Source organism: Athene noctua, chromosome 1, assembly GCF_965140245.1.
Source record: "Athene noctua chromosome 1, bAthNoc1.hap1.1, whole genome shotgun sequence".
In the NCBI taxonomy this organism is placed as follows: Eukaryota; Metazoa; Chordata; class Aves; order Strigiformes; family Strigidae; genus Athene; species Athene noctua.
Window position 1 is genome coordinate 263,584,656 of NC_134037.1, and position 125,516 is coordinate 263,710,171.

Here is a 125,516-nt window from a genome sequence, read left to right on the forward strand (position 1 = left end):
CCTCAAGCTGCCCAGGGCAGGGTCAGGCTGGCTCTGAGGAAGGATTTCTGTGCAGAAGGGGCTGTTGGGCGTTGGAATGGGCTGCCCAGGGCAGGGGGGAGTCCCCGGGATCCCTGGGGGGGTTGAAGAGTCGGGCTGAGCCAGCGCTGAGGGATCTGGGGGAGTTGGGAACGGTCAGGGGGAGGGTCATGGCTGGACTGGAGGAGCTGCAGGGGCTTTTCCAACCGAGATCATTCTGGGATTCTGTGAAGATACCACACTTGCCCTCCTGGGAGGCTGAGCTGGAGCTGGGGAAATACTGTGAATTTTGTGTCTCTGCAGAAGTAGCATGAACCAGCTTTGAAATCCTCAGGTGAGGAAAGGAAACCCACAAAGCTCCAAGCATAGGATGGGAGTTTTGTGAAGTTGTGGTACAAAGAGAATTTGAATTTTGGCTCGATTTAGCCATACCCTGTGGAGTATAGTGGAGAGGCATCACCCCATTTCATGTCCATCTTGCTGGGTTGGCTGGCTCCATCTCCACTGAGTCTAGCTTGGACGTCTGGCACACTGATGTGGGATGCAGCGACTCCTCCCTGAACGCCTGCCAGAAATAAAGGACATGGTCACTACTCATCAACAAGGATGGAGGAAGACTATGGAGTTACAACAGGAATCTTGACTCTGCTTTGGGCAACCTCAAATTGAGGTGCCAGCACATCTGCCCTCCTGCTGGCTGCGGTTCCCACGAGGCTGTGATGGTTTTGTTCAGGGTCTTGTGCCACAGCCTGTGTTTAAAAAGAAAAAAAAAAAAAAAAAAGAAGCAGAATCCACTCATGGGAGGTGATTTTCCCTGCTTGGTGCCAGCTTGGATTGTGTAGCTGGCTGAGGGTCGGCGGAGTGGGCTGGCTGCAGGGTTTGAACAGGGACTGTGGTTTTCACTGCGGGATGACTGCTAATCAGGATTTACTCCTGCCTTCCCCAGGACGGGCAGCCTTCACGCCCGAGTGGAAGAAACCACACGACGCTGCGTGTTTTTGCAGCCCCACGTCAAGTGCAGCGGCACCTCCCTGTCCCCAGGACAGGACTCAATCCTGCAGCCGGATTTCTTTAGTCTGCCTTGCAACGATTCCCAACCCTGCAGGTTGGCAGCCCTCGCATGTGCGTTTCTCCTGGTCTGCAGACGCGCGCCGGATCAAACGTTAGGGACGCCGGGCTACAAACTTCCAGGGAAAGGTACAGTGTGCAGCCAGCTCCTCCAGCCTGCAGTCTGGCCAGCTCACGATCCTGCCATGAGGCTTGCGTGGCGGGGGATGTTATTGGAGCCCATGCTGTTTATTCAGTAGTTTGTAGGAGAATCTCGGTTTTCATTTGAAAAAAATAAAAAAATTAAAAAATAAAAAAAGGAATCGTCTTGTCTTCTTGATTGCCCAGAAAACATGAAGTGAGTTTGACCTAAAGGCTCAGGAACCAGAAGGCAAATAAAAAGCACCCAAGTTTTATTATTTGCAAGCCAATCCCATGGTTTTTGGAGCCTGTTTCATGATCGCAGATGGATTGATGTTGGCAGTATCGGACTGTCAGCTGGATTCCTTCGCAGATGAAGATAAAGAGCCTCGTTTTTGCCAAAGGGTGAATGTATTCTTTATGAGATGCAACAGAGATGTAACACAGCACCTTGCTCCTGACAAGGCTGGCCTTTATTTCCTGGGTCTGCGCTTAGGACATGGCTGAACTTTGCCATAAGTTTTAGCCCTGATGCGGGGCCAGGATCTACAGTCCTGAATTCAGCTGTTGCTGTTGCAGCAGAGACGCAAAATAACTTCATTGACTTGGGCTTTGCGTCCCCATTTTTCTAAGCACTTTCATAACTTGCCCGCAGACCTACGCTACAAATGGGCTTTTCAAGTCTGCCCGGTGCAAGGGAAGAGCTGGGAGAGGAGGTACCGGCTGTTCCTGGTGGGAGCTGGAAGGAGCCTGCTGTTTACCCAAACCCCTTTAATATCTGTATCGAGGCACAAGAAGAAAATAGAGGGGCATTTCTGGCAACTTTTGCAGGGAGCTGGAAAGGAGTGGAGCCATGAAACAAGGGGAGCTGGGTTAGATGGAGACCCCTGGCCCTCTGCAACTCCCTGCCAGGAGGGGGCAGAGAGGGGGGATGAGTCTCTGGAGCCAAGGCCCCAGCGCCAGGCCCCGAGGGAATGGCCTCAAGCTGCCCAGGGCAGGGTCAGGCTGGCTCTGAGGAAGGATTTCTGTGCAGAAGGGGCTGTTGGGCGTTGGAATGGGCTGCCCAGGGCAGGGGGGAGTCCCCGGGATCCCTGGGGGGGTTGAAGAGTCGGGCTGAGCCAGCGCTGAGGGATCTGGGGGAGTTGGGAAGGGTCAGGGGGAGGGTCATGGTTGGGCTGGAGGAGCTTCAAGGGCTTTTCCAACCTCCATGATTCTGGGATTCTGTGTAACTGGGACCATTGGGTGAGTTGAACCTGGCTGGTGTGAATCTGGTGCTGCACAGCGCTGTCAGTGCACAGATAATGCAGCGGGGACCACAAGATGGGGAAAAAACCTGGGTCCTCCAGCCACAACATGGGACATCCTCATCCCAGACCTCCACAGAGGCTGCGGGGTGCTGACCCATTGCTCAGAGGAGAAGTGGGCAGTGTGGACCATCCCAGGCTTTGGGTTGCTCTGATACCTCAGATATTGTAATCCACAAGGCATGTTGCTGCCTTCTGGTTTCAGTTAAACCACAACACTTTTCTAAAAACCAGCTTTGTAGTTTGTCTTGAAGATGGGTGGTCACCTCAGGGTTGCTTTGGTTAGCCCTGAAATGTAACAGCAACGGCCCCGCTTGGGCTCTAGGCTCCTACATTCCCCTGTAGTGCCTTGGTCCTTCAGCAGAATCACACCTGCAATCTGCAGGGGAGGACACCGAGCACTTAAAATTATTTTTAGATTTTGTAAACAAGTAGACCTGTCACAATCCCCCTCAACTCCACCAGACGACCCAGCTCTGTGCTTTTTGAGGATCACAGATATTCCCGTACGGGAGAGTCAAGGTGGGCTGAGGACTCGTCTGTGTTTGCTAGCCGTGGCTCAGTGATTGCCACCTTCTTCCCAGGAAATTCATCCAGCCCATGCAGGTGCGGAAATGCATCTTGACTTCTTGTGCTCAGCAGCTTAAAGACAAAATAACAAAGATGATGATTTAAACTGTTATTAAATCAAGTTTCTTATTACAAAGGAGATTTCCCTCTCCCATATCCAGCTCCAGGAACAGGCACCTGCAGACATGGTTTGGTGCAGGTGTGGTGTCTGGCTCCTGGGGCAGGGCTAGAGCCAAATGGAAAGAAGAGATGGATGGAAAGATGAGTTTTTTTCTGCAGAAATTCCCTTTGGCTGCTTTTCTCTCCAAGCCAAATGAGGCACGTGGCTGATGCGACCAGGATTAGGGTGTGGGAACACCTTGGAGCTGTCGGCAGACTGGTGGCTTGGTGCCACTCTCAAGTGGGTTGGCATCAGGCACAAAGGTCTCACACCTGATCCCAAACTTGAATTAATGGAGAAAAATAAATAATAACTTGGCTGATGGAGGAGATCTCGGTCACCTGGTGCCAGAGGGATCACAGGTGATGACAGTCTCTTCCCGGCCAGTGGTGCAAGGAAGCTGAAGACATGAGGAGAAGGGAGAGACCCCGTGGTGTTGAGATGAAGACGTTTGCAAAGCAGAAGCCCAGGGTTCCTGCAAGGTCTGGTACCTCCATCCACGCCTGCCCGATGCCGGAATACGGGCATAAAGATGCTCAGTGCTGCGTAAAGCCCATTATTTCTTGGGCTAATAAAGTGTCTTGCTCTAAGCACCCTTGGGAGTGTGAGTTGTGAAGCTGAAACAGGAGAAATGGTTAAAAATCCATGTAACATCTGGCCTTGGGTGTCTAAGGAAGCTGCAGGAGTCCATCTCTGTGATAAACTGGTGGCCCTGGGTTATTCTGGCCACGGGAAGCGGCTCTGTGCAGTGGTCACGGCTGCTCAGGGAGGATCCAGCGCTGCCCAGCTTCTCCATGAGGGTCCTGGAGAGCAGCAAGCTGAGCCCCCCGGACGGGCAGAGCAGGGCTGGCAGCTGGCGCGGGACGGCTTCGTGCAGGATTTGGGGAGCAGGTGGGAACGTGGCTTCTCCAGGGGTGACTGCATGGCCCGTGGCTTTCCAACCGGTGGCGTTTCGTGCCCAGCACCTCCATCCTGCGGAGACCAACGGGTGGCCGAGGTGCCACCTGCCCTGCTGGGGTGGTGGGAGGAGGATTTGGGATCGTGGCTGGGAGCTGGAGGGGGGGTTCCTGCAGGTATTTAAGATGGTTTGAGGAATGTAAAGCACCTGGGGGGCGGTGGGGGGGGGGTGCAGAGGGGTCTCGACCGCTTTGTCTGGCTGAAACCTCTCCCCCTGTGGGTACAGGGGGGATGGCTGCACCCCGCTGTCCCAGGAAGGAAGGAGCCTGTTCATGGCCCTGGGAAGAGAACTGGAATTTACTGGGATGGGAATCAGGGCACTGGGGGACCTTGGGGATGGAGCAGAGCCCTGGGAGGGGAGGCTGCAGCCCGGATTTCGGGTTTTTCCCACTCGGAGCGTGGGATGCTCGGGGTTGTGCCAGGGCCGGCTTTGCCCCGGGTGCATCTCCCGTGGGGGGCTCAGGCATCTCAGAGCCAAGTGGGGTTTAACAGGGAGAAGGGGTGTAGCCGAGCTTTGTCTGGGGGGGGGTGATAGATCCCATTAGTGTCACCTCCCGGCTCGTAGCACCCCAGGACGGGGTCCTGCCCGGCCGGTCCTTCCAGGCTGCAGGGAGGCAGGGGTTAAACCTGCGGCTCCCGCACCCCCTCCCCGCCCGCCCTCCCTCCGCCCTCCTGCCGCCGAGGAATTTCCTAAAACACCAAAAAAAAAAAAAAAAAAAAAAAAGTGGGGAAAAAAAAAATAATTAAAAAAAAAAAAACCAAACCACCCTGCGGATCTCAACACCCCCCACCCCCCCATCTCCGCCTTTAATACCAACAAACAAACTCCTCGGCTCTCCCTAAAGGAGGCGCCTTTGATCGGAGCGAGACGAGCCCCGCCGGGCACCGGCACCGGCACCGCGGCCCCGGCATCCCCGGGCACCGGCCCCGGCCCCGAGAGAGCGGCCCCGGCAGCGGGACCGAGACATCACCGGGCACCGCACCGGGACCAAGCAGCGGGACATCGGGTAGCGGCACCCCCGGGCACCGGGACCGAAGCCCCCGGGCGCCGATCGCCGGGCTGCGATGCTTCCCGGGGCGGGTCCCCTCGCCTTCCTCCTCCGGTGCCTGCTGCTCCTCTTCGCCTCCGAGAGCCGAGCCCGGGCTCGTAAGTCCGTGTTCCCCCTCCCCTCCACACCCCGCTCCCCTCCCGGCTGCGCTGGGTCCCTCCGTGCCTCAGTTTCCCCATCGCTGGGCTCCCCAGAAAGTTGTAGGGGGGCTTTGCGGACATGGCTAGGGACACGGAGAGGCTGCTCGCCATGGCGAGTGCTGGTCCTCCAGGATGTCCCAGCAAGCCAGGTCCCCCATCCCGCACTACTGGGGACACGGCAGTGTCCCCCTCCACCCGCTGCTGTCCCCGCCTGCTTTGCGGGGATGTACAGCGCCGAGCACACCGCTGCGTGCCGCTGAGGGGGATCTGGGCTTTGGGGGGCTGGTGGGGATGTGCTGAAGGTCTGAGACGCCCCCCCCCCCCCCCTCTCCCGTGGGCTAAAGATGGCACAGGGCAGGGGGGTGAATTACAGCCCGTCCCCTGCACAGATCCCACCCCGCGTGGTGCATCTCCCCTCCGAGGGTGGACGGGGACGTGGGCAACTTGGGGAAATGACACCCCCCCACCCCCCCCAACCCAAGTTGGGAGCTTTCCTCCACGTCCCTCCCTTGTCCATCCCTTGTTCTCTCCTTGCTCCTGCTCCCAGCTGGCTGACTGCGATAGATAAAATTAAGGATGGGGAAAGGAAGGGACGTTCAGCACTTCCCTGTACAAAAAGGCTTGAAGGACTTGGCCAGGGCTCTTCAGCATCTTGGAGAGTGCTGGAGGTGTTAATCAGGGCAAGGAGGTGCGTTTGGCTTGGGCAAAGCATTGGGACACCTCCCCCCCAGTGGGTGCTGGGCACCCCTAAAGCATCGCAGAGTCACCTGAGCACCAAGCAAAGCAGAGCAGGACCCGTCGTGTCCTTACATTTTATTCTCCCCTTTAATCTCCCCAAATCCCGGCGGAGTCTGTCGGTGGCTGCGTTAGGATGATTTACGACTTGCCCGCTGCCAGCAGTGCATTAGGCATTGGCCAAATAATTGTCCTCCTGGAGCGCCGACCCAAAATGTGAGCGCTGGATTTCTTGTCCCGGCGGTGGGGCAGAAAGGCAGGCGGATGGATGGGGCTGTGCCGGGGAGCAAAATTCGGGTGAGTTTGGCTACTTTCCCTTCCCTGGGCTCGTCGAAAGCCGCCGAGCTCAGACCACAGCGGCCGTTTCTTGCACGAGGGTTGTGGGTCTGACTCCCTGCCTCTGCCAGGGCTGCGTTAACCGTGGTACCCAGGTGAGGAGGAGGATGGAGACATCCCCAGAGGGTGGAACACATGCTAGGTGAGGTGTTCGCTCTTCAGAGGCGCCTGCTGATGGTAGCAGAACCCCTAAATTGGGCATAAAGCCTGGTGAATGGGGGTACTAGGGGTTTGTCTGCTCTGGGAGGATGCGCTGGGGTCCGTTTGTGGGATTTATAATGGTGATAAAGAGCTGGAGACTGTGGAACCGGGGCAGGTTTGGAGCTGGGAGGTCCGGGATCACCCCCAGCTCCACATCACTTTGGCTCTGTTGTGGGGCACATCCCACAGTGTGGGGGGCTTGGCTGGGGCTCCAGGTGCCCTGTGATTGAGGGCAGGGATGGTCTTGGTGACAAGATCCTCATCAAATCGTGGACTTTTCTCCACCATCCACCTCTGCAGCTCACTGCCTCACATTTTGTTCGGGGCTGAGCGCTCAGGGAGAATGAAGACAGGAATAAATTAGTTACAAGCGGGCTCATCCGCCAAGAGACCTACAGTGTCGTGGCTAAAAATAGGTGAGAAGCAGAAACGCTCAAGCTTGAAGGCAAGTCAGAAAAGAAGAATTTGCCCACAGAAACAGGCTATTTTAGGGGATTTACACTCTCAGCTGAAAAAATATCAGAGGCACAGGTTACTGGGCCGAATGTGCTGCAGCCTGGCCGCTATGAGTAATTCAGCAGCAAGAGTTGAATGCAATGATATTTTGGCTGGAGGCATTTAAAAAACAGCATCTCTGGAGAGTGCGGGGCAGTGGTTTTCCCCAGGAGCTTGGTAGTTGCCATTTAATTTCTTTTTAATGTGGTTCCTGGAGAAAAGGGAGTTTGTGGGATCCATCTGTCCTAGGAGTTTAGATCCAGCCTGATGACAGACTGAGTGGTCCAAGGTGGGAAGGACTGAGATGAAAAGAAAATCCTACTGGTGGCCACGGTAAGGGAGAGGGGAGGGCTGCACACCCCGCTTTAGACAACTGAGCATCCCCTTGGGAAGCAGAGGAGGGAAATGGGGCCCTGTCTGCTGCTTGCAGAGCCCATGGGGATGCTCCGGGTGTGGGACTTTGCTTAGCTCCTCCACTCCAGGGAGCTCGGGGCTGCTTCATGAGGCTGCATTTGCAGAGTTACAGAGTTTTCCAAGCTCCCAAAATCCCAAGAAGAAATTCCCAGTCCAGGACTGAGCGAGGCGAGCGTCTAGGAAGCGATCTGGATGTGAGCAGAGTCGTTAGGATGCCACATGTCAAGGGCCCGGTGTGTTTTAACCAGTCCCTTCACAGCTAAGTTGCATTTTAAGCCCTTCATAAATACAGGGCTGTCATAGGAGCGCCTGGACTTTCTGTACCAGACAGTGCTTTTTACACTTTATTTATGACCGCTCTTAAAACTCACAACCTGGTTTGCATAAACACACCCCTGCACGCCTGGCGCGGTGCTGGCTGTCAGGTGCGTGACCTCCGAAAAAGCTGTCAGGGCCGGGAGCCCGGCTCAGACAAGAGCTGCGGGGGGACCGCTTGGGGATGCAGAGATGGAGGAAACCCTTCACTCCACGGGATGAAACTGGGGAGAAGCAGAGTGAGATCTGTGGGATGTTTCGGTATCATCCTTGCTGGAGCCAGTTTGGTACATGGAGTGAAAGTCCCTGCTAGGGAAACTGAGGCATGGGGCTGGTGGAGGCTTTCTGTGGTGGATGAGTAAATTGGAAGACGTTGTTACCTTCGTTTTCCATGCTTTGGGGTCTTGCAGGTGCATTAGCCCCTCTCTGACCGTGGGTCAAGGCTTTACCTGCAGCAGGGACTCGCCTCTGGGGACTCCTCGGTGTCCTGTAACATAGAGGAGCTCCGGTGTCAGTCAGGAATGATGTCTGGTGATCCCTCCCGTGTGGAGTCCCAGCTGGGCAGTGGGTGTCTTAGTGGGAGCCATTCCTCGGGGCTGATGGAGCAGTGATGTCAAAGCAGCTTAAGACCAACCATGACCCATCCCTCAGATCTGGGAAACCCTGACGTGGGAGTGGGGAATGTAGGGGCAGGGTCTTGCACGTGTGTGTGTATGTGATTTAACTTTGTTGAGCATCAGTCCCTGTATCCAGAGGGATATTTGGCCTGAGGAAAGGAGGATTTGGCAGCAGAACATGGTGTTCCAGTAGCCATCATGTGTGCAAGTTTAATAGCTCACCTTGGTTCCTGCTGCCATGCTTGGGATCAGTGCAGGAGACCATCTGACCTGTTTTGGCCCCTGATTCAGCCATGATCAAAGCCCCCAGGCAGTGGGACAAGTCACACCATGTTGGGAAATCCGTGGGGACATCTTTGTCCACTGCAATTGTGGAGGGGTGCAAGGAATTGGCTCAAATGGGCTGTGCCCGTGGGTGGGACAGGTCTCATGGACATGTTGGCCTGAGGGGACTTGTCTGCATCCAAGTCCAGGAGATGTCTGGAGGTGGTCTGACCAATGTTGGCCAGTTTGATGGTTCAACAAGGAGGCTGTGGGGTCTTGCTCATTTCCCCTCATTTTGTGGTTTCTCACTGGCTCTAGAGCAGGTCATGAAGACGTGAGATGGCATCTCGATGGTGACTGGTGTATGAAGCTGTTGAGATACATCCTAGAGAGGTGTTGGGGCCGTTCTCATGGTGCGAGAGAGATGTCAGCAGTCACTGAATGCAGCACAAGATAGGTTTCTCCATGCCATTCAGTTTGGATTGGTGTCTCTAGACCATCTTGTGAAGATGTTGTTCCAGCAGGTTCATAGAGTGTCTCAGAGCCTCCGCAATAGCCTCTTCTGGGGTTTCAATCTCCTGGTAGCTGGAAAGCTTCCTGCAATACCTATCCTAAATTTTCAAGGCTTTGACCCAAAGTAATTGCTTCTTCTTGTCCCTGACATGGCCAGAGATCACTCTTGGTAACAGCTTTCTCATTCCTTGACTTCCTGTTGTACTTTCCATCCTGTATTTCCATCCATCCATCCATCCATCCATCCACCCACCCATCCATCCATGATGCCATTAATGATTAATGACAATTAATGGTAATCAAAGTAAACCAGGGCCTGAGCCTAGCCTCAACATTGACCAGGAGTGTCCAGACTCTTGCTGTGGGTGCGCTCTCCAGCATGGTGTTGGCTTGTGCCAACTTGGGCTTTGCCAAATGCCGGGGGACAGCTGGATCAAGGCTGTTCCAGGGGGTGGGTATGGACATAAGCAGGGCCAGGTCACTGGTCCCAGACCCTGGCCTGGAACATTCAGTGATTTGGTTGTAACCAGGTGGTCCTCACCCAAGAAAATGCTGGAGCCATGGCGAAAATGGCTGTTGGATGGGGAGACAGGGAGAAACTTTCCTCCTCCATGATGTCCCCAGCAGAGCCCTTTGGGGTGGGCAAGGCAGAGCAGCTCCCACGTGCAGGAGCTGCTCTCGGCACCATCTCCCACCCTCCCTCTGGACATGGACTTGCTGCTGAGTGGCAGGGGAATCCTTCCCATGGCTTTCAGTTGGCTTTTCTGGTTCATACAACCCATAATGGTACTCTGAAGAGCAGGGTCTTATATCGGGGGCTTCTTATATTTGAGAAGAAACTAGTTAGATGGGACCTGTTCTTGGAGGTGTTTCATATGGGGAACACTTTCCACCTCTGCTCCTGCTTTCAGGTCCCCTAGGGCCACCTCCAAGCGTGGAGCCTCTGACTCACAATCAGCAAGCTCTGGTTGTGTCTCCAAGGTGGTGTGGACCAGGCTGGCCCGCTGTCTTCTCCTGTCCAGGGATGGCATGGTCCTCGGGAAGGAAACCAAGGTGATAGCTTCATCTGGATTTTTTTTCAGCCTTGAAAATGCTCCGCAGCTCAGGAGCCCTCTCTGGAAAACGAGAAGTGAAACAGCATGACGTTTGTGAGCGTACTGTTGGTGAAGACGCAATAAATAAGGAGACTGAACGGCATGGGAGAAATTTACTGCCACAAATGGCTTTTCACTCCGAGTGAATTGGGAAGATATCCAAAGTTTGACCTCTGAAAATTAAATTATTAGCCTGGCATGGGAAAAAATGATCCAGAGCCTCCAGCTTTTAAGCCTCCTCCTTCCATCCATCCCCAGCTTGCTTTTAACCAAACATGCCGGCACCTCTTGCCAAATACGCGGCATAGTGCTACTGAGATGCGGACAAGTGTCTGCTCCTGCCCAGCGCTGCCAGTCGGCTTTAATTTTACCAGCGGGCCCTTTGCAGACATGAATCAGGCTGCTTTCGAGGGCTGGACCCAAACCAGAGCTCCACTTGTGATTAAATGTTTGAACAAAGCAGCCAACTGGCATGGGAGCCTGCAAGCTGAGCGGCCCCACGTCACATGAAGGCAACTTGATTTCTTCACCCTCAGCGTAATTCATGAAGATGCTGCAAGCAGGGAAAAATGAAGTCATTTTCTCACCCTTTTTGCAAAATGATGATTTTTTTTTTTTTTAGTGTTGTGGATTTTTTTTTTTCCTCTCTTCTGGGTTTCTGCAGTTTCTAGCCACATGCTCCCCATTCTTGAGTGGTTTGCTGTAAGCTTCTGTTGTGCATGGCCAGGAATATGGGTTTGCTGACTTGTCAAGAGCTTTGGAGCAAGCTGTGGGGATATTGTAAAGACCTGAGTAGGGAAAAGGACGGAGAGTGCCTCTGCCTGTCCTTCTGATGGAATCCACCCCAGAATTATTGCAAATTTCCACCTCTGCAGATGCAACACTGGCCCTGCACGGCTGTGCTTGGGCCAGGTGGTCTGGACAGCTGGTGGCCACCTCCTTTGAAGGTACAACTTGGAGAATCATGTGCTTGAAGCTATCAACGAGGAGCTCGGGGCTGCTGGCAGACCTGTAGGGCTTGAGTTGGAAGGTACCCGTAAGGAACATCACAGACCCGTAGGGCTGCCCTTCCTGATAGCCACAGGGTCTGGCCATGGCAGAGCATCGCTCGGGTTCATCTTGAGGATGGTCAGGAGCTGGAGGAAGGACAGCAGCCCACCACAGCGTATTTGTATGAGTTTTGCCGGTTGGTGGGAGAAACACGTTAAGCAGGTGGCATCTCCAGGTTTGGCAAGGTTGGACAACACCTGCTAGGCTCTCTAAACCACTGCTTTGCCCCAGGTGACAGAGCAGAGCGTGGGATGGGTTTTAGTTTCATTTGAGTGGTGAATGCCACCGAGTTTGTTTTGAGGACCCTCTGCTGTACGTCGAGGAGTTCTTCCAGCAGTGTGTGGGGTCAGCACCCACTAGCTTGCCTGACTTCATGTGGCGGGTGCCTGGAGCTGGTCACCGTGACTTGTTAAACAGCCCTCCCCCCTCTCCCTGCATCCCCAGGGCACCGCAAGTTTTTAAAAGACTCATAAATGCTTCAGGGAGCATAAATGTCTCCGCTGCCTTCGAGCAACGTAATCGCCCAAACTACCTCAAATCCCCTCAATGACATAACCTTTTAAATCACCTTCAGTTTTTTTAGTGGGGCTATGAGCACTTAAACCACTAATAACAAACATGGGCAGGCGTGTGCTTATTTATGAAAGACCTTAAGCCCTGGTGCGTCCCTCCAACTGGTCAGGGCTTGGGGACACAGCACAGGAGAGGGGGAGCAGCCACTGGGCTGTGGTGGGAGTTACGGAGTCCAGGTTCCTGCAGGTCCAACTGGGGCCAGACCTCAGTTCTGCAGGACCAGGCGATGCTTTTTGATGTGAACATTAAGAATGGCTGAATTGGGCTTTCTGGCCAAAGCCGTGCGGGTTTTGGTGGGGATATGGCCATGGTTTGTCCCATGGGTTCTGCTGCAGGCTGGCCTCATCTTGACAAAGGGTTGGTGTGTAATCAAGGGCTTGGAGATGGAGGGACTTGACAGGAACCTTCTAAAATCCAGGGAGAGGGGAGATCCCAGTTGTGCTGGGCACCATATCATCCCTCTTCGTGTGCTGCCGCAAGGTTAAACGCATGCCAGCGTAGTCAGGGCTGGTTCATTTATGGGACAGACACCTCCAGTTCAGGAGCATGGCTGGAAACTTGCTCCTTCTCAGGATGATAGGATCAAGGCGGAAGAGAAAAATACATGATTTTATGCTTCTCAGGCCAAAAAAGTGGACAAGATGGACTTGCTATCCCCATAAATGAAGAGCATGGTTCAAGCCACTCCAGCCAGACCGGTGCCACGTTGAGCCCAGTAAAGCCAAGGGGCTGAGCCTGGTGGGATGGGCCAAGCCAGCACAACCCTGCTCCTTAGGGCTTGTGCTTGGCTGCCCATGTGCTGACAGTGCTTGTCCAGGAATTCTTGAGAGAATGAGCTGAAGCTCTTCGGGGAGCAAAAAGTTTTCATTCAGAAAGTGTTTCTACCTCAGAATGTCTTTTATTTGTCTTCTTTTTGTGGGTAACAGTGAAAAAGTCTCCTAAATTCAGGCTCTCCTGCCTCCCCCACCATTCCCAGCCCTTCTGGTCTCCCTGGGGAAAATTCAGTCCCTTGGCATCACCCTGAAATCTCCTTTCCATCTTCCAGAGAGCACTTCTGCTGACCTATTTTGGAGCGACAACTCTAATTTTTGCCTCAGAAACACCCATTCTGTTCCTTGCTTGCAAAGGGGACCCAGCTTGCTCAAAGGAGTTGCCGTTTGGGTTGGATAGGTCCCAGCCTAAAAAAAAAACAAATCATGGCAAAAAAAAAAAAAAGCTTTTGGGAAATGTATTCTATCTGGGGTGAATGGGATATGGCCATCAACTACTCATGGGAAACAGCATGAAGGCACAGAGCTGTCCTTGCTCTTCTCATCACAAAGGAAGGGGAGTTCTCCCAAGGACCATCCTTTTCTCTCACGTAACTTCTCTTGGTTGATTTTTCAGGGCCAGATATGTTCTGCGACTTCAACGGCAAGAAGTACAGCCCGGGCGACAGCTGGCACCCCTACCTGGAGCCGCAGGGGCTGATGTACTGCATCCGCTGCAGCTGCTCCGAGGCACGTCCCCCATGAGGTGCCGCGGGAGGGGGTGGGGTTGCTGATGCCTTGACAGCTTTCAAACAGATCAGTTCGAGTGTCTGATTTGACCAGAAAAGTCCTTTCCGGTCCCATAGGGACGTTGGATTAATCTCTTTCCTTCTGAAAAAGCCCCCTGTCCCCCTGGGGGTGTTGGGTTGACTTTGTGAGGGCGCTGTCTCAATACTGTTGGTGGGCTGTGGGTGGAGGTGGCTCAGGGCTGCTGTAGGGCCACAACTGATCTTTGATGATGAGAGATGAGACCATGAGCTGGCTGGGTTTGGGCTGGGGATGAAGACATCCTTGGCTGGGTGAGCCACACCAGCACAATCTGTCGTGATAATGTGGCCATCCTCCACCATCTCCCTCCGCTTGAACATGTAGCTGAACAAACCATCTTGTCTCTCCCCAGAACGCCAACATCAGGTGCTACCGGATCCAGTGCCCGGCTCTGCAGTGTGCCAGCCCCGTGACGGACCCCCAGCAGTGCTGCCCACGGTGTATCGGTAGGTGGACAACCCACAGGGAGGGGGTGACAAGGTGGCTGTGGTCCTGTGGGATGTACCTCAACTGCAGTCGCTTGGATGCTCACGCCTGGGGCAGCACAACGGTGCTGGGTCTGGCTCTCCTCATGGGGTCATGGCACCAATGGCAGCTTGGGCTGCTCGCGTTGCTTTTTCCCAAAAATAATGTCATTTTGATGGAAAAGAGCTCTCTACCAGGCCATTTTCTCCAACTGCCCCCTATCCCGAAAGTCTTGTAGGATCAAAATGTCAGTTCGTAGTTCAGTGACAAACCAGAAGCTACACTTTATTCAGATCATTTGCTAGCAAAATGTGTTGGGTACAGGAAAAAAAAATCTGCTATTTTCCCCTCCCCTGGATGTGACAACCTCCAGCATCAGCTGGAGTGAGATCAAAAGGGCTTATCCCATGAGTAATTAGCTAAAAATTAAAGATAAGCTTTTTTTCTATTTTTTTTCCCCCCTAATTTTTCAAATCACCAGTGGTTCTTGACTAGCTTTGCCACCACTCTGGCACGGCGGGGGAACAAGACCGTGGGAGATCAGACCTCTAGGTTTTACCTCTGCTGTGCTCAGCATGGTCAGAACAGCCCCATTCTCCAAAAGCTTTTGGCCCTTTAAATCCCCACGGGCTGTGCAATGCCCCAGCCACTTCTTCGTGATAATTGTGGTGTGTAAAGGGCTCCTTGTCCTTTTGGGTTGGGCTGGTGGGGGATCTGCTGAGCATCGGTGCTACCTTGGGGCCAGGCAAGGGCTGTCTTTCATCCTGTTGCTTTCTCATCTTCTTTTCAGAGCCACATTCCCCTTCTGGCCTCCGGGCACCTGTCAAGTCCTGCCAGTACAACGGGACGACCTACCAGCAAGGCGAGATGTTCACCACCAGTGAGCTCTTTCCCAGCCGCCAACCAAACCAGTGTGTGCAGTGCAGCTGCTCTGTAAGCCACCTGCGAGCTCACGGGAGGTGGGGAGGGCTCGGGGTCTGCTCCTGCACCCCAACAGGTCAAAAATCATATGAAGACGATTGGGTGGTACCAGTTCATGGTGGGATGGTTTATTGACAGGTTATCAGTGCAGGAGATTGTTCTTCCTCTGAAAAGGGGTGCTGGCTCCTCCCTGCCCAGTGACTAGGGACCACAGCAGAGCTGGGTGCTTCCCCCTCTTCCTGGGTGCACTGTCTGGCCTCAACCCAGAGCAGGGTGTGCTGCAAATGTCCGCTGAGCCCTGGGGTTGGAGCACGAAGCAGTCGCCTGCATCTCCTCCCCAGTGGGAAGAGCAGAGAGAAGCTGCTCTGAGGGTGGGTTATTCACTGGAGATCCCATGGGCCAGTTCTGGGTGGATCCTGCTGGGGCTCCTTGGGGTGAGCAGGGGACATCCCTGTCCCCACTGAGCACACCAACGGGTGCATTGGCCTGCTGTGAGGACCAGTGTCTCTGGAGCTGTCCCTGCAGTGTCCAGCTATCCCACCTGCCCCACTGAGGCATTGTACAGCAAGAGGACAACCAGGAGCCTTTCCCTCTATGTTCTTGCTGCAAAGCAGATGGGTTTGGTAGCCAGGGGAAGAGGAGGCTGAGGGGAGACGTCATTGTCCTCTGCAACTCCCTGCCAGGAGGGTGCAGAGAGGGGGGATGAGTCTCTGGAGCCAAGGAGCCAGCGCCAGGCCCCGAGGGAATGGCCTCAAGCTGCCCAGGGCAGGGTCAGGCTGGCTCTGAGGAAGGATTTCTGTGCAGAAGGGGCTGTTGGGCGTTGGAATGGGCTGCCCAGGGCAGGGGGGAGTCCCCGGGATCCCTGGAGGGGTTGAAGAGTCGGGCTGAGCCAGCGCTGAGGGATCTGGGGGAGTTGGGAAGGGTCAGGGGGAGGGTCATGGTTGGGCTGGAGGAGCTGCAAGGGCTTTTCCAATCGAGATCATTCTGGGATTCTGTGATTCTGTGAACCTGGGCGAGCTCTGTGTGCCTGCAAAACAACATGGACCTGAGGTACCAGCTCTTGGGCTTCAGAAGTTCTTGGGATGTTGAGCCCAGTATTGAGCTCGTAAGTTTTGGGCTGAGCTCCAGAAAGAATTTGGTGGCTCCCACCGTTGCTGGGTGCCTCCGTCAGCCAGCTCCTGCCCTGCCCTGCATGGCTGGAGCTCATCCCCAGACACATTGGGGAGACGACAGCAGGGAGCCAGGGGCAGTGAAACCTCGCAATTGTAGTTGGCAATGGGCAGGCACGTAGCGATCTTCAGCCCCCCTGCTTGGATTTAAGTGGAAGCTGAACCCAGGGCTGAGACGGGCACCAAGAGCTGGTCTCGTCTAGAAACTCCTCCGGTGTGTTCACCAGCCCTCTGGCCATCACATGCAGAGCTGTGCCCCGGAGAAGGGCTGTGCGTGTGCTTTCCAAGCTGTCTACAAAATGCATTTTCAGGAAGCATCTGCCTTTCACGCCAAGTTGCTCTGACCACTGCCTGCTCATCTTCCTTCGTGGCCCTGGTTGCCCTACCTGAGGGCTGCGATGGCAGCCAGGGTGCTGTCTGGTCCTCGGTGTGCATCCCTGTGATGGATTGCCAAGCACCGGAGGGATGTTCCTTCTCTGTGAGCCTCCAGCAATGTCCTGAGAGAGGGCTTGGCTCCACTGTGCTGGGATCCTGCAAAAAACCATCAAAAACCAAGTCCTCACACTTTGTCTGGGAGGCGCAAGGCAGCCTGGCCAACGGCGATGGGGAAGGTGTGTGGAGTGCGGGGCCGCACGTGCCAGGAGCTGAGTGTTGGGAAATAAATGGAGCAGCACTTCCTCCTCCTCGAGAGAGAGTGAGGAAGAGGGATTGAAAGTGCCGACACTGGAGTTGGAAGCCGTGGGGAACTGCACATACCGGCTGCAGTCTCTGCCATAAAAAAGAAGAGGGTTGAAGACGTGGCTTTCACTGCCCATCGTACAGAGCCCTTGGATGGGACCAGGCTCCACTGGTGTGTGCTTTGTTTGCAGCAAATAATTGGACTAAGTTTGACCAGGAAAGAAAAACGTCTGGGAGAGCCCAAGCCACCCCCCTCTCACGCCAACAGCATGCAGACGATGGCTGCCATCAGCTGATGCTGGATAGTATCTGTGATACCAGGATAGCTGGTCTGAGACTCTGGTGCTTGTGCACGCCTCGGAGCCAGGTGGCAAGAGGAATAGCTTAGAAATTGTACAGCTTTTGAGGCTGGTTCCTCTCTTACGGACCCCAACTGGATGCCAGCCCACCAGGCTGGGGACAAATGCCAGGAAGGAGTCTTCAAGTCCAACTGTACGTGCCCACCTGGTCCTGCTTTCCCACCCCATCTGCCACCGTCCCCAGGAGCCTGTGGAGCTCCGTATCCCTCTCGGAGGCACTGGCTCTCGCTCAGGCTCTGTTTATTCGGCAGGATAATGCCTTGGATACGAAGGGGAAAATAAAAGGATGGCTGTGGAGCCTTGCAGCAGCGGGGTCTCGCCGGGCTGTGTCTGATGTTGTCAGCTGCTAGAACAGCTGCGTGAACAGCTGGTCTAAACCTCTTTGAAAACTGCCCTGAGACCAGAGCCTCTGGGATAAATCCTTCTTTTTATGACATTTGTTCTTTCCCGCCCGAGGCAGGTCTTTGCCATGCATGAGCTGCTGGTCAGAAGGAGAAAGAAGGAAGAGGCTGCTTGGCCAAGCCTCGCTCCCTGCAGGTCTGGACACCATGGAGGTCCCTGAAGTGGAGAGCGCGGTTCGGTTTGCAACGACCTCCACCAGATCCTCTCATTTACCAAACTTCCCTCCTCCTCTTCATGTCCCCTGCACAGCAATTCGGCTTCCTGATGGTAGAGGCTGCCGTGGTTTGGTTTTCTAAGGATATCCTTGGTTAACCTCTTGGTTTTGGTTAACTGAGAGCTTGGGGATACCCCAGAGAAAATTGCCGCATGGAGAAGAAGACCTTGCTGTTGAGGCCTGGCTGCTGAACGTCCTTTTCTACCCTTCTGCGAAGCATCAGAAACTTAACTCTGCAGCAAACAAGTGCAAATCCATTGACTGAAGTGGGACTGGGATGCACTAAGGTCGAGACTGGCCTTCACCTGTGGTTTTTGGCTTGAATCACTACAGCAATGAAGTTTTCCAAACTAAGCACCAAGCCAGTGGCAGAAAGTCTACACCTGAACCTCCATCCACAGCTCTCGACCCGGTGTCTTTCCGTGCTTGGCTCTGGTGTTATCAAATAACCCAAGACAGAGGGAGAGCAGAGCTGTGGCACGGACCTGGCTCTGGGTTCAGCCCCCAACTTCCCTTTTCCACCTGTCTCCAAGTCCTTGTCCTGGGAGGTGTCAGAGAAAATCTTCTCGTGCCACTTTGAACTGGTGGGTGTTGTGCAACGTTGAGAGGTGTGTGGTGGTTATCTCAGACCTGGTAGCACTAACGATGTCTGAGAGGAAGATGCTGCCTCCCCCTTTTTGGGGAAGACAGCTCCACCCATTAGCATGTGGAATGGCAATCAGTGGACCAGGCGTGCCAGGAGAGGACACCACCCTCTGTGCTACACCCCGCAAGATGGAGAGTGCGACAGTGACAGATTTTCAGCTTTCCTCTGTTGCTAGATGCCTGGTGATATTTGAGGCTGGACTGTTGGGGGGCTTTTGATTTACGCCTGCGATTTGAAGTGCTGGCCCCCCGACATGGGGCACATACAGCCCTGTTCGGATCTTTATGATGCTGACAATGATTTTTTTTTCCTCCTGCCCTCTAGGAAGGCCAGATTTACTGTGGCTTGGTGACCTGCCCGGAGCTGTTGTGCTCCTCTCCCCTAACCGTGCCAGATTCCTGCTGCCAGGTCTGCAAAGGTAATGAGGGGCCCAGGAGCTGCTCCTGTGTGGCTGTGTGCCCAGGGGGCCAAGGAGGGCAACGGCATCCTGGCTTGTGTCAGCATTGGCGTGGCCAGCAGGGCCAGGGAAGGGATCTGAGCCCTGGGCTCAGCACTGGGGAGGCCGCCCCTCGATTCCTGGGTTCAGTTTTGGGCCCCTCACCCCAAAAAGGCCATTGAATGACTCGAGCGTGGCCAGAGAAGGGCAACGGAGCTGGGGCAGGGTCTGGAGCACAGGTCTGCTGGGGAGCGGCTGGGGGAACTGGGGGGGTTCAGTCTGGAGAAGAGGAGGCTGAGGGGAGACCTCCTGGCCCTCTGCAACTCCCTGCCAGGAGGGGGCAGAGAGGGGGGATGAGTCTCTGGAGCCAAGGCCCCAGCGCCAGGCCCCGAGGGAATGGCCTCAAGCTGCCCAGGGCAGGGTCAGGCTGGCTCTGAGGAAGGATTTCTGTGCAGAAGGGGCTGTTGGGCGTTGGAATGGGCTGCCCAGGGCAGGGGGGAGTCCCCGGGATCCCTGGAGGGGTTGAAGAGTCGGGCTGAGCCAGCGCTGAGGGATCTGGGGGAGTTGGGAACGGTCAGGGGGAGGGTCATGGTTGGGCTGGAGGAGCTGCAGGGGCTTTTCCAACCTCCATGATTCTGGGATTCTGTGAGGGCTCAGAGACCCCCAACTGGTTGTCACCAGCTGGCAGGAGCCTTTTCAAGCCACTTCAGCAGGATTCCGGAAACCTGTGCTGTAAATCAGGCCACTTGCTATGTCTTGGTTGCACCAGGAAACAAAAGATGAGGGCTTTGTCTCCTGTCTCCCTGCAGCCCATACGGTGGCTCGGGCCACTCTTTGCGCTGCCACTGGTGTGTCATGCCAGAGATGTGGCCTGCACGGAAGGCAAAATTCTCCAGACCCCTCACCCACCAGGAGGGAGATGGTTGTATGGACCACATAAAGACAGTCCTTGCCTGTTGCTCCAGGGAAGTTTCCAGGACAGTCAGGGAAATCCCCACCTTCTACCTGAGCACAGCATCACCGAGTTTCACTCCCACATCTCTGAATTTGCTGCTGTTTCCCCTGACTGACACCTTGGAGGGTGAGGAAAGAGTCAAGCTCCGTGTCTCCAGATGAGACAGACTCAAGAGTTAATGGGCAGTTTCACACCTTGCTGACAGTGAAGTCACAGCATTAAATGGCCCTTTAATACGAGAAATATTTAGGAAGCTGAGGGGCCATGGTGATCTCCTGGCCATGGACACAGAATGAACTCCTCCAGGTGCCTCCTCCAAACTCTCCCCTTCTGCAATTTGTGTTCCTCTCTCCTAGTTTTCTTTGGTGCAGCTGGGGCATGTCATTGACACAGTGACTAAATCTTTGGATTTCTTTTTAAACATCCCCATCACCTCATACTCTGCCTCTGGGATGTTTTCATGCCACCTAACTTCAGAATCTACCAGGCCATGTCTTTCCTGGAGCTGAGCTCTTGTTAATGGTCAGTGGGGATACAAAGGTTTTTGGGGTATGGCTCCCATTTGCTTCGGGTAATGTGAATTGGCTATTCAAAGCTCCTCTCTCTCCAGACCTTGCAGGTGGGCCAGCACCTTGAAGAGAGCTGCTTTCAGTCAAAGAGAGAGCAAATCTTCATCCAGCCCTCCAGCATTTCACAGGACAATGTTTTTTCCTTGCAGATGGCTCATATGAGAAGTCCACAGAAGAGGAACCCCTGCAGTTAAACAGAGGTGTTGTACGTGACGTTTGCATTTTAAAACTCAGATTATTGCTTCTAGCACAGCCCCATTAAACAGCTCAAACGAAGCCATTTGCCCTTGGCCATAATATTCTACAAAGAACTGACCCACAGCAGTTCTAGGAGGGCAGTCAGTTCCTTGGGTAGCAGAACGACAGACACCTGGTTTGCAGATGAATTTTGTCTTGGAACTGACTCTAGGTGAGGCCTATCAGCATAGGCTGAGACCTCAGACCACCAGGGAAAGGCTCTTGTTCCCTTCCTCTGAAGCATCTCTGATGTCTTTGGAAAAGGAAAAGACCTGTGGGAACTGGAAATCTTGGGCACTTCTCCTTCTTGTTGGCCAACCTGGCTGAGGCTGGCCAGTAGGTTAAAACTGCCGAGGAACACGGACAGAGCAGACTCAGTGGTGACCGACAGCCAGATGTGACCCTTACCTATAGAATCAGATGGCCCAAATCTCTCTGGGGGCTTTTGCTTCAGGAGATGGTGTCTCCCCCCAACCCTGGGCTCAGAGGTGTCCTGCCTCCCAGCTGTAACTTCCACAGAGCAGCCAGTGCTGGAGCTGGCCACCAGCGTGCTTTCCCCAGGCTGTTTGTATCAGCAGCCCCAGCAAGGAAAAAGTGACTCCTTGGCTGCTGAGGGTTGATTCACGGTGACATTTCAGAGCTGGGCGGCCCATGCCAGGTCTGTGGGATTAGGTCACTTACAGCTCCTGGCCCTGCCCTTTTCCATACTGCTGGGTGAAACGCCAGCATCACACCTCCACCACCTATAAAACCTCCAAAATAGACACAAGGGGATCCTTTGTGCTGCATGTCTTGTCCCAGCAGTTTGCTCTTGGAAGCCCGGGATGTTCCCAGGATTTCAGTCCTGCTGGCTGGCAGCCCCACACCAACCCTCCTGGTGCCAGCCAGGTGAGAGGGCAGGATACGGCCCGTCCTCACCTCTCTGAGCCTGATTGGCTTGCACGGATGCCGGTCCTCAGTTTCTCAAGAGGCATCTAGAATTTCCCTGCCTGAGTTAGTGCTGCAGGACCTCACCTGAGGGCATTGGGTTGAGTGTGGGATGAGAAAGGTGCTGCCCCGATGAGGGTGACCCATGGGCAATGACACAAACTGCTCAGCACCCCTTGGCCAGCTGCAGGCCCTGAGATGGCTCCTGGGTCATTGCTCATCCCTGGGGTCTCTGTACTGTCCACTCCTGCTGGAAGGTGTGTGTGAGACACTGCATGGCTTCTTCCAGCATGCTTTGGAGTGAGAACAACACGACGGCCTGGGTCTGAGCCCCCTTCTTTTCTCTGACTGCTCACAGAGGCACTCGCAAGACCAGTGCTTGGGGGAAGCGATGGGCAAGAAGCCACCTGGAGCCACGGCATCCACTGTTCTCACCTCCTCCCTGGAGTTCATTCCCAGGAGCTTCAAACCCAAGGGAGGAGGTGGCACCACTGTGAAGATTGTCTTGAAAGAGAAGCACAAGAAAGGTAAGGGATGGAGGGGCCAGGCAGCCTCTACATGGCCTAAGGTGACTTCTCCAGAACTTTGAATTATCCAGGACTTTGAATTCTCTAGGGAATCTATTTCATCAGCAGATTTCCACCACCAAGTCCCACCTCCCACTCCCCCACAGCCAGCCTCCTCAGCCCTGGTGACCCCTTGGCTGCGTGAATCTACCACTTTCCAAAAAAGGCTGGAAGAAGATTGTTCTCTGGGGTGTTTTGGAGATCTGGGACCTGGGAAGGGAGGTTCTCAGCTGGAAGACTCCATGTGGTCCTTCCAGGACAGTGTCATGGGGGGACAGGATGTTCCTCCTTGCACCTACTCGCCATGCGCCAGGTCTGTCCCAGTGCTGTGCTCTTCCTCCTGGAGGAGACAGAAGGAAAGTCAGATGAGGAGGCAACCCCATGGAGCAAAAGGGGAAAAGACAGGTCCCTTCTGCTCTTGAGGGTTCTTCTACCACCGTGTCTCCAGAAGGGCTCTTTCCAACTCTTGGAGATGAAGCTCTGGAGGAAATTTTGGGACCTCCAAAAATTTTCATGGAGGAGTCAGCAGGTGGCACTCTTCACTGTGCTTCATGCCTGCGACAGCCTCGCAGAGACCCTGGGCTTGCAGAGGCTTGGAGGCAGGTCAGGTCCTGCCCACACTTACCACCCCACCAGGGTGGTTGACCCCAGCAGCCTCCATCTCCTGAACCCTGGTCCCCCTGCCCCATGGCATCTCCTAGGTGGGGTGACTGCAATATCCCTGGGTCCGCGGATGCTGGATGTGCTGCCGGAGGACCGTGCTCCCAGGTGGTGAAATGTCTTGAGCTCCACCAAGCCTTGAGTGTGCAGAGAGGAGGATGTTTTATTTCCACCAGCAACTCTTTTCTCGCTCTCTTCCAGCTTGTGTTTACAATGGGAAGACCTACTCCCACGGGGAAGTGTGGCACCCCGTCTTCCGGCTGTACGGCCTCCTGCCCTGCATCCTCTGCACTTGTAGGGACGGTGTCCAGGACTGCCAGAAGATCACGTGCCCCAAGGAGTATCCATGTGACTATCCAGAGAAAGTAGATGGGAAATGCTGTAAAATATGTCCAGGTAGGTGGGATCCCACCTGCTCCTGCAGCTGCCTTCCAGTTCCTCCGTTTAGTGATGTGTAAAGACAAATGTGTAGGGTTTCCCAGCGCTGGTAGCCTGGATTCACACTGGGTGAGTTCGGCAGGGCGAGCACTGGTGTAAGGGTTGGCCTGGCTTGGAGAGCAGCAGGACTGACCCAAGGTGAGGAAGCTGCACCGATCCCAAAAGGTTGTATCAGTTGGGTGGGTGTAATCTGGAGAAAGATGCCCAAGAAGGAACATGCTAGGAGTCTCCAGGCAGATAGAAGATGCTTTCTGGGGAGAGAGGGCACGGTCTGTTCTCCAGACCTCCAGCTGGGACAAGAAGTCACAGGGTTAAATTGTGGCAGCTGAAATGTTGGTTTGAAATTAAGAGGACACTTTCCAGGTGTGGGATTATCTGTGGCACTCGTGGTTTATTTGAATTTGAGTTGAGGACCCCCATCCCTGGAAGGGGGAGGGCTAAGCACCCAGGTAGAACTGGGTTGGTGCTGGGACTGTGACATGGTGGAGAGAACCTCTTTTTTGTTTTGTTTTGTTTTGTTTTGTTTTTTCTTCATGTTTAATGGGTTTTGGGTCTCTCAGCTGTTTCTTGGTCTTTGGAAAGCTGTTTACCTTAAACCACAGACCTGGCAAAGATGTGGCAGGGCATGAGATCTTCTCCTGTTCCCACTGGAGAATATTTTCTAGGCTACACCCCTCTGTACTGCCATTCAGCAGTAGATGTTCAGATGATGGACCACCCACTGCTTCCCTAGAGAGATTAAAGATACCTGAGGGTCTCTGAGCCTGGCTGCAGATGCAGCAGTTTCTGGGTGATCTCCTCTGAGGTGCCTCTTCAGGTTTAAGAATGGGGGCAAACAGGCTGCAAAATCATTTTAGCTGGGATTTTCAAGGTTTTCCAGCCTCTGAGCAGGGAGGTTCTGGGATGGCCTCCCTGGGGGAGTGAAGGGCAGAAGCTCAGCTTGTTTTAATAAGGATTCTGATATGTTTATGAGCAGGATTTATGACGTGGTGCCTGGTGGGAAAGGGATGTGATGACTGAGCAGAGCCCTTCCAGTCTTGCATTCCCATTATAGCGGGTCCTTCTGGTTTAAAGTCTACAACTTTCTCTGCTGGGATCTCTTGTCTGCTGTTCAGTCTTCATTTATTTCCAGTTAAACACTCTGACCCAGCCAAAATTATTTTCTTCTTGCTTTCCAGTACTCACAGATAGCAATCACACACACATATACACATTGCTCAGCCAAGTTACAGGCTCGTCCTTTGCTTCGCTGCACAGAGGTTTTGCCCATCTTCTTTTTCCAGGCAGTTTCCATGACTGTCCTCCTCTTCCTCCTTCATACCCAGTAGCCTGAAGAGAAAAGCTGAGTGATTTCTATTTGCAAAAGGGATCCCAGTCGAAGGGCAATTGCTGCAATGCGTTGGTCGGATGGGGAGACCATCATGGCTGCTGGGGGCTGAGCTGGTGTCTGGGACTCCTGGGTCCCTGCTCCTCCTCCCCAACGCTGTTGGCCATCGAGTGGCTCCAGCGTGAAGCTCCAAGGTTGTTAAATATCTGTTGTACTTGCAAGGATGTGTGGTTCCTTCCCTGTCATGAAGTTGGGGCTTCCTCAGTCAATGCAGCCCTGGAGTAGGTGAATTTTAATGGTCTGGGACAGAGATTTTTCTGCACCTGGACCCCCGAGGTGGCAGGGGTGAGGGTTGTGGGCTGTGATTGTCCCCCTTTGCATCATGCTGAGCCTGCAGAGCTGAACACTTGTCCTCCCATTGCTGAAAAAGCCCTGCTTTGCATCCCTTTAAATGGGGATTTCCATCCCCTCTCTGAGGAAAGTAGCTCAGGACCACCCCAGAAAGCACAGGGGAGAGCAGAATCAGGCCTAAAATAACTGTCCTACTAAAATAAACCCCGCGCGTCTATTTATAGCCAAACTTTCTTTCGAGTAGTGTAAAAAGCTTCAGCATCCAAAATGACTGGGAGAACAAGGCTAAATTCAGCAGAGCTGGGCTCCTCTGCGTTCCAAGGACCACAACCAAAGGCAATAAATCTCCTTCCAAAACCATGGGGGATTCTTAATTACTCCAGATACATTAAAAAAAAAAAATTTAAAAAATTAGCAGCTCTCCTTGAAAAAGTCACACAGAGTCCCGCTGGTGCCTCTGGTGTGGGTCTCCCTGATTTGCACCCCATGTGAGGAGGGGGCTCGCGTTGGGGCTGAGCCCACCGTTGGGGCTGAGCCGGGCACGCTGCCCAGGCAGCCCAGCCACAGCGCTGGCTCCCGTGCTGCGGGCTCATCCCTTCGCTCTGCTGACGTTGCTCCTCCTGGATGGCAGCGGGAGCGACGGGAAGCGGAGAATCCAGCCTGGGCTTTGCAGTGATGATGGCACCAAGGTCCCTGCAGCGGGTATGGGGGATCCAGGTGGAGAAAAATCTCCCTTTGCCATCCCTGCTGTCACAGAGGCTGCCGAAATCAAAGGGAATGGGAAATACGGGGATGAGCAGGTCCACAGATCCTTTATCAGCATCTCCCTTTGCTGCTGATCTCGGCGCTGGGGAGCAGACCCTGGGAGCCAGGTCCCATTCAGAGACGCGGCTGTGCCGCCCAACGCGATGCGTTTCCCTTGGCCCGGGTCCTGAGATGGCCCCCTGCAAACTCCTTCCTGCCCCTATTTAGTGAACTCTGTCCTTGTTTTTGCCCAGAAACCAGAGTCAAACCCACCGATGAAATAATCACCACCCGGTGTGGCAAGAACCCCAACCGCGTCCTTGTGTACATGTTTGTGCCGCCGAGCTCGGAGACGTCCAAGGAGATCCTCAGGACAATCGCGATTGAGAAAGAGCCTGCGGAAGAGGTGGAAATCTACAACTGGAAGCTGATTAAAGGTGAGTACTGTAACGCAACCAGCCAGCAACGGAGGAGGTGAGCGTGGAAACACGGTGCTTTCCAAGCTTTGTTCAATTTTTCAGGCTTTTCTAGTGGTGCTCCAGACCTTGCATGGTGAGTCAAAACCTGTTGACAGCAGGTTGGCTTTTCTGACTCCCCCGTTTCACACTCTTTTGCTGCAGTTGCATGCAGACCAGGGGCTGGAAACCACTTTTGGCCTCAGTGTACACCTCCACGAGCTGCAACACCATCCGGAGCCACAGCACGTGGGCAAACAAGGCAAGGGCCATGGGACTGTTCCTCCAAACCTGCCAAACGGCCATGGAAAACTAAACAAAAAGTTGTTCTGGTCATTCCATATTTTTACTTTCTGCTTTTTTTTTTTTTTTTTTTTTCCCCCTGGTCCACCCATCACTGGGAGCAAAGCTTGCAGAGCTGCTGCAAAGGTGCATGCAGGGTGGGGATGAATTGCCCCCATCTCGCTTTTTGGATGGGTGGATTTGGATGCTCTGGTTGATGTGTCTTCCAGAGGTCAAAGCACAGCAAATACACCATCAAATGACACCAATCTCTGTCCCTGCACCTTTATCTGTGCAACACTCTTACAGACCAGAGGACCTTCTCTCTACTAGGGCCACTTGGTCCAGTAGATATTAGTGTTGTGTTTCTCTTGGGTCTGGGAAAACATTGCAGTTCTCCAACCCTGAGTTTCCGTTGGATGTACTCTACCCTTTGCAAAAACTTGTACCTTGAGCTCTTGAGGTTGGTTGCAACCTCCTATGGATACAACGACCCTCAGACCCTGCAGCTGGGTGTCTTCTGGACATGTGTAGCCAGATATTCTGGTCTCCTGGGTATGTTCGTGTCTCACCTCACTCCCCAAGGAGACCTCAGCCCTCCTGGGACTGGCTCTTCCCAGCTGCCAAGGGTAGGCACACATGGATAATAGCCGGAGAAATTAAGCCCAGAGACAGAGCCCTGGCTGCCACCATGTTTCCATCCTCCCCCTGCCATCCTCCGTCCTCCATGGTGCCCCTCTCCCTGTCCACCCCCCTACCTCGGCAAAGCCTCCTTCACAATGGCATCTTGTAGCTGGAGGACAGCTCTGAGCCTGCACTGTCTGGGCCCCACCGTTTCCTCTCCTCGCTCCTTGGCAGAGGTCGCCACCCAAACCTTCTCACCACCTTCTGAGGCCAAAAGCTTCACGTCTGCACGGAGCTCCCGAGCCCTGCCAGCCAAGGACAGGGGAGGCCCTTGTCCCCGAGGCCAACACAGCTCTTTTGCTTGGCAGAGCAAAGTGTTACTATTGGGAAAGAGCATGAGCTCAGTCACATATGGATTCCACCTCTCCATGGTCCATCACTCTACCAACAGAGCAGTGAGTGTGGAGAAAAGAGGCTGCAAGTTGCGCCTGGAGCCCGTCCATCTGCCTTTGTATGGGCTTGCAATACCTACGTGGCCTCATCTATTTCTGTGCTGGGACAGTTTCCTCCATGAGGCAGGAATTGGCAGGAGGAGCTTTACCCAACTTGCTGGTGGTACACGACCAGCCCCCTGATGAGTGGCAGTGGGGGCTTTCCCACATTTTTTAGGGGTCAGAACAACTCAAGAGTTTTGAAATGTGACTTTCTGATGGTTTGGAGCAGGAATTATTGCTGGGAGCGAGGACAAAAAGGGAACAGGCAGGATCAGAGAGCAGCACGGTTTGGGGGCTTTGTCATTGACTCCTGCCCTTCAGCCTGCCTCGCTGGCGGCCTGGGCTGTACTTGGAGATGCAGTTGCCCCTTGGACCTCTTTCCCACGTTTACCCTGCCAGGCTGGCGATTAGACCTTGACCAAAATACTCCTTTCTTTCTTGAAAACCTGGAGCTTTGGGATCTTTGGTGATCCCTAGTGTTTCATCATGCTGCTGTACCCTCATACCCTGCCTGGAGGGGACTTGTGGGGTCCGGACCAGCTGTCCCTACACTATTCTGGCATGTGCTTGAAGATCTGTCATGGAGACTCCGTGGCCCTTGTAATATTTTCCAGAGCCACAAACCTCCTAAGGAAAGACTTTGCCCAGTGTACAGCCTCCCTACAGCTCAAGCTCCTGCCTTCTCACACTCTCCTCCATGGGTGTGAAGAGCAAACTCCTTTCTGTTGATGCATCTGAAGATGCCATCGGCTCCTGCCACTGCCCTCTCTTCCACAGGTTAAGCAGTTGATTTTTTTCAGTCTTTCCTTGATGTTCGAAATTTCTTTTGGTCCTTCCCATAGCTCTGCTCTGGGCTCTCTCTATGTCTTTCTTGAAGTGAAGAGCCCAAAATGGGGAGCGAGGTTCTGGTCAAAGGTTGTATCCTGCTGGGATGGGTCTCATACACCCGTGTGCACCCATGCTCCCATCTCCACCCACCCGCCGAAGCTTTGTTTTGCAAGTGATTTAGCAAATCCTGAGACCTGTTTCTTGAATTAGATTCTCACTCTCTTTGTTCCCCAGCGCAGTATTGAGTACCATGTTTAAAGAGTCATGTTGGTTCCCCACACAGTCAGCAGAGAGAAGTTACGATGCGTCCCATCCACCCGTTTTAGGATGAGTAGAACGTCACTGTGGAAGAGCCTGCTTCTCCCTTGTCTCTCCAAAATTAGGGAAGATTAATTGCTCCCTTAGAGGTGGGGCTGGTCCTTAATTCATTACTTGTTCTTTACTGAACTCTGCTTCTTTTTTGGTCTTGAGGCAGTGCCTGAAGCATAGAATCATGGAACGGTTTGGGTTGGAAGGGACCTTAACGATCATCTAGTCCAACCCCCCTGCCATGGGCAGGGCCATCTTGCACTAGCCCAGGTTGCCCAAAGACCCATCCAACCTGGCCTTGAATGTTTCCAGGCATCTACCACCTCTCTGGGAAACCTGTGCCTCACATCACCACCCTCATCATTAAAAATTTCTTCTTTGTATCTACCCTGAATCTTCTCTCTTTTAGTTTAAAACTTACTGCTTGTCCCATCACTACAGGCCCTACTAAAAAGTCTGTCCTCGTCTTTCTCATAAGCCCCCTTTAAAGCACCAGGAAAGGTGGCCAACAGCCCCACCATCTCCCTCCATCTCATCCTAAACTTCGCAAAGGACGATCCTGTTTGTTGGACAGGATCTGCTCGCCGGGAAATGGCATCACCCTTTACCAGCTCCATCCCATAATGCCTCTTGGGCGGATGGCAGGCGCAGTGGGCTATTCTTATCTGCTCCACCTCATGCTCTCCCTGTGCGTGCTGGAGCATCGTCTGCATTCCTCCGCTGCTCCCCAGCTCCTGGCATCTGTCAGAAACGACCGTGCGAGGGGCCAAAGGTCTCAGCCAGCTCTCCAAGGGCTCTTGGGTGAACATTATCTAGGTCGGTTGATTAAAAGATGTTTATCTCTTGTAGCTCTTGTTTAAAATATCCTCTTGGTTACTAATGTACTGGAAAGCGCTTCATCAGCCACGGGGACTATAAGCACAGCCTCCTGCTCCTTTCTAAGTATAGACCAGGAGGATTTATTGAACACTTGTGCCTTCCTTGCGTCATTAACAGTTTTATGATCTCCATCCAGTATCTCCTTTTGTTACTGGTAGGACTCCTTTTCCTGACCCACTTAAAGGACTTATTAATAGCCCAAATATCCACATATTTCTCCGGATGTCTTTGACTTCCTGTATTAATTTTCCACAGTCCGTAACATCTTGTTTATATAGATTGCTACCCAGTTCCCTTTCGTTACATACGCTTTTTGTGTGTAATTGCTGCTGGGAATCGGGGAAAGTCTCTTAACCAAATAAGGCGGACCACGTTGCTTCTCACATCTGCTGGCAGTGAGAAGCTGGACACGCAGGGAGCCTGGGTGAGAGGTGGGGAAGGATATGCCAGGCATACCTGCCCGGTTTGTCATGCTTCACATGCGAATGTGGGTATCATAACCCCTAATCCCACTGAAAGATCGCTTCCGTTGCTAAATGCAACTTCTGGGCTTCTTGGGTCAAACATCTGAGACAGGCACCTCTGCTAATGGGACAATGCTGGCACAGGCAGAAATATCAATCTCTGCTGAGGCGATTTGGTTTTTTGTTTGGTTTTTTTTCTGTCCTGGAGGAATTTCAGGGGGCAAAGAGATGGAAAACTTTCCTGACACCTTCCAGGAAAGGAAAGCATCTGAGGACGGAGGGTCCTTTGCGGTCGGGGAAGATAGGTGGTCCAGAGTGAGCAGAGAGAACAGAGATCCCAGGATCCTGTTGGTCTCACCCTTATTTCTCTTATGGTTTTAGGGGAGATCAGAGCTCCTCCAGTGCAAGATGCTTTTTGGAGCAACAAAATCCTATTTCTTTCACTTGCTTCATGGTGTTGTCCCTGCCACGTTCTGATTTAACGAGCAGTTACTTTTTTCAAATGAGATCTCTCCCGGGTTTTGGCCAGCCCTGGATTCACTCCCAAACTCCCACCAGGCTCCAGCAGCAGGTTCTGCACCAAACCAGGACCCCGGGGCATCCCATGCAGGCAGTGTTCCTTCTGCATCTCAGGAGGGGACAGAGAGCTGTGCATCCAAACCCGAGCCTTACACTGAGCATCACAGAGTCTGATGCCCTGTGTTTCCTTCTGCAGGAATATTTCATCTGATACAGACCAAGAAAATCAGCAAACAGGAATTCAAGCAAGAAGCACAGAACTTCAGGCTGATCACCAGGACAAACGAAGGTAGGGAGAGAAAAAAAAAAAATCCCATTTCCCTGCTCCACCAGCAGACTCTGCCCCAAACAACCCCATGTTTTGCTGCATAAATCCAGCGTGGCGTGGGGAGCAAACCGAAGGGGGAAGGATTGTGCAAACATAGCCGGGTCAGGGCTGACCTGTCTTCACATGCATATGCAACACTCCTGGTTAGCAGTCACATTTTCACTTTATGGTATCAGAAAGGGCAGCCAGCTTTCTAAAAGTGGATGCACGCTTGTGAAATCCAAAGGCTTTGTCTCTCCAAAGCCTGTAAAACTGTTTGATTTTTTTATATTTAATCCATCTGGTGTTACTGGGGGAGGGGGGAAGAAAAAAGATGCAAGGGATTTGAAAAAAAATAAACTCTTGAAATATTTTTAAAAATCATTCTTAATGTTCTTGGATGTGCGTAAATGTTACAAAAAGCCGGAATGCCAGCGCACATGCCGAGAGTGCTTGTGCAGAGCAAAACTGCCGTGCTATTTCCCGCTGGCTGCCTCTTTGCCCGGGCTGGGTTAGAGTTTAACGGGTTAGGTTCGGATCAGAGCCATTCCTGTATTGTCCAGCACCCACAGGTCACCGGGTCAGCCGGGAATGGTGCTGCTGCCCAGTGCATACCAGCACACCCAGTGCCCCAGGGAGGGTGGAGATTTGTTTTCACCTCCAATCCGTTTGAGACAACACCTCTTGACCAAACCCTGGGGGATTTTTAGGTCTCTGCTCCCAGGTTGGGCTTTGCACCCCCATGAGGTCTCTGGCATGTGCCTCCTTCTTCGTGCCTCAGTTTCCCCTGACAAATAATCCTGTTGTGAAACCGTCCCTCTGCTGTCGCTGCAAGTCCTAGGAAAGCATTTGCTGGTGATTTCTTCACAACAGGAGATTAATTCAGCTAGAAAATACACCCCCCCTAGGGATGACGACGTTAGGGCTGCATAATCCTTGCTGGGGTTACGGGGGAAGTGACCACCTAGAGGGAAAACACCTCCAGCCACCTCCTGCAAGTAGGGGATGCCGGTGTTTTGGGGGGGCAAGGAGGGGGAGTTGGGAAGCTTTGTGCCCATTTTGGGGGTGTTTCCCAGCTTCCTCCAGTGCGTTTGCTTTGCAGGGATCTGCAGCTCACCTGGGAAGCTGTGGGGGCACCTGAGGGGGTTTCTTTTCCTTCTGCAGCAGGACTTTCCCTGGCCATAGGTGGTTGCAAAGCCCTGCGAGGCTGGGATGGCAGCAGAAAAATGAGTATAAATGGGGGGGTGTGGTGGTGTTTGAGCAATCCACCCCCAAGAATTGGGGCTGACAGCCATCACCCTGTGCTGACAAAGAGAGCAGAGAAACATACCCACCCTACCCCATGCCCATGGCCCAAAAAATGTGAATTTTGGGTTTCTGATGATGAATCAGAGGACAAGCAAAATGCTTCGCCCCACCTGAGAGGCAGGGAGTCCATGCCGGGGGAGGACACGGCCCTAACCACTCACGTTAAAGCACACTTTGAAGAGGCAGATGGAGTGATTTACCCCCATTTCAGACCGATCTCTTTTCTTTTGCTCGCACAGGAGTGGTTTCCAGCGAAAGCATTGGCATTGCCATTAATTGTGCTGTTAATTGCATTGCAAGATGTATATAGGGCCTCTCATGACCTCAAATACCATTTTAATTGCAAGATTAGGACCAGATTACTGGGGCTGCTCATGAGCTGCTCCGGCCACAGCACTGTGGGGAGACCTTTCCCCCCATTTCTCACCCATCAGGGTCCTCATGGGTCGTCCAGTGCAGAGGGTGCTGTGTGTGGGGTAAATTCTGTTTTCCTGCTCTGAGGATTGTTGTTGAGCGTCCATCTCTGCCCACCCAGGTCACTGGAACATTTTCCGAGCCCAGACGTCAGAGCTGAGGATGACAGAGAGCCCAGAGAAAGAAACGAAGAACTTGTAAGGAAAAAGAAAAAAAAAAAAAACAACACAACAACAAACTTTAACCTAGCTATCGATTTATCTACACACACACACACATACACATATATAGGAAAACCAAAGTTGCATTATTAAATAGACTGGCACAGCAATAAAGGATACACTAGTGTAAACGACAGAAACTCCAGCAAATGAACCAACCTGAACCGCACTGGAGGCGCAGCCACGGAGGTGCCGAAGAGCGTGAGAGGCCACCCGTTGTCTCCTGCAACCGAAGGTGTCGGGGGGCAGAGGGAGGAGGGAAAGGCGAGGCCTGGGGCGACGTGAAGAGGTGGGGTACATCCCTGACACCCTGGCCTTTCTGCAGAGCGCCAGGAGCGAGCAGTAAAGCAGAACACGACCACGCTTTTTACCAACCGCCGGCGTAAAGGTGACCTGCAAGGAGAGAAAAATCATCCGTATTTCTTTTCTTTGGAACCTCTGTGATCTGCAAAGGGTTTCTTTGGCTGAGTGCCCTCCAAAGGGGGGTTGCCTGAAAAATCTTGGGTCTTTTCTCCTCTGTTTCAGCTGGGAGGATTCTTTTCCCTTCTTTGCAGGTTACTGGAAGACGTAGTTTTTGGGAGGACCCACCTGCTGACAGGGTCTGAGACCCCGAACACTGCACTAAGGTCGCTACTAAGCATGTTATTATGCTATATATTTATATATATCCTACATAATATCTACTGGGCTGTATTCACAGGAGGGGCATCTCCCAAAGGGTGAACAGGACCATTTCTGCAGTGTGGGGAGGAGGATGGGCAGCAGCATTGCCCTCCCCCTGTCTGGAAATAGCTTTGGGGGATTTTCAGGTTGTTTTGGTACATGTATTTATCCCTGGTTTCTTGTTTTATTCTGTTTTGATAAATCTATTTATTTGGAGATCCAGATCTGTCCGATAAATCTGATTAAAGCGTCTTCTTGATTCAGCCTCCTCTGCTGGCTCTTCTGTGTTACAGCTCGGGGGGGGGCCCATTTGGGACCCCCATCCCAGTGGGGTCTGACCCCCTCAGGCAACGTCCTCAGGGTTGGGATGCGGGATGAACGCATGCCAAGAGCATCCCATGGATGCTTTGCTCATCATCGGGAGGGGGATCATCCCATCCCACTTTCGTACGGTCCGCAGGCAATTTGGGGCTGAAAACGGAGCTGGGGGCTGGCAGAGGGTATGGGGGGTCAGGCAAAGGCTGGGGGCAAACATGGGCCAGGAAACGGGAGGTCCTGGTGCTCTGGACGGGCGCCCGAGCAAGCTGCTAAGTGAGTGCAGGTGCTCTCTCTTGGACAGGCAACGGCTCACGTGGGGCTATAAAAGGATCAACGCGAGCAGCTCCCACCCCAGGGACGGCCGTGCCTTCCCCTTCTCTCTTCATTATGCTCCAAAAAAATAAAAAATCGGGGATTGCTGCCACGCGCTCGGGATGTGGATGGAAACCAGGTCTGTCCGTGGCCAAAGGACAGAGGGGAGAAAGAGCAACGCTCCCGCCGACCTGCAGCAAGGAGCAACCGGGGATAAGCGGAGCAGTCGGTGGGCACCGACGAGCCAGGGGACGGGGCCCGTCTGCTTAAATTTACCCAGGGGAAAAAAAATCCTTGCGGTGCTTTGGGCCTTAGGGGTGTTCCTCGTGGTGTGGGGTGAAGGGAGAGAGACTGGAGCTGCTTGCGTTCAGGGAGGGTGCTGCCAGTCCCCACGCTACGCCTGACCCCTCGCTCACCAGCCTAATTAACTCTTAGCTCTTGCGTGCTCTAATTGAAGCAGAGCCAGGCCCAATTTATACTCATTTACCAGAAGTGGCAGGTGTTTGAAATGAAGCTGCCCAGTTGGGTTCCTAGTGAAGGCCTGAAGAAAACCAGCACAAACCCTGCCCTGCCCAGCCCCGATGAGGTTTCCTCCCAGTATCTATAGGTTACTGAGCCCAGTATAGATTGGTGAGCCCATACAGGTTATACTGAGCCCATACAGGTTATACTGAGCCCATATAGGTTATACTGGGCCCATACAGGTTATACTGAGGCCATACAGGTTATACTGAGCCCATACAGGTTATACTGAGCCCATATAGGTTATATTGAGCCCATACAGGTTATACTGAGCCCATACAGGTTATACTGGGCCCATATAGGTTATACTGAGCCCATACAGGTTATACTGAGTCCATACAGGTTATACTGGGCCCATATAGGTTATACTGAGCCCATACAGGTTATACTGAGTCCATACAGGTTATACTGGGCCCATATAGGTTATACTGAGCCCATACAGGTTATACTGAGCCCATACAGGTTATACTGGGCCCATACAGGTTATATTGAGCCCATACAGGTTATAGTGAGCCCATACAGGTTATACTGAGCCCATACAGGTTATACTGGGCCCATACAGGTTATAGTGAGCCCATACAGGTTATAGTGAGCCCATACAGGTTATATTGAGCCCATACAGGTTATACTGAGCCCATATAGGTTATACCGAGCTTGGACACAGGCAAGAGACCTCGTGGGTGCAAATCAGGTGAGGGCCGTGTCCAGAGCTCCTCTACATCTCCAGGAGGGTGGTGGGTGCCACCAGCTGCTCCAGAGCCAGGAGAAACCTTCATGGAGCAGCGCCGGAGGGCTCTGCCTGCCTGGGGTGAGGTCCCTGCCATCCCTCCCCGAGCCATCTCCACCCCGAGCATGGTGCCTTATGTTTCTCTAAAAAAAGAGGGTTTGTAGTAAGCACAGAGCTTCAGCACGGTGTCACCCTGGCCCCCCAGCTGGGCTTTGCGCTGGGCAGGGACATTTGGCGATTAACTGCAATGTGCAAGAGGGAGTTTCTTTGGAGAGAGGTTTCCTGGAGACACGAGATGGAGATGGAGAGGCAGGCCCTTCCCAAGGAACTTCCCGCCAAGAGCTGATCCTACTGCCTGGTCCCTTCAGGGGACACGCGGATGGCATTGCCCTGGTGCTCCGAGGTGGACTGGATCCGCTCTGCCCCTGCCTCTGCCATTGCCCTTGTGCTGGAACTGGTCCCAGCAAACAGGGTTTGGTGCTGAGTGTACTACCCACCACGAAAGAAAGATGTGGAAGTCTCCAAAGATGTTATTTGCCTGATATGACTGTCCCATCCTCCCATAAGTTTATCTCCCAGACCCATTCCTGGCCCTGGCTGCCTCCGAGCACCATCTCGTCCTCTCCGGTGTCAGCTTCTCCCCCGCCGTCGGGTGTTACACCACTGCCAGCTCTCTGTTGTTGTGAGTCAGGCTTTCTGCTGCCTTTCAGTTATCCCGTTACTGCAGCCCTGCTTTGGGACGCTGTCATAAAAGGCACCCCATAAATTTTATATTGAACAGTAAAACATTTTCGCCTTGGCTGCTGTTCCCCCTCACTCGCTGCAGCAACACAGACCGAAGAGGCGAGCTCCAGTTAGGCAGGAGCCAAGCGCCGTATCTCGGCTGCCGGCTCCTGGCAAAGAAAATTGGGATGACATTAGTTTTTGCTGGTTTGGTTGGAGGAATAAACCTGGAGGCACCTCACCTTGCATGGTGTCTGCTGTCCGAGGGGCACAGCCATGGCTGGCACAGGACAGCTTGTCTCCACCCGAGGAGACCCCCAAAAGCCTCCCCTCTGCTCCCTGCGGTGAGGCAGGAGGGGCTCTTACCCATCTGAAGCGATCCCTGAGCCAGTGGGGACAGGAAGGGTGGGCTCAGCTCTCTCTTCAGATGGCAGAGCTGCAACCATGGGCTTCTTAGATGGGTTCCTCACCCTTCCCCAGCCACCTGTCCTCATCCATCCATCATCCATCCATCCGTCCATCCATCCATCCATCCATCATCCATCCATCCATCATCCATCCATCATCCATCCATCATCCATCCATCATCCATCCATCCGTCCATCCATCCATCCGTCCATCCATCCATCCATCCATCATCCATCCATCATCCATCCATCCATCCATCCATCATCCATCCATCATCCATCCATCCATCCATCCATCCATCCATCCATCCATCCATCGATCCATCCATCATCCATCCATCATCCATCATCCATCCATCCATCCATCCATCCATCATCCATCCATCCATCCATCCATCCATCCATCCATCCATCGATCCATCCATCATCCATCCATCATCCATCATCCATCCATCCATCATCCATCCATCATCCATCCATCCATCCATCCATCCATCCATCCATCCATCCATCCATCCTTCTCCACCCATAACCTTTTGGGCCCTTTGGCTTTTTTTTCCCTGCAGTGGCATGGGAAGGAGAAGACATCAGCCTTCTCCTGAGTGCTGGCAAGTGTCAGAGACCACCATTTCTCCAGGACTGTAAATAAACATCCCAGAGGAGCGCTGGGGACATGCACAGGGGTGGCGTGTGGCCGGGGAGGGGCAGAGGGACTTGCTGTGGGGCTGGACTGGGCTACAAGCGGTGGGTAAGCTCCTGCAATGGTGTCAGTGATAGGCCGGAGCCGTCCCCCTCAGGAGCCTGCCCTAATGACCACCTCCCCCGGGGGACCTCTTAGAGGCTGCTTTCTCCACGGGGGCATCTCTGGGGATTAACCCTTTTAATTGGATCAGCAGCCACAGATCAGAAGCCAACATTTCGCGGTTGGTGGCATCGCCTCCCTCGCCCTGCTCCTCCTCCCTGCGTCCGTTTGCCTCTGCAGGAATCACCCCGTTTCCACCCCGAGCCGTGAAGACGGGGTTGATCGGGGGGCAGAGCCGGCACAGCACCGTGGGACTTTTCATCCCTTGTGACACGGAGTTTGCAGGGCAGGGCTGGGCTTTCTGCGGAGGATTTCAGGGGGCTGCTCCCAGGGTGTGCAGGGATGTTCCCTGGGGACATCCCACGTGTCTCACTGTCACCTCTGCTGCAGCACGGACCATGTGGGCGCCCACCCCACCATGGCTGAGGCCACCCTGCCCTGCCACACATAGACCCACGTGTCCCTGAGCCCTCGCTAATGATTTTATGATTGTGATGATATAGGAATTTTAATGATATGATGATATGATCATTTTAATGTGATATATAGTCATTTACGATATGATGATATAATCATTTTAACGACTCCCCTTACCCCCAGGTGGCTCAGCACCTTTGTAGTCTTTCTTTACAGCTGGGCCACCTTCCTCACAGCTTCTTAACAGGGTTTATAGCCCTGTCATTGCCCAGTTGTGCTGGTTGTCTCATTCCTGATCTGTTTAAGGGTTGGGAACAGAACAAAACCTTGCAATCATGACTGTTCGCACATCTGTGAGCAAGGAGAATCAGCTTGTAGTTGCAGAGATGATGCCCGGTTGGTGAAAAATGGAGCTCTCTGAGACCTCCCTGCATATCCTGGCTGATGTCCCCCCACCTCGGGCTGCCGTCCCCAGGTTTCTCTTGAATGAGCCACAGAGCAGGAGATGGGGTTTCAGCCAGCTCAGACCTTTGCTGATGTGGATAAACCCCGTGAGCAGAAAGCCAGCACCCACTGGTGGCACCACTGAGCTGGAGGAACAGCATAGACCTTCATGCTGTCACGCAGAGGTTGCCTCGTGTCTTGAGAGCAGAATTCCCAAATGCAGTTTGTATGACACTGAGGGCTTTGGGGCTCCAAATGTCCTGTCCAAGAGAACCTGGCATGGACCCAGACACCCGCCGTGGCCTGAGCCAGGAGGAGAGGGGGACATCAGTGTGCCCAGCCCTTGCAAGGAGAAGGGCTCTTGCACGAAGACTGAGACATCCACAGGTTTTGCCACCCTGCCTGCATCTGCCTTGGCTCTGCCAACATTTTGTACCTGGGTTAAACGGCTAGTTCTGAGCACCGCCGGGCAACTGCTCCATTGAACTCGCTCCTTGGGGTATTGGCAGGAGCATCCATGCACTTGGACCGCGGTAGCATCTCTCCCGTTGGAAGGGATTTGGCTCCAAGGGGCAACACAACACACAGGGGTGTTTACTGCAGCCTCCTGCCTGGGGCAGTTGTGTCCTCACCACAGTCCCTTCTCGACCCTCAGGGAGGAGATGGTGTGATTTAATTACATGCTGCCACTGCTTCCGCAGGACCCACATCTCCTGCTGCTTCTTCTGTGAGACCTGCATCTCCTCTCAGCCCTCCTGCAATCCCTCTCTCCTCTTCCTCTGATCTGTTTTGTGCTCGGTAAGTGCATCAGATATCCCACGGCTGGTGCAGCCTGTGCTGAGGCACCTTTGGTCTCTGCAGAGAGCATTTGGGCACTGGTTCCAGTTTGGGTCCCCAGCATCAGGCAGGCAGTGACAGGCTGGACCCAGTCCAGCTGGAAGATACGCCAAAAAAAGCTTTCCCCTTCAGGCTGATCAAACGCTGGAACAGGGACCAAGGGAAGGAGGGGCATCCCATCCTTGGAGAAACTCAGCCCTTGCCTGGACGCAGCCCTGAGCAACCTGATGTAACTTCAAAGCTGTCCCTGCTTGGAGCCTGAGGTTGGACCAGGGACCTCCTGGGGTCCCGTCCAACCTGAATTACCCTGTGGCTGTGTGGTCTGGGACGGATGGCAAGTCACCATCAGAAATCTTGGCTCCACTGCTGGGGTCTTAGGGGTTTTTTACGTCAGAGCCATGCTATTTCATGCTCTATTATCAGGTTAGTCAAAACACTTCTCTAAACTATATGTCTATATAATTGCCAGCTACACTCACTTCCTTGGCTCCTGCTGTTTTCCATTGCATCGGATTTTCAGTCATGCAAAATATCTACTTTCACCTTAATCTGCATGAAGCCCCCCTTCCCCGCGGGCAGCTCAGGAGTGAAGGGGAAGCCAATACCTCTCGGCTACGTTTGCTGGAGCCTTGTTCTCCACCGGGCAAGGCAGAAGAGCTGGTGCTGGTGACATGCAGCGCTCAGTTTGGGGGGTCTCGGCACCATTGGTGTTCTGCCATGGGGAAATGAAGTCACATAAAAGAAGGTTTTGTTGGGTTTGGTGCTGCCCTGAAAGTCCTGTATGAAACCCACGGCTCTGGAGGTGTTTTTAATTTTTGTCTCATAAAGCATCTCCCAGTGATCTGGGGTGTCTGTTCTCATATCACCTTGCCCCAGCCGAAGTCAGGGATTTCTCCCTAAAAGGTTGGGATTTATCTTAAAATGATGCTTGCAGTTATCCAGACAGACCCACACACCACGCTGGGTGAGTGCTGCCCCCACACCTGCTCTCCTTTGCACATCCCTTTCTTTTTCGGCGGTGAGAAATGGAGAACCCAGCAGATGAGCCATGCTGCACAGCTCACAGGCTCTTCTCGTGCCACCGTGGACCTGTCTCCTCTCCAGACTAAACAGTCCTAATATTTCCTGTCTCTTCTCACATAGAAATGTGTCTGTAATCACTCTTTTCTCCTGTTTCTGCTTTTCGGATGCCAGAGCAGCTCAGGATGTACCTAATCTGCCAGGTTGTCCAAGCTGCAGGGGAAATGAGATTGCATTTCCCTGCCTCCACCTTTGTCAAAGCTTGACACCCCCGAAACTGGAAAAGAAAAAAAATCCCTGCAGAGAAAAGCTTTGCCAGCAAGTCAGGTCTACCCGGACACTGGAAAAAGGCCCTGGCTGCCTGAAAGACGGGTGCTGAGAAAGGAGTGATGAGAAAAACAGGGAAATCCTCAGAGACCAAGGCTGGCGGGGCTGGAGCCAAAGGATGGATGGGAGGTGGGGGAAATGTGACCAGCGTGGCACCACCACTGCCCTGGGGGCTCTTTCCTCTGGCATGATGCTTGGTCTCTCTGCCCTGGACGTGCTACGTGGCCATCCCCAAATGAGGGGTTTCCGAAGGGAAAAGCAGGACAAACCGATGGTATAAAGGAGCTGGTGGAGCATCATCCCGCAGCGCTCATGGTCCTCCTGCCCTGCAGGATGCAGGGAGCTGCCCACGCTGCCTCCAGCTGCCCTTTCCAGTGCACTGGGGTGGTGTTTCTTGCTCTTTTTCTTTTTTCTTTTTTTTTTTTTTTTTTTTGCTCACGAGACCACACAGTCCCCAGCAGACATCCCTGTTTGTACAGGCTGGATAAATCCGAAGGAAACTGCTCACGAGTCCTTCTCACCAGCATTGCCAAAAGACCATGATTCAGTGCTTTTTTTTTGGGCAGAAATTAATTAGTTCAGGCCCATCACAATTATCTAACTCAATGAGCACAACAATAACCCACTGTTTAAAGGTTGTTCATGGCCATTTAGCACCATCTGGGTCGTCTGATCAGGGGCTTTGAAAACAGTTGAAAATGAAGTAAGAAGGATTGCTTGGCTCGGACGCCCCTTTTTGCCTCCCAGCTGCACAGACAATGAAAATAATCCTGATAGACCCATTAGACACAGGCAGAGGGACTGCGGAGCAAACATCACCCCGTATCTTGCTGTGCCCCTCTGAGCTGGAGGTCAGTGTCCCCAAAAGGGAAAGTGGTGGCCTTGGAAGGAGAAAGAGAGAAGAGCTTGGCCACGTGTCCAAATGGCAAAGAGCTCTGCCCTGGACATGCTCCTCTGCAAGCTTTGGGGGTTGAGTTTGAGTGGGTGAAGCTTGAGGCATCCCCATGGAAAGGTTGGGAGGTGCAGAGGTCTCTGCTGCTGCTCAGGACTTGGACCACTTTGGAGATGGAGCAGTTTCTTGTGGGCACTGGAAGATGGATTTGAGGGTTTGCCAAGTTGGGCTTGGGCTTCCCCCAAGCTGGGAAGGCAGTGGGCAGCACTGTTGATTTTGAAGAGCGAGTGTCTGCTCACCATGTCCAAATCTGCCCTGAGAGGGACTCAGAACCTGCTGGAAATTCAGGACAGACTCATCCTTGGGTGGCCACCTGAGGAATGAGGCTCCCCATGTCATCTAAGTTAGGAGATGCAACAGCTGATAGCCCCTGTGCACCCTCCATGGCCCTCCCGGCAGCCAACCTCCAGGTCCCACAGTCCCTCCAGTAGCTGGCTTGGGCCTCCCAGTCCCACCAGTCCCATATCACAGCCCCTCCCAATTTCTTCAATATCCATCCCAGACTGACAGTTTCTCCAACGCCCGGCTGTGACCTGTGGCCTGACCATGTTGCTGGCACCCAGATCCCCAAACACACATGCACACGCAGGACAGAGCGCCTCAACCAGGAAAAGAGTTAGAAATGGAGCTTAGTGAGGAAATGGGGTCTAATTAATGAGACAAAAACTGCGCTGATTTGGGACAAATCCCTCTGCTTAGACAGAACCGGCCCATTTATCTCCTTATGCCTCTACTTTCACACGCCTGTTTGTCCCCAGACCTCCTTCACCCCTTCCTTTGCCCACTGTTGGCCCATCCCCTCAACATTGTCTTCTACAGCCACCAAATGCTCTTCCCTTGGGGTCTCAGCACCTTCCTTCATCCTCATGCTCGGGCATGAATCCCTGGGGGCAACCAAACCCCTTCCTACATCATGGGAGGAACGGTGGTGGCACCGTGAACTTCTCCATCCCCCATCACCACACCTTGTACCAGCCACACTGTTTCCCCCAGGCTGGGGGGGGTCTGGCTGTGGATGGGGTCTTGGGTAGGAACAACACACGGATTTATAGCCCTGGTTTTGCTGCAATCTCTGCAGTGCAACACGCTCGCTGTGCCCATGGGATCTGGGTGTCTGGCCATGCCTGGTGGAGGCTGTGCTGAGCACAGACACCACCACGTCTTCTGCAGAGAGGGCGCCCGGCTTTCTACCTCTGCCATAGCCACAGGAGCACTGATGTGGGGCATATCTTCCTCCATGGAGCACTATCGTGGCCACCACAACTTGCACCAGGAGCTTTGCCAGCTGGAGGCATCAACTGCTTCTCATCAATGGGGCAGTTGCTTGCATGAGTGGCCAGCAGCGTGACTTGTGCTCAGATCTGGCCATACGTCTCCTCAGGGTAGACTGGACATCTCTGAAACGTGGTTGTGTGACAGATTTTTGATCTGGAGGGGCCCAGAAGGGTGGATTTTGAGTGGTCAGAGGAAGACAGCTAACCTTCTTTGCCCTGGGAAGGTGCATGTCTCAGCTGGGCTGAGGTGGTGAGGTTCAACCCATGGGCTGGAATGGGCACCACGGCTTCTTGCAATGGCCAAGAATGAGTTCAAAAGGGGACAGAGACCAAGTGATGGAAGGGGCTGCTGTGGAATGTGGCTGTCCAGTGGCATGAGCTCTGCCCTTGCAGCACCATTTCTCCCTCAGGGTCACTGGGGGAAGCCAGTGTGACCGGCCTGGTAGGGGACATTGCATTTGGACATGTTTTTGGCTAGAGGATCCCACTCATGGTGTCCCAGGGCACCTGGTGGGGCAAGGGGACACATGTCTTAAGGGTTTTCCCAGGTGCTGAGCATCAGGACGAACGTTGCAGCGTGCCTTGGACACTGATTCATGGTACAGCTGTCCCGATGGCTTCCTTCCCCTCAGCACCCCATCTCACCAGTTTCGTCCAGCAGCCCTGGAATGAGATTGTTCTTCTCTGCAGGGGGATGAACAACATCGTTGCCAACCCCTTGTCCCTCTTGCACCATCCTGCAGCTGCCCTGCAGCACAAGAGAGGTCTTCTCCTCCCATGGGATGGAAAAAATTGTCTTTGAAGAGAGTGGCCATGCTAAAGACATGTGTGTGTGAGCGATCCATATCAGCAGGAGTCCTGCTTGCACTGGGAAGGGGGGTCTCCATCTCCTGAATGGTGTCTGCGATCGCTGTTTACAACAGAAAATGAGATGTTTCTTCATGTTTGTGCTCAGCAATGGTTCTTCAAGCACTGTTAGGGGTTGGAGCAGGCTGGGCTCTTGGCATGGGGTTCCCATCAAGCAGCGCAAAGCTGCTGAGGTCTGGGTGGGAGGTCATTTTCATCAGTTGGTCCTGTTGCTGCTACGCCATGCATCTCTCATTTTTTCACGACACGAAGACTCACATTTTAGGAAAGATCCCGTCTGGTTGCCCTCTAGGACTTGGTCCTGCTTGGAGAAAGCTGAACATGTCACCATGGGCTTGCATACTGGCTCTGGGCAGGTGGGAACCCATCGCCTGTTCCCAGCCCAACTGCAAGCTCAGCTCTCGTCCCAGGGGAGGAAGGTCCTAGGAGCCCACCCCCATGGTTGGGAGCTGGCTCTTGCCTGTCTCCATGTCTCTCCCACCCTGGGTGGCAGGGCCACCGGCTGCTGGAGCCTCAGGGTGGTTATTCCCCCAGGGACAGCTGCAGTGAGATGGGTCGGGGATGCAGGAAGGGCAAAACTCCAGGACGACCTCAGCACCCAACCTCCAACCTCGCTGCTCCAACCTCCAGCATTTCTGCAAACAAAGGGAACCACAAGATATTAAACCTCCAGGTCCAGAGCGGGATGGACAGGCAGGTCTCCAAGAAACCGATCTAGATGGGAAATGTAGGCAAGTGTGTCTGCCCGCCCCCCACCTACCATGTCAGTGTCCATCCAAACAGGCCAAATACAGGTTTTTTAATTTTTTTTTTTTCCCTGCATGGCTCTATAGCTGGTTTTTGCTTGGTGCCGAGTGCTCCAGGCCGCAGCTTGCGCAGGAAAACCTGGTAAAGCAGAGTTTTACTCACCGGGGCGCTGCCCCGGACAGCAAGAGGGGTTTGGCAGGGGGCTGCAGAGCAACCCACTAAGATTCCTCCGAACCCCATCAGGCTTCCGGCTCCCGTTCCGTGGCAGGAGGATCGGCACTAAATAACGAACAGAAACATTGATCCCCTTCCAGGCTGCTTTTAGCACGTCCCGAGAAGTTACACAGACACTGGTGCAGGCTCCTTCTCCTCCTCGGTGGAGTGAGGGAATCTGGAGCCTACTGACGTATCAGCCCAGACGTGACACAGAGGAGAGATGCACGTTGTCCTTCCCTCGATGACCTTCCTTGGAAGTCAGGAAGACCCAGTTGCACAACGAGTGAAGGCTTTCAATATGTGATGATAGTTGCATCAATACGTGATGAGGCTATTAGCGATCGTTACCTGGGCCAAGAGGTTTCCAGGGGAAAACTGCAAATTACTTTGCTCACATTCCAAGATGGATTATTGGCATTTGAAGCTGAATGTGAATCACCAAAATCAACAAAAGAGGCCGGTTAGAGGTGAATATAATTTGGCCCTTCATCTAAATGACCACCAGCCTGTGATAGATACCCAAAATTACTAGAACAAGCTCTCCAGGGAGCGCTGATCTGCCAATAAGCAAGAGATCGTGTGACTGCTGCTGAGTTTCCAGCTCAGGTTTGCCAACCTCTCACCCAGGATCACCAGATCCCCAAAGGCATTTGGGTGCCTCTTGCCCTTGAACCTGCCCTGTAGATCTAAACAGCTCTGGTGAAAATCAGGGCGTACCAGAATCAGAGGGAGTTTTGTCCTTCATGTTGGCATGGCCAAGGTTTAACCCTGCGCATCCAAAAGGATTTTGAGGAAGGTTTTGTCTTTGAAATGGTAATTTAACCCTTTCAAGCTGGTCCTTGCCTTGTAAGAACCATTTTCTTGTGAAATGGCAATTTCTTTGTCTTTGAAATTGAAATTTAACCCTTTCAAGCTTGTCCTTGCCTTGGAGGAATCATTTTCCTGTGACCCAAAGCTTGAGTTTTACCTCTCTTCCTCGGCCAGGCAGCATGTGTGCTGGTTGGGAAGTGGAAATCGGGGTTGACTTGGCTGCTGACTACCTTCCAAGGGACTTGGTGCCCCTTGGGGTCATGTTGCAGGTCCTCGGTGAAGACAAATGCTGAGCTGAATGTGGACAAGTGATGGGAGCTGGGACTTGCAGCCACAGCTTGGTTGTAGCTCATTGCTCTTCCTTTTTGTGAGACCAGCAGTAGAGTAGCCCAATGTCCATGCGGGGCTCCAAAACAAGCCTTGGCTGATGCTCTTACCAGTCCCGGGGTCCCATTTCCCAGTGGGGATAGTCCCTCCTCCCTTGTGAAGTTTTTCACCCCCTGGGGAGCAGCCGTGCTCCCCACACCTGGTCTGGGGAAGAGGGATAACGTCATCCGCAGCTCCTTGGCACAAAAGCGATTGCAAAATACCAGCCAGCAGGCCAGGAGAGAGGCCAGCTGGGGGAAAACTTATGGGTGAGCCCCGCGCCAAGTCTCCCAGCCGGGAATTGGTGGGGAGGGCTCAGGCTCTGCTTTTCACAGAGCTTGCGGTTTTATTCCCTTTACACCAAGGTACGGGGAGGGAGGAGGCATCTCTTGCAACCAAAAATCCCTGGGATTTTGTTCTTCAAACATCTTGGTTTGGGGATAGTCCAGTGGGATACGTCAGTGGAAGATTTTTGGGAAGTGACATCCCAGTGTCCCTGTGGGATGGACTCAGCAGGCCTGGGGTGCCCCGTGACACTGTGCATGCTCCTCTCCCATGTCCTCCTCTTCTTCCCTCTCTCCTCTGGTTTTTTAGACATCCTAGAGCTTTTTTAGAGGCCCAACAGAGTGTTGTGATGGTTCATGAAGCTCTCCAGGCTTTGCCAGGAGCTCCAGCCCTTGCTTTGAATCTGCTCCCCTCTCCAGCCTGTGGTCCCTGCTGGGAGAGGTGGGATCTTGGGGAGCAGATGCTGCTGCTTGGGGTTTTATTCCCTGCAGTGAATTTTGAAGTTGCTGCTTAGCCCGCTGGAGGGGAGCGTGCAGACAACCCCCCCACCAGCCTTGCCTCCCCAAATTGAGGGAAAACACAAGAATCAGGGCGAGTGGGAGCTGCCCCTTCCTTGGGGTGCCCCCCTGGTTCCTGGCAGGGGATGGGTCAGGGCTTGAAGGTGGATGTCACATCCAAACCCATTGTGCTCAATAGCCACCGGCAGCTCCATGCACTCACCTGGTCCCTGTTTGAACCCACCCAGAATTTTGGCCTCCACAAGGTCTTGCAGAAGGTCTGAATTCACAGCTGCAACCTGTTGGCCCCTAATTACTCCTGATTTGCATCCGAGTAGGTAAGACCCCCAGCACTTGGAGATTTGTTTAGAAATGCTGCCTTATTTTTTACAATGTTTCTGAGTTTCCATCTCAAAAAGCATTTTCAGGCTTTTTTCCAGCCTGGTGGGGTGTCATGGGGGGATGTATGACCCGCCCAGGAGACCAAAATGCTGTTCCTCACCCCGCAGAAATCAATTTTTTCTCTCTAGCACTGGGCTCTGACTGAGGAACTGGCAAGTCCTGGCATGGAAAAAGCTTTTTAACAGCGTTAGAGCAGCTTTATCCACCCAACCGGCAATGCTGGCGTGGGATGGACTCGGGTGGACCATCCCTGGACCACGGTGGGCAGCACTGCAGAGCCAGTGGGAAGCAGGCACGTCCCCTCCTTTGGCAGTGGCAAGGATTTGTGTGCCTCCAAACCCACCCATCAGCACCCCCTTTCTGCTCCACCCCTGGGCAGGGAAGAGGGTTTGCTTTTGGGGCCAAAGCACCCAAGATCCCGCTCTGGCCACCACTACTGGAGAGCATCACCTCCAGGCAAAGGATGAGAAGATGTGATGGGGACCATCAGTGTGGGTCAGGTTCAACCCGACCTCCAGCTGTGTGCACGGCGGGCGAGGAGGGATGGGATACACTGGGATTTTAGAAAAGTTTTTGACAACACCTCCACTAGCATCCTCATGGCCAAAACCGGGGAGCTATGGAGTGGTAGGGACACCCCTACAGCAGGTATCCCTGGTATACAAGGCTGGGAGAGGGTGAGGATGGCTGAGGGTGCTGCCGTTGGGCTCCTTCCCACCCAGATTTACTCCTAAATTCTTTTTGGAAGTGCAGCCCCATGGTGAGTGGGGTAGAGGGCTGGAGAGATGCGGTCCCTTGAGATGGGCCATGTGGGACAGGAGGAATGCCAGAAATCCATCGTTATAACAATAATCTTATTTGAATATTATTATTTAAAATGTACGGTGAGGATGGCTGCCTGAGCAGAAGAGATTGTGGTGGGTGAGCAGGAGCTGGAGCAGGAGCAGCGATGGAGGAGAAGAATGATGATGATGATGAGAATCAGATCTGCTCTTGGATAAACAAGTCAAAACTCTTCAAAACCCCAGATTTAGCAAGCTGGGTGACCCCCAAATTTAGCAGGACACTGTGAGCGGGTGCTGTGGTGGTTATGTGACAGTGTGCCATGGCGGTGGGTGTCAGCGAGTGTCACCAGGGGCTGGGTGCTGAGTGCAGCCCCCAGACCCATGGAAACAACTCCCCAGAACCTGCCAACAGCCCCCTGGCACCGGTAACATGAAAGGGAGGTGGAGAAAATTTAATTCCCCAGAGGTGGGATGTTCTGTCCCAACTCCATTGCACACCAGCATCCCCTGATGGGTGTTTTGGCCCCGGGGAGGGTGAGGCTGGGACTGTGGGGCGATTGTTTCACTGCTGGGGTTACAAGAACATCCCTGTGAGTTAATTCCTGTCCTCTCGTGCCTTGGCATGGGACAGGCATCGTGTGGCACGCGGCCAGACCCCCTGTGACATCGTGCCTGTGGTGAAGGGTGAGGAGGGAGCTGCATCGGCAACACCACGCCAGGGACCCTGTCCGGGGGCTGCGTCCCCTCCTTGGGGGGGGGCCTGGGGACAGTGGAGCAGTCACTGGGGATCGTGGTTGGGATGCAGGGGAATTAGAGCCAGTGTGGGGCTGACATCCTGGATTGGGGGGGGCAGGTCTCCCCGCTAATGCCTCTGCCTGCCTCCCCAAGTGGCTCTGCCCGTGCTGGGGTGTTTCAAGAGCCACGGACGGGCCTGGGGATGGGGATGGGGCTCAGCACCCCGGACACACTCATGGCTGCCCTGTGCACCACAGGAGACCTGGGAAGAGCAGGGATGTCCCTGGGGGGGGCTGGGACCTCGAAGCTGGTCCCTCGTCCCTCCCCCAAACAGACACAGGTCTCCAAACTGGGGGGGGGACCAACCCCCACAAGCATCCCTGTCACTGGGGATGGCATGATGGTCCACCAGGAGCTGGTGCTGAGCTCTGCCATCTCCAGGCTCAAGCATCCCCTTCTGGGTGCAGGGCAGGGTGACACCCTTGTGCCAGCCGCCCCCCCCAAATTTCCCCCTGGCCGTGGGGCTCACCAGCCCACCCCTTCCACACTGGGGTCCTCCCTGGCAGCCCACACCCCCTCTCTCAGCAGGGCCAGTAGCCGGGAACCTGTGCTGGGACCAGAAGCCCGTTTCATACAACGGGGGAATATAATAAAATTAAAGCTCATTAAGCACTTAGAGAAGGGTTTGCATTGAGGGGGTGTGGGCAGGGGGCTGGGGGCGGGCGGGCATCTCAATACTGGGCTATTTAGAAGGGAGAATTTAATAACAGGGGGGTTGGTTTTTATGGCAATAGATTTATTCCACCTGGGCTAAGAAATACATTCCACATCTGCCGAGCCGTGTAACCAGACTCTAATTAAAATCGTATGCCAAGCGAGGGCCTGGCTGTAAAACACAAAGCTGGCTTTTAGAGCGGCTGGGAACCGCGGCTCGCGCCGAGCCCCGGGCCCAGGGCCAGGCGGCCGCGGGGCGGCAGAGGCAGGCGGTGGTGGCCGGCAGGACGGGCACGGGGCTGGCGGGGAGGATTTGTGGCTGCTCGTTTTCCCCATGGCGGGGCAGGAGGGGTGCGTGGCCCTGGGGTGGGTGGTGTCTGTGTGTGTGTGTGTGCAGGGACCTTGGACAAGGTGACATCCGTGTGCATGTAGTGGCCCTGGGGACAAGGTGATGTCTGTGTGTAGGGAGTGACCATGGGGACAAGGTGACACCCATGTGTGTATGCAGAGACCTTGGGACAAGGTGACACTCATGGGCACGTAATGACTGTGGGGAGAAGGTGACAGCCATGTGGAGGGACACTGGGACAAGGTGACATCCATGTGTACGTCATGACCATGGGGACAAGGTGACATGCGTGTGCAGGGACAGTAGGACAAGGTGACATCCATGTGTACGTAGTGATCATGGGGACAAGATGGTGTCTGTGTGTAGGGAGTGACCATGGGGACAAGGTGACACCCATGGGCACGTAATGGCCACGGGGAGGTTACATCCATGTGCAGGGACACTGGGACAAGGTGACATCCATGTGTACTTAATGATCATGGGGACAAGACGGTGTCCGTGTGTAGGGAGTGACCATGGGGACAAGGTGGCACCCATGGGCACATAATGACTGTGGGGAGAAGGTGACATTCATGTGTACTTAATAACCGTGGGGACAAGGCGGTGTCTGTGTGTATAGGGAGTGACCATGGAGACAAGGTGACACCCATGGACACATGACTGTGAGGACAAGGTGATGTCCATGTGTAGGGAGTGACCATAGGGACAAGGTGATGACTGTGTGTGCAGGGACCCTGGGACAAGGTGACACCTGTGGGCACGTAATGACCATGGGGATGAGGTGACATCCATGTGCATGTAGTGACCATGGGGACAAGGTGACATCCATGTGCTGGGACCCTGGGACAAGGTGACATCCATGTGTGTGCCGGGATGCTGGGGGAAGGTGACGTGCTTGCGTGTGCACAGGAATCACGGGGACAGGTTGACATCATTGTGTGCCTGGTGACAGTGACACCCGTGCGTGCATGGTGACTGTGGGACGGGGCCGTGTCCATCTGTCCATGGTGGCCACAGAGACGGGGTGTGGTCCCTGCACGTGGGCACAGGGCGATGTCCACTCGCATGCAGTGACCGCGGGGACGGGGTGACATCTGCACCTACATGGTGACTGTGGGGACAGGGTGACAGCCACAATCTACCCATGGACATCACCCTGTCCCTGTGTCACTAGTGCACAGGCATCATCCCCTCCCACGGGCACATGCCTGTGCACTAGTGACACAGGACAGGGTGATGTCCATGGGTAAATTGTGACCCAGGGGACAAGGTGATGACTGTTTGTGTGTCACGATGGTGACACCCACACACAGGGTGGACCATGGGTCGGCTGATGGCCACGCACAAGAAACCCCACGGGGATGGGGGTGACATCCACACGCGTGTAACGCCAGGGGTGGTGTGACATCCCTTGTGTGACTGCAGTGACAACGTCGAGAGGGTGACATCCACGTCTCCATAGCACCCACGAGGACAGGGTGACATTCCCAGCCCATAACACCACGGGGAGGGGGTGACACCCCTGCAGCTGTAATGACCACGGGACGGGGTGATGCCCACGCAGTGCCGCGGGGACAGGGTGACACCCACGTCCATGCAGGCGCTGGCACCGCAGCGCCCGGGTGCGGGGGCTGAAAGGCTGCCCTGTGCGCGCCGCCACGGGACACCCGCGCTGTAATTTTACAGTCCCGCAAAGTCAAGCCTAATATTTACCGAACAAACAGCGGTTCTGTCTCGGGTTTAATAGTCCGGTCCTCCAGACAGCGGCAAAAAGCGCCAGTTCTGATGGAGAAACTAATGAGACCTTCGAAATAGTTTGTACGGGAGTAGTGAAGAGAAAAAAAAAAACAAAAAACCAAAAAAAACCCACCCAACGCACTTGATGCCAAGGAAAATACACTTACCTAGTAAAGCATGAGTAATAAGTGGCACTTTTTACAGTGTGAAGATATAACTTTTCATGAAAATACCAAATAAGGCTCCGTGCGAAAGGTGGACGGCCTTTCTATTGAGGTGGGGTTTTTTTTTTTTTTCCTCCCCCCTTTCTCTTTTTTTCCTTTCTTTTCCTTCGCAAGACGCACGTGTGTTTTCCCCAGCGCCCGTTTTGCAGGAGCCTGTTTACGGGGCCGGGCTCCCGGCACAGCCCGGCTCGGGTTCCTTCACCGTACGATGAAATGAGAAGGGAATGGAAAAACAGGAGCTGCTGTTCTGCGAGACTTTCTATTTTTAAAAGGTTAAAAATATCTATTTTCAGACACCAGCCCAGGAAGCGCTGGGGTGAAGCGACGCGGCGGGACGTGAGGAGTAAACAAGCGCCGGGACGTGCCGAGCGGCGCGGGAGCCACGGCTCCGAGGATGCTCGTGGGGATGGGGGACAGCGTGGGCCACCACGAGCCACGGACGTGGCCACAAGGAGACGGCGAGGTCGCTTGAAAGGGCCACAGGGCTCAGCACCAAGCCTGGGTGATGTTCGGCCCTGAGGACGGGTGCTCAGCACGCAGGGGGATGTTCTGCACCCAAGGGGGTGCCCAGCCCCGGGGAGGGTGCTCAGCCCTGAGGAAGGATCCTCAGCCCCGAGGGCCCCAGGGGGCTCAGTACCGAGGATGGGGGATGCTCAGCACCCGGCGTGCTGGGTTTGTGCGGCGGGATTTTGGTAGCAGGGAGAGGGCTACAGAAGCGGCCCCCGTGAAAAGCTTCTCGAAGCTCCCCCAGCTCCAAGTCAGATCCACCGGTGGCCAAGGCTGAGACAATTAGTGATGGTGGCCACACCCCTGCAATAATGAATTTAAGAGGGGAAAGCTGAGAGGGGTGGGGGGAAGTTTTTAAGACTGGGTAACATTTCCCACAGTCCCATTCTGTCTGTTAAGTGTCATTATCATTGGTGTTCTGAATTAAAGCGATGTTCTTTTCCTTCCCCTAAGTCTGTCTTTTGCCTGTGATGATTAATGGGTGAGTGACCCCCTCCCTGTCCCTATCACAGACTCCCAGAATCATCTCAGCTGGAAAAGCCCCTGCAGCTCCTCCAGCCCAACCATGACCCTCCCCCTGACCGTTCCCAACTCCCCCAGATCCCTCAGCGCTGGCTCAGCCCGACTCTTCAACCCCTCCAGGGATCCCGGGGACTCCCCCCTGCCCTGGGCAGCCCATTCCAACGCCCAACAGCCCCTTCTGCACAGAAATCCTTCCTCAGAGCCAGCCTGACCCTGCCCTGGGCAGCTTGAGGCCATTCCCTCGGGGCCTGGCGCTGGGGCCTTGGCTCCAGAGACTCATCCCCCCTCTCTGCCCCCTCCTGGCAGGGAGTTGCAGAGGGCCAGGAGGTCTCCCCTCAGCCTCCTCTGCTCCAGACTGAACCCCCCCAGTTCCCCCAGCCGCTCCCCAGCAGACCTGTGCTCCAGACCCTGCCCCAGCTCCGTTGCCCTTCTCTGGCCACGCTCGAGTCATTCAATGGCCTTTTTGGGGTGAGGGGCCCAAAACTGAACCCAGGAATCGAGGGGCGGCCTCCCCAGTGCCGAGCCCAGGGCTCAGATCCCTTCCCTGGCCCTGCTGGCCACGCCAGTGCTGACACAAGCCAGGATGCCGTTGCCCTCCTTGGCCCCCTGGGCACACTCTGGCTCATTCTCACCCCCCCAGCCCCTCTCTGACCGGCAGCTCTCCAGCCACTCCTCCCCAGGCCTGTAGCCCTGCTGGGGGTTGTTGTGGCCCAAGGGCAGCCCCCGGCATTTGCCCTCAGTGAAACTCCCCCAGTTGGGCTCAGCCCATGGCTCCAGCCTGGCCGGGTCTCTCTGCAGCCTCCCCACCCTCGAGCAGACCAACACTCCCACCCAACCGGGCGTCACCTGCAAACTGACCGAGGGTGCCCTCGATCCCCTCGTCCAGATCACCAATAACGATGTTAACCAGGAGCGGCCCCAGCACCCAGCCCTGGGGGACACCGCTCCTGACCGGCCGCCAGCTGGATTTAACTCCGCTCACCACAACTCCCTGGGCCCGGCCATCAGACAGTTTTTACCCAGCAAAGTGCATTTGCTGGGGTTGGTTGTTGCAGAAATTCAATACACCCCCCCTGCATCCCAAGAGAGCTGCAAGGGCAGCGGTCATCCTGCAGAGAAAGGGCCCACCTCAGAGAACGCCACATCAGGGCTTAAATATTACTGTCGTGCTTTTGCATGGCCACCAGTTTAATTTCCAGCCTTGCGGATGCTGGATGGGACCCCTTGCAGTCTCAGGGCCAAGCCCCAAAGCAGGACCAGCTTTGATGTGAGATCCAGCTCCAGAATTAGAGCAGAGGCTCAGGGCTCCCACAGCTGAGTTGCCCTGGTGTGCGGGTTGTTTGCCAAACTGGGAGTTTTTGGGATGCTCCAGGCACTGAACCCCCTCCTCCAAGCCCTACAGAAGATGAAGTTTAAGACGGGGAACCATTCTTAAAAAGATACCAAATAGTAATTAAGACATGTAGTTTGTGCACAGGTCCACATAGGACATGGGCTGAAAACATCAGATAAAGGCACCAGCAACGCTGGGAGAAGTTCTGCTGAAGCTCAGCAGCTGTGGTGTCTTGCAGCCAGTGGCCACAAGTGTGGGCAGAATCACCCATAACCTCCTTAAAATAGTCCAAGGCCGAGGAGGGGGGATGAACAGGACCTTGTCAAAAGCCAGCGTGGCCCATCTTGGTCCAGAGACAGCACCGACTCCTCTTCCCTGCCCTGGAGAGACACTTGGAGCCGAGACAAGGATTAAGAGAGTCTCTTAGGGGGGGGTTTCCAAAACACTTGGACTTCAGCCCCGTTGCCCTGCGTTCAACCCCGTCCTTCCACCCAGTCCCTGCCCAGCGCCCAAGCGGGACCAGCAGAACCATCTCCACCTTCTCAGAAGAAGCCACCAAAAAAAAAAAAGAAGAGCTGAAATAATCTGTCCCCAGGAGCAAGCCATAACCCTGAACTTCCCTCAGCCTTTACCCTGGGGAGAGTTGCCGGGTGGTGAAGTGGCAGCTCTCGGTGCCGGGATGGTTTTAGGTCTTTAAAAGCATCGTAAGCCCTAAGGGGCTGGAGAGGATGGTCCCTTGGGAGCGCTCCCTGAGCTCCCCCAGCACTTTTTTTTTTTTCCAAGGCTCAAAGGATTCAGCCGATTCAGCAGCAGTTTCCTCGGGCTGGGGGTGTTCTGGCCACGAGCAGCTTCACCTTTTGCTCTGACAGAGGATGGCTGAACCCCCCCAAAAAAGGGCCTGATTTCAGGAGAGCAGAAAAGACGCGGGGTCTTGTCGACCCCGTGCTACAGGCACAACCCCTTTTCCCTTCCGTGCCTTGGGAAAAAAAGAAACCCAAAACAAACCACAAAAACCCGAAGGGAGATAAAGCCAGCAGCATCGCAGCGCAGGGGGCTGCTTTGAACCACTGGCTTTAATGCTTTTAAAAATCCTTCCCCAGCCGCCGTCGAGCTTCCACAGGGAATTTGGTTGCAGTCGCTGTGCCCTGCTGCTACCGAAGCGGACCCCGACGTGGCGAGGGGGTGCCCTGCAAGCAGCCCAGCAGCACCCACAGCCCACGGGCACCCCGTTTCCCCACAGCCGGGGCGAAGCGAGGTGCTGACGCGCGGCCCTGGCAAGCGCCCGCTCTCCCCTCCGAGCCGCGTTTTGCTTCCTTATAAGGCCCTGCTGCTCCGCGCTCCCCTCTCCGGTATCCGCGGCCGAGCTGGCATCACCCCTTGGGAAAGCAAAACAATTCCCCATGCGCCCCCGGGACACCCTCCTCTGATCCTGTGAGCACCCACCAGCGATTCCTCCGAGCCCTCCTCTGGTTTTCTCTAATTAAAGCCTGGCCGACCCCAGAGCGGGAAACATGGAGGGGTTTTGTGGTTGGGATTTTTTTTTTTTTTTCCCCCCCCACCAGGCAGGCTCTTCCCGGCGGGTAGGTCCGGAGGGTTGTAAATCAGCTCAGCTGTCTCCTGATTTTTTTCACCCCCAGGAGAAGCGCTCCCAGGGCGCACACAGGTTCAGAGGCACCTTCTCCAACAAGAGCTCAGTGCATCAAGTTTCACCCCAGAGTAGCTGATGGTGCAACTTCTTCAGCTTCTCACCCCACTGGGAAAATGAGGATGAAGCTCCCTCCGTCTAAAAAAAGGCTTTCAGGGAGCCCAAGCAAAGAAACACTATAAAAACATGCGATTTTGCAGAATATTAAATGAACAAACATCCTTTCCCATGGTACTGTGAGGGTGTAAGTGCAGTTCGGAGGGAGATGCAGGGGGAAGAGGAGAGGAAATCCCTAGATCTCTTCTCCAGGATGAGATTTTGGACCCTGAGCACCGTCGATGACGGCGAGACAGGAGCTGTGCCCCTTGCTCTGAGCTGCCACCGTCTCCCAGACGTTTCACCCCCCGCCAGCCCGTGGGTGCCACCGGCCCCTGGCAGCAAGGGGGAACCTTCTCCCCTGGACGCGCAGCTCGGGGCTCCGGCCGCGTCCCTCGCTCCCACGCGGCGCCCGGGGACCCTCCGGCCTCACCACGGGGGCATCCAGGGACCTGAGGCCCCCCTGGGGCTGGCAGCCCATGCAGTGGAAGGAGCGGGGAGTATGAGATCACGATTTTTGGAAGTCTGAAGTTCGCCTATGTCCTACTTCTTCAGACATTAAGTCATTTTCCTGAGGAAGTCGCCTATGACGTTGATCTGGTTATAGAGGGAGTCGGGGTGGAGTGGCAAGCTCCAGCGAGACCACGGCAGAGGTGAGGTGCAAGAGCACTGGGACACCACGTCCCTGTCAACATCTGTCACACAAATAAGACTCAAAGGGTCAATTCAATACAGATCCTGATAGTTTGAGAAGTTCTCACCCACAGTTCAGATGCTCTAAAATGCTCAGTTTAATGCTTCCAGCCCTGGTTTCGATGGAAGAATTCTTTACCCACTTCCTCAGTGATATTCTTCCACGCAGTTAAATGTCACAGCAACCACTGGAAAGCAGGATGTAGCACATCCTGACAAAAGAAAAATCTGCATTTAATGGGTTTTGCTACTTATCATTACTATTCAAAATACACCCCCAGTTCTACCAAGAAAAACAGAAACACTACAGCAGTATTTTTTTTTTCTGAACAGTTAAATTTTTTTCATAGAAGTCAGAACAAGGTGGTTCATTCTTTGCCCCCGGAGCTCTGCTGCCCACCTCACTCCAACAAACCATGAGAGCACGAAGCCTTTTTCAGCTTGTGCAGCAGCAGGCTGTGTTTGGATGTCTGCAAGTACCGTACCAGTTCTGCCTTCCCTCAACCAGCCTCCCATTATTTTTCCTGTAGATCTCCAATTCAGAAAGTCCAGAGTTTAAGTTCTTAACACTTAGGAGGAGCTAAGTGGGGAGGGTGTGATGGGGTTAGCTGCGAACACCCCGACAGCAGCTGAACCCCCCCAGCTGGGACACATGCCTGCACACAAACCCAGACGTTGCTGGCTTGAAGTAGAACCTCTCCCATGGGCTGAGGGTGCAAAGCTGCCCAGGGCGACGTGACTTCCATCGAGTCAACTGCTGGTCACTATTAGGTGTGTGCTCAAATTTCTCGAGTCACCAACCTGATGTCCCGGTCAGAATGACCGTGTAAATACACCCAGTTGGCCTTTCACCACCACGGGTCGGAATAATTTCAGCTGGGTGCCTGACCTGAAGACATTTCTCCCTCAGTCACACTCCTCAGACTTTATCTTTCTGGCAACCACAGACACTTTATTAACCAACACATACCTACATATCCATATGTATTGGCCTAACACCACTCCGAAACAACCACTGATGACATCAGTTGCCCATTCGGGAGCCCTCACCAGGCCAAGCTTCAGAAATGCTCAGCACCCATCCTCTGGAAAATCTGGCCTTTTACATATATCTATCAAATTTAGCACCAGAAAACCAGAAGGCATCCAAAACGATGACTCATTTCTGATTAACGAGACTGCAGTGCTTTATTCATCTCCAATAACTGGTTCCTCAGGACCGTTTGCTGTGACACACTTCCTTCAGCAGGCAGATGACGAGATGTCCTAGAAAACAACTCTTCTGTTGTCTGGTTTGTGCCTGTAAAAAAGAATCCTTCAGGCAAACCAAAACCTACAAAACCAAAAAGTGGCGTGCAGTTCTTCACAGGCAGCAGGTACCTGACTGGCGTTATCAGAAGTGCCCTCTAATCACCCTTCCCTTTGACTCATTAACTTTCAAGGTTAAAGATACAGTTGCTTTCCCAATAACAGCGAAGCCTTCCCCTAATTACACTGGAGCCAATTGTGTGGGAAGCCTCAAAGATGTTTTTGCAAAGACAGAGCACCAACAGTGTCCCGGTCTATAATTAGGCATCTGAGCAATTTACAGAGGATATGTTCAAGGAAGAAAAGAGTAAGAGAATTTTATATGCACAGCTTTGTCCAAAAAGAGATTATGAAAGGCAGAGCAAAAAACTATTTACTAGTCTTAGGGGGAAAATTAAGTTCATTTCATTCAGTTAAAGCTGAAGCAGATGTTCAATATTTGTGTGTATGCCTGAAGACCTGCTACATTACAGCTTCTAACCAACATGAACATTTAAATCAATCTGGAGAGCTGGGGGTGTAAGAAGAGAGGGGAAAAAAAAAAAAAGCTATAAGTTGACTCCTAATTTAGTCCATCTACCACGCGTGGAACAGGCCTTCAACACTGAACAGGTGAATTAAAAAAATAAAATTTCACACGAATAGATTAACAGTCTCTCAAGAGTTCCTCTAGATTTTGCTTCTAGCTGCTGAATCCCATACTGCTCAGTAAAGCCGATTGAAATTATTGCAGTAACAAATAAAACTTTACTCTGATACAAAATCTAGTCCAGAGGGCTTACTTACACAGTAAGCAAGATATCTTACGTAACTGAAGATTGCATGTTGTTCTCCTCCAACGCAGCAGCTTTCAGAAAGCCACACAAAAAGAGCAATGCTTCCAAGCTGCCAAGAGGACCCGGAGAAAGACCCAGTTCATTTCTTCTGAAAAAACCCCATGATGGAGACCTGTTTGTTGGCTCTGTTGGCAATAGCTGCCCCTTTCTTCAGGTTCTTCCTTTCTTCCTTCGGTTCCTTCTTCATAGGCAGCACGGGCTGTTTGTGTGCAGCTGGTGGCTTGGACTTGGCAAAGTCATCCTCGCTATCTGTACAGGATTCGCTCTCGTAAACCTTCTCAGTCACTGGTTAAAAGAAAAGCAGAACAGATGATGATGGTTAAGCCTGTGTACCGAAGAGCAGAAACCTCCCCCCTGCCGCCTTCCCACCGCATTTCTGGAAACGAGCATTTTGGGTTCAACATGCCAGCTACAGGAATTAAGTCCATTGCTCAAGGTTATGCAGCACATCCAGATGACTGGACTGGCTCTCCCTACACTGAGTCAAACTTCCTTCCCTCTTTCTTAAGTGTAGGATGGCAGGTTAACGACTCGGGAGCTTTAATGTCATCCAGCTCTTTCAAACTGGCTTGGTGTCACCACACACACTCATTCGCAGGCCACATGCACGCCTGAAACAGCAGCAGCCCAGGGCTCCCCACGGGGAAGGAGCCCCAAGAGGCCAGTTCCCCCCCCAAGCCCATCCAGGCATTGCTCTTTTCTCTAAACAAGGCCCAACGGCGCTGAAGACCATCAGCTCATCTTGCAGAGGCTGACAAGCAGCTATCGGAAAGCGATGAATCTGAGATCAGAATCTGCAGTTTAGCATTAGACGATGGAACATCTATTTTACAGTTAAAACCCACCACTCAGAAATCAGACTTGGTCCGATTTCCACAGGGGTCAAAGCAGTCTGACTGTCCTGAAATCCAGGCAAGACAACCCCAGGCTTCCCTCACCAGCACTACACATAGCAGACAGCTGGGGAAGAGCTAAGCAAGCGTAACACATCTCAGAGATAAAGAGCACAAAACCTCGGGGGCAGCTTCTTCCTACACAGGTGGGCAAGCAGGGCAAATCTAAAGAAATCCCTTAAAAAAAACCAACCCCAAACAACCAAACCCGTGACTGAAATCAAGGACTATGACTGAATGGGATTGCCAGCTCACTGCTGTCAGCGTCCAGTGATGGAAAGCTAAGGGATATAAAACAACGCTCACGGAAATTAAACTGGAGTCAGCTCCACTGATGTAAGCCATCATTAGATACTAGTAAATGTTGTTGTATCAGCTTTCCCAGCAGTGTTCTGGTATTCTTCTAGTAAGCCATTTTTCTTTAGCAACTGTATTCTTTTAAACAGATGTCCTAACTTCCCTTCTTCTGGGAAATTGGCTTTCCCTTGTATTAATGCATCAAATTAAATAAGGTTTTTCTACGTAACCAGAGACTGGGAAGAGGAATGGTATGAAACCCTGCTCTGCCGTGCTAGCGGATGCTCAAGCAGGGACTGTAAACCCAAGCTAACCTCCCCTCGGAGGCAACTGGCTTTTCAGGGAGCAGCTTTCACAGACCACTGGCCATTTACTGAGCCTTCAAAAGTCATCATGTTGTCACCCCTGTCAGTAATTTTTGGAAACTCCAAAAGCGTGCTCTTAGTCCCCTCCTGCTGCAAGATAACACAGCTTAGATCAACTTTCTTTTACAGAGAATCTCAGCTGAATTTAAAAATTCTGCATTTGTGGCAACTAACAGATAGTTACTGATGCACAGCCCACAGCCAGACTTGTTAGATCACAGTAACGCAAATTATGTGAGCTCTAACTTAAACCAGTGCTATAAGACAAATTTACCTACAACATACACATAATATATATTCTAATATACAAGTCTATATGCTCCCTTTCATGATTTAGAAAGTGCAAGGTAGAAATGCACTAGCTTAAACCTCAGTAATTCCCCTTTGCTATAGACTAAGAGCAGGCCCTCGATTGAGTCCCAGTCGATGCGTGGTAACATGCCTTACACTTAACTCCACAGATACTTTAATTGCTCAATTTCCCTCAGGGCTAATCCCTAAATTAGTTTTGCTTTTTGACACCAATTCCTTGCTATTGCAGCTATTGTGAAAATAATCACTTAAAAATCATGCAAAAATTCAAAGTACAGCCTAATCCTAATGTTAGGATCTAACGGCTCTTAAAACCTAAACCAACAACAACAAAAAATTGAAGACAGTAGGGAGAGGGGGGAAAAAGCCCCTATGTTTCAAAGAATAAACAATATATATTAGCCTGGGAGATTTGCAAGTTATGTAGCCTTCAAATGATGAGGCCTGTGCATGGAAAAGGTGGGGAAGGGAGAAACTGGACAGTAACCAGACAGCAAGTTCTGCACAAGAGACTGGTGGGTTTTTAGCAGCATCTCCTCCCTACCTCTCCTCAACATCCCAGCTCCATCCCTCCCTCCTTCCTAGAGGATCTGTCTCCCAAAGGCACAGCAAGGGCTTGCATTTCCCTTTTCATAAAATGATTGTGGATATGAACTGTAAAGCCAAAGCTCTGGATTTCACAAGAGACTATTAAATCCCCTGGGGGTGGGGAGAAGAGAAAGGCAAGGCAATGTTCCCAGCCTTGGTACGCTTGGAAGAGGCTGAGCACAACGAGAAGAGCACTCTTTGCTGGAAGCTGAACCCAGAAGAGTCATTCCTGTGAGCTCTGGATGCAGCCCTTGTTCAACTCAACTCCCCAGCTAATGCTTTTTTGTTCCATTTTCCTTCCAAGTGTTTTAATGGTTCTATCTGGGATGGGAGAGCAAAAAACACCCCATAACACAACAAGCCAAAGCAGTCAATAACTTTGTGCAAGTCCAATTCTTTGACAATAATCCAGTACTTAAGATTTCAGTTACTAGCATAGCCAGTTGCTAAGTGCTAGCTTTGTATTTCTTTAAAGGAGACACACAAAGTTAATAGGAAACATAAGATACAACTATACAGTCAGGTGCAAACAGACACAAGCTGACTCGCATCCAGGCAGCTCCAAATCTGGGCCAAGCTTGTGCACAACGACAAACCTGTACAACAGCAAGAGATCTTCTCCTAGAACTGGCTGAGCTCCCTTGACATCTACTCACATCAGCGAGGCTGGAGAATGTTAAGCATCCCATACAATTGAGCTGACAACAATGCTACAGAAAACACATTCCACCCTCATAAATTTTTAGAGCCTTTAAAAAAAAAAAAAAAAAAGATTCTGAACTCCTACAGCTCTACTTCAATGTCATGACACAGAGGAGGAAACGAATACAGTGGTGTTACACAGCTTTCTCCAGGTCACAGTAGGAAGCAGTGTCCAGTCAGGCTGGAATCCAAAACCTCTGGCCATCAGTACTTCTGTAAAGACTCTCTTCCCTCCTGAAAGCAGAGCCATCCTTACCAGAAACAGAAACCCCAATTTATTCCTTATTTATTTGGGATATTTCAAGTTTATATTAACATCTGATCAAGGTCTGGATTTATCCTCCAAAAGAAAAACCAAAACCCAAACCAAACACCTCAAACCAACAAACAACTCATCCCCGCCAGAATTTATCCCCAAACCTAGACCTCTCTCTGTATCATCTTTAAAAGCTTCTATCTTTGGAGAAGAGATCAAATGAAGGAGGTGCTGGTGCTGGCAGGAGGGAAGGGAGAAGAACTGAAAGAGAATCTGTGAATAATCAAAAAAGAATATGGATTTAGCTACAGCTGCATGAGTCCCTACCCAGGCCTTCACCAAAAGGACGGATACCTCAATCTGGGAGCATGAGGTTGAAGGGGAATAAAATGATTTTTGTGAACCTCTTTCAAAGCCTGGGAGAGGCTGCCCTGTAAAAAACTTTGACACATCTTCAATAAAGTTAGTTCCACTGAGGGGGTCTTACCCATGCAGCCTTCTTCTTCGTCAATAAACATTTTGGATTTCAGCACGCGCTTCCGTTTCCTCTTCCTCCCTCCAGCTGAAACCTGAAGGACATCGCAGTGTTGTGAGAAATCAAGAGTCAAGGCCCCGTGCACATACACAGGTCAGAAAAGCATCAGTCCCAGGAGTGAACTCTAGTCTCTCTAAGGAAGCTGAGCACGATTTGATAACTAATCCTGGCCCTTACCAGGATATCTTAGTCTCATTTTTGCTAATGCCACAATTCTCCTCATCCTACCAGGATAAATTGCAGAGAAACAAAATACAACTTAAATGAGACAGCAAGCTTCCCCGACTGTCAGCACGGGCGACGCATTCCTCTCCTGGGGCACGCGACATTTTGGAATGGCTTTAGTTATGTGAGAAGGTAGCACGGGGGTCGTCTCATCTGAAGAATGAGGAAATAACGAGGTGAGCAAGACATCAGAACCCGTGCTGCAAGAAACAGCTGCACTTTCTGTAAAACTACGTGTGTTTTCTCAGCTCAGAGGTTAACTTCTTGCCAGTCGCAGCCCACCTCCCTTACGCAGCAGCTTCCCTGAGACAAGGTTGAATACCAAGAGTCTCTGGTTTCATTTCTGGCCCTGCCCTGACTCCTGAGGCCAAGATTCAGAGGGAAGAGTATTCAAATACAAGTCAATTCATAGAACCATTAGGAGGGAAAAAGAGAAGAAAACAGAAAACTGGGCGACATCAGCAGAAAAGCTGGTGTTTAAATAATAATCTAGAAAATGAATGAGTGAGGAACGTGGTGGATTCTTTCATGAAGAATGACGTGATGGACTTGACAGGCAAACAGGACCTCTCCCTTAGCATCTGAAAAGTGGTTGGGCAATCCCCATCGAGTCAGATAAAACCAGAAATCAGTCACCCTGATATGCTCTTACCTCCGTGGATGCAGGCTCCAGTTCAGTTTTCAGAGCAGGTACAGGAGGCGGAGATGGAGCTTTCTCTTCCTCAGGTGTGGGAGATGGCAGGACATCAACTAAGAAGATGAAGATCTTGATAGCACACGGGTCTAATGCCCCCTTGAAGCTACCCTTTGGCCTCAAATGATTTAATTTAACTCTGAGCAATTAATTGCAACCTGTGTTTAGATCAAGGTTCACAAGTTCTCACTCACATTTGTTTAATTCAAGCCAGGACAAATCATCTGAAGCAGTCAGCTTCTGGCCAGATGGCTCACCCTGGGCTATGTGCTGCAGTTCCCAAAGGAAGGAGGGTGGGAGAGGATGGGAGAAGTGTATCTGAGATTTTTGGTAAGCCAAAAATAAGTTCCATCAAATGAAACTGTCAAAATAGGCACAGAAACTGGCATGTTTTAGCCATATATTTCACTTGTTTATTAAAAAGGACTATCATTTGTTTAGAAATTAGAAAGAATCAGGGTTTAAGCCTACATATTCCCAAATCTGATCTTAGTTTCTCTCCCTCTCCCCCACTGGTAAAACAGTCATTGCTTCACAGGCGGTGCCACGCATCCCAAACAATCCATGCTATTAGCTCGGGACTACCTTAATCCAAGAATTAAGTGCAATATACTATTACTCATCCTAAAAGACCGTTAACGGACACCTTAACCTTTCATTTGAAAAACAAAACCACCAAAGCACCCCAAAAACTAAGCCCGTTCTCTTATTTGCCATCATCTATGCTCTCCTCTGGGTGCAAGGACAGAGAGATTGGAATCCTTTCCAAGCCAAAACTGACTGAAATAGTCAAGGCCAGCTTCACAGATTTGTACAGAGCCAAATCAGCTCTGGAGCCTCTACCAGCAAATGTCAAACAGGGCTTTAGCAAGCCTAGCAGGGCTTATAGACAGGGGAAAAGCCAGGGTCACTCTTCCGTGGGGCTGGCAGGAGGACAGAGCCGTGCTGGTGAAGAAAAATCAATGCAGGGCAAGAGGGGAAGGAGCAGCACCTTGCACCATGCAGCACACACCGTGACTAATTTAAATGGCTTTAAGGAATCCTCTCCAAATCCAAGCGAGAAATGCTGCCATGCAAGTCCTCAAATGTGGGGGAGAGCTAGGAATGTGGGGGAAGAAACTCCTCATCTGACCTATTGCTTAATAATAACAACGATGCCGCTGGACGGGAGGACAGAGTGCCTGCTTGGCTTCTCCCCCCAGCTCTGCTGGCTGTAGCACCGCATTCATCCCGTCGTTGTAACACGAATTCTGGATCTGTAGCTGTCCCAACCGATTAGGTCAGTGTTAAGAGTTATGACTGTGCCAGGCACACGGCCAACTGACCTTCATAGGTTAAGAAGGGCTCAAGTGAAACAGTGGTTGGCTGCCAAGGCTAAATAATAAATTACATTCTTCAAACAAGGACTCAGACTTCTAACTACTTCAGTAAGCGAGGCACAGAAATGCAAACAGAATGGGATAACATGACTCGGTATTTCACCTTGCTCCAAAGAGCTGGGTCTGGCAGCTGTGCAAAGATAAAACCAAACAACGGATCTGCTCTAAGGTGCTAACTGCTGGGGCAGCCAGGACCGCGGCCGAGGAGCTGCGGGGAACTCAAAATTCTCAATATTTATCACAGTCTCACAGCAACTGCAGGCTGAAGCGCCCATATACTGCACAGCACCAAACCTGCTTCACAGGCTACCCAGGCTGGCCACATCAATTTAAAAATATTTTTAAGAGAGCATAGGCCTAAAGAGGGTTGAAAAGCAGCCTGGTGAAAAACTGCTGCCTCTGCCGTGCTTGAGCAGAGGGTGCTGAAAGTATTTTCAGCATGTCATCTCCACTGTGCTTGCCTGGGGGAAATTTCGGCTTTTTTTTCAGCCTCCTTCAAACAAGTTCCCCCAGCTTTTGGCAGGCAGAAGGCACCTTCTCCCCACGTCAGAGTGTTTGGGACTACCATCAAGCTGCGTCTCTATTACTTTATTATCCTCTTCTAGCCAACACAGCCCTCTGACATGTGATAACTCCTGAGTCAACCTCTAGCTGCTGCCCACAGTTTACTCAACAGCAACAGCTGCATGAAATGGATACAAGTTGGGCAATTGGATGTACCAAAGATGTAAATCCTGGCTTTGTTCAGTTTGCTCTGACCCTGCCTGGAAAAACTGTGAGAAGCTTTAGTGCTTCTGCTGCGGCTCTCCGAAACCGATAGAGTTTGTAGGTTACAGTGCCACTGAAATCACCCTCCAAAGTGGCTGTAAAACACTTGTCAACACTGCGAAATGCTGCCTGTGTTGGTATAGCTGAAGCTGCCAAAACCTCCTGTCCTCTGTGGACACACTTGTGTAGTTTATTCTGGCACTGGAAGCAAAACAACCTGCAGTGACTAAGGCACCCTCATACCAATATAACTTTTTAATGAAAAATCATTTAAATGGAGAGGATTGTGCCTTATGCCCTCTCTGTATTTTCAATTTGGTACAATGTGCTGACACTCGTGTAAGAAGAGCTTATTTTGGGCTAGTTTCAGTACATTAAGAGCAGACCAATATAGAACAACACAGAATACTTGCCCTGACATAAAAGCACCCATACAGCGCTTCGCATCAGCTGTACGGACCCGGTTTCAAACCCACAAAATGTTGCTAAGCCTGCCTAAAGAAGAAGGGGTAGGGGTTTTACCAGCAGTTGCACAGGTGGAGCCCTGTCTGAATGCCATTTAACCGCAGCCACAAGCCTCCCCTTTGATCCACAGGAAAGGTTAGCACCCCTGCCTGAGGCCGTGTCTCCTAAATTCGCTTGGAGCGGAGGTCAGCAGGGCAGGTTAGCATAAGCAGCAGCTCGACTGTTAGCTTTCGAAACCCGCTCTGGTGGGGCAGCTTCCCATCTTGCATATTTAAAACTTACCCCTCGATCATCTGCGGGTGAATGATGCAGGTGACAGATGAACCGTGCCCTGTCTGGCAGCGATTTGCAAACGCTGGGCAGCATGTGGCACCTTCCTCCCTGCTCCCGTGGGGACAGAGTGTGGAACAATGTCCCTCCAAGCCTCCTTTTCCTCAGTGCTGCTCCTTAAAATTGCCCCCACTGTCTGGAGAAACCTGCTTCCAACCTTTCCAAGGGTAAATGCTCTCAAAGTCCAGCTACTGTACATTTTTTTTAGAATTATTTGTCGTCTTATACTTGAATACAGAATGTAATAGGGCCTATAATACCAGTTTGGATTCAGTAGGAATATGTCAAAGAATTCAAATCAATCTTCTTTCATCTGGTTGGATTTAGAGGGGCAAGCAGCACAATTAAATGGCTGAACACAGGCCTCATCAGGGCAGTTTAGATAGCCATTAGCTTAAAAAGGAAGAAGAGAGAAACTCTCTCAATTCTCATTTTTCCCTTTTTGAAAGAGGGAATAGTACTAAGCTGATCGGAGTAATATACAAATTTGTATACACAAGCTATAATTTGCATAAATTTACAATTCTAATACACAACACAAAGATGATACATAACGAACACAGAGGACTATGACGCAGGAGGAGCAACAGCGGTGACAAGAATGGAAAGTCAAACTTTCTACCTGCGTTGCCAGTAGATTACAAAGGGGTAAAAAAAACCCCCCAACCCTCCACAGATGAGTGGTTAGGTAGTCTTACTTACATTATTTTTAATGTCTAAAGCTACTAAGAATGAGGTTAACAAGGCAACTGGGCTCCCAACCTGAGCAGAGGACCAGACCCACGATTTCCAATTGCAAATCCAGTTCACTCACGCTTAAGAGTGCTACTGAAATAAGGCACAAAAAAACTGATCAGACCTACTGTGTGCACTGAGGTAGGAGCATACACACAGCCTCTAGACCCCGCCTTGGAATACGTAAAAACAGAAGGCACCACAAAGGTGTTAATTATTCAACACATGCTGAGGTAACAGAGGTATTCAACAAGAGACCAGAGCTCTAATATTCAAAACCAAAAGTGGATACGCAGCAAACAGGAGCTTGCAGTACTCTCTGTAAAAAGTGCTCCTCAATTTGTGACAGTCTTATGGCACTGCTCTTAGTCTCAGGAGATTAAAAGAGCAGAAATAGATAAGAAAACATTGTGTAGTCACCTCTCGGCTCGCTGCGTGCTCAGCACGGTGCCATGAGCACGGGAGGCTGCAGGTCCCCACCTCGCAGCAGCACGAGAAAGAACCAACAAGCCTTTGTGTTCCAAAGAGCAGCTTCTCCATGCACCTGAAACACGGGGCTCCTTTTGGCCTGCTCCCACTAGCTGAGAAGGGATGAGCTGAGAGATTCCAGCCCAGCAAGGAGCAGCACTTCAAGCAGCTAAACGGGCTGATTCCAACCTTCCCTCTTCAGAGCTGAACACCACAGCTTGTCAGTAGGCTGAGCGATGAGTAAGTGGAAAGACCAGATAATAGCTTACATTTAAAGAAATAAATACCAGAGAGTGTGGGCATATATATATATTATTTTTTTTTAATGGCCAAACAAGGAGCTGCACACAGGAATGTGATGAAATTAAGGCTGATCATGAAGAACAGCTTCCCGGGAGATTTATCATCCCATGGAATAGTCTGAGTAGAAGTGATGGATGCCTGATGACAGAGATCACTTGAATTTATGCTGGGCAGAAAAGGAACCATGAAAATAAGCCCAAGGTGGCATGAAGAGTGCTAAAATATTCAAGAGTATTCACCCCTCTAACTTGTCTTACAGATTCTCCTAATTCCATGGTTGTTTCTCACGTCCTAGCCACAGTAAATGAGCAAACAGCTTCAGCTCTCCTGCTGGAGTCCACCTCCTCGCTAATACAACCTATCTGCTGTTTCACCTTTTTTTACTGGAGCCATACACCAAACTGGTGGTTTCAATTATTTGTCCATAATGATCCCCAAATTCTTTTCCTGATCAGCTTGTTGGATGACTGTTTCATTTCGCACATACTCCCTAGCTCAATCCCAACTTATTTTCCAGTTATCTATATTGAACGGCATTTGTCACCTCAATTATCCAAATTCTTTGGAATCTGGCCCTGCTGTTCTTCATTATAAGCCCGAATCTTGTGACGTTCTGGGCACCCTGCTCCTATCAAAGCCAACAGCCACCGAGGAGACGCAGAGTCGCATCGGATATGGCTCAACTGTTTTGCCTCCAGTTTCTCTATTATCTTTTTTTTTTTTTTTTTTTTTTTTTGGAAGTCTTGCTTCCAATGCTGTCTTCCAAACCATTTCTATAAACAGACAGAATAAAGATACTAAAAATGACCCTGGGAGGGGGGAGGTCACTTTGTGAGTGTTTACTCACCAAATAAACTGGTTATGACCAGTCCTACAATTCTGGAAGGCGCGATATCTTTCACAAGAGATTTGAGAACCTCCTCTCCCCACGTCAGTGTGACTGGCAGCACACTTGGTGAGGAGACAGCCAGATCTGAGCTAAGCTAAAACAAAGACTGAATGACTGAGGCATCTCAACTGTATGCCCAAGTGCTTGCAGCACAAGATAAACAGAAAGTTCAAGCTACAGCCATTTGCACGGTCTTTAGTCCTCTAAACTATTCCCTCAATCGTTGACCAACAGCCTGGGATAGTAATATTGTCGAAATCAGGCCCCTGACCTACATGCCTGGTTGTTTACACATCTTTTTACCTTCCTCATCACTGCTGTCAGACTGAGGTTGTTTGATTCGCTTTCTCTTTTTCTTTAGATTTTCAGGATCTCTTTCTTCCTCGTTATCAGACTTGTCCACCCTCTTTGTTTTACTGCCACAAAAAGAAAAGAAAAAAAGGAATGAACATGTGCTATCCCTTGTGCATGCATGAAAGCATCAGGCAGGTTTAGATAAGCACATTTCTACTGCTAGCAAGGGAATCCAATACCTCTGTCCCTCTTAAAAACATGAGCATCACATACGCTGAAGTATACTCACCTATATAATCAGGCATAGATGCACAAGGATTTTCAAGCCTCTCATCCTTACCCATATACAGTTCTCCAAAACAAGGAGGATTTCTTCAGCCCCTCTGCAGTTCAGCATTTTGCTCACCTAGCTTGGCCACAGCAACCTGGCAAGAGGGCGTTTCTGATCTTGTCTCTATAGCTCAGGCTCCCAAACACTAATGTCCCCAACAGCATCGCTCAGAAGCTCTTTTGACAGACTGCTTGCCACTAACTGACTATGAGGTAGTGTCTCAGAATCCTGGAGCCATTTTTAAAGACTACTGGAAAAATAAAATAGCTTCTTTCTTTTTAATGTTGGCGAGACGTGTCAGACTAACAAGCCTGGAGGCTAAAGGCCCACGTATCCTCCTAGAGCTGGTACAGCCCAAGTGGCCTTCCCAACACCACACTGCCAACAGGCAGTTTCCAGGCCCTTGGCTTGTTGAACAAGACTATCAATAAGAAGACCAGTTAGCACTAACTGCGATGGTGGGCTGGCCGGCGTGCTTACCTCGTTAGTTAGAAATGGATTGAGACCACCAATTAATTACTCATAGGCCACCAGAGAGCCATCAGACTGTAATGATTTTTTGTCTCTGTCAGTTTGGGTTGGATTAAACACAAAGGGCTGAACTCGAAATTTACTTGGAGTCTCAGCCCAAAGTAAACCAGCGCATTGAAAGCAGCAGTACATGAGCTATGCAAATCAACAAGCAGAACTTTGTGTGCTTGGAAGCTGTGTACATATAAGCTTGGGAATATACCACCTTCCCCACAGTACAGGTGCTCCTGCCAGCCCCCACAGATCGCCTGTGGGGTCTATACTAAGTCTGCTCACAGCGTGAGGTTGTCTCATGAAAAGCCACCCCCTCCCACCAGAGACTACCTGGACCATGTCCCTTCCCCTTTGCAATGGCACAAATGGCCCTGAGGCATCTACAGCACTAAATGGAAAAGAAATCTTAGGAAAGAGTTCTAAAGAGAGATAATTTTAGCCAGGTTTAATGCAATTTAGTAGCTGGAAACAGGAGGTGAGCCAGCATTGTATGACCAGCCAGCTCCATGCAGGCCATCAACAAGCAGGTTAACAGATTACAGGGACCCTGAACGGCATGGCCCACCTTTTTTTGTCTTTTTGTTGAATTTTAGCAGACTCTGTTTTCTTCCCAGGTTTCTCTGCTACAGTATTAGGGGATGACTCTGGTTCTGCTACAGGAACTGAAGGCTTGACTACTTCTTTTTCCTCCTTCGGCTGCTCAGGCACAGAGTTGACTTTGAGTTTATCTGTAAATAAACCATTAAAAAAAGAACAAAAACCAGGCAATTCAGTATGATCTATAAATAAACCATTAAAAGAGAACAAAACCTGGGCATTCCTTATGAACAACAACTTACAAAAGAGCTGGCTAAACAAAACACTGCACCAAGAATACTGAAAACACTACAGATGATAAATAAAAGCGTTAAAGGGTTAGACTGACCAAGCTGCGTTGTACATGAAGAAATGGCACCTTTAAATTTCTACCTGATGTACCAGTTTGGTTCTGTTCCTGATGGCACAGCCCAAGCATGCTGCAAGCTGAGTGTGCTGCAAGGGTTTCTGCAGAAACTCTGCAGAAGAGGGCTAGGAGGCAGCGGCTGAAGCCCTTACAGTCAGGGCCCAAGGCACTGCAGAAGGGTTGGGAGCCCCTCTTCTAGGAAGCCCCCTTGGCCTAACACCACATCCATCATTACAGTTAGTTTATCCCTTCTAAATTAAGAGTTTTAGTCAAGCACAACAGTGCCCAGAAACAGGAGAATCAGGACTGATGACAAGCAGTGAAAGGTGTGCAGTCCCCATCCTGCATAACATCAGAGCCCATGATCAGCATTTTCAGTAATATAGGGGCTTCTCACCCCACCCCATCGTGATCAAGAACCAGCCTCTTCTGCCCACACTGCACCACATACAAGGACAATTCTGCTTCAAAAGGTTTAATCTAGTACCAAAGAAGGGATAGGAGGTGGGACAGCAAAATAATATTTATCAGCCTGACAGGTGGTGCTGTTAGCACCTAGTTACCATCTGCAAGCTTCATTCAGCAGCTTTACACACACCCCCTCAGAAACCTGTATCACCGACCCCTCAGAAACCTGTATCACCGACCCCTCAGAAACCTGTATCACCGACCCCTCAGAAACCTGTATCACCGACCCCTCAGAAACCTGTATCACCGACCCCTCAGAAACCTGTATCACCGACCCCTCAGAAACCTGTATCACCGACCCCTCAGAAACCTGTATCACCCCAAGCACAAGATGCACAAGCGAAGAAAAAAAAAATACACAACAATGAGATGACCTCCATTGTCAATACGAACAGAGACTGCCAGGAGGGCTCAGACTTCATGCCAACACCTTCCTGACACTGCTCGGAGCACAGGCTGGCTGCTTCGCTGTGCAAGGGAAAACATCTCACCCGTAAGAACCTGAGCGACAGCTCTCTTATTTATGAGCAATAGCAGAAAGCCGAAGGACCCAATTATTGTTAACTCAGGACTTTCTGGCAATGGTGAAATCTTTGAAGCCAGGAAAGACATACAACGTGTAGGGAATAAATCTTACTCCTGGAATGGCCCTATCTCTTCTATACATATAATCATTTCCAGTTCTGCTCGGTTTGCTCCTTCTCTGCGGCCACCTCACTACTTTCCTCGAAGTGCTCCCTGACAGGACTCAGCAGGGAAGTGAACCCCACTGGAAATAGTGGAAATGCATCTACAAAGCTTTCCCCATCACCACTGGGTTACCTTTAACATGCAATTTCCATTTCTTGGGTTTTCAGCACACAAACTTTGGTCTAGGGCTCTTCTCAGATCTTAAGAATTTACTTATAGGTAGTAACTGTACTTAGGCTTGTGAGATTTAGGCTTAAAGTGTCCTCAGCTCCCTCAGCCTCACAAAAACAGGAACTCAGAGATGCCCAACAGTACTGTGCCTTGTGTGTTGAGTGCTGGAACTGTACCCTGCAAGCTCTGACAGATGTCTGTTAGAAAGCAAACTCTGCTATTTACTCTCTCCCAGTAACTCTTCTTTGAATCCTCTTGGACTCGTTATTATAAGGGCATCTTTGAAGAAAGTCCTGCAGTCCTCTCCCAATGTCTATTTAAAAGCTGCAGCGTATTTTCTTTAGACTTAGATAATTTAGGTCCGAAGGGACCTCCAGAGGCCACCTAGTCCAAACCCCTGCTCAAAGAGGAAGGCCACCCCTCATTTTTATCCTCCAGTTATTAGCTCTTCAGTAATTAACCCTAAATCTATCTATAGACCCTTCAGTGATTTGTGATGAAAAGCAAGCATCATTAACACACCCTGCGTAACAGGTTTTGGCAAATGTTTTACCAATAGCTAATCTTCCAGCCAGAAGTACTCACTTTAAATCAGATTTCTTCTGCACTAAAAATCCTTCCTGGGTTAGTCTGCACGAATATGTCATTTTAATTGATCTCCATCCAGCAAGCTTTTTGTCTGAAAAATTCCACTTACAACTTTTAATTTTTGCCTTAAGAGCTGCATACAAAACCATTAACCCCTCTGAGTCCAAAACAGTGGAAGAACAGTATGGAAAACTATAAGAAAAGATAAGACATAGAGAAAACATAAGAAGTTTGATGGGGTGGGAAGGAAGAGTTCTGCTCCTTTCTGTTTATGCCTCCCATCACAACTTATTTATTGTTAACTCAGGACAAGATGCCTGCTACTTAGCTTAAAAAAAAAAAAGAGAGAGAGGTTTCCAGTATCCCTCAGGATTTTTTTTTTTTTTTTTTTTTTAAACTACAGCAGGCTGGTCCCTGACCACAATAGTTTCTGAAAACAGATGCATGTTCTAAATCACTTACTCATGGCAGCTTTTCCAAAGAAGTTGTTCATTATGTTGCCCTTTGGTGGTGGTTTGCTGCTCACTGCAGACACCTAGAAGCAAACAGAGGAGTGACCACAGGAATTATTCATGCAACAAAGCCCTCAAAATGCACAGTACTGCTTCTGGACACGCAAACGAAATTTATATCATTTGTTGACTAGTCAGAATCTTTGATTTGAGTATCTGTTTAAAAGAATTGGAAGATATTAGATATTACATGCATTAAAGAGTCGAGAGTAGAGTTACTTACGACTTCTTAGCTAGGCCTTCAAATCTAACTTGGGTCACGTTCCCATCTGATGGCTGAGTTGGGTCAGTTCCCAGTAAAGAACTATTATTTTTGCAAACTATCAGTGCCTCAATTCACAGCAACCGACAGAGGAAAGAACACAGATTGGCCAAACCATGAAGACTTTATCCAACTACTCTGGCACGTACGCTGCTCTGCTGAGCCGTTTGCAAAAAATATCACTGGTCTATTCCATTAATATAGCCACCACCAAAGTGAAGAATCACACACAGGCCAAAAAACCCACCTAAGGATGCTTGGCCTCCTAATCCCCTTCATTTTCATGAAAAAAAAAAAAAAAAAAAAAAAAAAAAAGGGCAAGTAGACACTAAAGTTCCCAAAAAATTCAGACATTCATATTTCACCAGTTCTAAATTCACTATAAAAAAAAAAAAAAATCAGAAAAATGAACCAAAATATACTCAGCTGGTATAAAAAAAAGCCAAACCATACGCAGGTAACATTACCTTTTTAACACCCATTTACTGGCCACATTGCTTTAATAACAATTATACTAATTAAAATTAAAACGTAACCCTATCCTGGAAAAACCAGCAGTTGAGAAGATAAACAATTTAGTCTTGCACAGGTCAGGCTCTGAAACTTCCCTCACAGGCCAAGTTTAAACACCTTGCTACTTTTAAGACCTGGACTTCTCACATTTCACTTATTGCTCAAAACAAATCCTTTTAAGCACAATGGAGAGAGCAAATCCTCAACTGGTGTATATATTGGCCTAACTGAAGACAACGGAACAATTGTCTCCATAACGCAGCTATGCTGGTTTATATTTGCTGGAGATTCAGCTCAAGGAAAACGGCGAAGCGTCGCAGTTGTGGCAAACAGACTTTTGTGGATAGATCGAGTGCAGCACAGTATATTTTTGCCCGAGATGACTGGCAGAAGGCACGTCTGTACTACGCAGTGAAATACTTACAGAACAGCGACAGAGCATGCGCAGTGGACAGCAAGTTTAGCCCTAGAAGCAGGGGCTGAGGCTGTGCTACGCCTCGTTATGGTTATTTAGGTTGAGCAAGAGCGAAGCTAGAGAAGTGGTTTGTTAAAGCTGTTAACCCAGAGGGCTGCCAAAGGGTCTGAGGTAACTTACACCTGGGGCCTCCTTCGCCTCGGCTTTAGTTTCTTTATTTGTGTCCTGGGGTTTGGAAGCTGCTTTGGCTGCAAACATTCCCATGATCCCTTTGGGCTGCTGCGAGGTCTGCTTAGCGGTTGATGGGCCGTGGCCGTTGACCACGGGTACGGTGACACCGTTGGTGTCACTCGGTGTCTGGGAACCATCCTGCACCGACGTCCGCGCTTGGGAAACTTCGGCCGGCGTCCTGGGGACCGCAGCGGCGCACTGAATGGCACTAAACCTGGGTGATGGAGTGAAAAATTTAATTAGCCTTTTAAACTTCTTATTTTTCACCTTGGTTTCCTGCCTGGTAGCGCCTTGATCCTCTGGTCCTGTGTTCTCCTGTCATGGGAAAGAGAGGAATTTAATTTGTGCATGAGGCAAGAGAGAAAGGCTGGCACTGAAGGAGAGATGGAGACCTCTACTGAAAAGATCAGCTGAACCTGTCAGCCAGAGCCAGAGCATTCAAATGCTAAACAAGCTGGTAAGATTTCATGGGGGGGGGGGGGGAAAAAGCCCGTCTCCACACCCAGGGTGGAGATGGAGCAGACTGCATTTTATTCCTAAACGGGTTACGCTCTCTAAAGTTTGCAGCATAAATTGTACGGCTGTCTGATGATCCAAAACATTTACAACTTTCAGATGCTTTGACAAGAGTCCACTACTGCTGCACCAAGCAGCCACACTCCTATCCACCAGGTAAGTAATCACAACTGAAACTAAACTACTTAAATGGCTCAGAAGATATCCATGACATTCAGACTTAACTATATAAAGTCATTTCCATGGAATCACTGGTAGAGAGAGAGACATTTCAGCTTGTAACAGTCTGAAACGTGATTGTTTGGGGATACAGAGATATAAGAACTAAATGATGTGCTCGCAGTTACAATACAATTCGTTGACGGTCAGGAATAGCAGTACCCAAAAATAACTGAACTCTACTCCCCACTGTGCAAATCACAGGCGAGGCTTTCCAGATTTCCTACAGAAATGCCACAAAAGAGCACAGACTCACGCCTTCCAATCCACTGAATTACACAGCGTATTTTTATTTGCATAAGAAATAAACCAGTCTTCTGCCAATTAATTTCTGTGCCTCAGCATTAGAGCCTCACATGCACAGTCCACTTCTACTCAGATCAGGAACTGAAATGTATTAACAATCCACCACCATCCCCACAGCATTTCTGGGTTGCAGCAGCAATCTCTTGACATTCAAACCTTTAAAGGAAGGAAAGAAGATGAAGAAAAAAACCAAGTCTTCCTATTTTCTTTTCTACTTCCAATCTGTTTTCAGCATGGTCAACACCGTGCTCTGGACAGTTTTCACTCCTAGTTCAAACGCAGCCATAAGTGAACACCACCAACCCTCCAGGTTACAAATAATGTTTTATTGTCAGTGGTTATACTGGCTGTGCAGCAAGCCCACCCAAACCTCATATATTCCATGTTAGTTTGCCTTAATGCTGCTGTGTGACTATAGCCTATGCGCTTGATCCAAAATTCACTAAATAATCACTGAAAAAAGCAAACAATGCTTGGACTACACTCTGCAAGCAAGGAGCTGCTCTCGCTTGGAAAGCTCATGTTAGCCACATGCATTAAATCCAGTTATTTATATTAGTACATCCAGCTACCTCCACTGTCTTCACAGCGTAACAGGTCCCATATAACCACAGAAGAGAACAAGGAGCCTCGCCCCTGAGATATAGGGACTGAGAGGGAAGTACAAGCCAGTGGGTTCCGTCTGCTATAAACACATAAATAGTCAAACCTGTTTTTTGGAAGGACTGCAGGAATCTTGTCCCAAGTATAAAAGACAATTCACGTAGCTGACAAGGGAGAGGGAACACGGTCAGTCTGAATCTAGTTCAGCCAGGTCACAAATGAAGAAGCTGAATTTTCTTAGTTTGCTTGGGAAATCCTGCTCCAAAGCCAGGCAGGGATTTACACACAGACTTCAGAAAACTGTTTCAGAATCTGAATTGTCTAAACCTTCTGGGTGTACAAGTCTGAAAGGCAGACTCCTCTAAGACACAAGTATCGTCATTCAGGGGTGCCTGAGAGTAAACAGAGTGGAACAAGGCAACTGCAGCCAAACCCAAGACACGTGTTTTCACTGAGGCAGGGTTTTCTAGCACTTCCCAGGGTACTGACATTCACATTCAAAACACTCAGCTTCTAGGACATTATTTTCTCAGCCACTCCCTTGTCAATATTTTGACGACAGCTACGTTTCTACTTTCAAATTCTATATTCTTTTTATGACACAACATTCAGGCATCCCCCTTCTAAACCAGATTGGTCATGGCACTGTACGTACTGATTACATCAAGCTGAAGCTGTTGTGGTGGAAAGGCATATAAATGAAAAGCCCCAGCTGCCAGGCACTCTTCAGGGGGAGAGATAATGACCCCTGGAGCCTGAAGTCTCTCTGAATTCCAAGACAACCCTTCTCTAGTTCAACCACGAAGGAGACTTGTGTTGCTTGGTCTGGTTTGTACACTACCCCTATGCCTCAGGGTCTCATCTTCTACATGGAGAACAAGCTCCTGTGACATCTTCAGAGAGATGGATGAGTCTGGTGGATGAAAAGAGTCTCACAAAACAGAAGGTGAGCTCATGTTAGCGCTTTGCTGAGCACATCTCATGTTTTTGTAAATCTGTTTTAATTTACTCTTCCCTATGTGACTGAGAACTAGATAAAAATGGTCACGAGGAAGTATGGCCTGGAAATGAGAAAGAGGTTTCTAGCCATCAGAGAAGAAAGGTACTGGAACTGTCTGCCCGTTGGAGTAACACAGCAAGTGAACCAATTGTAAACTGGAAATAGCTTGGTTTATCAAACAATCATACAACGTGCTGCCTGGGGACTGGTCTGGCATGACTTAGACAATATCTTTTTCTAGGTTTCTAAAAATCCAGACCATTGACTTCTGCTGAAGTGCACTACGTAGCAGTATCTCATCAGTCTCAGCTCACAACGTGTAAGAAGAAAAACCAAGAGGCAACTCACTTGCTGCAGTTGTGCAGGTTCGTTTTGACAATATCGTAGTCTGTGTTGTAGAGCGGCCCGCTGTCCTTGAGCAAGGCTTTCTGAATGCTGTAGACATGAACACTCGCAATCGAGGCTAGTTTAGACTTCGTTGCTGAGGGGAAAAAAAAAAAAAAAAAGAGAAAGAGACCTCTGTTAACACAGCCTTTACAGAATCAGGTGGCAACTTAAGTACCACGCTCCACCAAGGATGGAGAAAGACTGACAGACCATGTGACAGCAAGGACCTGGATACAAAAGTGTCATTGTACCTTCTTCCAGTGCTCACTAATTGAGAATTCAAGGTGACAGACGCCACAAGCCTGTCAAACGGGTTTCCCATTGTACGCACTTGGTTCTTGCACAGCCCAATTAAGAGCAATCTCTTGTGTTTATCTTCAAAATATCTGGTGTTCAGGATCTGGACTATCTATATGACTATCTAAAGGTGAGGAAGAAAACAGATGGTCATAACTCTACCCTGCTGGAACTGCTCTCTGCCATCAAGGTAGCATCCACTAACTAGTGTCACACTGTCTTTAGTAGTCTGCTGGAAGAAATGTTTTGTCTCTTCTGTGCTATTTAGACTGCTACCCCCTTGAGACAAGGGCTGGTTTTTAGGAATTCTTTGTTTGTTGCTGATATTGTTCTTTCCACACAGTCCTGGTCTGAGACAGAGCTTCTAGGCACTGTAAAAATACACACATAATCATTTCTTGAGGCCAGTCCTAGACTATGCAGCCCTACTCCCATCACAAATCTCAGCGTCTTCCAAATATAAGTCATACCTTTGGCCTGTCTTCTAATACAAAAACCATGAACAATCCTTTCCTCCACAGCAAAGCAGAACATTACGCAGCACACATAATTCAATAAACATGACAGATAGTAGTTGCATTGCTTGACAATCTACTAGCCTGATGAAGACAACTTTAGCTAGAAATCCACTTCAGATTTCAAACAGGAAAACAACACCAGTCTTTCAAACCAAGTTAGATCATTAGCGTGGATATTTAAGGTCACAAATGCCACAGTATGTTTGCAAATGCCACAAGATGTTATTTGAAAGCGACAAAGAGCCTGCAGTTGTGTTTCAATTGCTATGGATCAGATCTCATCAGCAGGACCAGACCTGGAAAGATGGAGAGACAACTGACATCGCATGGAGAAGAGCTGCAGAAAGCAGTGTTACAGTGGTGGGGGTTTTCACCTTTTACTGTGACAGCAAATACCTCAGACAAAAGTGAGAACATTCTCATGGGACATTTAACTAATAACCATGTCACTCCGGGCAAAGACTGCAAATGCATTTAACCAGTAACTAGAACTATCTGCTTCAGCATCCTTGGGAGTCTGAGGGCTCAGAATTGTTCTAAAACATGGTGAGATGCTGCTGTAAACTACTCGGATATTGTTGCCTTTAAGGAGGAGCTGTCAGTGGCAGGGAGGTGGAAAAGAATCACTGACCAAAAAGGTCAACATTAAAAAAAAAAAAAAAAAAAAAAAATCAAACCCAAATCACAAGTCTGTGAAGTTACACAGCTGTTGGCTCAGCTATTCAAAGTTCTGAGAAAAAGCTAGTACAAAAAGTACACACCTGAACCCAACAGCCTGACTAGGCATTTATGTGCAGATGGCAAGTTCTGAGCTTTACTCACTTTGCTGTTCTTTCAAAGAAAAAAGTTAAAACCACATAATTTTCATGATCTGCTTACCTTCGAGTTTGTCCTCTCTCACTACTGCAACCTTGTGGCACTGAAAAACCAGAAAACACCAGCAATCTTAAAATTTACAAAGATCTGTTGTACATACAACCAATATTTTCAGTTATCTGTTGGATAAGAAAGTCTACAGATTATGGGTGCAGCTTTATAGCCACAAAGAACTCTGCCAGTGCCTTTAACCAGTCATCAGCCAGCAGTTTTTAAAGCTCTCTCTTCCTTCTTTTCTAACAGACTGTTTCACTGATCGCTACAACCCTAAAGAAATCATCTGTCCTCCATCCCTGACGCTGGGAGACGAGACACAGATGAAACAAGAACTAAACAACTGCGCAGCACAGCGCAGAAAAGCAAACGAATGCAGCTGATGGCCCAGCTGCCAGAAATCTGCTGTGCTAGCCCACATCCCCCATGGATGTTTAGATTGCCAGTAGAGTCTAACATAGCACAGACATGGCACCAGAGAAGTCAAACACCATGAGAAATTAAGCATTAATTTAAAAGCCAGAAATGAAAGTTTCTGCAAATGTGCTCTACAGTCAGTCTTCAAGGGCTATACCTGCTCCATGACATTTAACAGGCTGTGGTTAATACAGAGAGTATCCAGAGAGACAGACTGCACAAAATCCAACCATTCATTCTGTAGTTAGCTGATACCACAGACTAGCCAGCAAAAGAGTAAGAAGCAAGAAAACGCAGGCAAGCTGAAAAGGTAAAGAAACCCTGAGCATCTCCATCCCTCACTGAGGCAGATAAAAAGTTGCAAGTAAAGAGCACACAGTCCTTAAGACACGGTGAGAATTATTTGTGACAGATTTCTAGCCACATCTCCCTTCAGAGGAGTCTTGCAGTTGAATCCACAGCCTTGTGGCTACACCTACTGACAGCAGACAGTAGTGCAGGGTAACGAGCAAGCACAGGTCACAAAGTACTCCCACCCCCTTCCTACCCAAAATGAACTTGTGCCAGGTAACACCCACCAGCTACTCCTGCACCTGCACCTCTCCTGGAAGGATCTTCCAGACCTGACCTCTTCTCCCACCTGCTCTGGCTAGTGCTGAGAAACCCAGTCTGAGGAACTTTAAGCTCCTCCTGTGTGGTATTCCTAACCCTGGCACTGCTGCAGTTCTGCCCCAACATCTGTCTGCACCTTCTTAGCACTGCTATCGCAGTATTCAAAAATATGATATTTTAAAAACAAGAGAAGTGACCTTTGTATGTTTACTTTGGCCGATCTTGTTTTAAAAACATAGACGCTGCTAAGACGGAGTTAAAAATATTATTTGTTCCTATGTCAGAATTCACTTGTTTGTTTTAAACTCATTTAAAAATTTAAAATTAGAAAGCATTGACAAACCTCTATCCAGTTCTAGAAAGCCAAGAGATGCTACCTTGTTATTTCCAGCAGAAATTGGGGGAAAACCTGTTAAATGCAGGCTATAGATGTGACACTATCTGTACAGCTTCCAATAAATATATGGCATTATACAGAATTAATGCAATAAATAATTACCTTCAGTGTCAGGTAGATCTGGAGATTTAAAGAGAATATTCTACACATGTGAACTATTTAGGAAAACAAAAAAAGGTTTGTTGGCTTTTTCTCCAATCTAAAAATAAAAGCCAGGACACCCTGAGAGGTACTAATTCTAAATGAAGACTGTGGATTGTGTTGTAGGAGATATTTGGGTATCTAAAGATACGAATAGACACCTAGTGGAATGCCAAAGGCATTTGGGGTTTGGCTACTGAATTCTTCTGAGAGCAGAGGGAAACAGGCATTCAATTTGCTCATATTTTTTTCAGAAACCCCTGGGGTACCTGTCTGAAATTTTAGATGACATTCTTGAAAATCTGACAAGCAGCAATGAGGAAAAAAAAAAAAAAATAACAACCAGTAGCGATTCCTTTACTTAAATAAGTTGATTCATTTTAAATACAAAATACTGTTAATAAATGTTTCTCTTGTATACCAGGATGAAAAAGTTGCTTTAATTAACAAGAAAACTTCAACTATTTATTATTCTATTTATTATTTTTTATTATTGTATTCTAACTGAAGTCCAAGCTTTCTCCAAACACGACTCTCCACTCCACAGCAGATCCTGGGATCAGCTGATCTCAGGCAGGCCCCTCGGGGCTGTTTTATAATTTCTGCTGTCCAATAACAGCAATAGGATTGAGAGATGACTGGTAACAGGATTTGAGTTAATTAAATAAACCCCCCGGTGCATTATTCAGCACTGTATTACCAAACCATGACCAACTGATCTTCCCTCCCCATCATTTGTACACTGGGACAGAGATTGTGCCTTATTTTGTACATGTACAGCAGACCTAGCACACCGTGCCTGTTTCTGGAGAAAGAGAGCAAATTCAGGTTTTGATCCAAAAATTACAAAACAAGATGGAAGACACAAGAACAAAGAGCTCACAGACACCTTTGAGAAATAAAATACTCACAACGTGTCCATTTTGGATGAGGTTTCCTGCTACTAAGTAGGTGACATGAAGCTGAGCGCCCGAATTCTCCTTTCGTTTCCTCTCTACGTAATCATACAGCATCCTGCACAGAAAAAAAGTTTTAATCAACTAGAAAGGAAAGAGCTCATCACCAGCCCTTCTGTGAAGCTTACGTAAAAAAAAAAAGTAAAGCCAGCTTGACATGGAAACTTTTCACATAAACAGAGTTATTTTAACCAGGATTAAATTAATCTTACTGAGACACCTTTCTCCTCTGCCACTCTGGAAAATCTCAGTCCAACAACTATATAAACCAAAGGTGAAACGAATACAAGCTCTCAAAGCTTCAATAGTTGCAGATGGTCTCGCATCCTCTGGGCATCTTGTTCCAAAGTCTCCCCTCGAGAAGGCTGTTTCCCTTGTTACAACCCAGCGTTCTGAAACACCTGGCAGAGGAACTGGTGATTTTTGGTATATAAACACGTTTCTGGGTGTATTTATACAATCCCAGTTACATCCACTGACACGGCAAGCAGAAACAGGAGGAAAGAGGATGACTAGTGACGATGAGATTGAGACTCAAGCTTTCAGCTCCCATTTAAACCACTGCTTTAGGATGTGTCTCACATAACTGGGCAGAGACACAACCACACACCCCGTAAGGATGGTGTTTGGTAGAGATACCTGAAGATTATTACTGCTACAGGAGACAGACTGCAATTACCACGCTGCCACAGCCAGCGCAATCACTAAAATAATTCCCTTGTGTTATCAAGCACTTTCCAGCTTCTAGGAGAGAGTTTTAAGCATAAAGATGCCACAGGGGTTTTCCATCTCCAGGCTGCTCACAAAGGTATGAGAGGGTGCCTCCATTTCACCTGGGCCATCTTCTTCACGGCAAGAAGTTCTCTGGCTCCTTCTAAGTTTCTTGCATGATCAGAATTGTGCCAAGCAGAGCTCTCCACTCAGGTCTACACCATCACTGAAGCACACTCAGATTTACACATCATCTAAATCGTTCACACATACGCAGAGGAAAGAGACCAAACAATCTCTTCATTACATTAGATCACCAAGTTGATATTCTAGTAGTTTGGACAAGACAGGTGAAGCTGGGCTCGGCACACTGCAGCCGAGTATGCAGCAAGTGCCCCTTTAGGTCCAAGTTATAGCCAGAAACAAGGAGAAAAAATATTTGTATTGTGGGACTTTATACTCTTACAGAGCCTTCAAATCTTCTGCTTAACTTTACTTTGCTGTGTAGCAATAGCCCTGGAATCCTTGAGAGCTCATTCTGTTTTACGGGATATTTAAAAGGTTACAATAATTTTTATTCTTCAAAATATACCAAGACAAGGTTACACATTCATGCTAAATTTGAAGAAGCAAAAACATTCCGACAGCACAACCAACTTCCTTATTCTTCAAACATCTCCCCGTGCCCATCAGGCCTGGTAAGCAGGTATTTATAAGGGGTCATGCAGGGCCCAGCAGCAGTCAGCACAGGTGTTTGCCACACAGGTGAGCTGCAGTTACCATCAGTCCTCACTCTGCTCCAATCTATATCCATGGAAAATGTACACCTTCCTAAGCTAGGTTTGTGGGGCAAGGTTTTGGTAGTTGGGGGGCTACAGGGGTGGCTTCTGTGAGAAGCTGCTGGAAGCTTCCCCTTTATCTGATAGGGCCGATGCCAGTTGGCTCCAAGAAAAGACCCACTGCTGGCCACAGCGATGGTGTAGTGCCTCTGGGATAACATTTAAGAAGGGAAGGATTAAAAAAAACCCTCAAACCCACACAACTGCAGCTGGAGAGAGGAGTGAGAGTATGTGAGAGAAACAACTCTGCAGCCACCAAGCTCCCTGAAGGAGGGGCAGGAGGTGCTCCAGGCACCAGAGCAGAGGTTCCCCTGCAGCCCGGGGTGAAGACCATGGTGAGGCAGCTGTGCCCTGCACCCAGGGAGGTCCACGGGGGAGCAGAGACCCACCTGCAGCCTGTGGGGGACCCCACACCAGAGCAGGGGATCTCCTGAAGGAGGCTGTGACCCTGTGGGAAGCCCACGCTGGAGCAGGCTCCTGGCAGGACTTGTGACCCCACGGGGGACCCATGCTGGAGCAGTCTGTTCCCAAAGGACTGCACCCCATGGGGGACCCACGCTGGAGCAGTTTGGGAAGAGCTGCAGCCCATGGGAAGGGCCCACATTGGAGAAGTTCATGGGAGAATTGTCTCCTGTGGGAGGGACCCCATGCTGGAGCAGGGGAAGAGCGTGAGGAGTCCTCCCCCTGAGGAGGAAGGAGCAGCAGAGACAGGCGATCAACTGACCATGAGCCCCATTCCCCATCCCCCTGCACTGCTCAGCAGGGTGAGGACGTAGAGAAATCAGGAGTAAAGTTAAGCCCAGGAAGAAGGGAGGGGGGAGAGGGAAGGTGTTTTTAAGATTTGGTTTTATTTCTCATTACGCTCCTCTGATTTGATTGGTACTAAATTAATTTTTCCCCAAGTCAAGTCTGGTTTGCCTGTGATAGTAATTGGTGAGTGATCTCTCCCTGCCCTTATCTCAACCCACAAGCCTTTCTTTATATTTTCTCTCCCCTGCCCAGCTGAGGGGAGTGATAGAGCAGCTTTGGTGGGCACCCGGCGTCCAGCCACGATCAACCCACCACACTGGGATATGGAGTGGCAAATTCTCAGAGGAATAGCTCTGTTTGCAGGACTGGAGCCAAGTTCAAAAAAAACACATCTGCATTTCAGGATGAAAGGAGCTACATACATTTCTGTAGTAATAGAACACTAAAACATCTATTCTGACCTAAGTATTTATGATATAAAGCAGCACAAGGCATCCAGCTGAGGAGCTACATACATTTCTATGGTAATTTAGTGCTAAAACATTTATTCTGACCCAGGTATTTATAATATAAATCAGTATAAGGTGCCCAGCTGAGGTGCTGCTTCCAAAGCACAACTCCCATCTAAGCCAAGGCAAGACCTGCCCACAGGAAAAATAAAGCATGTTGAATAACACAACCAACTGTACATGAGAAGACATGCAGGATTTTTATATATTTCCAGAGAAGCAACGTTAAAACACTAACCACAATCACAAGAACCGTAATTAAAAAGGCTTTGTCACAAACCAAAAAGTTGTGGGATGCACTAATACCTACTGTTTAGCCTGGTTGACATGAACTCCCAGAGTATAGCTTAGCCATTTATATGTTACCTGTACAAGAAAAAAAAAAACAACAACAATACTTTAGTAAGAAAACCTCTCTTCGCTTGTCAAACTGCCCTCCCTCCTTTGCTCTTTTCATGGGTAAATCAAACTTGAGACTCCCCCCTCCAAAAAACCCACAGCAAAACCTGTTAGGAGCAAGAGCACGTGGACACCCACCCACGAGAGATTTGTAACTCCCCAAAACCAGGGCCTGAGAGAAAAAGGCCTGTGAGAAAAAACAGCCTGAGAGAGATAAGGGATGGGGGGAGTGGAGGCCCCCTCGGAGCTGAGGAATGTCTCAAACACAAGTAATAAAACTATAGTCATGGGGTGGATAGGGTGGAGTCTGGAGCTGATAAGGCTGCCAGGATGCAGCTGGGGGGGGGGCCTGTGAAGGCAGAACTGTTCTGCTCTGGGGCATCTTGTAAAGTTTCAAAGGCCATCTGTCCAGTGAACAACTGCTTCATTATTCATGGAACACATATTAAAGTTGACCCCCCTGAATATGCTAATAAAGATTACCGAGATCATGCTAACTACATCACCCCACAAAGCACTTTACCCCTCCCCATCCATGGGATAGGTAAGAATGTGGGTCGACCAAGAGGATGGACCCAAGGACAGTGTATAAATTGAGGGGGGAGGGAGGAGTGAAATGGTGAAAGAAAAAAGAAGACATGAAGTGAAGAAGATGGATGCATCCCTGACAAACTCAGAAGGACCAACAGAGGAACCCAGAATCTCTATTTCTCTATTCTCCCTTTATCTCTCTCCTTTTCTTTTCCCTCACTACCATTAAGCAACACAAGGCATACCATACCACTTTCCATAACTCATTACATACTTAGCCAATTATCATGTATCCAATTAGTACATTGTGGGAAGTTAATAAATATCTGGACTTTGAGACTTGTTGCACTCTTGTCCACCCTGTTGGGGATTTACAAATCTAAGTCACTTGTCTCTCTCCTCTGAGTGGGACGTGATACCACCCCACCTGTATTTTAATTAAATCCCCAAGACCTAAAGAAACAATCCTGACAGGTGTGGTTTTGTCAGCACCCTCCTGAAGCGCCATTGCATAAAAGTCCTTCAAAACACCTGCACTGCTCAGCTTCACAAAAGATAAAAAAATTAAACCAGCACAATTTTGAATTGTGAGAAGCTCCTATCACTCCCCTAAACAACTACTGAGGATTCCTTGGATTTCTGCCACCTTCACCTGTCACAGGAGATTTCCATCTGCATCACAGGTCCGACAGCACAGCGTGCCAAATCTCAGGAGACTACAGCTCTAAACCCAGCCCTGCCACTGACTCGCTCGACTATTTAGGCAAGGCATGTCTTTTATACCCGTTTCTCCTCCTGCTCTGCCTTTTTAAACTAATCCTCAGGCTAAGGCCTCTCCTGTCTCAAATAAAACACTTAAATTGTTATTAGCCTAGCAATTTATGGAAATAAACTATAACAACACAGGCAGCTCATGTTAATAAAACTGCTTGACAGATAGAAATCTTTATTTTGAAAGAAACACAGGCACACATGCTTACTGTTTTTCTGAATTATCCAAAAAAAAAAAAAAAAAAGGCAAGGCTTCATGAGGCTACAAACAATAAGTAGCAATTTTACTTTTAAGGTGAAATAGTGGTCCAGACTGCCTCAACCTTTCATGAAAAAACCCACCGTTTCATACACTCCTGTCTCTTATACCTGGAGTTCAAACACTGTTGTCACTACAGTGCTTTTTTTTTAAATTATTTTTTGAGGAAAACCAGCTCATCTATTCAGGAGAATAAGGATTTTGGGGAGAGCTGCTTTCCCTGTGATATAAACCATTGCCAATTCTATTCAGAGACATTAATTTAAAGTGAAAAAGGGAAAAAAAACCCTTCAAGAAAGGCACCTCCTGTTCAGCTTGCCCAAAAGCCCATATTAACTTCACTTTGTGACCTCTGGAAAAGCAAACACTGCAACAGCAGCCCGGCACCGCACATACACCCCTAAAGGTGACTAAAACTTGAGCAAACAGCCCCGAGGGCCGAGGCAGCTGCAGAGGCCTCCTTCCTCCCGCGCCTGCCGAGAGGAGGGTGAGCACCCAGGCGTGTGCCGCAGGTGGGTGCCGCGGGCCTCTGCCTCACCTTCCGACTGCCAACCGAAAGCAGCTCGGGCCGTTAGAACCGAGGCTGGGGGAAGCCGGGGGGGGGAGCACGAGTTTTCGCCCCAAGCGTTGACACGCTGCCAGGCCGTGGCACCGCAGCCTCAACCCGTCTCCCCCCCCCCCGAGCTGGGTTTGGGGCCCGGCCTGAGGGGGACCCGCCAAACATGCAAGTTGATGCCCCCCCGCCCTCCCAACGGCATCAACGCTGCGGGGGTAGGAAGGGGGGGTCGCTCCTTCCTGAGGGAATCACGCAATGGCGGCGGCCTCCCGCCCGCCTCCCCCCCAGCCCGGCGGGACTCACGATGCGGTTCTGATCGGTGACGAACTCGTCGATGTTCTCGAGGTAGAGCTCGTCCTCCATGGCGGGCAGGGGCGGGGAGGCCGCGGGGGGGCGGGCGGGCGCCTTCCCGCGGAGCTCAGGGCCGCGGCCGCCTGCCCGCCGCCATGGCAACCCGCGGGGCGCGACGGCAGCCGCGGAGGGACAAAAAGGATCGAGCGGGGCGAGGCAGCGCGGCCGGGGCCTTGTGCCCGCCCCGGCCAGGCCCCGCCCCGCACGGAGCGCGGGCTGTCCCGCGTCAGCCCCGAACAATCCCCTCACGGAGCCACGGCCGACCCGGAACCATCCCCTCACGGAGCCATGGCCGACCCCAAACCATCCCCTCACGGAGCCACGGCCGACCCCGACCCCGAACCATCCCCTCACGGAGCCACAGCCGACCCTGAACCATCCCTCACGGAGCCACGGCCGACCCCGACCCCGAACCATCCCCTCACGGAGCCACGGCTGACCCCAAACCATTCCTCACGGAGCCACGGCCGACCCCGACCCCACACCATCCCCTCACGGAGTCACGGCTGACCCCAAACCATTCCTCACGGAGCCACGGCCGACCCCGACCCCACACCATCCCTCACGGAGCCACGGCCGACCCCACACCATCCCCTCTCAGACCCATGGCTGGCACCGCTCCATCCCCTCATGCATCCCCACACTGTCCCCTCACAGCCCCACACTGTCCCCCCGTCCCCACGGCTCTCCCGCCATCCTGCTCCTCCTCTCCTCCATCGTCCCGGCTTGTCCCTGACATCCAGGGCAGGATGAGCCATGGCGTGGCGCAAGGGTAAACCACCCACTTGTTGGGAAGCTCCAATTTCCCCTGTCACTGATTTTCCTTTTTTTCCAGCCCTGCCTGATCCTCACCGGAATGGCAGCGGCAAACCAGGCATTGGAGTCTTGCTGCTCTCTCCCCCAAATAAACGCTATTAAAATGCAGAGTGAAGTGTTATTTAAAACTGTTCTTATTTTCAGTTAAACTGTCCCTGTATTTCCACTGGTGACCACTTCCAGCATTTCTCACAGCACCTACTAAATATTGCTCAACGCTTTCTTTTTTTCTTTTTTTTTTTTTTTTTTAGATAAATAGCAAACACTGGATGGCGAGATTCCCAATCTTTAATTCCCAATCCCATCTCATTTGCACCCCGTTTTTAATACAGCTTCACAGTAAGATGAGGACTTCATTGATATATCTATATTGTTTTCTAAATACTTTTCCAGGCTAAAGTTAATTTAAAATCTGATAAAATCTATGAGGTTGTTTTTTTTCTTTCAGCATCGATGATACTAAATTTTATTTGCCACATTTCTTATTTACCTGTCCTCACTGGTTTATAGCATGGTCCTGTGCTGGGACTGGCTGGGGCTGAGTGATTGCTGCTGCTGGGAGAGGGATTTCTGGCATGTCCCACCCTCCGTGGACCCCATCAACACAAATCTTTCTGTCTCCAGGACATTTATCAGCTTGTTTTAGCTCAATGAATTGCTGTTTTTCATCTACCATCGAGTTAGGCTAGTAAAATGTTTCCTACAAATTGAGCCTAAGATTTAAATGGTCTTTATAACATCAAATCACCCTGAATCAATATCATAGACCTCTCCACTGGGGGAATAAAATAGTTATGGCAGGGACATGTTCTTTTTTTCCGCATGCAGGTGGTTTTCTTCATGTTACTGACAGTTAGCTAAAAGCAACACAAAAGAAATAAGTGCTTAGTGTCTAAAACTGCCACAATATCCGTTTCTGTGAGAGAACTGATGCATGTTTCCTCTGCTCTCTGTGTTTTCAGGTGGGTTGCAGTGCTGAGCTGAAAAATGCGCTTTTAGGGTCAGAAGTGAGTTCCTCCAAGGAAGAGATTGCTGAAACACTTTATGAGCATTAGGTTTTCTCCTGATTTATAGATGGTCTCTAGGAGTACTGGCCTCAGGAAACTGAGAGGTCCATATGTAGTGGCATGGCTTATGGGACTGAAGCATTCCTCAGGAGAATTCCAAATGAAATTTGGGTGTGTGAGAGGAATGCGTTCCTGAATGGGTCCTGAGAGCTGTAAAAGGAGAAACGGAGAGGGAGACCCTGCTCATTTGCAAGGAAAGATCACAAAATTAGCCTTAACATCTCAAACCTTCCTCTGGGTACCTGAGGTCGTGACACCAGCCTTAATGTTAGTGATGCTGCAAAGAGTACATTTAATTAGCAAGTCCTGAGCAAGTACCTTTCGCTCCATGAAATCAGAGATTTTCCTTCTGATTTCAAAATGAGCAGGAGAAAGGTCAAAATCATTATCCACATACTCCTTTTCATTACAAAAAGGTAGATTTTTAATTTTTTTTTCAGATTCTGGGACTCACTGGTTATTCATGTCACTAGTATGAGGCGTCTCCAGTTCTGCCCAGAGCTGGTGAAGAGTCATTATACAATTTCACCTCGTGAATCAAGTCCTTGGGCAAAAATATTCCTATTCAACCGTGCCTGAAACACAGCAGATGATAAATGCAGAAATAAAAATTACAACCCATCACCAAAGCATGCAGCAGTTTAATATTAATGTCCTTTTACATTGTTTTTACAGTTAAAAAGAAATGGTGATATGACAGACAGAACCACTTAAACTCCTGAAATAGCACCAGAGAGAGGAATACAAAGACGTGGGGTAAGTTATGAGATTTCCCTGAGGTTGTACATCAGGTCAGGATGGAGGAGGAGAAGAACCAAGGTGCGCTGATCCCATCTGCGACTTTATGCTCTGAATGCATTGATTCCTCTACAAATCTTGCAGTCATCAGCTGCAATAAGCTCGAGAAGGGGGACCCTCTGAACCTCAGGGAGGGCAACAAGGCCGAGGGCAAGGTCCTGCCCAGGGGTCGGGGCAATCCCAGGCACAAACCCAGGCTGGGCCAGGAGGGGCTGGAGAGCAGCCCCAAGGAGAAGGACTTGGGGGCTGGGGGTGGAAACTGCCTGTGAGGCAGCCCCGTGCGCTGGCAGCCCAGAAAGGCCCCGTGTGCTGGGCTGCACCCAGAGCAGGGGGGGCACAGGGCCAGGGGGGGATTCTCCCCTCTGCTCCGCTCTGGGAGACCCCCCTGCAGGGCTGGGTCCAGCTCGGGGGCACCAACAGCAGAAGGACACGGACCTGCTCCAGCGGGGCCAGAGGAGCCACGGAGATGCTGGGGGGGCTGGAGCCCCCCTGTGAGGACAGGCTGGGAGAGTTGGGGGGTTCAGCTGGAGAAGAGAAGGCTCCGGGGAGACCTTAGAGCAGCCCCCCAGGGCTGAAAGGGGCTGCAGGAACGGGGCGGGGGACGACTCTGGATCGGGGGAGGAGGGATGGGATATGGGGGAATGGTTTTAAAACTGACAGAGGGGAGATTTAGATGAGATCTGAGGCAGAAATTGTTCCCTGTGAGGGGGGTGAGGCCCTGGCACAGGCTGCCCAGAGAAGCTGTGGCTGCCCCCTCCCTGGAAGGGTTCAAGGCCAGGTTGGACGGGGCTTTGGGCAACCTGGGCTGGTGGAAGGTGGCCCTACTGTGTCAGGGGGATGGAACTGGATGACTTTGAAAGTCCCTTCCAAGCCAAAGTATTCTATGATCAGCACAGATCAGACAGCTTGGTAACTGAACACTCCTGGACCTCACTCTCCAGCTAAGCTAACCAGGGCTGCGTGTGATAACCTGGCTTGTTGTTTGTGCTCGTGTCTCTACTTGCCCTTCAGCCTGACACATATTGCCACTTCTTAGGTTGTACAGGCTAGATCCAAGGTGTAAACCAGGTGCATCTCCCTGATATCACTGTAGACAGCAGCAATCCCATTGTAAATTAATTAGGTTCTGCTCAGGTCCCAGTTTATTCTCTGGCTCTCTGGCACTTTTTGTGTGTGTGTGTGTGTGTGTGTGTGTGAAAAAGTCAGAAAAGGAAATGTGGAGAGAGATGCAGGAGTGGGGACCTGCACAACACCTGAAGAGCCATCCTTGGGTCCCAGCGAATTCTCCTGAGGGAAGCAGGCTGTGCAGCAATCACCCTGGTAGTACACACATGGTTCCTTATGGTCTGTAGTGAATGTTACTTACTTTTGCACGTTAAAGTAGAGCTGTGTAGGTACAGACTGGCTCCTTAACGAGGAGCTGAAGACTAGAACCCACCCTGTCTCCTTTCCCTGGATGGTAACACTTGTAAATGATCTTTCCCAGCTTAAATATGTAATTTTACAGCCAAAATATGTAATTTTAAAAAGAAGGAAAAATGGGAACAAGAGAAATAATCTCATTGTAATGCAGCAAAGTGACAGATACTGAAGAGTATGTGCCTGGGATTGCTCTTGCACAACTGGAGATGGTAGAGTGTATGAATCCTAATGCAGGATCTGAAAATGCTTCGGGAGTATTCCCTTAAAAGGTCTGATAATACTCTTTTTGTATAGGATTTGCACTACTCTCATATGAGGCCCTGAAAAAAGTACATTAAACATACATTCCTCTTCGACGAAGTAGAGAAGTGTTATCCCCATTTCAAAGATGACGACACTGAGACACAGAGAGGTTATGTGATTTGTCCAAGAATCTTTCAATACTCCCAGGTGTAAAGCCCAAGTATCCCGACTCCCAGACTTATTTTTTCTCAAAGCAATATAAAGGATTCTTTCAAAAATCGCTTGTTAGTAACAAAATGTCTTGTATGATACTTACAGCTGCCCACAGCCAAAACCACCAGCACCAGCAGAAACTGAGCCTGAGGACTCATAATAATGGTTGTTTCACAAGTGCTTTCCAAAAACCAAAAAAGAATGGGCAGAGTCTCTGGAAATTTATTATATATAGTTGCTGGCAAGCATCTGCCTGAGGAGGAGTTTGAGTGAAAGGAGTTCTGTTGAAGTTTTAATTAATGCCGTATGAGGGGGGACTTCCTTGAGCAATGTTGAAGGGAGAACAGGAATGTAGAGATCCCAGTGTCAAAGCACAGATAATTGAATGTGTCCAAAACCCATTCAGGTCCTGGCACCCATTTCCTTTTGGAGCTCATCAAATCTATTAAAGGCTTCTGAAGGTCCAGGGTTTGGGCAGAAATGCATCCCATCTGAGCAGAAGTAGAGGATTTTGGTTACGCAATGAAAATAGTGAGGCAGATCCATAAGGAGATGCAGACCCTGACCCTCCTCCTTTGTTCCACCAAGATGAATTACAAATAACCAGGTAGAATTAGTGAGATTTTTTTCAGTAGGAAACCTGTGTGGTGGGCGAGTCACACCTAAGGAAGGGGTCAAGGTGATGCTATACAAAATGGAAAAGCATAGCTGGAAGACTTAGGACCAAACACCATCAGAAAAACAGTGGGAATTAGAATTGTAGAGTCATAGAATCATGGAGCTTGGCAAAGAACTTTAAGATCGAGTCCAACTGTAAACTTAACACAATTAATTTTTGATTTTTTGCCAAGAAAGGTGATCCTTGAGGTCCCTTCCAACCTGGTATTCTACAGTTCTACGATTCTGTGAATTTGCTTGTAGGCTTGCAAGGGTTCGAATCAGTATAGGCAAGTCCATAAACTAGAACAAAAATTGATATCACAGGAGACAGCTACACCTGAGACAGCGAGTTGCACAGCTTAATTGCCTTTTCTATGTCCGTTTCTGTGCGTGTTCGCAATCAAAAAAATCTTGAGATGCTCCAAGAGTGAGGCAGCAAGAACGCTGACAAGGGGGAGGCATCTAAGAAACTACTAAGATAAGTTTAGGTGGAAGAAGAATATGTGAGAAGGAATGCATGTCCGCCCTGACAACCGGCGGAGAGCAGCAGCGTGACTGCTGACAGCCGGTCGCTGTCTGTCTTCATCAGCCAAATCACTCCTGGCGCCGCTGACGGTACCAACTACTGTCTCCACTAGCAACACGGAGAGTTTTAGACACACAGCATATGTGGAGACACCTAAATTTAAGTGTCTTAATCTGGAGCTGGTTCCCAGTCGACTCACATGCTTGGTGGTGCGTCACAGTGCCACATGCTTTCATGAAGAGAAATGTTGCATTGTTACTGTACGAGCAGATAGATTTATACTTTGTACAGTCTTTTGTGCCAAAATTTCTTGTGTTTTTGTATTAAGAGCCCCTTCTTGAAAAATAAAAATGCAAGGTTAAAGCATTGTGATAGAAAAAAGTCACGTGTAGCCATCTGGGAATGTGTCAACCAGAAGAATATAATCTCTGCTACCACCAAGTACATGTTATCACGTCTAAACAAAGGTGACTGACATGAACGTCTTCAGAAGCAGCACGACAAATTTCCCGTGTTGAGTCACATTAGTAGCTGGCGTCTCTGACTTCAGGTTATTAACTAATCCCCACATCTCATTCCGAGCATGTTTTCGGGGCTGTTTGCATGGGAAGATTGATGGAATAATTCCCCTATGGACTCCTGTTATTGATGTCTTTGATTTCAAGATAATTAGTGTGCCTCAGCATGGAGTATCTGACATTTGTTCAATAGTAGGATGGGCACAGGAGGAGCTGGGGCAGAACAGCTTGTTTTCTAGCAGCTATGCAGATCTGTTTCCACAAGCAGGCTATTAAAGAAGATAAACAAGGGTAACACTAGAAAATAATGAAAATCCCCTGAAGAATGACTACTGGGAAAGCAGAGATGAGAATGAGCAGGAAAGCATCTCCTCAAACAGCAGCCCTGGGACAAGCAGGCAAGGAGATACTGGGACTACACTCTTAGGCATCAGCTCAGCCGTGTCATATACTGTGTTCAGGGTGAGAAATCGGGGCCACTCCTTCCTGCCTCCCTGTCTTATACCCTAGACAAAGAAAGTGATGAGAAAATTTAAGCTACCCCTTGTGCTGCAAGATCTGAGCTCTACGAACAGGCTGATGCATTGATGTTTCTGTACATCTTTATTGCTAGTGAGATTCACCTTCAAGAAAAGCCTGGTTAGTCGATTTGAGGGAAAATAACCTGTAAAAGAGTTGATAACTGTCAGGAGGTAACAGAAATTCTGAAAAAAAGACCCACTAGAGGTATGAGGGGGGTCATGTACTTAAGGGAGCTTGCAAATGGCCAGACAGCATCAACAGCTGTGAAGGGCCCGACCTCACCTCGCGGCGTGGGCACCGCATTTCCCAAATCACCTCATGCAATTCCCAGATCATCTCCTCATGCAATTCCCTGTCTGAGTCAGCAGGTGACAGCTGGACACCGCGCTTGCCTGGCAGCCCGGTTGCTGCACAGGGAGCTACATTAACTCTTCGGTTTATGCGAACCAGAGCTTCTGCCGCTCTTCCCCACCCGCTTCCCACCACCCACCGTCTCCTCCTTACAGCCGGCACAAGCAGTTGTGAAGCCGTGCTGCAAACTGGGTCAGAAAAAAACAACTTAGGGTAAAACAAACCAATTTTAGCCTGTATCGGTTCCCCCAGACCAGCTTGATGCTCTGTTACAGAAATGCTGCTGCTGAGGAACAGCAGGAGGTGGCAGGGCTGTCTGACAGCGCTCCAGGCTTATGCCTCTTTAAAGTGTCAATGGAGTGGTGGCATGGATTACAGAACCACAGAACCGTTCAGGTTGGAAAAGACCCTTAAGATCATCGAGTCCAACTGTTACCCTCACACTGCCAAGTCCTCCACTAAACCATGTCCCTGAGTGCCACATCTACACGTCTTTTAAATACCTCCAGGGATGGGCACTCAACCCCTTCCCTGGGCAGCCTGTTCCAGGGCTTGACAACCCTTTTGGGGAAGAAATTTTTCCCAATATCCAGTCTAATCCTTCTCTGGCGCAGCTTGAGGCCATTCCCTCGGGGCCTGGCACTGGGGCCTTGGCTCCAGAGACTCATCCCCCCTCTCTGCCCCCTCCTGGCAGGGAGTTGCAGAGGGCCAGGAGGTCTCCCCTCAGCCTCCTCTGCTCCAGACTGAACCCCCCCAGTTCCCCCAGCCGCTCCCCAGCAGACCTGTGCTCCAGACCCTGCCCCAGCTCCGTTGCCCTTCTCTGGCCACGCTCGAGTCATTCAATGGCCTTTTTGGGGTGAGGGGCCCAAAACTGAACCCAGGAATCGAGGGGCGGCCTCCCCAGTGCCGAGCCCAGGGCTCAGATCCCTTCCCTGGCCCTGCTGGCCACGCCAGTGCTGACACAAGCCAGGATGCCATTGCCCTCCTTGGCCCCTGGGCACACTGCTGGCTCCTGTTCAGCCAGCTGGTGACCAACACCCCCAGGTATTTTTCCACCAGGCAGCTTTCCAGCTGCTCTCCCCCAATCCTGTGGTGTTGCAGAGGGTTGTTGTGCCCTAGGTGCAGGACCCGGCACTGAGCCTTGTTGAACCTCACACAATTGCTGCTTCACAGCAGCTTCACCTCATGCCAGTTGTGGCTGAGATGGGCCCACTCCCCTTGATCACTACTGGCACTTCTGAAATCACCTGCTGCGATGCCTTAAAGAGCTGAGCAAGCTGAAAAATAACCAATTCTAAACAAATATCTGGGTTTTGAGTGAACAGGCTTGCGTGATCCCAGGAGCAACTGTGCTCTTGCAGAGCTCCAGGAGGCACTGACCCCCAAAGAGGAGCTGCTCACTGGGGAGGGCACACGCGATGCCACCGACAGTAGCCACATTTAGCAGGAGCCCACTTTGCTCTGAGCGAAGTCACTCACCCCGTGAGAACTCCAGGTGGATAGAGATTCCCCACTTGAACGCAACAATTTTTTTACCTGGCCAAGGTCAGGGAAGGAAATTGCACATGTTTCATGAGAGTTAAAATAAACTCACGTGACGCACGTGGCCTCGCAGCACACTAGAGTGTTTCTCTCACGGTCACAACAATCTCTTTACTCAGCTGGCATCGTGTTTGTTTTGCTGGTAACAGAATTTTATACATCCTCTTCCTCCTGCGGTCCCATGCACTTTCTCTCACATTCTTGTTCTCTCTTTTTCTTCGTTTCACTGTAGTTATTCTTGTACTGAGACATTTTGCTCCTGGATTGACATTTACGTTTGGTTTACGGAAGGAGTGTGCAGGTCTTAATACATTACTCATCATTTTTTTTTAAAGAAGTCTCTTTTCATCTTTTGTTTTTTCCTCCTTTTAAGTTTCCTGCTTTGAGCTTTCTGGATGATTTCCTGACCTAGGTTAACGTGCCTGCTAACTGTAAAATTACACTTTTCACCTTCAGGGCACAGTGTGTGTGCGTGTGTGTCGGTATTACAGATTGGCTTGAGGGTAAGCATGAGTTTATTGAAGTTCTTAGCTGAGGATTTCTTTTCTGCTTATGAAAAGGCCATGGGATCTAGTTCTGATCTTGCTCATACCTGCTTTACGCTCTGAGGTAACTAGACGGGCATAAGTTGAAAGAAGAGACGTTCAGACTGACATAAGAAGGTTTTTCTCCATGCAGATGCTCAAGCAGTGGAACAGGGCCCCGGGGAGGTTGTGCATTGCTGTTCTTAGAGGTTTCCAAGAACCGACTGGATAAATCCCTGAGCAACCCAGCCTGATCTCAGAGCTGACCCTGCTCTGAGCAGGAGGTTGAACCTGAGACTTCCCAAGAGTCCCTTCCCACCTGAATTATGATCCTACAAACCTCTGTGGTACCCGCTTTGCAGCATGGAAATGAGAGAAGCAGCAGGTACCTAGTATAGAAGAAAAAAGAAGAAAGGGTAAGAACTTCATTAATTGATGAAGATTTATGCTCTTGAGTTTAAAAAGGCCTTGAAGATACCAAGCACTGCTGAACAGCATTCTTAAAATTTTAAAGTTCTTTCCATTCGGAATCTTAAAGCACTTAATAAATAAAGGCAAACACAATTGTTTCCTCATCACACCCGAGCACTCGCATCTTCAGACTCCTAACTAGGCTCCTGCCACGTCTGGGTGCCACACTCCCACAGCTCACACCTTTCCTGGCTTGTTTTCCAACAGGAAGTCACAGACCACAGGGAAAAAGGATCACCTGATGTACAGCCATCCTGGAGGGATTCATCCCAGCGCGTCTTGCGGGAGCTGCCTCCCTGCTGCGCAGAGTGGGCCTGAGCATTTCTGGGGTGACTGATAAGAAGCATGAAGTCAGCAATAATCTCTGGGAACAGAGAAAAAAACAAAGGTGGGTAGGGTGAGTAGGACCACCAACTCAATTGGAACCCATGCTCCACTTTTTCCTTGTCTCTTGTGGAAATGAGTTTGTGGAATACCTGCCCCTCCTCATCTAGTATGCTAATCAGCTGGTAATTCCCTTCCCTTCCCTTCCCTTCCCTTCCCTTCCCTTCCCTTCCCTTCCCTTCCCTTCCCTTCCCTTCCCTTCCCTTCCCTTCCCTTCCCTTCCCTTCCCTTCCCTTCCCTTCCCTTCCCTTCCCTTCCCTTCCCTTCCCTTCCCTTCCCTTCCCTTCCCTTCCCTTCCCTTCCCTTCCCTTCCCTTCTTCCAGATTTATAACAGACCACATTGCTTATTATCCTTTTCCAAGTTTTAGTTGTTTTCTACTGCAAGTAAAACATTTTAACTGGTCATTTGGTGTTGTTTCACCTTAATTTAACCCGAGTGGATCACGGAACCATTGTGACTCTCTGGGCTTCCAGTCCGGGTCGTGACAGGGGGGCGGGATGTCTGTGAACAACTGCCCAGATCACCCCAAAACTGCCAGCGAGGGAGGGTGGGAGGAGGTGGCCATCATTCAGAGGAGCTGGCCTTGACCTGCAGAAGTCTTGTGGGGTGAGGAAGAGACAGGAGAAATCAGCATCTCAAGCTAGTGAGACGGAGGCAGCCATCGCGTTGCTATCTGGAAGGATGCTGGGGCATGGTCGTGGCCTCTAAGCCCAGCTTTAGCTCAGATTTGGGGCAAAAGGCAGTGCCTTGTGTCCCACGTCCGTCCCCCATGACGCCAACCCCGCTCTCCTCCTGGTCACACTCAAATGACAAGTACATGGACGGTGTAAACTGCAAGCCTGCACCCGAAAGTAGCTGGATTCAGCCACTCTTTTAAAAGAATATTATTGATTTAAACACAATTAGAACAGCAACTGCTTCAAATCTGTGTGAGCCAGTAAAAATGGAGTGTGTCTCTGAGATGCCTTATTGCTGCTGCAACTTGCAGCTCCCAGATGGACACTTATGGGTTCATCTGCTCCTTGTCGCTGAAACCAAAAGCACCAGTTCGGATCCCTGACAGTTGGAATAAATGATCTTTTTTTCCAGTCTGGTGTCTGAAATAAGACTTTTTAAAAGAGAGACAACCACTTCAAAGCAGAAATAACTTCTCTTGGGAGATTAGTCCCTGTAAAAAACATTCTGAACTGGCAGGTTTTTGGCAGCAGAAAGAGAAGACAGAAGGAATAGCAATTTTTACCATCCTGACTGTCACTTTTCATATTTCTTTGCATAGAGCACAAAGAGAACAGTATGAAATCAAAGGCACTTCAAAATCCATGCTGGATAGAGATAAAAATGAAGACGCTGGGACTGGGGTGTGAAGAACTTCACTCACCAGGATGGTAGCACTGCGCCTTGCTAGGCTGGCCGCGAGCACACACTTCTGGGTTTGTAACATTAACTCTTGTCCAGTTTGCACTCATTTTATGAATCCCTTGCCTGCACCAGCCCCTGCCTGTGATTGCCAGGGCAGTGCAGCCTGGCACAGCATCTGCAGTGACCCACAGAGCTGCAGGCAGTGGGCTCAGGACTGGGCTTGCCTCCTGGTCCTGGGCTGTGGCACAGCCATGGTTGCAGTATGATTTGTCTCCGTTTTCCCGCTGGTAAAATGGATCCTGATTTCCTTCGCAAAATCTTTCAAGATCTATCAATACGCACTCGCTTCACCTTTTTTTCCCTCTGTTGTGCTAAACTCTGAAGTTTGAGCCTCAGCTCCCCCAGGGTATGAAAAGGAGAGTCAATGAAACAAGGTTACTTCCAAAGAGCCAAGTTTCTAAAGGAAAAACTACAAACAGGTCTGACTCCCGGATGCTGGAGACATGTAACAACCATGTGAGCAACTTGCTCTTGCCTCTCGAGTCAGAGGCAACGTGAAAGTGCACTGGAGATTATAGTTCTAGGACAATTTGAGGCTTGGCTCTATGTATGATTTGTCCTAAGGCATTCGGGTCAGGTAGCCAAGACACGTGTTATGTGATGTGACAGGTGACGGTTGGTAGCGATTCCAAATGAGCACGGCCAGGAGGTAAAACACTAAAATGGCTGTCGCTTGCAGCCGGCCTCGCTCTGATATCTGCTGCATGTCTGGACTGAGGCTCTGGAGACATGTCATGGAATCACAGACTGGTTTGGGCTGGAAGGGACCTTAAAAGTCATCCAGTTCCACCCCCCTGCCCCAGGCAGGGCCACTTTCCACTAGCCCAGGTTGCCCAAAGCCCCGTCCAACCTGGCCTTGAACCCTTCCAGGGAGGGGGCAGCCACAGCTTCTCTGGGCAACCTGTGCCAGGGCCTCACCCCCCTCACAGGGAACAATTTCTGCCTTAGATCTCACCTAAATCTCCCCTCTGACATTTTAACACTGTTCCCCCTTGTCCTATCCCTCCCCCCGTTCCTGCAGCCCCTTTCAGCCCTGGGGGGCCGCTCTAAGGTCTCCCCGGAGCCTTCTCTTCTCCAGCTGAACCCCCCAACTCTCCCAGCCTGTCCTCACAGGGGGGCTCCAGCCCCCCCAGCATCTCCGTGGCTCCTCTGGCCCCGCTGGAGCAGGTCTGTGTCCTTCGTATGCTGATGTTTCCAGAGCTGGATGAATTACTTCACGTGGGCTCTCACCTGGAAATATCCCCAGTGTCCCTTCCAGGGCTGCTGTCCCCAAAGACCTGCCAGTGTTACTGCATGCCAAGCTGCTCTGTAACTGAGTTTTCCAGAGAATTCTTCTTAAAAACAATGCTGTGATGAGTGTTTAACCTAACCAGGATGGTTTCAGCAGGTCTCTGAAATCGTGCTGGTGGACCAGCTGGGGACAAACCGGAGATGAGAGCATCTTCACCGGGGTCAATGAAGGCCAAAACGATGTGTCCAAGCTTTGTGAGTGGAAACACCAGCTCCTGGCGGCATGGGAAGCTCGGAGGAGCTGCCACTTCGGCTCTAAGATGGGTCAAACGATGACGACTGCCGAGAGAAGCACAATCGACACAGAAACTCACACCGGTTGTGACCCCTCTCCCCAGGCACAGCAAGGAGCTTCCTTAACTACTTCCTTAGTGCGCAGCACTGTGCACGCAGCCTGCAGCACAGCCTTACACGTGCCTTTCCTTGTTTTTCTTCCCTTTTGTCACAGCCTCAGGAAGGTGCTTTTTTGATTCAATGAATAGATTGGGGGGCAGGAGCAATTCTGGCTGTGGGTCACATCCACCAAGATCCTGCCTGAATGAACTGGAGATCTTGGAGCAAGCGATTCTCTCCCAGCGCCCTTAGGAAAAGGTTTATTATGGAATAAGATGTAGTGAAAATGTTTGTCCTTCCAAATAACTGCTGGTGCTTGCAGGACTTGATTGATGCTGCTGTCCTGGGCAGGGAGGTTGGCTGCTCCCTCCAAGGTATCGCACGGGAACCTGTGGGCACGCAGCTGGTGTAAGAGGTATCAAGGAAAAATAAATGATAAAATCACAGACTGGTTTGGGTTGGGAGGGACCTTAAAGATCATCCAGTGCCACCCCTGCCCCGGGCAGGGCCACCTTCCACTAGCCCAGGTTGCCCAAAGCCCCGTCCAACCTGGCCTTGAACCCTTCCAGGGAGGGGGCAGCCACAGCTTCTCTGGGCAGCCTGTGCCAGGGCCTCACCCCCCTCACAGGGAACAATTTCTGCCTCAGATCTCATCTAAATCTCCCCTCTTTCAGTTTAACACCGTTCCCCCTCATCCTATTCCTACCCCCCCTGATCAGCAGTCCTTCCCCAGCTTCCCTGTAGCCCCTTGAAGTCCTGGGAGGCCGCTCTAAGGTCTCCCCAGAGCCTTACAGCTTCTACATCCTCAGCCTAAGGCTTCCCAGCGCCACCGGCTCACACACCAGGCTGGGAGACCTCTCCATCACTGGCGGTTTTAGAGACCCAGCAGGACATCAGCAGGGATGGCCAGCGAGGATCAGTCCCCACCAGGGCGAGGGTGAGGGAGGAGGTGACCTCTGAGCTCCTTCCAGCCTACGCGAGAAGGGAGGCTCATGGTGATCCCACAGCCAGGGATGCTCTGATTTCTTTGGGACAGGCTTTGGTTTTTTTCTGAGCTTGTGTAGCCTGTAGCCCAGCCAGGCTCTAGCCCACATGCCAAACTCCTGCGTGCTTCAATTAATTCATGTAATTAGTACACACAAACAGAGCAGCAGTTAGCCCCGTTGCTGTTGTGGCCCTCAAGTATGATTTGCTTGGGAAAAAAAAAAAAAAAAGGATTTTTCTGAAAGGCTTGGGGCTATGTGGGGAGGGGGTTGCTGTACCTGGAGGTGTGAGGGGCAGCCCAGCCTGGGCACTCACTCCTGCCTGCAACACTGGCACACCTCGGTCACCTCTCCGTGACATCCCGGCCTTGCCAAAGTCAACAGGAATTTCATCCCGGACTTCACGGGAGCCAAGGTGTTGCCATTTGCGTCCGTCTGCAGCTCTCTGTGAGCTGTGACAGTCCCTCTTACCAGGCACCTGTTTGACAGCCACCACCTTTGTCCTCCCCTCCCCTTCCTGCTATTAAGCCCTGACTGGCTTGAGCTTCAAAACTCCCCGAGGGAGGTTCTTGTGCCAGCAAAATGGGCTCCACAATCAAAGGAACCGGTGAGGATTCAAGAGACTCCGCTAACGTTTAAGGTACTCAATGGAAAAGGAACAGCAAATTAGTATATCACGCAGAAAAAAAAAAAACAACAACAACCAACCAACCTACATAAAAAATACTCAAACCCTGCTAGAATAAAATATGAGCCACCCGTGGCTCTCTTCCATACAAATTTCCTGCCGGTTTCAAAAGCAGGATATTGACAGTAAATACCCCAGCGACGCAACCGCGCTCATCTCTGTCGTCTTATTTACGAGGATCCCAGCCCTATTACACACAACTCGCCCCATCTTACGCATGCAGCGCCGCGGCAAGCCAAAAAGGAAGAGCATTTGGCTTTGATCTCCAGGCAAGAAGTTGACGCTTAATCATAAAAAAAGGAAATAACCCGACGCACACACAATGTGCAAAATACGCGTCTCTCCTGCCAAGGGCAGAGACCCAGAGCAGCTCTCCTGAAGTTGGTGGTTGAGGTGATGATCCCACCCAAAAGTGCTGCTCCGTGGGCTCAAATACGAGTTGACACGACGACCTGGTGAGGTTTATGGTGGGTTTTTTTCCCCTTTTTTTTTTTTTTCCCCTCAGGCTGTGTTAATTTTATAAGCCATTACAGTGCTCGCTCCTTTTCATCAAGAAAATGACTAAACAAAGGGAAGTGCCTTCCTTGCAAATACCCACACAGAACTTAATGCTGTTTTACAGCTGAATTACCTGCAGCGACCAAGGGTAGATTACCAGCGAGGTGTATTTTTGATAAAAACAAGAGTTTATCAACGCAGTTGATTGCTCTATAAAATCAGAACAGACTTTCACACGCTGAATGCGGTCGGTAGGTTGGAAGGGCTGCAGGCCGGGAACGGTTTGCTCAGGTTTTAATGGTTGACTCATTAGCAGTTTGACCAGAACTTGTGTATTTTCTACATTTGGAATAAAAAGTTGAGGTGGGAATGTTTTATCGCTTATCGCAGAGTGATTAATTGCAGCGCAGATCAGCGCTTCAGCAGTACAATAACTTCATTTACAGTCCCCAACCTTGAGGTGCCACCCCAGAATCCCAATTTTTGCTCATTTTGAGCAGGTCTGCGATTGCCCGGCCCACCCCACCCTGTCCCCCACACCCAACGGTGACGGGGGGCCCTATCTCCCCTCCCCATGCCCCTCTCACAGCCCTGGGCCCTATCAGACACCCCCAGGCCCCTGATCCCATCCCTGTGCCTTATCCCCCCTCCCCAGGCCCCTGTCCCCTATCTCTACTCCCTGTCCCCAGACATAATCTCCCTGTCCCCAACCTCCTATCCCTGTCCCCATTCCCTCTCTGCAGGTGTTATCCCCCGTGCCCTGTCTTGGGCCATGTCCCAACCCCAACCCAACACCCTCTATCCCCCTGTCCTCCACCTCTCTCCCCATTCCCTGTGCCTGTCCCCTATACTCCATTTGTCCCCTCTCCCCCATCCCTGTCCCCCATCCTCTGTCCCCATTCCCCCTTCCTGTCCCCTATCCCCCCCCCATCCCCCCTCTCCTGTCCCCATCCCCTGTGTCTGTCCCCTCTCTCCCCATAGAACCACAGAACCGTTCAGGTTGGAAAAGACCTCTAAGACCATCGAGTCCAACCATTAACCTCACACTGCCAAGTCCTCCACTAAACCATGTCCCTGAGTGCCACATCTACACATCTTTTAAATACCTCCAGGGATGGAGACTCAACCCCTTCCCTGGGCAGCCTGTTCCGGGGCTTGACAACCCTTTTGGGGAAGAAATTTTTCCCAATATCCAGTCTAATCCTGCCCTGGCGCAGCTTGAGGCCATTCCCTCGGGGCCTGGCGCTGGGGCCTTGGCTCCAGAGACTCATCCCCCCTCTCTGCCCCCTCCTGGCAGGGAATTGCAGAGGGCCAGGAGGTCTCCCCTCAGCCTCCTCTGCTCCAGACTGAACCCCCCCAGTTCCCCCAGCCGCTCCCCAGCAGACCTGTGCTCCAGACCCTGCCCCAGCTCCGTTGCCCTTCTCTGGCCACGCTCGAGTCATTCAATGGCCTTTTTGGGGTGAGGGGCCCAAAACTGAACCCAGGAATCGAGGGGCGGCCTCCCCAGTGCCGAGCCCAGGGCTCAGATCCCTTCCCTGGCCCTGCTGGCCACGCCAGTGCTGACACAAGCCAGGATGCCGTTGCCCTCCTTGGCCCCTGGGCACACTGCTGGCTCCTGTTCAGCCAGCTGGTGACCAACACCCCCAGGTATTTTTCCACCAGGCAGCTTTCCAGCTGCTCTCCCCCAATCCTGTGGCGTTGCAGGGGGTGGTTGTGCCCCAGGTGCAGGACCCGGCACTGAGCCTTGTTGAACCTCCCCTGACTGACCTCAGCCCATGGCTCCAGCCTGCCCAGACCCCTCTGCAGAGCCTCCCTACGCTCCAGCAGATCAACACTCCTGCCCAACTTGTGTTGTCTGTGACCTTACTGAGGGGGGGTTGATCCCCTTGTCCCGATGGCTGATAAAGAGCTTAAACAGAACTGGCCCCAGTACTGAGCCCTGGGGAACACCACGTGTGAGCGGCTGCCGGCTGGGGTTAGCTCTGTTCACCACTGCTCTTCGGGCCCCCATCCCTGTCCCCATCCCCTGTGCGTGTCCCCTATCCTCCATCTTTGTCTTCTCTGCTCTATCTCCCATCTCTGTCCCCTGTCACCCATCATTTGTCCCCATGCCCCTGTCCCCTCTGCCCTGTCCCCTCAGTCCCCATCCCCTCCCCTCAATCCCTGTCCCCTCTGCCCTGTCCCCATTCCCCATGCCTGTCCCCATCCCCTGTCCTCATCCCCTCCCCTCCATCCCCTGTCCCCTCTGCCCTCTCCCTATTCCTGTCCCCATCCCTGTCCCCTCTCCTCCAACCCTGTCCCCATCCCGTCTCCCCCATCCCCGTCCCCTCAGCCCTCCCCTCCATCTCTGTCCCCTCTGCCCTGTCCCCCATCCCCTGTCCCCTCTCCTCCAACCCTGTCCCCATCCCCTCTCCTCCATCCCCATCCCCTCTGCCCTGTCCCCATCCCCTGTCCCCTCTGCCCTGTCCCCCATCCCCTGTCCCCTCTCCTCCATCCCTGTCCCCTCTGCCCTGTCCCCATCTCCTGTCCCCTCTGCCCTGTCCCCATCCCCTGTCCCCCCTCCTCCAACCCTGTCCCCATCCTCTGTCCCCATCCCCTCTCCTCCAACCCTGTCCCCTCTGCCCTGTCCCCCCTCCTCCAACCCTGTCCCCATACCCTGTTCCCATCCCTGTCCCCTCTGCCTTGTCCCCATCCCCTGTCCCCCCTCCTCCAACCCTATCCCCATCCCCTGTCCCCATCCCCTCTCCCCCATCCCCTGTCCCCTCTCCCCCATCCTCTGTCCCCTCTGCCCTGTCCCCCATACCCTGTCCCCATCCCCTGTCCCCTCTCCTCCAACCCTATCCCCATCCCCTGTCCCCATCCCCTCTCCCCCATCCTCTGTCCCCTCTGCCCTGTCCCCCATACCCTGTCCCCATCCCCGTCCCCTCTCCTCCAACCCTGTCCCCATCCTGTTCCCATCCCCGTCCCCTCTGCCCTGTCCCCATCCCCTGTCCCCTCTCCTCCAACCCTGTCGCCACCCCCGTCGCCTCCTCCCCGTTCCCCCGCCGCCGCTCCCCCCCGCTCCGCCCTCCCCTCCCGCCGCCTCCCGGCTGCCCCCCGCGGCCGCGGCCTAGCCCGCTGCCGTCCCGCGGCCGCCATGTCGCGGGCCGCGGTGCGGGTCCTTCGCCTGGGGCTGCGGCCCTACGCCGAGGCGCTGCGGGTGCAGGAGCGCTGCGTGGGGGCGGCGCGGGCGGCGCGGGGCCCGGGGCCGGGGCCCGGGGAGAGCGTGGTGCTGAGCGAACCGGCGGCGCCGGTCTACGCCTGGGGGCTGCGCGGAGCGCCGGCGGCCGAGGCGGCGGAGCGGCTGCGGGCGCGGGGCGCGGGGCTGGCGGCGGCGCGGCGGGGCGGCCGGATCACGTTCCACGGGCCCGGGCAGCTCCTCGCCTTCCCGGTCCTCGACCTGCGCCGCCGGCACCTCCCGCTGCGCCGGTACGTGGCGGCGCTGGAGGAGCTGGTGCTGCGGCTCTGCCGCCGCCTCGGCCTGGCCGCCGCCCGCGCCCTCCCGCCGCCCTTCACCGGCGTCTGGATGGGAGACAGCAAGCTCTGCGCCATCGGTGAGCGGCGGGCAGCGGCCGGGGGGGGGCAGCGGCCGGGGGGGCGGCGACCCGGGACAGGGAGCGGCGGGGGGGGCATGGACCGGGGCGGGGTGAGTGGAGGGAGGAGTGGGGTGCACCGGGGGGGTGGTGTACACCGGGGGGGGGGGTAAGGACCGGGGAGGGGACCGGGAGGTGGGATGCACTGGAGGGGGATGTGGACCGGGGGAGGACGGGCATGGAGCGGGGAGGGGGGCGTGGACCGCGGTGGGGTGGACCGGGGAGTGGGATGCACCGCGGGGGGAGTGATATACACCGGGGGGAGGATGATGGACCGGGGGGGAACCGGGAATGGGCCGGGGAGAGGGGCGTGGACCGGCGAGGGGGACGCACTGTGGACGGGGGGGTGGCGCTGGGCCGGGGAAGGACGGGCATGGACCGGGGTGGGGTGGGGGGATGCACCGAGGCGGGGGGACGGGACCGGGAAGTGGGATGCACGGCGCGGGGGGGTGATATACACTAGGGGGGATGATGGACCGGGGAGACACGGGCATGGACCGGGGAGAGGGCGTGGACTGGGGGAGGAGAATGGACTGGGGAAGGACGGTCATGGACCGGGGCGGGGTGGGGGGATGCACCGGGGGGCTGTGTGGACCGGGCGGGGGGATGCACCAGGAACATGCACCGAGGGAGGGACGCAGGGGGGCGGGGGGGGATGCACTGGGTACATGCACCAGCAAGGAATCATGTACTGGGCGGGGGGGGATGCACTGGGGAGGGTGTGCACGGGTGAGGTATGCACTGAGGAGAAGGGGGGGGGGAGGCAGCACAGTTTTGAGTTCTTGCACCCAGAACCAAGACCCAGCACCCCTGCACCCGGGGCCGTCTGTTCCCCAGCCTTTCGCGCCCCCTTTTCCCCTGTCCCCCTCCCCAGGCAGGTCCTGGGAGCCCCTGCACCCCTTCCTGGAGCCCTGCACTCCAAGTCAGGTCTTGCAGCCCGGACCCCACCTTTACACCACAGCCCTGTGTCCGAACCCACCTGAAACCCCAATGGGACATGGGGATGGGGTGCAGGGAGCCGGACACCCTGCACCCCAAGTTTGGGGAGCCTGCCTGGGGGTTAGGGGTGTTCCTGGCAGAAGCGGGAAGCATGCAGAGGAGGGCGGGGGGGTTGTTATAACAGCCTGGGCAGCTCGGTCACTAAACCTCTCACACCCCCGGGGATGGGGGTGATGGGTGGGTGCTGTGGCCCCCCCCCCTGCAGGGGTGCACTGCGGGAACCACATCACCTCGCACGGGCTGGCGCTGAACTGCTGCACCGACCTCACCTGGTTCGACCACATCGTCCCCTGCGGGCTGGAGGGCAAAGGCGTCACCTCGCTGAGCCGTGAGCTGGGGCGGCATGTCACCGTCGAGCACGTCCTCGAGCCTTTCCTCGACGCCTTCCAGGAGGTGTTTGACTGCACCTTGGTCTTTGCCGAAGATCCCGGCGACTAGGAGAGCCGCAGCGTCTGTGTTTCGGCAGAGCTTTGGCACGGCAGGCACTTGGGGCTTTATTGCGAGACAAGAGCTCTCGTGGCTTTGCCTGTAAATGGTGGCACTGAGGTTCGGGCTGTGGCTTAAACGTCCAGCCCTTGTCAGGGCTGCTCTGCCCAGCCCCGTGGGTCTCCGTCCCTCAGCTGAGACCTCCAAGAGCACCACGTCCCCGTTGCCTGCTGGGGAGATGCCCAAACAGGTGCTTTTTTGCGGGGGGTTTTCTGCCTCTCTCCCCCTAAAAATCCTGAATTTTGGGTGAACAGTCACACGTGCTTTGGACAAGAGGAGGGAGTGGTTGGTCAAGTGTCCTTCCCTTGCTGCTGCATAAAAAGAGGCAGGTTTTCTGTAAAGTGTTGCTGAGATCTTCAGCTGCTGATCCTTTCTTCGTTTGTTTACCCCAAGATTTTATGACTAATGACCTTTTTCTTACTGTGCGCCTGGAGAAATCCTCACACAGCAAAGATCCTCACCGCGTGGGGCGGGTGGAAAACTCACTGATGAGAGGCTGTAATTGATGGTTAAAAGGCCCCTGGAGCGATGGCGATGTGGGGGGAAAGTGGGAGGAGGAGGGGAAGGAGTTGGGGTGCCCGAGGAGAGGAGCCATGACTGTCCCACACCCTGTGGGACCTCACAGCGTGGGGTCGAGTGTCCCGGGTGGGTGCTGGGGACAAGAACTCTTGTGGCTTTGCCTTTAGACGGTGGCACTGGGGTTCAGGTCGTTGCTTAAACATCCAGCCTCCCCGCAGGTCTCCATCCCTCAGCTGAGACCTCCAAGGGTACCACATCCCCGTTGCCTGCTGGGGAAATGCCCAAACAGGTGCTTTTTGGGGGGGTTTTCTGCCTCTCTCCCCCTAAAAATCCTGAATTTTGGGTGAACAGTCACACGTGCTTTGGACAAGAGGAGGAGGGAGTGGTTGGTCAAGTGTCCTTCCCTTGCTGCTGCGTAAAAAGACAGATTTTCTATAAAGAGTTGCTGGGAACTTCAGCTGCTGATCCTTTCTTCGTTTGTTTACCCAAAAACTGTGACTAACGACCTTTTTCTTGTCTGTGCCTGGAGAAATCCTCAAGAAAACTCACTGATGAGAGGCTGTAATGATGGTTAAAAGGCCCCTGGAGGGATGGTGACGTGGGGGGAAAGCGGGAGGAGGAGGGAAGGGGTTGAGGTACCTGAGGAGAGGAGCCACGACTGTCCCACGCCTCGTGGGACCTCACAGCGTGGGGTCGTGTGTCCCGGGTGGGTGCTGGGGACCTGCTTCTGCTGTGCCCGTGGTGCTGGAGGCGCTAGCACCGGGGTCTGTCCTTGCAGGCAGCGTCAGCACCTCCGAAATCTCTGCCCCGGCCGCAGCATCCACGTGGGCTCACAGCAAAGGGACGTGGCCACCTTGGGGTCCCGTCAGCCCTGGGGTCTGTGCCCATCAATGCAAACCTGTAGGTAGACACGTATAAACTTGATTTTAATTGATGGGTTTCTTAAGGGATAAGGAGCCAACCTGAACCTGGGGCCCCCAAAACCTTCCCCCATTGGTGCGTGGCATGGCCGCGGCCATTTCGGAGTCACCCCCCTGTTGCTGGCAGAGCCGAATCTGGAGGAATGATGGCGGGCGGTTGGGAGCAGCCCCTACAGCCAGGTGCATGCTTTGGGGTCAGGAGAAATGAAAAATGGGGACTGAAAGTCCCCGTGCCCTGCTTAGAGCAGGACCTGACGCCTACCCGCAGCCCCTCACCGCTGCTCCAGGTCTTCTTTCTACCCCACAAGCTTTAGGGTTCCTCTGCAAGTGCTGGTGGGTCCCCATGAGCCACCCATAGCCCCCAGGGGGTTTGGGTGGGCCAAGGGGGCAGCTGGGGCAGCAGGTGGGGGGGAATTCCTATTCCATGGAGCTGGCTCAGCTCCGGGAGGAGATGGCGAGTGGGCATGAAGGTGCCCCGGGCAGACTCAGCGCCCATTGCGAGGACTCGGGGACAGTGGGGACGGATGGAGGAGGGACAGGAAAGTGTGACGGGCAGCGTGTGCCGGGAGGGAAATGCAGGGTCCGTCTCTCCCGGCCCCGTAAGGCCTCCGGTATCCGGCTGGGGTGAGGGGGCTGTGGTGGGACCTGTGGGGTTGGGGACAGGCTGGTGGCCCGTGGCAGGGTTGGGTGGCTTTGGCAGGTGGCTCTGCCCCGGGAAGGGGAGGAGGCTGTGCGGCACTCCCAGCCCCGCCAGCATCCCCTGCCACCGCCCCGCGATGCTCCAGTCCCGGCTCAGCCTGGCAGCAGTGCAGGCAGGGAGGGCACCCCGGGTGAGTGTGAACCCCCCTTCCACCCCTCCGGCCCCCTCTGCCCCTCCCTGGCCCTACACCCCCTCCTAATTCAGGGCCCCCCCATGCTGCACCCTGTCTGTGGGTCCCCTCCTGAGATGAACCCAGATCTTGCCCTAAATCCCCCAAATTCAGCCTCCTCCTGCTTCAAACTTGTTTCTTAAGTCAGGAAGACAGTCGGGGCTGAGCCCATCCCCGTGGATTCGTGGCTGCTCAGCCCCTTCCTCCTCCTCGCTGCTGGGGTCCCATCCTGGGAGGTGCACCCGGGGTTTGGGGTGACCCTTTTTGGGGGGGGGGGGGTGGGCAGCTGCCTGGGCATGGGGCAGAGCTGTTGGTGCTGCAGGGTGCTTGGGAGCAGGGAGGGGGGGGACAGGGGGGTTACCCCAGGGGATACACACGTGGGAGACTGTGTCCCCGTGTCCCTTCCTGTCCAAGTCTGCTGCGAGGCCCCGGTGGGACACGAGGGTATGTGAGGGCATGGGGGGAGCACGGGGAGGCCAGGGTGGGCTGGCAGAGGGGGGAGTCAGAGGGGGTCTGGGACCCATAAGGAGAGAAATTTCGGGGGGGGGGGTTAGGGCAGCGACCCCTTGGGGTGGGTCCATGGGGGCGTGTGGGGAGCTGTGATGCCCTGCCAGGCCAGTCGTGGCTCCTGGCCCTGGGCTAGGACCAACGGGGGGAAAGGGGGGTCCCCGCTCACCCTGGGGGACCCAGCCTGGAGCAAGTGGGGTCAATGCGTGGCAGGATCAGTCCTGGAGCTGTTATTTAGGATGGGGGACCCCAGACAGCGCCCCCCCATGGGTTCCTTGGGTGCTGGTTCTGCACACTACAAGGGTCCCCACATCCTGGGGCGGGGGGGGGGGGCAGGCTTTGAACCCGGCCATCCCAGCCCCCAGGACAGCTGTGTCCCCTCATTGTCCCCAGCCCCATGGAGGAGAGGGGGAAAGAAGCTTTGGGGGCTTTTTTCCCTCTGCGGAAGGAATGAAATTTGGGGAGGGGGCTGTCATGCATGCAAAGGGTTTGGACTACCCTTGTTGTGTGGCAGAGGAGGTGCTTCGAGGACTATTTTGGGGTTACTGTTGGGTCTGGAATGATGCCACCAGGGATCATACCAGCATCATCCCTGCCTGAGCCTCCCTGTCCTTCCCCGCAGCCTGGAGGGGGACATGGAGGAGGACAACCGGACAGAGACCTGGCACCAAAGCCTCCAGGCTGTGCTTAATGCCTTAAACCAGACCCTGCACGGGGTCATCCTCTGTCCCGCCGACCGCCCTGCCACCATCCCCGCCACCCGTAACGCCAGCGCCCGTGCCAGCCGTTCCGGCCACAACGACAACGCCTACATGTACATCCTCTTCGTCATGACGCTCTTCGCCGCTACGGTGGGGAGCCTCATCCTGGGCTACACCCGCTCCCGCAAAGTGGACAAGCGTAGCGACCCGTACCATGTCTACATCAAGAACAGGGTCTCCATGATCTGAGCCCAGACCCCCCCCACGCCCCCCAAAAGTGGGTGGCTTTGGGGTCACGTTGCTGTGGCACATCCTGCTCCTTGCGGGATGGGGCAGCGCTGCCGGCCAGCCCGGCCCCAAAACTGCTGGGAACCCCCACCCCGGTGCTCCCCATGGAGGTGCTCAGCCCCGGTGTGAGCAGCACGGGGACGTCCCGGCCGGGCCATGGCTCCCGTCTGGCAGGAGCTGGCAGGATGTGACCCGCAGGCAGGTCCTGGTTCCGCAGACCCACCTCGGCTGAGCCCTGGAGGGATGGGGATGGCAGAGGTGGCTCCTTTCCCACCGCGGCCTGATGAGGCTGGCAGGGGTCTTCAAGGAGAAAAAGTCACCATTTTCCTGCTTAGATCAGCCAGCATTGACCTCCGTGGGCTCCCAGCAGCTTTGTGACACAGGCTAGCAGGCTTTTCTGGTACTAAAACCCTGTAAATTTTGAGCTGGGCTGGGCCCTGCTTTACCAGCGGGGAATTAAAGGAGGTGGTGGTTTCCAGTGGGGTTGTGTTTGCTTCTTCTCCGAGCAAAGTCAGTGTCGGGGGTGATCCGTGGGGCACCCCTCTGTGCCAGTGCCCTGTCCTGGCTGCCAGAGCCTGGGGGATGCTGGAAGGGCTAAACTGTGTGCAGCCGAGGTGGCTTCAAGGGCAATTTTTGATGGCATCACAAGCCCCGTCCCAGGAGGTGCTTTTTCCCCGCCGCCAGCTGGGGAGCATCGCTGGAGCCGCGGGCACACGCTGAGCCTGGCCGCAGGCATCCGGCTCCGCACAGCCCCGAAGGTCTCTCCGGGATCCGGACGGTGATGCCGGAGTTTTTCCTGCTTCCTTCCTGCTGTCGACTGTAGCTTTGGCCTTTTGTACCTCAGGTCCCAAATGTGTTTTCCACGGGGCGAGGGCGCAGCGACGGACGGGAAGGGGATGTTCTCGGGTCCTGCTGGGCTCTTTGGCTTCGGCTCTGCTATTAAGCTGGGTTTGGGACTGGCCCATATGGAGTGGCTGGTGTCCAGGCCAGTAAATGTCCCCGTCCTTCAAAACAGGTTGTGGGGCAGTGCCGGTGACCCAGTCCCATGCACGTCTTAACCTGTTAATAATGGCATAATTAATGTCATTAATTGCAGTTAGATTAGCTGGCCCATTGGGGCCTTTCCGCCTGCATTCAGAAGTTAAACGCGGCTGCGATGCCTGAGCCCAAACAGTGACGCCAAACCCTGATCCAAAAAGTAATACTGGATGTGAGCGTGTTAGGGGTAGGGCTGGAAACCTTGGCACCAGGGCAGCAGCAGCTCAGCGACCAATTCCTGATTTCCCATACCCTCAGCCTGGGAAAAAAACCCAAAGCAGGAGGTTTTGGGGAGCCCTCGGGAGCTGCCTGCTTTGGGGCTGAGCCCGCTGTGATTTCTGAGCCGGGCACGCGGTGGCAGCAGGACTTTTTGGGGGTGCAGGGGCAAATACCACCAATGTTCCCCAGCACCTGGCCCAAGCGGGAAGTAGCCCAAGAGGCTTCGCTGTGTTTGTCTTGCAGTCGCAGCGCTGGGAAAGAAAAATAAATATTTTATCTGCAAATAAATGGGAGGAATGGGGCCAAGAGGGGACAGCAACCCTCCGCCGGGTTGGTCTGTGTAAGCACACGCCATGTGTGGGTTTCCTCTGCCTCCGCGGTGTTTGTCCTCCTCTAATACCGGCTCCTCCGGTGGGAAGGGTGGGGGTCCAAGTGGGGGGGCTGGGTGCTCAATGGGGAGTGTGGTACCCCAGAACCCCCTCCCTGGTGATGTGGTCTTTTTGCCTCTCCCGGTGGCTGCTGACCCTCCCGTGAGAGCAGGTGGCCGGGATGGATGTGGTGACCCCAGAGGCTCCTCTGCTGCTGTCACCCGGGTGACACAACCCTGTTACAGGGTGACATATCATAAAAATTGACCAAAAATGCTACTTTTCCCTAATCCAGAAGACTCTAAGGGGGGAAAAAACCTCCTGCAAGACGTAGCTCCTGCAGTGATCGTTACCCACCCGATTCCCGATCCATCGGCAGCTCCTCCCGTCCCTCCCGCAGTGAAATGCGGAGCAGAGCCTGCGGCAGGGCTGGGGGGGACGCCCTGGGTGCCCCCGCCCTGCAGCCTCGGGCTGGACGCCACCAGGCTGGGTGACAAGATGCCAGTGCCACCTTGTGGCAGCTGCCTCGGGGTCCCCGTGCCACCGGCACCTGCTCCTTCCTGAGGGCACCCTGGGATCCCCAGAGACAGAGCAGCTGAGGTTGTCCCCATGGGACCCACAGCTCTGGGCTGGTTGATGTCCCCATGAGACCCATGGTTCCAGGCTGGTTGGTGTCCCCTTGGGACCCATGGCTCTGGGCTGGCTGGTGTCCCCTTGGGACCCATGGCTCCAGGCTGGCTGGGTGTCCCCACGGGACCATCAGCTCCACACTGATTGGTGTCCCCTGGGGACCTGTGGCTCTGGGTGGTTGGGTGTCCCCATGGGACTCATGGCTCTGGGCTGGCTGGTGTCCCCATGGCACTCATGGCTCTGGGTTGGTGTGACCAATTAATCCTCAGGCAGGGGTTGTGCTGGGCTGCTGTGGATGCTCAGAGGGGTACGGAAACGGGGGGTTATGGCGGAGGACGGCTTTGGGAGCCTACTGAAAGGGGTTTGCTTCAGCTGACAGAGGAAAGATTTTGTGAGTAATTAGGCACTCATCCCAGAGCTGAGAGATTCCTCATCAAAGGTGATGGGGCTCTGGCCTCGCTCCCTTCACTGCAGGCCCAGGAGCAGACAATTTCTGGGTAAAACACTCATGCAGTTTGTTTTAACAGCAAGGAGACATGCTCAGGCGCAGAGAGAGAAGAGCTGGGGAAGTGCTGGCCTTGGCTGAATCACTAAATCCAACCATGCAAATCGTAGCTGATGACATTTGGGTTTTAAGCAATGCAGCTAAAAAGAAAAATAGGGCTCATGGGAGGCCAGTTTATTTAAGATTTCTTTCCTTGGCACACAGAAACGAATCATGGGTGAGACAATGTCTGTAGCAGTTTGCCCGGTGTTTGGAAAAGGATATCGAAACGTCGTGTGTGTGGGAAGTTCAGGCTGACCTTGGCTTAAAACAACAGTAGGATTGTTGGAGCAACGGGAATCGTGGAGGCCTGTTCCCAAGACTGCTTTGATGCTGGGCATTTGGATAAGAAATGTGCGAAGTGAAACGGTAGCAGTGGAGGGACCGATAGCGACGGTATCGCTGAGCGATGCCAGCGGGTATCAGTGACTGTTTAGCCAACAGCATGAGGTGCCACTGGCAGTTTGTGGGTTTGGAGATGTGACACGGCAGGACTGAGGTATGGGAAGGTGTGTTCAAGGGGACCTGCTTCTCCAGGACAGAGCTCAGTGCTGGGTGGGGATCCTGTGCCGCTGACGGGGCCGGCACGCAGGGGAGGAGCGGGCTGCTGGCCTGCGAAGGGCACGCTGCTCTCCCTTCGGGTGTGCATGAGGTTTATTTGCAGCCCGTGGTAGGCTGGGATCATGCTAAAAAAAAAAAAAAAAGGGAGGGAAAGGGAAAACACTCACAGTGCATGGCAGGGCAGAGAAATGCTGGATGAGCATCCCCTGCACTGCAGAGGACAGATGCTGGACAAGTATTTTCCACGTTGCAGCGGGGGGTTCCCCTGTACTTTCCTGGGGTAACTTCCCCAGGCCCCTCTGGCCCTCCCTGTCAGCTGTTCTTGCTGGTTGTGTTCATTGTGCACAATTTGGCTGATAGGTTTGGTGCACAGACACCGCCGGGTGATGTTTATTTGCTCATTAAATGACTGTTAGCTACTAAGGAATCCTAACGAGCTCTATTGTCTCATGCCTAGAGCTACAACTAAATGCCAGAACACGAAGGGTGGAAAAGCCGGGGGGGGATTAAGGGCAGTTAGATGAGATGATTGCCACCCACAAGAAATGATGGGACATGAAGCTGCACCTGGGTCCTGGCTGCGCAGGTGCAAGGCTGTGGGGCTCAGTGCTGTGGGTGTGGGACAAAAGCCCTGCGGCAGAGCTCACAGCATCCTACAGAAACACAAGCCGTTTCAAAGCAGCAACACTGCTTATTCATTACTGCCCATTTTCCTCCGGAGGGAGAGCAGATGTGATGTCCTCCTGTGAGGTAACTCAATCGATCCCGCTTGGAGATGAGGTTCACCATTGCCTGTGCTACCTTAAAAGGATTTTCTGGGAGGTGACGTGGTCATTATTACAGGATCGGGGCTGCTCCTGGACACACAAGCTCTTCCTTCAGGTCAGAAACCTTCACTGCCCAAACCACATCCATTTCTTCTAAATATAACAGTTCCTCTCACCGAAGATGCAGCCTGGTCCTACAACCTGCCTCGCTGACAGCCCTGTGGCATCACAGCCGGAGCAGTATCCTTGTTCAGAAGCATGAGAGAAACAAAAGTGACTTAAACCAAAGAACCTGACCTGTTTGGAAGCTCTGCAGGAACTGCCCCGCAGGGTCAGTCGCCTGAAGTCCTCCGTGGCCCTTTCCCTGTGTTTTCTGTCATCCTGCTGCAATGGATGTCTGTCCCTCTGAGTCGCCTCTCACACCCAGCTTGTATTAGATGCCTTAGATAAAGATGTGGGAAAACAAATTAATTATGTGCAGGCATGAAAAACATTTATTCTGCCCCTCTCCATTTTCTGCCTGAGTTAGCCCCCTCCAGCCTCGCTGCAAGGCTGGGTTTGCGTGCTGCTGGCAGCCCAAGCGGCATCTCTGTGGTGGCAGAGGGAACACTGGTCCCTGTCGGCTCCTCTCCAGGGGATGCTGAGCACAAAACCCACCTCTGATATGTCCCTCTTCCCCCAAGCAGCTCTGAAATTTGCTGCTGCAGTGTTTTTCACTCACAGCCCTTCGCCGCACGGCGCTAGGCGCAGCTCCCGCTCTTGCCTAACCCAGAGAAGTAATTTTACAAGCTTTTTTTTTTTTTTTTAAAAGCACACAAGGGAAAAAAATGCAGCGTTTTGGAGATTTTGGCTTTTTGAACCTCTGTGCAGAGCACTATGTCCCTTCCCTAGTGTCCACGGTGGCCCGCACGATGGTCCAGCTGCCTGCGTGTTCTCCCAAATTGCCACTGACAGCTGACAAATTAATTAGTGGAGGAGCCCTCAGCAGGCAGAGTCTGGATTTAGGGGCAACACTGGACCCTCTACATGACATCGTGCACCCACGACTAAGACACAATTGTTCCAGCAACACAGGTCTGGCTGGCTCCCCTTTTTCTGCTGCTTTTTTTTTTCCTTTTCTTCCCCTCTTCCCACCCAGGTGAGGGGAAAGGGAGCTGAAGGATGATACTCACATATTGGTGATAAGCTATAGCAATGTTATCAAAAGTCTGGTCATAAAACTAATTGTTAGGACCACGCAATCACGGGGCAGTTCAGTTCAGCTTGACTGCCCTAATGGTACCTACAAAACCTGTAGCATGTAGTAAGGAAAAGCAGCATTTTTTAATAAAGATCAAGGCATCATTTATTTTTACTGACAATCAGGAAATCCCAGACACTTGGGATCTCATGTATTCCCCTTGCAGAAAGCTTTCAGTACAAATTTCCTCAGTTCCACACAATTTAGCCTGTAATTTGGGATTAATTGAGGGGATAAACTGAGGTTAAAAAGCCTGATCCATACTCCTTTCCCGTTCTCTCACCAAAGCAAACGGGCCCATCACATCTTTTTCCTGCAGATGGATGCGGCTGGTGGACAACTGCTCAGCAGAGCACGTGCACGGGCTATTAATACCTAGAGGGGAGGATTAAAAATAACCAGGTCTGCGCCTGGTTTCTGGTTTGTGAAGGACAGGCATTGATATCCGAGGGGGCCGGTGATGGAAGCCAGCTTCCCCGAGGCGCTGAGGCCCGAGCGAGCGGGAGGTGCTGAGATTTCCCCCAGTGAAATAGCAGCCTTGGGAGGAGCACGTGCTCCGAGCGAAGGGAGGACGTGGGGGGCTGGAGGAATGCCTACTCCAGAGGGGTGCTGGGCACAGGGAAGCTCACTGTGGCTTTCCCACACCTACGCCTGGCTCGCTAACCCACTGCACTACTCAGCCTCGGGAAATACCTCCACCCCTACGCGCAGTGGTTGATTAAGCCCTAGATTAAATGCTTAGTCACCGGAGCCTATAAAATGGTTTTTAGCAGCTAGGACAGAAGATGAGGGTGGGAAGTGGTGATGAGCCCGAGTTCCTCTCTGCTCTCTGGCTCGGGGCTGCTCCCTCAGACAAGCACCCATGGGTAGAATTGGACTTGTGGTGTGGTTTTGGCGTCCCATTATGAAAGATCTCACCTTCTGTGTTCACCGCCTGCAACGGGGCCCGTGAACCAGAGAGCCGAGACCACAGCAACGGTGAGGAGAGCTGCTCCCAGTCCTACTTTTGGGCTCAGAGCAGAGGTTTTCCAGCAGCTCTGAGCTGCACGGTACATACTGCTTTTAAAGCGTCGGTATTTAGGGTGTTACGCCCCTGAGGAAGCCAAGGAGTGCGTTGTCAGTGCTGGAGAGTGCAGGATGAGGCCTTCCCAGGGCTGATATTGTGAAGTACCAACCCAGGGGCAGCTGTAGAATCTGAAAGAATTTAAATTCCTAATCCTCGCGGGCTTTGCTGCATCCTTCCCACCTGTCAGCCCGCTCCCTTTCTCTGTGCTCTGCCTGCAGAGCACCCGCGCTTCTTCAGGATGAAGCACTTTGGCTGCTTTGACCCCAGATTGGATTAAAACCAGCATTCAGGCCCAAAAAAGGCACCCTCCCTTCCCTGTGCAGCACCCTATCAACTGGCAGGAATGCCTGCATCTACAGTTGTGTTGCCTTTCTGGCAATACACTACTCTGAGGGAGGGAAATGAAAGGATGGGAGTTGCTGTGTTATTACCAGGTAACCCAAGAAGCACAGGAGAACAGAGTGTTCAGGATACATAAATAATAAAACAAAAGATGTGCTGCAGAGCAAGGGCATGCCTAATGCTTGCTGAGAGGCTCAGCAGCGAGCTGGAAGGATGCGCTGGGTTCATCCCGCATGACCCCAGCTCACTGCAGAAATTAGGAGCAGAAAAACAACCTGGAATATCATGGGAGCCCTGGGCCGTTTGCAGGCGATGGGTAATAAACCGTGTGAGGTAAAATTGCCATGGAAACACTGTACTGGCTGGGTTCAGCCCAGAGGCTCTTCAGCAGATCGACAGAGCTAATCCGGTTTGTTGTGGGCGAGGATTTGGTCTGCGGTACCAGATTGCTGAGGATGCTAACGTGATCGTACAGCTATTTTCTGGTTCTGATGGGCAGTGACATCGCTGCCTGCTTAGCCCTTCTTCTGGGGGAAAAAAAAAAAAAAAATTAAACACATTGCTAAGAAGATGGGTGTTATTGTTCAGGGGTATGGCACTGAGATGCTGCAAACCCAACCCTGCCAGGAGGACAGGTGCATTTAACTGTGCAAAAGAGAATGGGATATGCTCTTTACAGAATACCAGAATCATGGAGGTTGGAAAAGCCCCTGCAGCTCCTCCAGCACAACCATGACCCTCCCCCTGACCGTCCCCAACTCCCCCAGATCCCTCAGCGCTGGCTCAGCCCGACTCTTCAACCCCCCCAGGGATCCCGGGGACTCCCCTCTGCCCTGGGCAGCCCATTCCAACGCCCAACAGCCCCTTCTGCACAGAAATCCTTCCTCAGAGCCAGCCTGACCCTGCCCTGGGCAGCCTGAGGCCATTCCCTCGGGGCCTGGCGCTGGGGCCTTGGCTCCAGAGACTCATCCCCCCTCTCTGCCCCCTCCTGGCAGGTTTTTTACATAACTGCAGTTTTTTACATAACTGCAAATCCCAAACAGGAGCTATGTCTTATTAACGAGTCTCTAATTTACATGATTCTGTTTACATTAGAAGAAAACTCTCATTGGGGGGGCGCAGACAATTACCTGCCATTTCACAGTATAATTGCAATTATATGTGATATAATTGTGATATAATGTGGCAACTCTGGGGTTCGTAACAGCAGCACAGAGAGCTTTCCCTGAGAAGCAGGAGCACGGGCTCACACACATGCATCTGTGGATGCATACACTCGTTTTGGCTCGGAAGAAGCCATTTCCCCCAGCTGAGCCCTGCCACAGTCCCCGCTGGCTCTGGCAGCTCCCAGCACACGAGCCGGCAGCTGCCAGCAGCCTGTCAGCCCTTCTCCTTCCAGCCTGGCTCGCTTTCAGCGCTGGCAGTGTGGCCTCTCCGGTGGTTTTTAGCCCCCAGCCTGTTTACTGCTGGGCCGCGCACGCTGTGCCTCAATTAGACAAAATGATACACTGGGGTCAAAACTTAGAAATGTTGGCTTTCCTTCACTTGCAGATTAATTTCCTATTTTCTGGCTTTCCTCCACGGCCATAAGGACTGGAAATTTTGTTGTTAGTGATAGGTGGAATGTGGGAGAGAGGCAGGTTGACAATAGCCTGTCAGCTCTGCGCAGGCCCTGAAAAGCAGCAAGGCGTTGATGAGAAACAGGCCTTGGGAGAAAGAAACTGCCGAGTTGTGCCAAGGTGGCAGGAAAAACAACGGAGAGCTGCAACCCTGAGCTGTGGGAAAGCCCTGGCCCACCAGTGACGCGAGAGGGAGGCCTGAGCGCCAGGCTGGGCCTCAGGCCTTGTGGGCCGCCGTCGGCGGGACTCGGCCGGGCCGGGCCGGGCCTCCCGCGGGCTCAAGATGTCTCAAGTGTGCTGTGCTGGACCAGCTCATGGGCACGTCCCGGGATGGTGACACAACCCATCAGCGCATCAAAGTCAGTGAGGACAGAGTGTGCAAGAGCCACCTTCTCAACTGCTGCCCTCATGATGTGCTCTCTAGAACTAGAATGGATCTTGGAGAATGTCTGAAGGTACATGAGCTGGCATTAAGGGCAGACTACGAAATAGCATCCCAGGATCAAACCTTCTTCTTTGAGCTTGATGCAATGGACCACCTGCAGTCATTTATTGTGACAGGAGAACAGAAGTGGCTAAGAAAAGACTAGCAGAAACCCAAGAAGAGATCAGAGCTGAAGTTCCAGCTAAAGCTGAGAGAGTTCATGAATTGAATGGAGAAACTGGGAAACTGCTGGCCAAAGCAGAACAGCTTGGAGCTGATGGAAACGTGGAAGAATCTCAAAAAGTAATGGAACTTTACAATCGGCGGAGGTGAGCCCACTAGTCCAGAGAAGTAACTGAAGGCACCTGGAGAGAAGGTGAGCAGCTGGGGACTAAAGATGGGGGAGATAATTTCTACAGAAAAAAAGTCTATTTTATATATTTTGATAAGAATTCTGGAGAAGATGGGAGTCAAATATGAGGAAAAGGTGACACGTACTTTGCTTATTTGGTGCAAAAGGCGTGGGGTCCCTGCTGCGTCATCTTGAACTACATGGCAACGGGTAAAGGAATCCCCGAAACAGTTAAAACCTGATGGGACTGCCGCGGCAGCTGCAGCCGCTGCCACCTCACCTAGTGGATCCGAGTCTCGGACGGATCCTACAGTTATGCCTTAGACACCCCCAGAAAAGCCGCGAGCCCCTTCCACATGCCCACTGCCTGCCGATGAGGACTCGCCCAAGTCGCCAGAACGCCCCAAAGCACCGAGACGTTTCCTGTCAGATTTATCGGAGGACACGGAGGACACGTGTTCTGAACCCCTGCGTCAAGCTTTATGTGCTGGGTCTTTGGACTGTGATAAACCTTTAGACCCTGACCCTGTAAATCCTACAAGAGAATCTGGCTTCAGTCCTCCCATACTTGGGGATGATCTGTGGGTAAAAGAGGCAAGAAACCTTGGTGCAAGGGGATGGGGACATGGCGAGGAGGATTGTTGCTCCTGTAATTTATGAACCGGGACATCAGGCACATTGGGAAGGACTGCATTTTTCAGTTATTAAAGAACCACAGAAAAGCATTAATGAGCATTAATTTCTGATGGTCAGTACCCTAAAGGCCTTGATTTAAAAACAAAGAAGGTGGAATTCTCCGGATACACCACATACTCAACCAGCAATGGCTTTATATGCTCTTAATGGTGTTTTGATGTTTGTAGCATTTGTCATTTTATGTTGTGTGGGTAATAAGTGTAAGGCGCCCCTTTGTGTGGTTGTGTGACTGTTTTGTGTGTGTGTGAGATGCAGCCCAGCTGCAGCTGCGGAGTTCTCCATAATTTAGTCAGTATTGATCAGGTGTAGATCTGTGGTAAACGATAAATGGCAAACGGCTCATGGTATATGATTTATGCTTTTGGCTTTGATTTATGACTTTTATGATTTAGCAATATTAAGAATTAAGAACCCAAGAGTTTAATCTTATTAGAAACTCCCTTGGTTTTCCCCCTGGAGTGGTGGCCAGGCTCTGGGTGGAACCCAACAGGAGGATGAAATCAGACGTTTCTGCTCAAAGAAAACTGCCAGTTATTTTGGCCTGTTGATTTAGAGACCGGACCTGCTTGCAGCGATGTTGAATGCCTCACCTACGGACGGATGCATCGTGTAGGATTTCCAGTTTGTGAGGAAGGGCACTCTAAATCCTCACTGCAACCAGGGTTCCCCAGCAATTGCAGATCTGAATATTAGTACCCCATTAAGTAAGTGTACTATTCTGTATTTTCCTTATTTTGTACCACTTATTAGTCATATGCTTTATGGCAGTGACGAGAGTGCTTGTGTGAAGAAGACGTGTGCTGAATCTGATTTTTGTGCATCAGTGGTCAGTGTGTGCCTAACAGATGGCAGTGTGATGGGGATCTGGACTGCGAGGATGGGTCTGAGGAGAGGGCTGAACTATGCCGTATGAGAACATGCCGGGTAAATGAAATCAGCTGATTCGTTATTTTGGCCACTACAGGTGAAAATAGAGATTTCTGCTGGCAACATGCATGGCCAGTGAGTGTGGGGAGGCTCTGCAGGCACCCCAAAGTGCCTGGGAGAGCCGACATGCTAGGCCTCAGTGATGCCTGTGAGCAGTTGGTGCCTGCAAGTCGAGGCCTGTAACAGTTAGTAAACCATTATACCTTAAATATTAAGAAATTCTTTCACCAAACAATGTTTAATTTTGTATTTAACAAGGCCTGATTAAAATGCACAGAGAAAATATCCTAAGCTTGAGAATAGATACATCCTGGCAGAAATGCTCAAACAAGGTGGATAAGAAAGAACATCTTGGCTGGACAACAGACTTGGGAACCTCCACAGAGAAGAAATTGTCCTCAAAAGACTCGTGACCATAAAAGGGAAAAAGGAGTAGGGGGCTAATTCCCCAAACAACCATCGACGATCACTTGAGACCCCCGCGCAGGCGTAGTGTAATTTTGCAATGCCAGCATTATGTAAATGTAGTAGATAGGCAGAAAGGTGGAGACTTCTTGGAAAATGTATGCATATTCATGTCTTTAAAGGATGAAATTTTGTTTTAGCGTGTGCATGTTGGGTGGAATGATCCCCTGTGCATCCAGCGCTGCAATAAAGAATGCCTGCCTTCTAAAACTTCAGACTAAGTCTTAGAGGGTTCTTTTGAGACTGAATTTACAGTAACACCAGCGTGGCCCAGAGTCATGCTGGCTTCTTCACTGCTGCTCTCCGTGACAGCATGAAAGCAGATGGGACTCAGCTTAACTTTCCTGTAGCAACATAATCAGCTTTCAAAATTCTTCTGGTGGATGACTGACCCTTAAATACATCGGACTCAGTTGTCGTCTCCCGTGAGGTCAGTGTTTTCTCCAGGCAAACACAGCAAATCTCTGTAAGAGCGATGTAAGCCGTATCACCTATAATCTTTTTATATGATTGACCTGCTCTGGAGCTGCTCGGGCTGCCTGGTGTTTGCTGTATTCACTGTGGTGCCTCAGAGCTAGCTAACCAAAGTCCTCCCACGGGGAAATATTTGGAAGCTAAACCATCACTCTGATTTCAGATGCATTGGTGAGATCCTGAGAAGTTTCAAACCCTCCATGCTGTGGTTATTCCCGGTAAAGAAATAACAGGAGGAGACTTTTATCCCATATGAGGCCTTTTTATCTGTTCTGCAGGGAAATAATGATGAAGGACGTTTATCTCAGAGAATGATAATTCTACTATCTAGATATCAGAAGGGAAAATCTTGCTTTTAATCATGGTTACATAGCTGAGTGTTGATAACGCAGGGTGTGGGCACGGCTGCCACTGTCTTGCGTGAAACCACTTAATGAGGTTCAAGTTTTCATGTAAAGAAAGAGCCTGCCTGCTCTGATGGCAAAAAATCACCATTCTGAATGCTATAAAGCTTTCATTAAGCACATGGGGGTGAAAAAAAAAAAAAAAAGGGGAAGAATTGAAGCATTTGAAGTATGAAGTTTCATTTTAACAACATCTCTCACTGCCTTTCTAAATAGCTACAGAGTTTTTGTAAGAAACACTCTTTGCAGAGGTATTTTAACATGGCCATAGTCCTTTTTTTGGCAGAGGAAACAAAGGTTTTATGGGCTGCAGCTCCTGTTATGCTGCGCTCTGGCCTTCTTTCCTTGAAGACAAAACACAAAGGAGAAGAAAAGAGCAACAAAGGCATAAAAAGCAGGTGCTGTGCCTCATGCTGCCTCTCAGGTGCAAATTCACTGCACCTTGTCAGCTCTTTCGGGATCTGGAGAAATGTGCCAGCATCTGGCTGTTTGGAACACGGTTTTAATCATGCTGCTGGGCTCAGGATGGCTTCTGTGCTGCTACAGATGCCACCTCTTTATCTGGAGATGTGGGAGAAAGAGGAAAAAATAACAATGGGAGAGGAAACAAAATGGGGGGGGGGGGGGGCGAGGATCGGGTACAGAAGCCCACGGGGTGAAGCCAGAGCTGCTGGGAAGCGTAGAGCTGTGCAGTCCTGCTCTTGGGCTGGGCTGGCAGAGCCACCTCTGGCTTGTGGTCCTGTGTGGCATGATGTGGCAGCTCTGGTTGTAGGGCCCTTCCCTACTGCCCCACAGGCTCACTCCTTCGCCCAGTGCCAGTACCAAAGGCTGAGTCCCCCAAATCCATCTGGAGATGGAGTATCCCACTCACCTACTGTTTATCTGTTATGCCTGATTTCCCCACTCTATCAGTGTCCAGACTCCTCTTATCCTTTTATACCAGAAACAACCTTAGCAGAGTCCTTTAGTGATAACAGAAGACTTAACGTTGACTTACTTCCTTCTTATTATCTTCTGTTGATTTCTATCAGTAATTTACTGTAACAGACCAATTTAAAGGTTCATCTTCCCACAACCAAGTCAGACTGCTGGACCGGAGGATTTATTTGTGTCTGTAGCCAAGAGAAAGGTCCCTTCAGGACATGGACTTGAGAGCTTTGAAGGGGAGACATATTAAATTGAGATTTCCAAGCCTTCTTATGATGAATCATTCCCTTCTATATTTACAGTTTTCAACATCATCCTTCACTATGCTGCTTGGGTACCCCAAACCATCTCCCCACATCTTTGCCATCCCTCCATTGTATCTTCCTCTCCCTTCTGTCTCTCTCTCCACCTCCCCAGGAGCCTGTGCTGCTCACAACCCCGATGTTCTGTACCTCCTTCACGTCCAGCATCCCTTGGGCCGCAGCCCCACTGCCCATCTTCCAAAGCCTCACATCCCTCTGCAGTGCCTGCTGTCACTATGGCAACGTCTGCGGGATGAGGATGCTCTGTGGGATGAGGATGCTCTGCAGGATGTGGTCACCGCCACGGCCGTCTGCTCGGGGACAGGCAATTCGATTAGAACTGATGGAGCCTGGGAAAGGGAGATGGGGGTTACGATTTTCTTCCTAATGGCAACTGAACTGCTGCTGAAGCCTGTCTGGAAATGCTTCTGAACAAGCAGCTCGTCCCCCAGGGTAGCACAGATGACCTGCTTGGCAGCCTTGAAATTTGCCTCGGAGGGTGAAAGAGGGGCAAAGCCAGGGAGGTTTTTAGTTTTTCACAGAATTCCAGAATGATCTCGGTTGGAAAAGCCCTTGCAGCTCCTCCAGCCCAACCATGACCCTCCCCCTGACCGTTCCCAACTCCCCCAGATCCCTCAGCGCTGGCTCAGCCCGACTCTTCAACCCCTCCAGGGATCCCGGGGACTCCCCCCTGCCCTGGGCAGCCCATTCCAACGCCCAACAGCCCCTTCTGCACAGAAAT

At 51.6% G+C, this 125,516-nt stretch overlaps 4 protein-coding genes across 5 annotated transcripts; 3 read left to right on the forward strand and 1 right to left on the reverse strand.

Moving 5' to 3' along the window:
* Window positions 1-5,227: 5,227 nt before the first annotated feature.
* On the forward strand, window positions 5,228-33,423 carry CHRDL2 (chordin like 2). The gene is made up of 11 exons (XM_074919084.1): window positions 5,228-5,344; window positions 13,380-13,492; window positions 13,923-14,016; window positions 14,826-14,968; window positions 18,749-18,842; window positions 20,534-20,589; window positions 21,907-22,075; window positions 22,976-23,170; window positions 25,889-26,071; window positions 30,685-30,777; window positions 32,639-33,423. Exons 1-11 carry the CDS (start codon window positions 5,263-5,265, stop codon window positions 32,716-32,718), a joined length of 1,302 nt encoding a protein of 433 aa, XP_074775185.1. The 5' UTR covers window positions 5,228-5,262; the 3' UTR covers window positions 32,719-33,423.
* Window positions 33,424-56,938: 23,515 nt separating this feature from the next.
* Window positions 56,939-87,313, reverse strand: POLD3 (DNA polymerase delta 3, accessory subunit). Its single transcript, XM_074919071.1, has 12 exons — window positions 87,172-87,313; window positions 84,663-84,718; window positions 81,499-81,601; window positions 79,030-79,069; window positions 77,297-77,429; window positions 74,254-74,518; window positions 72,834-72,906; window positions 70,077-70,239; window positions 68,665-68,777; window positions 62,983-63,080; window positions 62,058-62,139; window positions 56,939-58,442 (listed from the first exon to the last, which is right to left on the reverse strand). The coding sequence occupies exons 1-12, from the start codon at window positions 87,229-87,231 to the stop codon at window positions 58,237-58,239; spliced, it is 1,392 nt and encodes a 463-aa protein (XP_074775172.1). The 5' UTR covers window positions 87,232-87,313; the 3' UTR covers window positions 56,939-58,236.
* An 18,267-nt stretch (window positions 87,314-105,580) lies between these two features.
* Window positions 105,581-108,581, forward strand: LIPT2 (lipoyl(octanoyl) transferase 2). Its single transcript, XM_074933144.1, has 2 exons — window positions 105,581-106,081; window positions 107,325-108,581. The coding sequence occupies exons 1-2, from the start codon at window positions 105,625-105,627 to the stop codon at window positions 107,555-107,557; spliced, it is 690 nt and encodes a 229-aa protein (XP_074789245.1). The 5' UTR covers window positions 105,581-105,624; the 3' UTR covers window positions 107,558-108,581.
* A 190-nt stretch (window positions 108,582-108,771) lies between these two features.
* Window positions 108,772-112,012, forward strand: KCNE3 (potassium voltage-gated channel subfamily E regulatory subunit 3). 2 transcript variants are annotated; one of them, XM_074933169.1, is made up of 2 exons: window positions 108,772-109,024; window positions 111,043-112,012. In XM_074933169.1, the coding sequence occupies exon 2, from the start codon at window positions 111,056-111,058 to the stop codon at window positions 111,368-111,370; it is 315 nt and encodes a 104-aa protein (XP_074789270.1). In that variant the 5' UTR covers window positions 108,772-109,024; window positions 111,043-111,055; the 3' UTR covers window positions 111,371-112,012. The 2 variants fall into 2 exon arrangements, with proteins under 2 accessions (XP_074789270.1, XP_074789261.1); XM_074933160.1 differs by lacking the exon at window positions 108,772-109,024 and adding an exon at window positions 109,470-109,874.
* Window positions 112,013-125,516: the final 13,504 nt, after the last annotated feature.

What these genes read in the sequence shown, in the direction of transcription:
- LIPT2 (XM_074933144.1), top strand. Translation starts at nt 105,625, where the DNA reads ATGTCGCGGGCCGCGGTGCGGGTCCTTCGCCTGGGGCTGCGGCCCTAC. An exon ending in CAGCAAGCTCTGCGCCATCG is followed by an intron (nt 106,082 to 107,324) that starts GTGAGCGGCGGG and finishes CCCCCCCTGCAG; the next exon opens with GGGTGCACTGCGGGAACCAC.
- KCNE3 (XM_074933169.1), top strand. Translation starts at nt 111,056, where the DNA reads ATGGAGGAGGACAACCGGACAGAGACCTGGCACCAAAGCCTCCAGGCT.
- POLD3 (XM_074919071.1), bottom strand. Translation starts at nt 87,231, where the DNA reads ATGGAGGACGAGCTCTACCTCGAGAACATCGACGAGTTCGTCACCGAT. An exon ending in CATGTCAACCAGGCTAAACA is followed by an intron (nt 81,602 to 84,662) that starts GTAGGTATTAGT and finishes TTTTCTGTGCAG; the next exon opens with GATGCTGTATGATTACGTAG. An exon ending in CAACAAAAAGACAAAAAAAG is followed by an intron (nt 68,778 to 70,076) that starts GTGGGCCATGCC and finishes TTTTTGTGGCAG; the next exon opens with TAAAACAAAGAGGGTGGACA.
- CHRDL2 (XM_074919084.1), top strand. Translation starts at nt 5,263, where the DNA reads ATGCTTCCCGGGGCGGGTCCCCTCGCCTTCCTCCTCCGGTGCCTGCTG. An exon ending in CGAGAGCCGAGCCCGGGCTC is followed by an intron (nt 5,345 to 13,379) that starts GTAAGTCCGTGT and finishes TTGATTTTTCAG; the next exon opens with GGCCAGATATGTTCTGCGAC. An exon ending in ATGCTGTAAAATATGTCCAG is followed by an intron (nt 23,171 to 25,888) that starts GTAGGTGGGATC and finishes GTTTTTGCCCAG; the next exon opens with AAACCAGAGTCAAACCCACC.